We start from the raw sequence: 109668 nt of genomic DNA, 5'->3' as shown, positions 1-109668 counted from the left end.
CGACAATTGTCAATTGGCAATTACCAATTGCCGTTCATCAGTTTTCGGCTTAAATTGAAAGCCTTACAATTGGAGCTCAGGCATGTAATGAAATAATGAAACAAAGTGCAGCTCGGATGGCTCGACAAAGGATGCTATATGAGCGGAGGATGGGGAGGTGCGAACGCAGGACACTTGTGCAGCTTCAGCAAATTTTTAATTAAAATCTTTGTGCTGCCACTGTGCGTGCTTAATTAATTGTGCTTTAGCTGGCTGGTAGCGGCAGAAAGGATTGCCATTCTCAGCACAGGACACTCCTACGTATAAGCCGCCTTTATTTTGTTCTGTTCAGAAAGAATTTTTTTTCACGTTCAGGTAAGGAAGTCCTATCAAGAATACTTATCAGCAGATCTACTATATTTACTCCTTACTGATGATGATTATGGTTTACTAGATTCTTTTGGTTGAAGAAAACGTTTCTGAACAAATTCATAGTGTTTAGCTCTAAATATTTCTAGTATAGAGCTAGCAAATATTGTATTTAAATCGCCAAGACGAACAAAAACACTGAACTGAAAAGCGGAAGTTTTTGCTCCGCACTTCCACTTTCCTTTCACTCTTTTTCTTACCCTCTCACACACACGCACACACATGCACACACACAGTCCGTGGGCGAAGTGCTTTCAGCACAAAACAAGTGTAAATCAAATAAAACCTAATAAAATATATAAAGAACGAACGCAGGTTGCCACGCGCCCCTCTACACGCCCACCAACCCTTATGCCACCCACACTCACACGTACGCACACCCGCACACACACACACACACGCACACACGCACGTCAGATGGCCCAGATGGGCCATGGAAAAAAATGGAAAACGAAACCTAAATGGCAAACGAATTGAAGTCAGCAATTTTATGTTTTATTGCAATTCTTGCCTTTCAGCCCGCACCAGCGCCCCTCCTTCCCACTTCCCATTTCCCATTCCCTTTCCCATTTCCATTCTATTTTACGGTTACCTAGCTGCCCCAGACTCCACGCCCCTTCCACACACTTTCTCCAACTGCCACAGTTGGCTGTTGGGCGAAAGCGTGGATCTGCGGATTCCGATTCATATACAGCCATTTTCCATGCAACGCCAGCGACAGCGGCATCAAAAGGAAAAACTTCTTGCCCCAAGCAGGCGAAATCGCTTAAACCGAAGATTTTTTTTGCCACTGCCGCTGGGGGCAGGGAGTTGTATAGGGGGGGCAGGAGCGGGACGAAAAGGGGGTTGGAGTTGTCCTGGCGATGCGTCTGCCGGCTGCAGGCCCTTCTACTCCTCCACTGCCCTTCGACCTGCGCATATGTCATAAATGGGGTCTGGGTCCTTCGGCTCACTTGCAAGGGCAGGGTTGTAAAAGCGAAATGGAAGTGGTTAAGGGTACTGCCCTATGAAGGGGTCACACCCACCTACAATCTGCTATATTCCTTTTCCCTTGCTAAGAAACTTATTTGATCCTATATCTAATATAGAATTTTTGCATATACTGATTAAAGTTTTACACCCAAGCAAGGTTTATTTTAATCAAGCAATTTAAGAGATGCAATTCTAGTTCCTAAAGTGTACTTCTCGTGTAGATTTTATTGAAATATATATAATATAAAATATCACATCGTAAAGTTGATAAATAAAGTTGAGAATACTGCATGTCCTGACTTATAGGGTGTTTCGCAAACGTTTCTACCCCAAACTCAAACCGCGTTCCTTGTTTATTCTTTTATCGGTCTTTCCGCGGCAAGTGCGCTGCAATTGTGAGGCAGTTATAGATACGGATATCTGTCTAAGCACACGTACGTGTGTGGCTGTGTGGTTGTGTGCGTGGGCGGTCGAAAGTGCGTGTGTGGTTGTGTGCGTGTTGTGGGGAGGCATTCGTGCGTGTTTGTTTGGCCGCCTCATGCGCTTAGGTCTTTCTATTGAAATTATTTCCATCGATGCCATTTCCATGCGGCGGTTGGGGGGTTAAATTGTTTTGAAGCACGCATAAATTATGGAAAATTGTTGAATATACATAATTTATGGCGGGCAATATCAGAGTAATTCAATAAAAGGCCTGTGCTAAATAATTTATGTTCCAGCTTGATCCCGATCGTGAACCTCGAACCTCAAAAAAGCCCATCTTTGGGGTTTTCCAAACCAAAAAAAAAAAAAATTTGTAGCTATAGGCGGTGCCCGGTGGCAATAATTCAATTGGAAAGTCAATAATTTATTTTCTGACCCGAGTGTCGAAAGCGAAATTAAATCCAAATTTCAATTGCGCTAACTTTGGGAATAACTCATCGATTTGTTTGTTTTGGCTGTGCTCCATTGTGGTTTTACTATCCAGCCCATTCCCTATTGCGCCCCCCCCTTTTGGATTTTCCGCCCCGCATTTTCCTTTTTCCATATCGGATCCCGGAGGCTGCTCACGCCCGGGCCATAAAACTTTTATATCAACTTATGTACACTTACAACGGCCATTATAACGCATTAAACATAAACGCTGTTTCATGGACCTTCCCGCTCCCTCTATCCTCCTCCTCCTCCAGCTATCTAATTGCCAATGCCGGCAACTCACACACACATATACACACTTTGGGCTTTGAACTGAGGACTTTGGACCGAGGACTTTGGACCTTGGACCTTGGGCTCCGACGTCCGTGGCCTTTGGAAAAGCTAAGGGGGCGGTAATAAATCATTGGCGATGACTGCTGCAGCAACCTCATTGAACATTAAAATAATTGCAAAGCGCAACTTGGCCAATGATTGCGCCCTTCGTGTTCATTAATGATAATTAAAAAAGTTTTATCCATCAGCAGCCGGCGAGGGCAGTTCATTAGATGGATGGCAGCCATGTCAAAGCTGTGTGGAAAATCGGTTTTAGCCCGGCTTACTAACGCTTCCGCTGGAACAGCTGGTTGCAGGCCTAAAGCTTTAGGCCAAATGCAATTGCATCTCCACTTCGATTGCAGAAGTCATATTTCACAGGCCCAAAAGTAGGCAACATCCAATTGGGTTCTGATTCCTCGGTCCTTCCGCCTCATACTCCTCCCAATTGCTTTCTGCCAAATGTAAACAAACATTTTGCACACATTTCGTTGGGAAGCGGAAAAGGGGGGCGATTTTCCTGGAAGTGAAATGCACGTGCAGATTAAGTGAGCGTGGAAAAGCGTGCGCAGACTCACCAAAAATCGCAGAGAGCGCGTGTTGAGATTTCCAAGCCGAGCCAAGTTAGCATTGAAAAGCCATTGTTCAGTTTCCCAGCCAGTCAGTTCGTTCGCGTTTTCCGTCGCAAAAGCCTGTGCGAGTCCAGTGTTTTTCCGGGCTTCAACGGGACAATTCCCAAAAGTCGTAAGAAGTGGGAAATTGCAGCGACTTCCAAAAGTGTTGCAGGACATTAAACGAGTGAGAAAGTGATCTGTGAAACACGTTAATTAAAGCAAATCACTAGCATTGAATAGTGCCAAAAGATACATATCGGAGTTCTGTTTACCCCTGGCACTGCGACAGTGAATGGCTTTGACATTGGCGCCACATTTGCATCCGGGCAGGTGTAAATATTCATTTCTGTAGCTGGCAAAGTTGCTGCCTGCTTTTAGCATAATTAAACGCATCACCACGCCCCCAGTCGACGCCCCCGCCATTCGCAAAGGACTCGAGGTGGACAAAAAACTTGGCCAGAGCCTTGAAACTTTGAAGAGCAGCCGCCAGTCAAAGCAGCTTTAAGGTCCTGTTTTGTATTTGCCCCTCACATCCGCAGGATCCGCAGGGCAGGCGAACTGCATGGTAAGTGGAGAGCACCTAGTGCTGCAGTCCTTCTTTGTTTTGACCAAGTTAGCAGCTTGTTTATAGTTCGTTAATTGAAGCCCTGGGAAAGGTAGGAAAAACTTAAATTGAATACCGCACTTGCCGGACTTAATTATGCAGTGCACGGGCCTTGGCAATTTAAGTATCTCCCAAACTCCAGCCAAAAAAAATATCCGAGTTTGGTGCGGATTATTGAGGCATGCCTCAGAAGTCAATCCCCAACACTGATACTCCAGCTTTCGCCAACAAATCTCCCAACTACAGAAGTAATCTCTCTATCACAATTTCCCTGTTCCTTGCCTCGCTTCAAAATCGAAACGAAACTTGAATGGCTTAAGTGATTTAGCAACTCGATCGCATTCGTTTGCGCATTTCGATGCCAGAGCAGTGAGAAAAATTGCATTACTCATTTGTAATAATTTTGTAAAACAATAACATTCCTTATTAAAAATTGAAGAATTTATTCCACATATAATTCCACGACGCAAACTTCTTAATAATAAAACTGTGTTTTCTGCACCCAATAATAAATAAATACGTAAATAAGTAATATAGGCAGATGCCCTGTATCTCATTAAATTTAAGGATGAAACATAGTTTTCCCACAGTGCATTAACTGGCACAATTTTTTCCCATATCCGATGCTGGTCGGGATTCGTTGCCTACTTTCGGGCACTGGGAAAAACTTTTTAAGTGCCAAAGCAAAAGGCGCCGAATTAAATTAAAAGTGGGAAAGCACAAGAAAAGGAATATCGGCCCGTGTGCAAATAACAGCGAAGGGAACCCGGCTTCAAATTCAATTTGAGGAGTATACTCTCCGCTTTCCCTTTCCTCTGCCACCAACCTCCCGCCCCCCCTCGATCCCTAAAACCCCTGCCACCAACAATAGTTAAGCGGAAATGTAAGTCCCTGGGGGCAAAGGCATCACGGAGCCTGGGAAGTGTGTCAAAGTACGTAAAGCTGAGACGAAGGAATCAATCGAATCGAATTGGATGGATTCGCAGGGAAGTGGCGACGAAGGCGTAGCGAAAACCAAACAGCCACGAGCCATAAAAATGGGCCAAAATGAGCGGGTGAGACGTCAAAAGAAATTGAAATGGAACTCAAGCAAAAACTACTTTGTTTGCGATTAGCACTTGGCCGGATTATGGCCAAGAGGGGGGTGGAGGCCACAATCGAAGGACTGGCAGTGTGGCAGGCGTTTGGAAAGCCGAGAGAGGAAATGAAATGTGTGTCAATATATTGATTGAATAATGGTCTACATATTGACAAACAACTCAAAAGACACTCGACAGTGCCAGACTAGAGATGACGACGCTCAGTCAGCCGGAAGAGGGGGACGCTGGCAGCCTAGGGGGGTCCACAGGAAACGGAAGTTACGCACACACGCACACATACTACCACTCACATTCACACACGCCCACTCACACACACCCACACACTCACACACTGAGAAGCTGTCGAATCGGCAAATGCAAAGTGAGACATCAAAAGCATTTCGAGTGCCTCGTCATCAATGTAAAGCAGCTGCTGGCATCCCAGCAATATTCGGACGGAGTTATAGACCTCGATCCCCAAGACGGCAGCAAGATGCTCCCTAGACGGAAAAGGGGGCGTGTTGGGTAACACGTGTTCCTTTAATTAGATAAAGTTTGTTTGCATTACAAACATACTGGCAGCAATTTGCCACTGTGCTCAGTTGTCGATGGCAACGATGCTGCTGCTTTTGCTGTTTCTGCTGCTGCTGGCAAGTTTTCTTTTTTTCGCAGCACCAGCTTCATCTTCCTGGGCTTAAATAAAAATTCCCCAGCGGCAGAAAGTTCTGGAGCATGATTGACTGACGACGCACGTCTAGTCAAATAAAAATGGCACATAGAAATAAAGAAAAAAACAAGAGAGAACGCTATAGTCGAGTTCCCCGACTATCTGATACCCGTTACTCAGCTAGTAGAAGTGCGAAGGAGAGTCTTCAACACTGACAGTTTTTGGCGGTTTGTGGGCGTTAGAGTGGGCGTGGCAAAAAGTTTTTTGGCAAATCGATAGAAATTTAGAAGACTAATACAAAAATGAAAAAATATCTAAACATTTTTCAAAAGTGTGGGCGTGGCAGTTTTGGGCGGTTTGTGGGCGTTAGAGTGGGCGTGGTAACATGAATCGACAAACTTGCGCTGCTTCTATGTCTCTGGAGTCTGTATGCTTAATCTCAACTTTCTAGCTTTTGTAGTTCCTGAGATCTCGACGTTCATACGGACGGACAGACGGACAGACGGACAGACGGACGGACAGACGGACGGACAGACGGACATGGCCAGATCGACTCGGCTATTGATCCTGATCATGAATATATATACTTTATATGGTCGGAAACGCTTACTTCTGCCTGTTACATACTTTTCAACGAATCTAGTATACCCTTTTACTCTACGAGTAACGGGTATAATAAAATAAAATATGCCGGCAACTTGGTCGCTCTGTGAATATTTATGTAAATAATTCCATTGAATGGTGCAGTGCTCATTTGGACGACGTTTTCCGCAGACTTTGCGCAGAGTTTCCGCTGTGTAAATATTTGAATATTTCTCTGCTTATTTATTTCCTTTGTGGCGATTTTCTCTTTGAATCAAGTGAACTTACAAAATTGCTGCAAAATTCATTCAGAACTTCGATATAATTAGGCCTCATTAGTGCTCAAAGTGCTCGAAAATGGGCGAATGTCATTTAAAGCTGCTGCAAATCCCACATAATTTGCAATATAATATTCAACAAACACAAAAATTACCCGCACACAACAAGGCCTTTTTCGAATTCAAGGCTTTCTTTTTGCTTTTGTTTGTTGTGCGGGGATTGTTGTTAATTAAAAGCTCACAAAAGTAGGTAACATGCATATTACACACACTCACTCATTCAGCCCCACTCTCAATTGTTGCGCATACGTATTAATTCGGCCCCAATGCCTTTGTGGGTGTGTGCACTTGCATGTGTGCGTGTGTGTGTGTGACTTGATGTGTGTGGGAGTGGGGCTTCCTTTTCCTTTGACACAACAATGCAATGGCGAGCATTGAGAATGATAACAATGAAGGCCGCCACTGCACATAAACTTGCCAAACAGGCAAACAAACACAAGGAAAGTGCGCAAGGCAGCAACAAAAAGAATAAAATGAACAGCAACAATGAAACACACTAACACAAATCTTTATTTAAGCATAACACAAAACACGACGACGAAAATAAAGAACGCCAGAAAGAACCCAATTCAATGGTGAAAGCCCACAAACACACTGAAGCCCTGAAAGGAAGGCCGAGAATGGCTGACGGAAAAGACGGCAAGGGCCGGAAGAAAGGGCCAACTGGGTGGCGAGTGAAAAAATTAGAACACTCAAGCGCCCCGGGATATGCAACACATAGCTGGAGCAGCGACTTCAAGGGCCTTCAACTTGGCCCACTGCTGCACTGGAAAATGTCACACTGGCGTTGTCACACTTAAATTACTACTTGTGGTTAACTGGCAAATGCAATGCAAAATTTATAAGTTGCAGCATTGGTTACTGCTCAATATATGCTGTTAAATAAAATATATTGCATACTTTTACACAGCTTTATAAATGGTTTTCAAAATCTGTTCATAGTATTGGAATATGAACTTAAGACATTATTTCTTTAACGCGCTTTGCATCAATTGTGATCTTGGTAACTAAAGACGTTCTTGTAGCACCAGACCTTTTGAGTCACATTTTCTCGCTGTGCACTTGCTGTTGTGGCAATGCCATTGCAGCAGTCAACTGGATGGCCAGCCATTTCCGTTTCGATGTCTCCCGTTTAGTCGTACGGCAGTCAAGCCATTGCCTTCCACTCGATGCCAGTTTAAACTTGGCTTGGCACGGCCTAAGCACGCACACACACATACACACATACACACACTCGATTTTCCCCCCTGTGCGGCAAAGTTTTCCCAAACTCCTTTGGGGCATAAGAGGAGGAAAATCGAGAGAGGACGAGTCTGCCAAAAACTTTGCATCGCAAACTTTTCTGCATATATTTTCCACAAAACGGATGCTTGTTTTTCATGTCTGCTGGCTTATTTCGTTTTGGGGTTTTCCATTTTTAGGTTTTTTGCCCCAGCCCATCCCTTTGCCAGCAAAAAAAAAAAGCCCAGCCAGCGGGCATATTCTATTAGAAAACCTCTTTCCATCCAACTCGACCGATTTCAAATGCTTTAATCGCAATTTATCAAATTGGAAGAGGCCGAGTCGGGCTGAAAAGTTTCTGGTCTCGAAATTGGGGCATGGTAAGCATTTAATTTGTCAGCCATTTGCTTAGTTAAAAGTTTTTCAGTTTCCATTTACAATTCGAGCTGCCTGGCATGTGTTTTTTTTTTCTGGGAACACTGCTGTGTTTCTGCAGGAAAACTGAAAGTCTGCATATGAGATATTCGCAAGGATTTGAGAAAGGATATAAGTCCACATGTTTTTTGTCAGTTAGAAGGCCACTACGGTAACCAGGCAAAAAGCTTTTGACCCAATATGAACAAATTGAAAAATGATCCCATACTCAGGAAATGGGTACGATTTATTGGAATAGCTTTGAAATTGACTTGTTCTCAACCACAGCAGTGAAGGGTTTTTAATAATAATAGTGATGTGAAAATAGTTTAGTTAGTTACCCAGCTTACAGTTTTTCCTTTTGTAATATAAATCTTAATCTACATATATGATATTATTTTTAGGATACCCCACCATGTAAGCATCTGATGCGGCACAAAGCGCAGCGATGAGGCGTCGAGCTCTGGCCACCACTGCAGCATGTCCTTGTCGGAACGGAATACACCCAGCCATGGGCAGGGAGCGGGGGCAGGAGGTGGGTCGGGTGGAACGCACCGCCAGCGACCGCCGGACGTGGAGGAGGCGCTCTCCTCGATGCTCTGGACGCCCTATGAGCGCACACCCCTGCCCAGCTCATCGGAGGAGGAGGCCGAGGAGGAGGACGACGACGAGCGGCTCAATCGTCAGCTGCGCAAGTCGCACAGCAGCTACGAGGCCTCGGCCTTGAACCACACCCACCACGCCCACCTCCCGCTTTTCGCCCACCACCAGCAGGCCCTGGACAGTGGTTCCGCCCTGCTTCTGCCCCCCGTGCCTTCGTTTCCCCCATTTAGTTTAAGCGCCTTCGACGCGGCCATCGCTGGATACGACCACCTGGCCAAGGTGGGCTTCTCCGCCGGCGGTGTTGGTGTGGGTGGCCGGCGGAACCGTTACTCGTTCCCCGCCTACCAGGGAAGCCCCACCCGCACATTGACCCAATGGTGCTCCACGGCCGCTACTTCGATCAAGGAGCCACCCTCCTACGACTCCCTGTACAACTCCACCAGCTCGAAGATTGGAGCTCCCGCTGCCTCGTCTCTGATTCCCAAGAGCAGCGTGGAAGTGGGCGTGGTGGGTCCCGAACCATGTGATAGATCGCAACGATCGCCAACGAAAGCAGCAGCAGTGGATCCGGATCAGGATCAGGATCGAGATCTGGACGAGACTGGTTCCAGGGCTGCACCACTAACGGCTAATGTTCCCGCTGGCTTGGGTCTAAGGCGCTCCTTCACGGATGACTACATTTCGCAGGTGAGTGAAATCCATTTGCCCCCAAAGACAATCAATTTGTTTAGGACTCTTTGTTGGCAAAGTATGACCTGGTTTCTATTTAGTGCACCCTTAAAAGTGACACTTTTTACGGGGCATTAAGTGCAACTCCTTTTAGAGATACCCAGATTAAGCTTACCATCACCTAGCGCCCGTTGCAGGTGAAAATGGAATATACCACCAATACACCATCCCTCCGATACTTTCAGCTGCTTAATGGAGCACCATCAAATTTGATGTCAAGGGCTCAGAACGAAATACTTGGCGCCGCCAATGGGAAACTGTGGGACTCGAGCGCGAAATGGGAGCGCCAAGTCGAACTGTCGCCTTATCGAGCCCATTGACAGCCCCGCACTCCGCGCAGCTACATATGTATGTCCCCCCCGCACCGCACCCCTACCGCTCTATTGTAACCCCGATAAAGGCTAATGCTTCACTTAGGCCCTTAAGTGCCGCTAGCATCCCTCGCCGATAAGCGCCATATGTTGCCTATCAGCATCGAACGTTGGTCTCCGTTCGCAGATGGAGGCGTGGCGGACCGGGGGCGGGGCATTGTTTCCACATATTAAATTTTATATGCATATGCATATAAAGAACGGCATAAAGTACTCGAATAGGGGCTCACATGTGGCTGTGTTTTCCGTGCACACTTCATAATTTGTTTATGTGGCGTCAGCGAAACGGAAAATTGACCGCACAAAAATGACAAACAAGCAACAAAGGCGGTGGGCTGAAAATGTGGGTGGGGATGGGGTTGGTTTAGAGTGCATAACAATGGTTTCACAGCAGAGGCGGGGGTGGGGAAAATAAACAAATATATCAGTTTTCGTTTTGGGAAAACCTATACAGCTATCAAAATACGTGGAGTCGTAACCATCGCACAAAACACCACATAAAAATTACATATTATTAGACGCTTTTACAATTTGTACTTACGTATGTAAAGAAGAATCGATTGGGTTTTTAAATGGCACACGGATATACCCTACTTTCTTAGGTAGCTACAAACAAATCAGGTATATAGTAAACTCAATGGAGTAGCATGTAGCTTGTAAAAAGACATTTTTTGACTGGTATTTGTAATCCAATTAAAGGAATTTCTGTTTCCAAATGAAACATCCAAAGTTCTAAGAACTCTGGCATTTCTAATCCAATTCCAGCATCAATCTGTTCATGGCTGGCCGAGTCTAATAAGCAGTGACAAATGGCTCAGAGCGACTACTTCTTTAATTCGTGGGGGTACACGAATGTGCTCCACAATTTCCCCCTTTTCCGGCACATATCTCTGCTTATATGCGTGGCTTTGAAGACTGACTCATGACGAGAGGTTTATGGACGAGACGTAATGAAGTTGCCGGAGCTTTTCCACTGGCAGGCACCGTTAGCCGAGGATGAGTTTGGTTTTTCGGCACCCAACCCCCCCTTCCGGAAAAACCCCCTTCCCCATGAAGCACGCTCGCATGTTGCTGCTGTGATTGCAACGCACTCGAGAGCAACGCAATCGCAGTGCACAAGAGTGAGCAGCATTAGAACAATAAATTCGAGCGGGTTCGAAGGGGATGGCTGGCTGGCTGGCTAACGCTAACAGTAAATCACATTATATTTCTGTGACGTAATTAATGCAAGTAACACAGCGTAACATAATTAGAACCCACACACACACACACACACAGTGTCGAGCAGAGATGTGTGTATAAACATATATACGCATTTGGCTTTTAACCCACATCATGTCGTTGGGGATTGGGTTAGGGTATGGGTTAGGCTATGGGTTAGGGTTAGGGTTTCGGTTAGGGACCAACAGCTTTATCAGCACTTCGCAGGCGGCAGCAGCCACAACAACACCAGCAATTACTTGTGACGGTTTTATGTTTATGCGTTGGCTTAATTAATTCAATTAAGCGCACATTTATGCTCCGCCCGAAGGATCCCGAAACGGGTACCCAGTCGCAGCTACCCACCTTTTTGGCGGGAAAATGCTGGCGGAAAATGAGACCGACTGGCAGCGGGTAATCCCCCAGCAATTAGCATTAATTACGGACTGGAAACGTAAATCTTGTCATTCGCTATATGCAAAACGTACTCATGCTCATGCTCATCTCTCAATGTCTCTTTTTTTCTCTCTCTTCTTCGCCTCTCTCCCGCAGAAGTGCGCTCCATTCACGCCAGCAACTGCAAGGCAGCACAACAGCAACAACAGCAACACTGAGACAACGGCAACGGAAACACAAAGCCCAGCAACGAATGCAAGATCACAACAAAGCGAAGAAAACCCAACCAGCAGCGCAGCGAATTGCATTATCAATGAACAGAGAGATGAACCAGCAACTGCAACTGCAACATCAGCAGCACCAGCAGCTGCAGGAGCGGCAGCAGCGGCAGGGAATGAGGAAACCAGCTCGGTGGCAGTGCAGGTCAGTCAACCTGTTTCCTGTGCCGCCAGAGAGCGGAGAGAGCTGCTGAGAGCCAGCAACACGAGCACGCCAGCAAGCAGCACCAGCAACATCAGCTTCGTGAGCAACATCAGCGGCGAGCGCTCGGCGATCAGTCTCTCGGCAACTTTCGGCGGGCCAACACTGTACAGCGCGAACAGCAGCAACCGGAATTGCTACAACAGCAGCAGTAGTAGCAGCAACTATCGCCCACTGTACGATTCGAGCAGCAGCAGCGTGCTGCGGCCCAACAAATGTTTGGCAGAACTCGAGCGTCTCTATGCCGAATTTCGCGCGAGTGAAAGCAGATTCGAGCGGGGTCTGAGCCAGTGCCAGTTGGACATTGAAAACGCCAACGCCACCGACACCGTTAGCGAAATGCGTCTAAATGTGCCAGCCACTGCGGCAGCAGACACTTCTGCTAGTTGTAGTAACTCCCACAGCAGCAGCAGCAGCAGCAGTGTGTTTCTCAATGTATCCGGCAGCAGCAGCACCGACAGCGACGACAATCAAGTTGTCGATGAGGCTAGGAGCATCAGCAACATTGCTGTGCTGCCAGCAACAGCAACAACCACAACAGCAACAGCCACTTCCAAGTCCTGCCAGCGACAGCCGAGCCTAACGATCCAAGTGAACAACAACAACAGCAATAACAGCACTAACGGTACTAGTAACGGCAATCGGGTCTCGGTGGCTTCGCCCACCAGCATTGTGAACAACAACAACGGCGTGTGCGTTGTCAACTGCAGCTACACCCCCAGCAGCAGCAACAACAACAACAACAGCAGCAGCTGCATCAGCAACACCACCAACAACAACATCAGCAACAATAACAGCGTGGTCGAAATCAATAAGTGTGTGCCAGCAGCAGCCAAAGTGTTTAGTGCAAGTGTTCAAAATCAAAATAGGCTCAATAATAATAGCAGCTGCCCAAATGGGGATCAGCAACATGTTGCTGCTGTTACCACGGCCAGCAATAATAATCATGTGCAGCCCGATAACAGTGTGAATATAATCAATGTGAATGCCAGCAGCAGCAGCAGTAACAGCAACAATAACCACCCACGCACCTTCACCTCAACGGAATGCCAAACGGATGATCTTTCAGCCAGTACATCATCCAACCTGCAACAGCAGCAGCAACAACAACAACAGCAGCAGCAGCAACAGATCCGGACACGCGAGCAACGTCGCAAGGAGCGGCGGGAACGCCGGCAGCAGCAGCAGCAACAGCAACAATTTCAGCCGCATCATGCGCGACGTCACCCGCCCCCACCTCCACCGCCCCAACTACACCCACCACCGCATCTGCACCACCCACATCCCCACCCACTTCCCCACCCTCATCCGGCCGCCATGGGACTGGCACGCGCTCTTCTGCCAGACATCCTCCACGCCCACTACCCGCCGCCCTATACCGCTCTGCCCGTTCCCGTTCCCGTGCCCGTAGCCATGTCCGCTGCTCCACCCCCGGCGACTGCTGTTGCGGCATCTGCTGCAGCGGCGGGCCAGCAGCCAGCACATGCAACTCCTGCTCCCACACCAGCGCTGACGTCCGTGATATCGACGGTGCCACTGCCGGGTCCGCTGCCAGCGCCCCTCATGAACGACGGACGCTTCACGCTGCCGCTGCCCATCATGCGCAGGTGAGTTCCAAGCCCACTAGCACTGTCCCCCAATCCCCAAGAGCAACTCTCTTCCCGGACAGCATCGATCACTCATCCGAGCCGTTACGTTCGACCAGGCACTCCTTTGTCGTTTTTGGCCAGTCTCGAATTTCGTTTTCCTAGCCCGGTGAAAAGTGCACTGAGAAAAATGTGGGGCAGTTTTAAAGATAACAGGATGCGATTTCAGGACCTCTGTTAATCCTTAACATGAATCTGTTTACAGAGTTGTTATACCGAAAATCAGTTTACGTTATACATACAAACGTACACATGTTTCCATATGGTTTGCTGAAATAGTTTTTGTGTTTTTGAAGCGTCTTCAAGTACAGTACACTTGAAAACACTCAAAAGGAAACCCACTTATATTGGGATAAACATGTAATTCCTTTGTAAATAAATATAAATAAAAAGTAATATAAGATACAAATAGCGAAGAGAATAGTATCTTAATAAATGAAATAATCACTTGGCAGAAAAATGAACTAAGATGGGTTTAATATAGCATTGGTTCCCTGCTGACTAGATTTATAAAGCAAATTTCGCACTACTTTTAATTACTTGAATTCCATGCAAATCCGAAATGCCTGGCATTTTTCCCAGTGTCCATTTCGACATTTTCTATTACCACATACTGGCTGTTGTGCCGCTCTTCCTGCTTTCGAGTGTTCGTGTTCGTGTTAGACGGGGCCAGACATTATAATGATGGTAATTTTTATGTCAGTAACAAATTTCTTGCATGATTTGATTCTCCACCTCGGCGAGGGACCAGCCCCAAAGCCCGAAACGAGGAAACCAGGTTCAGGTCCATGCCGGTCCGCCGGGTCGTTTGGTCGCTGGTGGTGTAAAAATTAATTCTCAACGTTGACAGCTTCCCAGAAATTAACCAAAATGTAGAAAAATGAATGAACGATAGAGAATAGAGTAGGCGAGTGGCTTTAATTTAAAGTTCAGGCAAAAAAAGGGGCAAGAGTTCGGTACATTTGGCCATTACTCTTGGCTAGTTTTCGCCGAAAAGTTTTGGGTCTTCAGTTTGGGGCTTTAATAACTCATTTTTATTATAATGAGTTCGGACTTATCTGTAATTGCACATCTAGCGCCGTAGTTTGGCTTTGTGCTAGGCTGACTGGCCATAATTCTGCGATACTGGCAGATCGGACTGGCCTAGTCGCTTTCCCACGCATTTATTGCCTGGAACACTGAAACACTTATCTATAGTTGGGCACTGGCAGAACCAGTTTTCATTTGAGACCGCCACACAAATAATCGATGCCGCGTGTACTCGAACTTGTATCTCTGTTTCGCCATTTGTATCTGTGTCTCTTGCTGTTTCAGTTTCTGAGTTGTTTCATGCGGCTAATGTAGCTGTAGCTGTAGCTGTTGCCGTATCTGACGGATGCGCTATCTGTCTAATGGGCTCCCTAAACGTCTCGAAATGAAACAAGAACCACCACTTCAACTCCCACCGCTTGATCGTTTGACATTTTGCGACAGACGTTGCTCCAGTAGTCAAGAGCAAATCGTGTTTCACAATTTTAATTATGTTTGCCCATTGATGAATAATAATTGCAAAACTGTGTCAGGCCAAACTGAGTGCCTGAGTTAGCTATTCTTTGTCTAAATTGGAGGCGTGTTCGCCGGTTGATTAGCATATTTATGAAGAACGAGTACGAGTTCAAAGTTGGCCCATTAAATTAATTGTTTTTTCGAGGCAAGGGTGGCACTACATGAAGGTTAAGTGATTACTAGATTCTACTGCGACTTATCACATATCATGCGGTTTAAGTCCTACAAGCGAGCCTTTAAATTGGATACTTCGCTCTAAGCCGCTTACCTTTTCCCCCAAAAGATTTACAGATAATTGGGTCGCTTAATAGAGATTCCTGACAGTGAAGTGTGAACAGCATTTCTCAATGAAAGGGTTTATATACATATACATATATATAAGGAAAGCGAAGAAAGAGCCCAAACAACAAACCGCAGACATTATCTGCACTTTTAACACCTTCTGCCTTCGTCCCAAATTAACATGCTCTTACACAACGTTTTTTTGCTTTTTTGTTACTTTACCTTACCTGCCCCAAAAGGTGTAAAAAAAGCGAAAGTTTTTCAGCCTCAGCTTTTTTGGGGGATAAAGAGGAGCAGGAGCAGGAGCATTTTGTGCCGACCGGACCAGGAGTAGAAGGGTCGCCTGGAGGACCGTGTATAATCTTGAAATCATTAAATAACCGAAGGAGAAAAACACAGTCAGCCAACCAACTCAGCCAACAGTGGACCCAAAATGAAAAATGACAACAGCAAAAATAACAAATTCAGAGAGCAATAAAAAGGAAACGTGATGCCGAACTCACGTATAAATCGGTGTAATCATTTCTTTGTTGCTTTGTTTTTCTTAGCGTTTAATTTTATTTTGAAACTCCGACAGAGCCAAGTTAACACAGAGAGACAGAGACAAGAAAGGCGGTAATAAAATCACTCGAGACAAGCGACGCGGGATGGGAAGGAGAAAGAGAGAGAGAGATCGAGGACTGCTGTCTTTTTTTTTTGTTTCGACCACTTTCACTTTCGCATTCGGTTTTCTTAGGTTTTTTTTATATTTTTGTTGTATCTGTATCTACATCTGAATCTGAATCTCCGGCCTGAGGTTAACGCAGGCCGAATGGCCAACAGCTTATCATAAATTTGGCTTAAAGTTACCCAGGCACTCAATCCACTCACTCATGAACGATGTGAACTCGAACTTGAGGCATAAATCAAAAACAATTTAGTTAACATCATTTGGACGTGTGTTTCCTTTATTAATTATGGCGCTGCGGCTAATTGCAAATTGAATGGATGGACTGCTGGGGATTTCGCTGAGCTGACACTGAAATCGGTCCTGTTAACGGATGAGTACGGGAAACCAGTTTGCTGGCGAGTGCCAAATACAGAGTCCAAATACCCCGAAACTGGCATTTGTATTTGCATTTGCATTGCCGTTTGCGGAGAAGTGCAAAAGTATCTGCCAGATACGCCAGCTCGATATCAACATCGATGATTCAACATTCAACTTCAACCATGCAAATGGAAACGAAACAGAAACAGAATAAGAAACAAAACAGTGAGAGAGGCAGATGCACCGGGAGCGAGGGAGACAGCGAGACAAAACCAGAGAGACAAAAACCAGATTTCAGCCGAAAACCACCAGGTAAAACCAGCCAAGATCGAGTTGCAACTCCGTGTCGAGGAGAGTGCAAAGAAAGAGACTCGGGGCGATCTTGTCTGGGGATTCTGCAACAATTCGGGGGATGACACACTTTTCCGCCAGCTGGAAAATTGAGTGATTTTTCATAAATTTTCGTTCGTATCTCGGCAGCGAGAAAATCAGAGCCCAAGAGCCAGCACTCGACACAAAATGCTGCTGCTGCTGCTTGCTGTTGATGCTGCTGCTGCTGTTGGTGGTGGATGTTGTCAGTAGAACTGACCAAACAACTTTCCAGTTTTACGGTCTTGCAACTGCCAGCTTCTGTCCTGCTCTGCCCTGGACTCCTGCTGTCCTTCTCTCTCACCGATTTGGCGACGTTGGGTTTATTTATTTTTATAAGCGAATAAACACAGCCAGCAATCAGAGGAGTTTACTAACACTAACCGACTGCCGGCATACCCTTTATAGGATATACCTCCACCCATCGACAAAAGTTGTCGCCCGTTCAAGAAGCTCTGGCCGCAAAACGAATCGAAACGGAATGAAGTCAACCGGGAAGAGAACTTACCAAAAGTCAATAAAGCCAATAAACCAAAAAGTTGCCATTCTCCAGTCGAAATGATATGGGTAAAGAGAGGGACTTGGTACACAGGAAAAATTATGTAGTAAGAGCACATTTGGAAAAAAGCTAGTAATAAAAAACACATTCTAGATTGTTGCTTAAAATTAGATAAAAAATCTTTACTCATAATAAAATAAAATGCTCATATTAGATGGATTAGAGATCATTTTTTTTTTGAGTAGGCTTTATAAGTTACGAAGTGCTTGCCACTTTTTAAAATTTTTCTCTCTGCATTCTGGCCATACCCATGCCCAACCGAAATGCGGTTGTCTGCTTCAGCTCCGTCTGTTTGTGCCTCAGCTTCTGGGTCCGTCTGTGTTTGTATAGAAAATGCATTCGGGCCAAGTTGAAATGAGCCGGCAAAATGTAGCAGCAACATCGGATGAGGTAGCTGCAGCCAGCAGCAGCCACATCACAAAATAGACGGGCCAAGTCGCAAACAAGTTGCCAACAAAGTGGAGAGAGTTGTCGGACGATGGCCAAAGGGCCGAGAAGAGACAGCCCAATCTTCTGGCTTATTAAATTGTCACCCGAGTGCATTCGATTCGATTCCATTCAATTCGATTCGATACGATGCGATGCGATTCGCTTTGATTTGGGTTGACTGAGGCCCAGAAACCACAAAATGCCAAATCTAATGGGGTCTCGGCCGTAATTGTGCCACTGCAATTAAGTCCTGCTAACTGTGGTCAAATTGTTTTAATAACTTTTTAACAGCCACAAATGAGCCCGGCCTTGAGCAGTGGGAAACTGACAGCTTTTTCTCTTTTTTTTTGCGGTCAATTTTCAGATGGTTTTGGTTGTCTGGTTTTTTTTTTTTTTTTTTGTTGACTTGTACGTTTTGGCCATTACAGTTCAATGCCTTGGGCAACGCCGAAAACAAAGCCCGGCCAGCTCATTGTAAATTCAGATTCAGAACTTCGCACAAAAGGCCAAACAAATGGCGGCGTTTGATGCAAATTCGGTGTGCCGAGGCACACAATACAATTATTCCCATGATGGGCATCATTTTAAAGCAAGCGCATAAATAAACTATAATCATTTGACTTGAAAACCAGCGCATCCAGTGTTTAATATACTAACTGGAAAACACGTGTCTCTTAAGGTAATTCTATATGACGAGGGTTTCCGTGACAGGATGGAGAATGTCTCGAGTTGAATCCCCTCTAGTGGTTTCCCCTTTCGATTCCCCACCTGGGGTATCGCCTGTTCGAGTCGTTCGTTTTGCTTTACTATATACTTTTTTTTATTTTGTTTATTTTTGCGGCTGCTGCGGTTTTAAACAAAAGTCCATAATTTATGTTATGGCTAAGCTCCTCTCTCTCTCTCTTTTACAATTTTATTTTGTTTCTGCGGCGAGGCTTTTGTGCAACGAACTGAGTTCGATGGGATTGGCAACTGGGCGTGTGTGGCATTGATTTGGGGAGGGGCTATGCTATAAAGTTCAACTAAGTTCAGGTTTGCGAAAGCACATTGGAAGTAAATGCACTAAAACTGGCATTAAAGCTGACTCAGGAGCAGACCACTTGACCCGCATTATGGCCGGATATGTGGGCGCATTTCACCGTCGTTTGTCCAAATTTTGGTTGAATAATCGCGCCATTGGCACATGCTGCAATTAAACCTAAGGCTTACAGCTTACAGCTGCCAGCTCTCGATAATTAGCCGCACATTTTGGATTTTCAACCTTTTGGCTACGGCATGAGGTAATATTTGGCGAACCAGTTTCGTTTGGCCGACAGATTTTCGGGTGAAAGTTAACGATTTCTCAGCTTGTTTGTTGCGTAGATCTGTGGATCTGTGGATCTCTTGATCGATGGTCAGTAGGTGGGTGCATATTTACCTATCGAGCGGAGAAACTCCCACTCGCCATGGGAATCCATTTACGATTCCCTCTGACGCTCGACCTGTTTGGCTTCAATTACCCCGTTCACAACAAATGCCAGTGCTTAAATATTTAAAACCAATATATACCAAATGCGCAAGTGTAATGAGGACGTACAGGAAGTTGACTGGGGAAAGCGCATTTTAATGGCAGCATTTTAGCTTAAACAGTGTAGCGCTTACCCAAAAAACCAATTGCCAGGCAGGCGAGCTGTAGCAGGATGCTACCATCCATCCGATGTCTGAATCTCTCCTCTGCAGATACTGAAGTCCTGCCATTGCCACTCTGCCACACAGAGCACTGTGTCAACTGTCAACCGCAAAATGCGCGCGCTAAAAAAAGGACAACCGAAACCGAAAAAAAACAAAAAAGTAGCAGCTTCCAAAAGGATGCCACGAATTTCGAAAGAGTTCGGGAGTTGAGTCGGATGGGGTGACCTCTGTATCTCGCACTGATTTCAATTTAAAGTGCAATGAGTTTTGCAGTTTCGTGGCTGTTTTGGTGCTGCTGTAGTTTCGCTTGTGTTGTTGCCGTCAAAGTTGTTGCCAAAGCTTATTTGTTCGTTGTCTGCAAATCTGCTTGCCACATACAAAAAAAAAAAAAGACACGGACAGAAACATTTGCACTTGTAATGCTTGTAATGTAATGCGCATTGCTGTTGGTGTTTCTTTTTTGTTTTTTTTTGTTGTTGTTGTTGTTTTTGTTATTTGTAGCACAGCAACAAAAACAGGCAACGAAACAAGCGCGTTTCGCAAATTAATTAAAACATTTAACAAATGCGCGTGTGGCTGCCGGGTATTCTGTTCCAGTATCCTTTTTGTGTGTCCTCAGCACTTGAGCAAATAAAATGCATAATTTATGTTACTCCTTCGTGTTTTCGCCCAAAAGCCCCCAACTGCGTGTGCGTGTGTGCGTTTCTCATAATTACTTAGACATACACACAGCATTTACGGATGGAGGACAAGGGCAAACAGAGACTTACAATTTGTCTTGGCCTCCCACGCGGCGTATGCGTGATATTTGCGAGTGGAAGGGTTGCGCGCACGTTGCCAGTGACAACTATAAATGTCTTGAAGTTCGAAAGGGTGGAGGATTGGAGGTGGGCGGAATGGGATCCAGGGGTCATAATTAGAGAGCACCAAGCACGAGCACTTTCATAAGCCAAACTAATGGAGAAGATGCTGAAAAATCACCGCCTCAGCCGCATGGTAAACATGAGAAATGGGAAACGTTGGCCCGGGCAACCGCACGAGACAAAGGCGGTAATTTGACGCAGCTGGGAAACAGCAGCAGCAGCAGCAGCAGCAGCAGCAGCAGCAGCAGCGACTGTTGCAGCCACATCTATATAGACACACGCACACTCAAACAAGGCCGCTCCGAGTTGACGGCCCAACTAAAAGTCAAAACAAATAATTTGCTATAATAACTAAGAGCGTAGCCAAACAGCTGAAAACAAAAGAAGAGGGCGATGGGCAAAAAAAAAAAAACGGAGAAAAAAAAACTAAAATAATACGAAGAAATTGGTTGAGAGATAGGCAAGTGGAAGTGAAACAAAGCAAACTCTCATCTCTTAGCCACAAAAGCCAAGACGTAGAGAAAACTTTCTCCTCGGCTAAACGCTTCATCTGCATGAGTCGCTGCTGCTGCCTCTGTGTGTGTGTGTATGCCAGCTGGTGTGTGTGTATGTGTACGAGTGTGTGTGTTTGAGTGTGTACTTTACAAGTTGAGGAGCCCAAGATGGGTCTTACCCCTTTCGGGATCGGGTGTATCTTGCCTTGGAAACCCTGCTCCCCAAGCCGCAGAGCTATTAAACGCACACTTGCGACGACTTTTCACACGCAGACACGCCGCAGTTTTCCCCTTTTCCCCTCGCTTTTCCACCACCCCACCTCCCGAATCCAAATCCCTTGGCCAAGTGGATGCAATTTTTGCATTTTACAAAGCAAGTTTTGCAAATCTCGCACAGCTGCGGTTAGTCTCCATTTACATGGGGCCCCCGCGAAATCCCCTCCATTCCACGACAGTCAGGGGGTCTTTCGTTCTTTCCTGAGCGGTGGAGAGATAGAGATACTACCCGCATGGTCATAATTTCGTTTGGTTTTCGTTCCGCTTATCGGCAAACTGCAATCAGCATATAATTTTTGCCCAGCCGCACATAAAAACGAATCGAAACGAAGCGAAGGGAACAACATGTGGCCGGCCGGCTGGACATGAACACCCTCATCGTATCTCATGGCCACGGCCCCATAGTTCATTTGGCAGACCCTCGATAAGGCGGACGCCCATCACAGACCAACCAACCAACCAAGCAACCCCTAGGGGTCGCATTCTGAGTCACAGCCTGAACCTAAAACTGGGTCCAGAAAGCTGACCACTTCGCAGTTCTCTGTGTCATTTGGGTGGCGAAAAAAAAAAGAGAAAGAGTCATGGAAATGGACATGAAAATGAAAATGTTGCTGAACGCAGGCTCAGGAAATTATGCGTAATGAAGTAAGCACTTTCTGCGGAAAGGGGATTTCGGCTATCAGGAGGATGTGTGTGTGGTGTGTGTATGGTGTGTGTATGGTGTGGTGTGGAATGGTATGGTAAGGGCCTTGTGTTGATAGCTGGAAATTGCTTGTTGGACAGACAACTCGGACCTCCCCTTTGCCATCCTCCCCTTGTTACACAGTGCAAAATAGCCATAAGTTCAATCTATTGTTCAAGCACTATTTAAGTTAGGGGAATATAGCGAATGTGAAGAGGAGGGTGACACGGACATAATTTTCTAAATGAATCCATCGTAACTAGATTGCAAGTAAACACAACCCTATGTCATATGAATGTCTCTTTTTAAAAACCAAAACTGTGTGTTCTGGGTTGATATGAATGCATATTTTATAGGTGACTACTGACTATTAAGATATTCCTTATTCAGAAAAGATTTCTTAGTTAATTTAAAGTCGCATGTCATAACCTTATATATCGCTTGTTGATCCTTTGGCAACTGTCGCGTTTTTTTCTGAGTGCAGATTGCTTTTTGCGGCCAGCTCGGGTAGTTTTTATTCGCTTCGTTTCCGCGTCAATTTCCTTTAATGCGCTGTGGCGTGATGTCCCTTGGCTCGGTCGGTCCGAGATACTCAGCCCTCGTATCTGTATCTGCGTGTTCATATGTATCTGGCGGATACATGCGAGTGTGCCGTACTGTGTGCCGTGTGTCTTCATATAACTCTCAATCAGTTTTGCGCTTTATGCGCATTTTTATGGCTTTTGCCCGGCTCAACTGGATGGGGTGTTGTTTTCTTGTTGTGCGCTTGCTGTGCGCTTGTTGCTGCCCAGCACTGTATTTTATCTACGTAATTGAGTTCGTTTGCACATTAGCAGCAGAAACAACAGCCCGAGTTTTGAATGGCGGCGGGCTAGAATTATGGCCAGAGTAATTTGGCGAGTGCCATGTGTTTTTCCGGATTGCCAAACGCGCCAAACTGCCCAAATGATCCAATTTCGCTTGATTCGATTGCCTGACGACAGGCTATCGGTTTGATTCAATTCACGCAAATTAGTAAGCGCTGGCATTTTGATCGGGTGATGATGATAAATCCGTTACGTATTGCATTTTCACTCTGTTGAATGCCTCATTAAGGTACACATTATCGTTATGAAAATTCTATTAAAGTCTTACGAACTCAAGAGCCGATTAAAACCTCCAGTCTCCAGTTATGGAAAACCATTGACGGTTATGCCAGTCCTTAAACACCAAATGACCCATCATCGATGCAGACCAATTTCCAGCGCACAAATAATCAAAAACTAATTGCCAAAAAAGAGCGGTTAATGGCAAGGGTAATGGGCCAGTTGCGTGCCGAAAATACTTAAAGGTGCCTGCAGAATTCGGCAGGTTATCGCCGGCCAGCAAAAAGAGTTGAAAGAAACTTTAGCTGAATCACGACTTTGGTACACTTTTGTGGCCAAAACGAAACGAAACGAAACGAAAGCAATCCGAAAGCGAGCCGGGGCAGCATTTCAATCAGCTAACTGCCAACAGCTAACAATCCGGCAACGTGCCGGGGGCAAGGTGTCTTAGAAGCATCGCCAATCTCGTCCAGAGTCCAGAGTCAGAGTCAGAGCCAGAGCTTCGCTGCAAATTAGCCACATTTATGAGCATGACCAAGTCGGATTGCCACAGTTCACAGTCGCCACAATGCCCACAATACCATGGCAGCACTATAGTTATAGCAATAGCACCACCGATTTTCATTTCAAATTGAACGAACGAAGCGCACTGAACGTGTGAACGTGAATTGGTAATCGATGAGCATTGGGCATGGCTCTGACTTCGCTTTTGGCCTGGCTATTTCTTTTGAGCCAACTACTACTACTACTACTACTCGTACTGCCATCCAGAGCTCGGGGGAAAATGCTGCGGTACGTGCACAAGGTCAAGTTGTTTATGGCCAGCACTTGATATTTGATATCATCGCCAGTGCCTGGCCACAATTTGTATTTTGGATATTGGTCTTCGGACTTTTTTTTGTTTCTTTCGTGTGGCGTTATGAATATGCATGGCTATGGCTGTCTGAGTGCCTCAAAATTTATTTGATATTGAGCTGAACGATCGTTCTCAGGTGGAGGGAGGCGAGTTCATGTGACCCAATCTCTTCTTACTCAAAATCAGGCGATACCTGTGTATGCTCAGGTTTTCCGTTTGAATCACAAATCGTTTGGCCATGCTTGAAGAAAAAGATAAATATTTGCTTGACTTTGAGTGCAAACCATGTGCTTTTTTATGATCAGTTGCATTCGGCTGGAGCAGCTGGCAGCTAATTTATCTACACACATTTCGTTTTTTATTTCCCCGGTTTCGTTTCGTTTTCGTTTAATTTAATAGCTATCATTACCGTTTTATCAGCTATATTTGTATATGGTGTACACATTTTTTATGAGCACTGTTTTAAAGTCATGCCTAATTGGTTTGGTCTATGTGCAAACTAACGTTTAATTCAATAATAAATCATGAGTTGTTATAGAATAAGCCGTTTAATACTGAATTGCCAGCTTTCCCTGATAAATCATTTACACTTGCATTTTGTATCCATGACAGACATTTAAATCCCTTTCCCTGCGATTGACTTCGTATGCTGGCCATGTTCGGTGTCTAGTAGGACATATGTACAATAGATATATCTATGCATCGGCATATGAATGCTGATGATTCTGGAAGCGAAGAGTTATAACTTCACACCCAACCCCCTTGAAACCAGTATACCCATTCGTCGTCTCGATTGTTTGGCTGCTTTTTGTTTTCCGTTCTGCCATCACTTTCCATTTTCGACATTTGCAAATTTGCATTTTGTCTGTTATTGAATATGTATGACATATAAAAAGCAGACATGGCTGCAACAAAAGCAAAAGTAACAGAAACAGCAAAAGCAACAGCAACAATGTGGGCACATTTGTCCCACGTATTCATTTAATTTCTGCCGTGTATTTCATTTCAATCGGCTGTTGCTTTTCATTTGGCGCGACTTTCGCGCACCGAGCACCAATTTGCATATGCCGCAGAAAGAGGCCGAAATATGGTTGGCGAAAGAGACGGATAGCACAATACAACTATAGAGCGGGAAACTATGACAACGCCATTTGATCTAAGCGGCATCTGAATGAATGGGCGTCGAATTAAAGCGGCCCGAAATTGAATATAAACTGTGTTAAAATTGAAAAGTCGAGCTGTTTCAGCGAAACGTGTCCGGATTTTCCGGGAATGTCCCAGTGTCCTGATGTCCTGATGTCCTGGTGTCCCGATGTCCTGCTGTTCGGGTGTCCGACGCGTCCGCAAAACTCTGACAAAAGTCCGTGCTTATAGATGGCAGGCACGTGACCTGGCAGCAACATCACCATGCCACCATTTGCAGGCGGAGAATTTAGAGCCAGGTGGTCCACGTCCACCTCTGGGTCCACCTCCATGTTCCGCGGGGAAAAATGGGGGCCGTCCAGAACCGCCCATTCGAAATTGTTTAATAGAAAAATTATGCACTGATTTGTATTTGTCTTAATCTGCTCCTTTTCGTTTCTGCCTTCGTGACTTCTTTTTGGCTCCCCATTGCCGTGTCGTTTTCATTGCTGGAATCTGGATGGGAAATGGTAGGATGCACAGGGGAAAACCTTGTATAAATAGAACAACTTTTTGGGAAATCTTTCCCAACTGAAACAAAGACAGCTTAAGTGTATTATTTTGTTTGGAGCAGTTTATCTTAATTGATTTGGCGATTGGGTTTGCATTCAATCGAATTGGAATTAGTTTTCCATTTTAAAATGTAAATGTGAAATTTCTTCGCGTGTAAGTGGGCGGCTGCGTCTGACTGGCGCTTATGCAAATCGCAGCCAAGGAATGGAAATAAATTGCCAAAGTGTCGTCTGCAAAGGCCAAAGGATCCGATTCGAGTGGGTGGACAGCGGATTGGAGTGGAGTGGAGTGGGTTGGCTATAGCTAAGCTATCGATGGCAGCAATTTCCGGACCGACCCGAAAAACAAAATGGAACCAAAAAGAAAATGAAAACGAATATGCCGCCTTTACATGGCAGAGTGGCTGGTCGTAAAAACAAACTCCAGGAATCCGCCGCATCAAATTGGCAATGGCCGAGAAAAACAAAGGAAAATCTCAATTGGAAGCTACTGTGAGCAGCACTCAAAGCAAAAACTCCAAATAAAAACACAAAGAAATTGGAAGGGCAGAAGTGGGAAAAGCCAGTTACGGTGTTACCGTTTTCCGGCTGCTGCCCCACGCAGCGAATTTCCGTTTGAGCAGTGAAAATCCATCCCTAAACTGCACAACTTTCCGCCGTAATGCCCCGTAATGTTCGAATCCGCAAAACCGAGATCCAAGACACTGGGCGCTTCGATTTGTCAACGATTTGGAATCGCTTGCATTTTTATTGGCTCTGTCTGTGGAGCTGGAATTTCATTTCATTGGCCATTTCGGTTGACCTTCGCGAGGGAGGGAGTGAAATGGAATTCCTGGCTGGCGAATTCCTCAATAAATTCCTCAAGTATTTGTTTTTGGTTTTGCATAACTCGAAACATTCGCTATTATTGGCTTTCTGCGCGCATTTCTTGCATATCTGAAACCTAAATTCAATTTGCCCAATGCAATGCGAAAGATTTCCGGCATTCGGTAGGAAAGTTCTCCTCCTTCTCCTTATTCAGGGATAATCAAATTTTTCACACCTTACAACATCGGAATACAGCCCGAGGTCACCAGGTGTCATAATCAAATAAACTTCCACTTCAAACGGCAAAGTAATTAGACGTTTGTACGGGGTAAAGCCAAATGCGAGAGATCTGGGCTGGGAGGCCACCGGCCCAGAAATGTTTATTAAACAACAGCGGAATGAGTTGTTGACCTCATGCCGAGAATCGACATGAGCGAGTGTTGCGAAATTCTTTTGTTTGCCAGGGGTAAATACACACACATTCCCTTTCCCATTCCAAGGAAACGATTCGCGTTGTAATCAGAGTTCAAAATGGTTAAGCAGCTGGCTCTCCCATTGATTGAAAATTAACTCCATCCACCTAATTGCAGCGACAAATTGAATGCTTCTTTAATAGGTGATACAGAATCTTTGAAATTGAGTATTCCCAAAAGTCTCTTAATGTGTGTTATAAATAAGACACCTCTTTCGCTTTTAAAGCCTTTTACCCAACCAATTATGGTGTGTTAGCAATAAACATAAAGTCAGCTTTCAGCTTTTGTGCAGCGTAAATCAGATATTCCACAGAGGTTCGCTTAAGTATCTTGCAGATACTTTTGTATCGTTAAATTTGACTCACAACTGATTTAGTGTTTCAGCCGACAAGCAACAAAGAACAAAGCAAACTACTCGCCGGGACATTAATGTATTCTAATTAATGACAACTCCCCGATAACATCTCATGGGTGATGAAACTGAGCTAGTTGAAGAGCCCGCATCTGCGGTGGGTAATAAAAATATAAATATAATAGCTCCCCACTGGCGCACATAATTTTGTCCACAACTTTCCAGCAAAGACCCCTCGCATTTCGTTGAGACAAACGCGACCGCCAAAGAGAATCCATTGGGTGCTAAATTAAATCACTTGAAGATGCCACTGCGCGATATTAAAAGCGCATAGAATTCGAGGGAAATCGCTGGGCAGCGCAAAAGTGAAACAGTGAGGAGAGTGCGGAGTGGCCAAGGGGACTGGGATGGGATGTGACCTACATTGTGGCCAACATTGAGAAGTTGTTTTTGCTGTTGGCATCGTGATTATTGTTATTGCAGCCCATCATAGACCAGCGACAGCATCAGCAGCAACAACGACGTTGCAACAACATCGAGGACTGCATGAATGAATGAGCAAACCTCATGATGGGCTAACGAGCAATTTAAGAATTTAATTTATGTACGTACATACAGCGACACAGATACATGACAGACCCAATCCCAGCAGCAACATCAGCAGCAGGAGCAACAACAACAGCAACTTGCAACGTGCAACTGCAACATCAGATCTCGCAGCCTAATGACGCAGCCACTTAAGCGGTCTATATGTGTGTATGTTTTTCGAGAGAGCGCGCCACATTGGCTGCGGTTCTTGCAGCAATGTTGCTGCTACAACTGCGGCGTCGCGTCGGCAACATGTAAAAGTAATTGCCAACCCGGATGCTGCTGCTCCATGGCCATGGTTGCCTGGCTGACTGGCTGCCTGGCTGTGCCACATGAAAGCCAGAAATTAGAAACGGATCTCAAATTAGAAATGCCTGAGACGCAATGCCAGTGCGACTCCAGTTGTCGTTGTCGTTGTCGTTGTCGTCACGATGTTTGGCACTTGTTCCCTGCCAACAACCCATTTATTTCCCGCCCACCCACATGTCCGCATATGCACATACACACACGTGGGTGGCTAATGCCTTTTTTTACTGCTGAATATAGCTACGCCTGTCTCCTGCAGTTGGCCGCACACTTGGCATGCTGCCCTATATTCCAGATTTCCTCCTCCTTCCAGAGGAGAAAAGGGAGGAGGAGGATCCACTGGAAGCCATGCGTGGGCGTCAATTGCTGGCAACTCTTGCGTTTTATGCATTCAAAAATTGGCAATAAACGTTGGCCAAAACTTTGTCTGCATTGCTGCACTCGAAACAAAAGTTTCAGCAATTAACTCGCAGATGTGGCAGAAGTCGCATCCCACTTAGTTTTTACATTTTTATGTCTCTGGACGTACTTGCCATCAAATTGCTTAAGAATTTTAAATGCGAATGTCACCGAAATTCCTTAGGAAACCAAGTGATTTTCATAAAAGTCACCTATAAAAACGCCGGTGGTCATAAAAAATGCTGTCAATAAAAATGGCATTGCATTTATCTGTACCTACTGTCAGAGAAATCGTAATCGTTTTGTAAAAATGTTGCTTTACAAGATATACTTTGTTAGGCAATAAAAATGATTTCTTAGGATAAAGTTTATCCGATAAACATAACAGTAATGTATGTAATAGTATAAACATACTTATAGAAAAAGAATCATCTTTGGCAGGTCATTCTGACACCTGAAAACTGAACTTTTCTGCGAGTGCAGCTATTTTCGCAGCCAATGGGCAGCGCCAAGTTTGCCATATAATCTTTTACACCCGCATTAAGAGCTCACTTGGCCCGACAGCATGGAGTGTGGGGAGTGGAGCCTGTCAGCCGCCGGAGGAGGGCTCCACCGACAACTCAACTTGCAGATACTCCATTTTAGGTGACGGGGGGCGAGGGAGTCGCTTTCGAAGTCGTGTGCTCGAGTTACGCCCCCCAAAAGATACTAAGATACTGAGATACCCAGTACACTGCCACCCAGATGGGCTCTTTAAGGTGGCAGCTTGGGCGCTGGGTTAAAGCTGGCCGGAGTTTGCCAGTTTCGGTGCTCCGCCGGCATCAGTCAAGCGTCAAAAGCGTTTGCAGTTAACTGGAAAAACGTTGCCCAAGTTTAGAGACTCGCTCTCCGTCTTCTGCAGTTGTTAGTAGGTCAGAAGTTTCTGCGGCTGTGTGTGAAATCGTTACTCCGCCAAACGTACGTCTGTATGTACATAGGTATATATCTAGATACAAATGTATATATGTATATACACAATTATATAGCACAAGTACTATACACCCAACGTGACTTTGTCTCTTTCGCTTGGATATTTTATTGCCGTCTGCGAGTCTCGCTGTGTTTGCTTTCATTTTTATATATGTACATCGCGGCATCGCGACAAACAAACAACAACTGCGATTTTAATGCTGGGTGAATGTCATGTTCTGAGTCGCAGTCTCTATTGCTACTGGTTTTCATTTTATTTCTATTTAACCCACACACACACACTTTTCGTAAAAATAGAATCATGTTTGGGCATTTATTCAGTTGCCTTTTCTTTTCGGATTTTAGAAGTTCCAAGTGTCATGGAACTTAATAGAACACCTCGCACATCTTCTTTATGGAGGGGCAGAAGATTTATGGCAGTTTCCCATGCAGAATACTATCCATATACCGAACAAGCCAATCCATCTTGGTTCTATCAACTATATTTACGCGATTTATTAAAGCAGAATGTCAGAAATTACTCAATCGGAATATATACATGCATAAAGAACAAGCTAGCAGATTTCTCCCTGTGCAGCCCAGATCTTGTGAACTCAAATCACCCAACTTTGGCCCGAAGAACAAGCCAGAGAATCCCAAATGTCTGGCAAATTAACACAGCTCGTAGTTCAGGCCCCCTTCCCAACATAAAAAGAAACCCTTCTTGCCAAAAAAACAACAAAAGCCCGCAAAACAATGAGGGAACAGAAAAAAAGTTACTATTACAAATCAGAACTGCGGCAAAGTTGAAAAGCGCGCTGTAATTATGGCCCCATTCGCAATGGAAAATCGGGGAGAAGGGGAAACGCTGTGATTGAAAGTTGAAAATGGGTTTTGTGGCCTAATCCGTGCCGTCCTTCAGCCGGCAGCTGCAGCCAAAAAATTTGCTTTGTCAGTGGGCCAAAATGAGAAAATCTACGGCCAAGTTTGGCTGTGTATGTGAGTGTGTGTGTGTGTGTGTGTGCCAATGTGCCAATGTTAATATGCTTTTCCAGCTAATTATTTTCATTTGCTGCGCCCGCGGTGATTGCCTCATTTTCCACATTTAATTACATAAGTCGAGGTGAAAAGAAAGGAAAACTAAAGCTGAAACAATAACTGAAACTGAAATTGAAACTAAGCAAGAGCGAGAGCGTAAAGAAAAGAAAAGTACCAATGAATTAAATAAATTAACAAATATTCATGTAAATGAAATTCAACGAGCGATTTTCGCTTTCATTGTCCGTCGCCTCGCATTTAATTAGTTTTCCACTGCTTTCGTTTGATTTCTCACGAGCGAACGGAAAAGCCGCTGTTCGGGGAATTGCCTGATAAATAAAATGAAGTTTTCATTAAACTTTGATTAGGCCTCCTTCTTTTCTTCTCCTTCTAATTGGCGTGCGGGTGCGGGCGGAATTAATGTCTCAGTTTAACGAGCTTACATAAAAACATGAATCAACGCAGTTGCTGTTCTTGTTGTTCGTGTTGTTGCTAGTTGTTGGCGGATGTTCAACTGATAAATAAATAAAAACAACAAAAAAGGAGAAAAAAAAAAGCGATAAAATCCCCACTGAGTCTTATCGTAATGAAGCCGCCTTTGTCTTTGACGCACTGAAAATTGCTTAATCAATTGGAAACTGTTCACTCGCATGCAAATGTCAAACTGACAGATGCCGGAAAGCAGAGGGAAAGGAAACGGAAACGCCATTTAAATGGAAACTCCGCAGAAATGAAAGTTCAGCGATAAGTGCGCGTCGATCGGGAAAATAAATAAATACGCTCAGCCGATGGAACTGTGTCAATGTTGGCAATTACAAATTGCAATAAATAAATGAAAATGAAATGCAGCCTGCCTGATTGAATAATTGCCACACTGACTGACTGACTGCCAAACTGACTGAATGAGCGCTGAGCTGGCTTACTGTCCGTCAGTCGCTGACTACTAGCTCAATACTCACTAGCTCACTAGCTCGCTAGCTTCTAAGCCTTCGATAGACTTATAAAGCGAAAACTGACCCTGAACTACTTTGGATACACATCGCACACGTGTGTGGATTTGTGTGCACTGAGGAAAACGAATGGGATATGCTTCCCAAGCGAACTTTTCTATATCAAATGTGTAGAAAACTCTATCATTTGAGCTTTGCTCATCATGTAATCATATTTTATATACCTGAACTTTTGCGCCGTGTTGTAGAGATTCAATGTAGTCTATTCATCATATAGCAAGTGCGCAATTGCTGTGTTTACTCACATGCAATGGATTTTAACGAGTGCCCAGTTGGGAATGGGAATGCAAATGCTAATGGGAATGGGAATGGAAATGTTCTCCAAGTTCTCCGATTTGGACCGCCCCTAATTAGTGTTTAATCAATCATCTGATGCTTAGCAACACTCAATCACGATGGGGGGCTATCTGCAGCTCGGGAAGATACATTCATGTAGTTGAACTTTGTCGCCGCATGTGGTCGTGATTGAAATGCCGCAAAGTGCTGAGATCTCAGTTCTGAGAGATCGACAAATATGTGGGAACTTTGGGGTGTTTGCTGGGATAAATAACGAACTGGAAATGCGTGTCGCTAGAAGCATTTGAAAAGAGCAAAGAATACATAGTTATTGTTCGGACTGAACTCACCTTTTGGCATTTCTGCGAGCTCATTTCCGAGGGCCTGAGCGATGATGAGCTGAAAAGATCAAATTTATCATGACACGACAACTGATGAAACATTCATGCCGCCGCATCACCGGAGTCAGAGACCTCAGCCCTTTTTGTCAGGGAAATAAAGAGGGGGAAAGGGCAAACCTCTTCTTTAATGGCCCGTCATAAAAGTGTAAATCCCGAATACACGAAATACGGCAAAATCCTTTGCCAGCGAGAACGGCAGCAAATTATTAAACATAAATTTCCGGTTGCCCAACTTGTTTACGGATGTATGTTTGTGCACGTAATTTTCCAACAATTTATCATCTTTTTGTGGAGCGGCTTCGATGACACAAGCAACAAAAGCGCCAGACGCTTTTCCATCCCCTTAACAACATCAGCCAGGACTATAAATATATTTTCTCCTCTAATTGTTTGGCAAGGGTTTCGGTTTTGGTTCGTCTTGGCGTCGGGCGTAGAAAACGCTGGCCGTATCCTAATGAATTTACGCACACACGTCCTTTTCGCCTTTGTCGCCGTCTGTGTCGCATAAATTGTCCTTTCTCCGCAAAAATATTTTACGTCGTCTGCTTGTCTGCCTGCCTGGCTCTTTGGCTCTTTTGCTGCCTTGCCACCAAGGATGCCCAAGGATATGCGGAGGGATCCTTTCAGCTTGTTTCGTGTTGGCGGGCGGGCAGTGCGCAAATTTTTGGTCTTTCGCCTCATAAATCATCAAATTACAACAATTGCGCACTCGCTGCGCTTTTGTGTAGGGAAACCCAAGGATAAAAGGAAAAGGACCTCGCGCGAGACCGTAGCCGTTTGCCAATTTGCTGCGCAGCAAAGCATCTGTTGTCCTGTTGCCATCCCACCTGCGCTGCACGAATCTTCCACGCCACCATTTTGTGCCCTTTGCGATTTTCCAGCTGCCTTACTGAAAATCTGTTTTCCATTCTGCTCAATTCCAGATCCCCCTCGGAGAGATCGGGCAAAGGCTGCTGTGGCCAGTGGTTCGCCGGGCCGCCGCTGCGCGCCCTCATTGCCGTCGTCGCCCTGGGGGGCGTGGCCTGCGCCCTGGGCGGAGCGGCCTTGGGCGCCACAGGACTCGCCGGACCGCCCAACTCCCACCTCACGGCCGCCCTGCTAATGATTGGTGAGTGAGACTTTTATGAGATGCCATAACAGTGTGATAAATATTTGTTAAGGGAAAAATTGAAACTTCAAAGAATAATGGGGCTCATGCTAAAATATTTATGGCCTTTAAAGTAATTTACATTTTGTTTCAGGCCAAAAAAAAAGTTCGTAATTATTAAGCAAATAAGTAATGAGTAATGAAATCTATTTGTGTGTTTTTTCATATTTACTTTTTTTGAGTGAAATCTTAATATAATTTTTTTTTGAAATGAAATGACACTGATTTAAGTAAACACGTTTTTATTGTCACAAATTTGTTCTTTCCGCTTTAATGCAATTTAGTAAACATAAATGGGGGACTTCTCCCCATTGATTGAAAATGCAGAGCCATTTGATTTTTCTGAGCTCAAAGCGAACTAGGCGATTACGTAATCTGGCAAAAATCGAGCAGGGAAAATGGCATTAAAGGCGGCAACGAGCGCCTTTTGATGTTCACTGATGTTTACACAAGCCACGGGAGCGACTGGAAATCCCCCTGGCCAGCGAAATGGCAAAAAGGCGAAAAGGCCTGTGTTTGCTCACAATTGTTACAATTATAAATGCCATTCGTTGCTGTCCGTCGTTCGCTGCTGGGTTTTTCTTTCTTTCGCACTGAAAAGGGCGGCGGCGGCGGAGGAGGAGGTGCCCCAGTGTCTATTTGAGCACCTTTGTATCTCACTGCGTGTGAGTGTGTACCTGAGTATCTGGCTTTGTGCGATACCTCGTGCATCTGCTGACCCAGTTCGAAGAACAAACAAATTTGCAGCCAGACAAGCCAACTGTCAATATTGCCAGAGCATTTAGTTCCGGCTGCGATTTCTTTGGCCAAGCAGCCATCGCTCTATTTGGTCTGATCAACAGGTCTGCGCAGGTAGTTGAACCCCAGCCTCACTTCCACTGCCACTACCACTGTCACTCCCATATAAATGCACTTGGGCAAGCTCTTTTCCGAATTAAAACGTCATCGATTCGAGCGAGTGTGCCAACTTTTGGGGCCACTCATGAATCATTCATTACGCAACCACTGCCGCCGAAAGCGGGGCCAAGTGCAGAGCTCTACTCCACTACTTACTTTTATGTGCACAGTCTGCAAAGTCTGAGTTTTGCTCTAATCAATTGCCGGCGCGTTTAGTTTAGCGCTTGCGAAGCGTGACATTGCGCCATTTTCGGTGGCAATTACCGAAAAGTTTTCAGTCAGTACACTATGACACTATATATGTGTATGTATGTGTATGTGCGGCAGCATTTTACATAATTTAATGGCAATCAAGCCAGCCAGTCAGCAAATCTCCAACTATGTACGGGCACATAATGGAGCTGCTACTGCTGTAGTCCCACCATCATCGTCATCGTCATCGTCATCATCATTATCAACATCAACATCAACATGACGATGATGGGCGAGGTCGTAGTTGGGGTCTTCGGCTTTTGTGCGGAGATGTCACAACGCTCATGACAATTTTCGCTAATAAAATCGTATGCCTAGCTGGCAAATTTGCCATGATGACATGCTCCACTGAATGGGCTCGTTTGGCCGGCAGGAGGAAAAGTGAAAGTCTGGCCGGCATGATTAGGCCTAGGCTGGATTTGGAGCTTTAAGTGGAGCTGTAATTGCGTGCCACGCCTCCCCCTTGGAGAGTGGGCTAATTAATGCTCAAGCTAAATGGATAATCGGGTGGGGGCACTTGGAGGGGGCGTTAACCGAAGTCTAGCTCTGAAATTAAGTCCGTTTCCACCTCTCATTTTTGGATTTCTTCTTTTCGATTTCAGGAGTTGGCGTCGTTTTGGTGACTGTAAGTGGTGCCGCCTGGCGGATGACGGCGCCGGGCGGCCAGAGCTGCCTGGGAATCGGCCTGGGCACCAGCGTGGACCTTGGACGTTGTGGCCGGAGGCCCTGCAGTCGCGGCGGCGGAGCTCCGCACGGTCTGCTCTATCCGGAGTTCCAGCACCGCCCACCGCCGCCCTCGTACCAGGCCAGCATGCAGGAGTATCGACTGAGGTGAGTTGAGTGCCAGGAGTTTGGGGAGCACCAGGAGTACTAGGAGTACAAGGACTACCAGAACTGCTGGTGCATAAATTACACGCAAGGACAGCAGTTGGTGGCGAACCTGCGGCTTTCGTCCGCCACTCGCATGTCCTGGCGCAATTAATTGCATTATGCATAATTATGCAGCGACCAGAGCGATTTGTAGCTACACTGAGAGAATGCCGCCTGTTTATAATAAAAATGTTTTACTATCATAAAACTATTTCTAAAAGAAAGGACACACTAAAACTATTATGTGTGCTATATGGCTCTCAGAAGAGTGTACTTTTCTACCAATATTTGTAAAATAAGTATAAATTTCTATATAGCAAATTTAATGTTTGTTGAAACTCTCAACTATTGTTCATAAAATATATCTGGAAAGTATTTAAAATGAAATTTGCTTACTTTTGAGTATAAAACCCCTCTGGTTGTCAGTGTATCAATTGTCGGTGTCCACATCCACACCATCACCATCACCCTTAACCCATTGGCTGGCCGCCTTTTTCCTGTCGTGCCATGCCACACAACTACAACATCTACTCACCCGAATCCTTTCCGCTTTTCACCCGCAGACTTTTGCTGTTGGACCGCGATCGCCAGAATGGCGTGGTGCGTGGAAATTCGCCGCCGCCCACTTATCGATCTCATGCGGGCAGCCTGCTGAGGTAAGTACTTCCGTTTCCGGCGCAATCCACCAATCCTGCCTGTAACCTCCTCCTCCTCCTGCTCCTCCACCTCTTCAACTTCTCAACCGACTTCTCCGTTCCGCCATTCGTGAGTTATTTGCAAAGTTTGGCGCCTGCCAAACCGCAAAATGTTTTCCACACTGCCAAGGAGGTGGAGCGCGTTAAGGAAAATTGGGGATGTAGAATGTGGAAACATTGGAGATCTGGGATCTGGGGTAACTCTGCTCCGGCGGTTTGGCTTTTGTGCGGTTTCCAAGGGTGTCAACATTGACACATTGCTTTTCGGGGGCGCAAGTTTTCGGGTAATTTTCGATTTTTCCCATTCAAAAGGGACGATTCGAATCAAAAGATTGTCTGATTGTCTGATGATGGCAGCAAACACTCGCCAATTGATTCGGCAACTAATTGAAGAGATAAAGCCATCCACCCCGAATATATATGAGCAATCTGATTGCGTGTCGCCCTCCAAAAAAAAAAAACACGACTCAAGCGAAGGCTATTTAAATGACAAGGACTTTTCAGAAAAGTGGGTGGCGCTGGAATAATTATCGCCCGGAACGCATTATGTTGGGCTAATGAGAAAAGTTGATTTTTATGGCCGACAAATTACTACACGAAGCGAAGACAAAGGCAGCTTGAATTTGGTATTTAAATAATATTTGCAGCTCGTTTTAGAAAATTGCCATTCGAAGCGTAACGTATTTATGTCAAATTAACTTACTTCACTCACACACTTGAATATTTATAATGTGTGTAATGCAAATGGAAAGGCAACAGGGAAATCTGATTTCGGTGCTTCCCCGCACACTTAGGTTAGCCAAAAATGTCAGCGGAAACGGAAGGAAGAGGAAGCAGCCAGGGGAAGTATGTCAAAAAGCAAAACTTATGCAAAGTGTGTGGCAAGAAATCACAGAATTCTTCAAGGCAGGCAGGCAGGAACCCCAGTAAATGTGTGTGCGCCTGAGTTGCGTATTCAAATGACGTTAGTGTTGGTGAGGGGAAAAACTGGTAAAGAATTCTGGGAAATTTCGCAAAATATTTACACACACGCGCGCACATCTGAAGAGCCTGCCAAGCCGCATAACAAGCAGCCCATAAAGATGGAAGGTTAGGGGGCAAAACGATGAAAAGGGTTCCAAAGGGGGATAAAGGGGAAGATGTCCTGCGTTCCAAGGACGGAAAACTGTCCTTGCTGCTGGCCAAGTCAATTAAACCAACAAAGAGCCGACCAAAGTGCTGCGAAAATTGCCTGTTATGCACAGCACATCACATCACATCCCAGACAATAGAGGCCAACATATAGATAGGCCCGATTGCAGGACAAATCCTGGACGATGACTTATTTTGCTGTTTCCGTTCGTCCGACATCTTTGTCGGAACAATTAAATGCAATTCTACATACTCCAAATTGCTCCATACAATTTGTGCGAGCTTCTCGAATTTTGAGAAATCAACCAGCCACGCCCACAGAGACTGAGCAACGCCCCCATTGGAGCACTCGGCAGGCCATTATGTGCAGATGAGCGTTTGAGTGTTGACTTTTGTGCTCTGCCGACTGAAGTGTGAATTGTCTGTGATTTGGGTTTAGTTCCCCGTCGAACCCTCACCTAAAAATAGCTCCTTTCAAAATCCTCCCCTTGAAATCTTTTTACCTATGGCCATGCACATGGCAACAATTGCCACAGCGGCCTTTTGTTACTTAAATTGACAAAGATGAGAATATAGAGAATAGACACACACGCTTATGTGTTTGAAAAGGAACGGAGTCGTCATATATCCTATACATACTGGTGACTGACAACGTTTGGGTGCACTGTACAAAAATTATGAAAAGAAGCTTAAAATTAAATGTGTAGTTATTATGGTTCGTGTTTGATAATTAGTTTCTTTTAAGTAATAACTACAGTTTGTTATAAAGAGATATAACTGATAATTAAAAAACCAAATTAGTATTTAAAATAATGTAAATAAAAGATAAATCAAAATAATTGATCAGTGCACTCGAATAGACAAATCTCATAGAAATTCTCCTTTGAAGAGACCCTATCTCATGGATGCAAATTTGTGCATTTGGTTAACATATTTGCCATCTTCTTATGCCCGAGAAGGGCAAACAGAACAGGATTGACTTTGGCTCATGTGTAAATAATTCATGCTTTGATTCACTTACTTCCAGGGCTCCATTGACCACCCTAAGATCCGGAATAGGCGGCGGAGGAGGTGGCGGCGCCGGGGGAACAATCAGCAGCAGCATGGGCGGCTCGGAGTACAGTTTGCCCCCGAGCTACCGCTCCAGGAATGCCACGCCCGCTAGTCTCGTGTGCAGTGAGCGGAACATCGAGACGGCTCCGTCCGGACGACTGCTGGCCAACGAGGATCTGCAGCTGCCGGAGCCATCGGTGGTGGAGCAATTGCCTGACTACACGGCGCTGCAGTCGAACACATTGCTTACCTCGGCCATTGTGGAGATAGAGTCCTCCAATCGCATTCCGGAGAGGGAATCCACTGCCACCACGACCGGTGCATCGACTGGTGCGTCAGCGATGAGCAAGAGCAAGGATCTGGTGACCATTGTGACCATTTCCCAGTCACCCGGCCACAGCAGTCACAGCAGCCACAGCAGCCAAACGCAAACTGAAACGCAAAATGCACTCGATCAGATCGATATATTGGCGCATCTGTAGCGATCTGAGCGAACTGAACGGTTGCTTCGGATGCTTCAGATTCAGACACTCGTTAACCCAAAGGTATTTATTTGTACGGAACTCAAGCTGCTCGTAAATGAATGTAATGTAACCCCTATCTCTAACCTGTATCTGTAAGCGGCGTTAGTTGATAAGCTGTTTGTTGTACTTGAATGTGTTGAATTTATTTTTGTAAGCATTATGGAGATGCGCAGCGTAGTTATTACGAATTCTAGATACTTGCAATTCTACATATACGCCTAACCCATTGAAGTATTAAAGTATCCAAAACGAAATGAAAATGTTAAAATTATAACATGAGAAACTCTGAGCTCAGCCAAACCACTATTGAACTGTAAATACGATGAAATTTAGAACGCATTTCTAGCAAATAAACTATAAACCAGGCCAGAAACGAAGAGCAAATACTAAGTATATAGTGTATGTAGGTATGAGTATCCTCGGGATATGCATAACTCGCAACGGAACGCTACGGTGACAAATTTGGCGCGCACTTTCGGAAACCACGAATATCCAACTGAATACTGAACTTCGATGTCGATTTCGATTTCTGAATGCGTTTCGCACAAAAACAAAAATAGTTAGACCTACCCCTAATGATATATAAGTTACGACTAATTGTACGCGTGTCCTGCACGAGTACAATACACACACAAACACACAGAGACACAGACACAACAAAACACACACACTCGAAAACTAACTTAAAGTCCTTTATCGTAATGTGCAAGGCAACGTAAACTAAACAAGAGAAATAAAACCCAACAAATCGTTGAAAAATGCCACAAAACCCCAAATTGTTTTTCTTTCTCGCACGAAGGGCGTGGCACATGCCTCTACGTCCTGATCCTGCTTAATCTACCGTGAATTTTGCTGCCATCGCCAGGCCTCTGAAGTTTTGTATTCAGAGCGGGGTAAAAATCCGAGTTTTTCGTAGCGGGGTATTTGCAGTCCCAGCGATTAACACCCAGCACAGCCCATCACCCACTCACTCACTCACAGCTCAGGATGAAAGCCGAAAAAAATAAAATGCCAGGCTCAAATGAAACCAACAAAAATTGGTTAAGCATGAAATTGATGTAGAAGTGCGTGCCCATGTGTGGGTGTGCGGTGAGTATGAGTATGAGAGTGTGTGTGTGAGATGGCCGTACGGGCGGAAAACAAAAACTGTTGCATACTTTCAGGCTGTCGGGTGGAATTCGTGTGCCCAGCAAACCGGAAGTTGCGAACGATAATGACATCACACGGGTAGTAAATTATGATTGTTGTTTACGTCCAGCACAAAAAAAAAAAAGAAAACTCATTTATTAAACGCGAAAAAGATTTCGAAATTTATTCACTTGCTGATCATTTACAATTTACAATCGAATTATGGATAATTTACAACATAAATTTAGAAATTAAATAAGCAACTGCCTGCTGACAACCTCGTTTCACATCTCTGATTAGCCCGATTCTACGCCGCCAATCGATTTGGGAAATCCTCTCGCGCGATTTGTTAGCTTTTGGTTACGGGTTGATCAACAGTTTTCAGGCTCAACTAAGTAAATTAACTCTGGCCACAGTACATACATATTTATCTGGGGGATCGGTAGTTCGGTTATGATACGATGTTTGAATAAATAATAGTTGTGTGTGGGACATATAATTTGCTAGCTAATTCGATTTCGTGTCGTTTGCAGCTACTGTTTTGATTTAGAGCGAATCGATCATCAGTTAAAATTAGGATAACATTTGTGTGCACAATTCAAAAAACAAATAGAAATAATAATAGTTACGCATTATTCACTCTGACAATTGCAATAATAAGCATTAGATACGAGTTCATATCCAAGTAATCCGAAGATTGTGATAGATAGTTGGTGTTGTTGGTTAGTGTGCGTGATCCCTGAAGTCGAACAAAATCATCTGAGTTGCGGCTTAGCGCGCATGATTCTTGCAGAAGGGACGTCCGCCCTTGTTGTAGAAGCTCTGACCCTCCAGGTTCTGTTTGCAGAACTATTAAACGCCAAGAAAAGTTAATTAAAATTAGGTATAAATAAGAGCAGATGTTTGGGACTACTTACCGTGCAGTTGAAGCATTGGCTATGGTAGTTGTGGTTCAGGGCCTCTACCCATCTGTCGCCAGCTTCCACGGGGAAGCCGCAGGCGAAGCACTTGGTGGTGAACAGCTCGTTCCAATCGGCCTCGCAGTACGCGTTTCCATCCTCCAGGAAGAAGGGCCTGTTGCCAAAGATCTTGCCGCACTGGCCGCAGGTGAAGCACTCCGGATGGAAGTGCTTGCCAATGGCATTCAAACAGTCACCCTATGCAACACCATTAGTAGGTTTAATCAATGGAGGAAATAGCTTTAAGTCTCACCTTGATCTTGCCAGCGCACTTGCTGCAGGTGGGCGCCAGGTACTTCTCGAAACAGTACTCGCAGTACAGATCGCCCTTCTCCTCAACGAAGCCAATGTCCTGCAGCGGACGACGGCAGTTGCCGTTCACGCAGATGAAGTGATCCGGGCACCAGATGCGGCCCAATGCCGTGATGAAGGGTCCTCTGTGGAAACGAGTTATCAACAAATTAGTTTGAAAATTCTTAATATTATTATAAAAAAAGAAGTGAAATAACACGAACAAGCAGCAAGCTGTACTTACGAGGTGATCTCTTTGTTGCACTGACAACACACAGGTCGCTTACCCTCCTTGAGCAACTGACTCACGGCCCTCTCGTTCTCCTCCGACATGGTGGTCTGGTCTTCACTGTGAGGTCCCAAGGCTTTAACGGAAACACTGTATGTGGGTGCACTACTCTGGCTGCCATTCTGACTGGCCGCCTGCCCACCATTCTGATGGCCAATTTGAGTGGTTATGGTGGTGCTATTGTTAGCGCCCTGCTTAGGTTCTATGTAGGATCTTCGATCAGCCGCATGGGTGGCGCCAGTGCGTCTCAAATTGTTCCTAAATGCCACCGGTTCGGGTGCGTCGATGGCTTTGCCACCATCGCAGAGATCAAGTATCTTGCCCATGGGATGCTGGGCCGGCAGTTCCATCTGTAGGGTTTGTTCCACCCGCGGAACCTGCGGTTGCGCCTTCTGATTTCCCACCTCAGTGGCCAGCTCCTTCTGTGAATGTACGGCAATAACAGGTTGCAGTGCAACCGGCTGGGTGGGATCCAGGTTCTTAAAGTCATCGAGATCTAAGCGCTTGCGAACGATCATCGGACTCTTTGAGAGATTGGAGCTGCTATTGCTGCGCAAACTCAAAGAGCTACCCGCATGGGAAAGTGGACCATTCTGGCCACCATTGTTAGCCAATCGTGCCTCCAACATATTGGTGATGATCTTGCCGGCTTCCTGCATAAATGCTTGGGTTTTGTCACCCATATTTATCTTTCCAACAGATTCAGCCAGCATGGAAGTGGCATCCGCCTCCAGTTGGAGATCCTTTTGCAGCTCCTGGGCGGTTGTGTCAGTTGCCTGAGGATGGGGGCGTGGCAAGGTGGCGAAGGTTTGCGGACTAGCATGCGGATTAGTGGACTTGGCAGCGCTTTGAGCTCCTGTGGCAACTGCAACAAAATGGGGGTAAACAGAACACAGAATAGCGAATGGGTTAGATTGGTGGCAGGCAAATTAGTACGGCTGGGTGGTATCAAGCTTATCAGTAGGAAGCTGGTCCCAAAATATAATAGTATAACTTAGGAAAGATAAATATGGCAGAGAAGATCACAGATCAATCTGAAGGTGTTCGGAAGCGGATTAGAATCATTCAAGGGCACAAATAAATAACAGCAATCTTAGTTAACAATAGAATCAAACTGTGAACACAACAAAACTCGGGGATGCTCTGTTCACCTGATCTGCACATTGCAGCTGTTGCACAGTGGGATGCGCACTCCGGGTCCGGCTGCCTTATTCAGGATACCCCTGCCCCTCTTGGGCGCCGAGGTGGCTCCAAAGGCGCCAGCGCTCTTTCCTCCGGCACCTGGGGAATTATCCACATTAGAGTTCAAGTTCAGATCGCTCAGGTCTGGCGGAAAGACAGCGGGCGCAGGCGGAGCAGCGGCATTAACGGCGTTCGCTATCACCGATTTTGGAACAATCGGTGCCTTGAATGGAGCAGTAGCTTTGATTGGAGCTGCCGATGGAGCAGGAGCTGGAGCGGGAGCATTTGCTGATCCTGGAGCTGTGATGGAAGCGATGGATGGCCGCGAGGCCAGATTAGGCTTGGTAATGTTGCCATTGCTGCTCCTGTAGGCCGTGGTGGCCTGGTTATTAGTGGCAGTAGTAATAGCAGAAGCTTGGGTTAGACTTTGCGACGATCTCGCGACGGATGCTGATGCTGAAGCAGATGCTGATGCTGATGAGGATGAGAGCGATGAGGTGGTGGCTTTCGAGCTGCTCGCAAAGGAGCTCTGCTGCACCGATGAAGTGGTGGCTTGGTAGCCCGAGAAGGCAGACCTTTGCTGCTGTTGCTGCTGCTGCTGCTGCTGGTGCTGCAGGAAGCCCGGTGGTGGTGCCGTTAGCATCTTGGTGGCCGCCGGAACAATTGTATAGCCTGGAACTATAGACTCCGCGTGAGCCGGCTTAAGTGGAAACTTCGAGTCAAAGGTGGGCGATCTCAGGTTGGGGAAGCAGCCCTCTCCGAGCGCCGAGGCCCGGGCACTGATGGCCTGCGATTGGCTGGTCAAGCTGCTGATCTCCTCCTCCATGCAGGACAGACGCTTCGCCTGACTGGCCACGAATCCCGTCTTGCCGTACGACGAGCGACGTTCTGTGTCCGACTGATTCTGGGACTGGGATTGAGCCTGGCTCTGGGCCTGGCTGATGGACTGCGACTGGGCCCTTGACTGACTGACGGACTGCGAGCCAGTTCGGATCTCAATAGTCTTGGCACTCTGGGTGCGTTCGAACTCCTCGGTGACCTTGCGACGTCTCTCAATTTGGGTGTTTCCCACCTGGCTGCGTGTCTGACTCTGGGTCTGCGATTGAGCTTGCTGCTGCAGCTGGGAGGACTGCTCCCTCTGCTGAATGTTCAGGTTGCCCACCCTTTGTTCGGTAATCCTCTCCGGCTGCTGGCTGTAGCTCTGACTGGCCGACTGGGAACTCTGCTCGGAGTGGGCCAGAAGTTGTCCCTGGTAGCTCTGGCCGGTGGTTATGGAGCCCGTCTGCAAGCGAGGACCTCCAGACACGGACAGAATATTGGACTTGGTTTCCGGTTCCCTCATCCTCGGTGCTCGAATGGCATTCAGCGGATTTGGCGGTGGTCCCGGTGCCGGAGAACGTGTTCGGTCTGGAAAAGGCGAGGCGTTCAGTTCGTTGTAGTTCCTGGCATGGGTGGCCGAGCACTCCTCGAAAACGAGCTTCTCCTCCGTCTGGTAGAAGGGCACAATTGGAGCCGGCTTGTTGGTCAGCGACGGGGTGTACGGCCTGGTGGGCGTCAGGGCCTGATCCGGTCGTACCAGTTCGTCTAACGGTTGGAAAGCCATCGTTACTGGACCCGATCGATCCTCAACAATAATGGGCACCGACAGCTGGGGCCGTCGCTCCTTCTCCCTTTCCCGGGAAGGAGCAACCACAGTTGTCGGCGCAGCCACCTGGGCAATGGGTCTATGTACAGTGGAAGAGTCACTGGTAACTGGTGCTTTCGGGGCATCCACGAATGCCAGCGGTACGTTCTCGCGCAGCTCCTGCGGTTCCGGAGTGCGAATGGGACTCTGGGTGGGCAGCACCGTCCAGTTGCGCTGGTACTTGGGGATGCTGTCCGCCTTGTGGAGGCCGGACTGTACGGCTTTGCCATGTTTGGTCAGGTGGCTCAGCGGGGAGGGCGGCGGAAACAGGATTGGCGAGTGCTCGAGCTCCTCGACGGTCTCCTCGATCAGTTCGTGGGCATCGAACTGGCTGCTGCAGTAGCTACTTTGTACAGCAAAAGCTGATGGGCGGACAGGTGTGCTGGTGGGAACTGGAGCTAAAGATGGAGCTGGAGCTGGAGCTGGAGCAGGTGCGAAAGCGGTAGAGGTGGTGGCAGGTGGGACTGTGGAAGAGGAGTTAGAGCAAGCAGTCGCTTTGGAGCTGTAGGAAGCGGAACTCTGAGATTGGGCATTGGCCTGAAGGGTTTGGGTCTCAGCGAGTGTGGTTTGCGAGAGCAGAGAGTGTTCTTGTTCTTGTTGTTGCTGTTGGGTTACTTGTTGGGACACTTGTTGCTGTTGCTGTTGCTGTTGGGTTCTTTGGGTTACTTGGGAGTGTTGCTGCTGTTGGGAACCCCGTTGCTGTTGCTGTTGCAGTTGCAGTTGCAGTTGCTGCTGTTGGTTAGCTTGAGGAGGTTGCTGTTGTGCCTTCTGGGTGAGATGCTGCATCTGCTGCTGCAACTCCTGGCTCTGGACGCACTGCTGCAGTTGCAACAACTTGGATTGCTGCAATTGCTGTTGGCTCAGCAGACTCTGTTGCTGGTTGGAGAGCTCCCTCTGAAGTTGGGTTAGCTGCTGGCCCTGGGTGCCCGAGAGCTCTTCCTCCTTCTGGTGGAAGTAGTCCAATCGTTTCTGGTTGCGCTGCTGGGCCTTCAGGTACTTCTGGTACTCCAGATCGGTTTCCTCCTTCAGGGCAGACACAATCGAGGCCCTTGGGGTGTCGGCCACACTTCCAGCATTCGAAACCGTGTTTGAGGTTAAGGGTTCACGGGATGGCTGGAATGCTTGCATGGCCGCAAAGGCAGAGGATTTCCGTGGCTGATCTCTTCGCGTTTCGTAGAACTGCACGGACTGAGGAGGCTCTGGTCGAATGCCCAGCTCTTCCTCGTGATCCAGCACCTGAAATTCACGCTTCTTGAGTTCCTGTTGCTTTTGCTCCTCGTCTACGCGATGCATCGCATTCTCGGGATTCAGGGGAGTGTAACCACGTTCGGGGGCGGTGCACAGGGCATCGCACATGCTCAGGTGCTCTTTGGGGGTGGGCAGGTCAATCATGTGGATGGGCACATCCTTGTCGAAGTGACCTTCGAAGGGACGATCGGGTGCGGTGGTTAGAGCACTCACAAATGGTGACTTGGGTCGGTAATCCTCCCTCAAATAGGGCTTCGTGTCAATGGGTGGTGGCATATAGGGCTCGGTCTCCTCTGGAAGTGGGATGCCCTGGTCAGCGGGAGGGGCGAACTTGAGCTCGAACTCGGGAGCAGTAACCATGGCTTGGGTGAGTCGGGATCCTCGGGGAGGAGATTCCCGCAAGGGAGCAGGTGATGGCTCAACTGGATTGATTGCCGGTTGAGCAGAAGAAACTTGTGGAGGAGGAGGTGCAGGAACCTCACGAGCTTTGGCAGCCTCGGCGGCGGCGGCTTCTGCTTCAAAGTCATCACCACAGGGCCGGGGAAAAGGACACTCCACCAGGTGGAAGGGAACCTCCGGGGCTGTGGTCAACACTCGAATCATGGGATTAATCCACTCCTTGGGCATTGGGTTGGGAATCTTGGTCGGAGGTATTTGGCGCACCGGGGCAATCTCGATCTTGATCTCGGGTGTGGGCTGGAACTTGCGTTCACTCTCCAGGATCTGGCACCGCTGTTCGATCACGAGACCCTCGCGATCCTCTACAGCTTCGGAGGCTTCCGGTATGGTCTCCAGTTCCTCGGGTAGTTGGGGTAACTCCTTGATCTCCGGCTCATCGTTGAACACAACGCGACGAGTCGAAGGAGCAGCAGGAGCAGGAGCAGGAGTTTGAGTGGGAGTGGTCACGGGACTGGGTGTAACCTCCCTTACCATATCAACCAGTTTGTAGGTGCTCAAGGGCACAGCTAGGGAGTCCACGCACTCCTGGGCACTTCTCCTGCCGGACGGATAGTCCTGCATGGAATCCTGGGTGCTGCCATAATCCACCTGGTAATCGAACTCCGAGCCAGATTGCTCCTGCATTTGATAGGCCTGAACCTGGGCTGCGTACATTCGCTGATACTCCTCCGAAGTGGTGGTCGTGGTGGTCGACGTGGATGTATAGCTATCCGAGCTAGACTCCTGCTCAGCCAACTGGCGGGCACTAGCGGTTGTTAGTTGTGGAGCGGAGTAGCTCTGCCACTGAGGAGCTCCGTTGGCCGAGGCTCCTGCTTGAGGCTGCGGATCTAGTCGAGCAGTTGCTCCTCCAGGTGGCAGTGGAGGCACTTCTTGCACTGGATTCGAAACCACCACATGTTGCGTCTCCGGCGGTGGGATATAGAGTGGTGCGGCGGTGGGCGCCAAGTGGCTGTCATCCTGCGGCGGTGGCCAGGTGAAACTAGAGCCACGCTGCGATTGGCGACTGGCGGCCAGGGCCACCTCGATGTCCATCTCAAAGCAATCCTCCTCCTCGAATTCCGGCTGCAGTTCCTCCACAGCCTCTCCACCTTCCCGATGGATCCGGGTCAAACAGCAGGGGTCAAGTGTTTTTCGGGTGCAGGGTTCATTTGTATGTTTCAGGGTGCACATGTGCATTGTTAGTTTGGTTTGTTTGTGTTTATTTGGCGGACAGGGCAAATATAAGAGCAGAAAGAAACAAAAGACAAGCGCTTGTTAGTCCTTGGCACTGAGAAAGCGGCAGAGCGTTGGTGTTGGATCAGTTGGTTCATTTGGATCAGTTGGATCAGTGGTCAGTGGTTCGGTGGATCAGTGGATCAGTGGATCAGTGGTTCAGTAGTGGTGGTGCAACGTTGACAGCGGCAGCGGATTCGAAGGCGCTTAGAAACTATGGACACAACTTGTTCTAAAAACTACAAGGCAATTGGCGGCAAAAAACTAAAGCAACTCCCTCGTGATATCGTTCAGTTTGTGGTGCTTAGTGTGGGTAATGGGCGCTGGAGTGGTTCGAGTGTCTCAAGTGGTGTATGGATGGTCAAGTTGAGGGCACACAGAAACGAGCAGGAAGTCGGTTAAGTCAGGCAACTCAATCGAAGCGAAGCAATGAGTGGATCGGAAAAGTTTTACGCCCCAAAACCCCAACATTCCCCCCCCCCCCCCCCCCCCCACATGCAATTTGTTGACAGACAAACAAACAACGGTGTATCGCTGGCCGTATAAAGAGGGAAAATATTAAATGCGATTCAACAATAGTCGCTTTATGCCCCATGCCGAGGCAAATAAATTTTTCATTTCTTATTTTCAGAGCCATTTTCATGGCGAGCAACAATAAACACACGCGTACACACACACACACACACACACACACAGGGAGCTGGGAAATTCTCCTCGCTAGGCACGCATATTTACTTCCATTTTTTATGGGACCACGTCTGACTCCCTCCCTCAAAAAAAAAAAATAAAGAGAAATACAACAACAAATGGAGGAGCCCCCGTTCAACATTGGGAAAATGGCGTCGACAGGTAGTCATTGGATTTTATTATGCATAATTCGGTATTGGCTGTAATTTCGCAGAAATTGAAAATGGCAGAAACACACGACCAACACGAGGACAAAGGACACAGGAGCGTTTCTGTGGCAGAAACAAACGGAAAACAAACAGGCCAACGAAACGAAATTATTGCCGCAAATATTTTGTCATATCAAAAATGTTGGCAGCAGCAACAGAAAGTTTTTCGGCCATAATAAGAGGCAAAAGTTCTTCTTTATGTTTATTATTTTTGGCCCTGTTTTCATCCCCATTCTATTGTTTTTTTTTTTTTTGGTTTTTTTTAGACAAAAGGCATGCAAAGTTGTGCAAAGAAAGAAATTTCTTAGAATAGCAGGGGACACAGTTCGATTAGTATTTATGTATCTAGACAGAGATATGTATCTGAGAATTCTATATCTTAGAGCGCTTTAAGCAGTATGCGGTTAGGCACGAAGCATTTATACTATGGTTCTTATAAAGATCTTCAGAAGGTATTTGTTTGAAGTATATATTCGCAGTTTATTGCTTAAAACTCATAGTATTCCATTCAATTTAAGAAGGTTTTAATATTTAGGTATTTCGTAGAATTTCCAGAATTTCGCCAACTTTGCACGCCTTTTGATTTGTGTGTGAGGCAATGGGGATTTTCTAATACGTGTAGGGGTAACCGTAACCTAAAAGAAGCAGAAACCAAAACAAAAGTTATTCGTGGAATATTGGCTAAGGACTAAATGGCTAATGGGCTCGGGACAATAGTTCCGGCCGATCACTGGAATTAGATGGTGAAAGTGCCCTCGATAAATCCTCCGCTCTGACGAATGCCAACCATTTGATGTATGGCCCCTTGGCACGCTTCAATATTCGCCCGCTCTCGCCAAGAAAAGTGCGGAAAATTCCTGGGTGAAACTGAGGCGGATGCTTGTTCGTATAATAATGGCTGGTAATTTATCTGCTTTCGTTTACATTTCCCGCTCCGTGTGGGAAAAGCTGCCTGTGCGTGCTGGCATTTGTGCAGAGCAAACATTTGTTTGCCAGCACAAATTTCTTGTTTTTTGTTTTTCCCCCCTTTCCACCCGCACAGAAAATTGGGAACTGGATTTGCTCATATGACGCCACTCGATTTTTGGTTAGGCAAACGAAACTCTGAAACCCCGAAACCGAAAACCACAAATGATTTCTGCGGTTGTGCGTGATTTTCGCCTTGATTAGGAGATTGATTCCTGGCCAAATGAAGATTTATTGGAGCAAGGGGATGCTCAGCAGTTTGCGTCCCTGGCTAATTGCATTTTTAATTGCTTAACGAAGGCGGCACTGGCAAAAATTGCCCCATAAATTGGTAGTGCGATTGCTGGCGCGGCCGTGTTTGTTGTTAATTCATTTCCGTTATGACAGCCAGCATGGCAGCGCGGTAATTGATAAACAAACAAACAAACAAGACGGACAGACGGACAGACAAACAGGGAGATGCAAGGATATATGTGCAGTTGGCGAAGAAAAAATACCAGAAATTGCCGCGAGAGGCCCCAAAGTGTTCTTGTTAAGGCCGCAAAATCACAGTGAGCAAGAAAATCCGACGCACATATGAAAGTTGGAAAGGACAACATAAAATATACTCCCTCATATTTTTAGTCTTCACAATACTGCAATCCAATATATTGGATATGCATGATCTTTCCTGGCTTTCCTGGCTTAGTGTGACTTTTGAGGAATTTTCTTTTACTACCCACTGTGTGTGGCCTTCTTCATTTGCCGCGCTGCAATGTTTGCGCTGCATTTAAAGCCCTATCCTGGTGAAAAGGAGCGCAGAGGAGGCGACCACAATGGCAACAGCCACGCAGGCTGAGGCAGGAATTGCAGCGGCAACCAAATACATTTTATATCATTTATTTCTGTGAACATGAATGGGTCCCGTTTCGTTGCAATGGCAACGCGTTACGTATACGCAGCGTATCGCTTTGGTTTGCTTTCATTCGGTTTGGTTTTTCGGATCGGTTTGGTTTGGTTTGGTTTGCTTTGGTTGGGTTGGGTTGGGTTAAATTGGGTTGGGTTTCCACCCTTCCCACATTATACCCCTTTTCCCTTCGATTTTGCATCTGCATTCACAGTTCGCCTTTCAGCACTTTCGACTGGCACACGGAAGTGGAAGATGGCAATCGCATTGGCATTGAAACCGCCGATAGCTCCGCCCCCGCCATTTTCCGACCCGCGGTTACATCGGCCATTGTCAGTTTTAATTTCCCGTCTGGGCACCATAATAATGATAAACACATTTTAAAATGCCTTCCCCCCCTCCCCCAACCACCTATTGATTGAGTTTGTCAACAAAATGTTTCCATTATTAATGCATTCGGGGGAGTTGGATGGAGAAGGGCGTATAATCGGACCTGCTAATGAAATTCATTTGTGTGCTTCAACCTGAATGGGCTTACATACAAGTACGAGTGTATATATGGGCTTTATGCGGGCAAGTGATATGGCAGAGGTATTTAAAGCAGCAACATTCGGATGATGTCCGTACTCAACAAGTGAGTTAATCTACGGCTGTGAATTTCTAACTAAAACTTTGGCTGCGTGAGGCAATGCGAGTTTCTTGTTGCATTTCGGCAGCATTTTACCTCGGTACACATTATTATTATTGTTGTTGTTGTAGGTGCTATAGTTGTTGTTGTTGTTGGTGTTGCTGTTGCTATAGTTGTTGGTGTTGGAGGTGATGTAGGGGGACTGACTCGGGGTGCTATAATTAGATCCCATGGGGTAAGAGTTCCTATACTGCTGCTTCTGCTGATTGTTGTACTGCTGCTGTTGTTGGTACCTTACATTACGACCTACATATGTACACAGCACAGAGAAATCGGTATATATATACACGGGCAGCAGACAAAATATATATGTATGTATGTTCTATTCTATAGTACGATATATGTAGAGTAACCTAAGCTATGCTAAATGTTTTATGCAGCCACATTTGCCAAATAGTTTTCATTTAGTTGCTCACGTGGGTCGGGGTATAAAACGAGCAGAAAATGGTTTTAGTAAATTTTGCCAGAAGCATCTCGATAATTTCGATCATTTGAGGTCTGTTGTTGGTTAGTTCTTTTTTTCGGTTTGGTCCACGGCTTTACGGTTCACGGTTAAGTCATGTGCAATTTATTTCGATAAATAAACGTATATATAAAACTCATTTTGGTTACAAAACAGAAATCCGGTTAATACTATACAACAACAATCGATCGACTGCCTCCTCGTCTATCACTCATATATTTTCAGGCTAACAACAAGGGTACTAAATTGCGGGCTATTTTTAAGGTGGTTTTGGTATATGGTACAAAAATATGTTACAAAATCCCAATTGGCTTAAGCGACTAGACCCATTCACCTTCTGACAGACAGCCGTCGTCATCATCATCATCATCATCATCCTTACCTTGTTGGCCCACATTGCTGCGGGGCAGGGTGGCGTACGGGTTCTGGCCACCGGGAGCGGGACGCGGCGACTGCTGCTGCTGCTGCGGCGGATACGACACCGGCGACTTGGGAGCGGCGGCACCGAACGGACGAGCATAGCCCTGGTTCACCTTTGGAAGGGGGAGAAGTGGAATTTAGCTATTAGCTATGGTACTCCTTAAACTGCATTCACTTCGGTTTCATTCGTGGCTAACACATTACAACACTTAACACTGGGCAATTAGTTTCATTAGCGCCTGATCTGAGCGAGCTGCGGCGCGAGCTGAGCGGAGCAGAGTGCATGGTACTTACTTTTTGGACTAGGCGATGGTCATTGGAGTGGGGCAAGGACAGTGAGCAGCAGGGATTCGTGTCAAACATATGTATATCCTTTAGCTTCCCTTAGGGTATTTACACCGGGAATAAAGATTTAACTACTTTATTGTTAAAAGTGTTTCGAGTTCTGAAGGCTGCCTTCTATTAGGCAATAAATGTTAGCCACTGGCATAATTTTGATTGAAAAATCTAACAAATTTTGTCTTAAATTTGTATTTAAAAATTCCTACATAAAGTACGACTTTTATTTATTACATTTTAATGGCTGCATTGCTAGCTTTCATCTCAACTCTGATATTAACTTTCGAGTCCCACTTTGATTTGGATTAGCAAAGTTATTTCGCTCCAACTGTCCTTTAATTGGAATTCTTCCCTGTTGCTCACTGACCTCGACCTTGGGGCCCATTTGGGGGTGCGGAGTGGGATGGTTTACCTTGTAGCTGGGGCCCGCCCCCTTTCCGGGAGCCTGCACGCTGCGGATGACGTTGCCGGTGAGCGTGACATACTCAAAGGGCTGATCGCCCCCGCCGGCGGTGGGTGGTTGTGGTGCTGGTGGTGGTGCTGCCATTGCCACCGAGTCGGCGCTAATTTGGCCATAAATCGAAGAGGGCTCATCTGCCACGTAGGCGGACATATTGTCTGATGATGATGCTGTTGCAACTGGGCTATCTGTTGCAGTTGCTGCTTGGGGTGTGGCTACTGCTGCTGTTGCAGCGCTTGTTGCTACTGTTGCTTGTGAGCTTGCAACCTGATGTGGGTTAAATTTCAATTGATTAGCAAGTGTCGCCGTTAGCGCTGCCACAAGCGGCTGTTGCTGGTGTTGTTGGTGTGGCAGGTGTTGTTGGGGTGTTGGGGCTGTTGCTGCCACTGCCACTGCAAATGGCTTGGCCGTGTTGTTGTGTTTGAGTGAGGGTGCTGTTGTCGCTGTTGCTGTCGTGTGCTGTGTGGTGTTGTGGTGGTGTTGCTGCTGCAGCTTGTTGGAGTACTCTTTCAGCAGCTGGTTGTACGCATTGGGGCTCTTGTTCTGCGTATTCATGTCGTTCTCGTTCTGCGCACCCTGCAGCCTGTAATTCGTCACGGACTGAGCGTTGGTGGCCTGCGGAGGAGGCGGTGGCGGCGGGGAGGGCGGCGTCATGGTGTAATTATCGCCCTGGCCAGCGCCAGGAGCAGCCAAAGCAACCTCCAGTGACGTGGAGGAGCCGGATGTCTGGCGCGAGTGCAGGGGCGAACCAAAGCGATCCAGGGACAGAGTGGAGGAGTAGCTCTGCTGGCTCTGGCCCACGCCGCTGCCGCTGCCACTCCCACTGCCGCTGCCGCCCACTCCGGAGGACGAGGAGCCACTGGAAATGGATGACAGGCTGCTGTGGGTGCGAGTGTGCTCCTGCTTATGCTGCTGCTGCTGCTGCTGTATGGGGGACATGTGTTGCTCCGGAAGGACTTGCTGCTGCTGCTGCTGCTGCTGCTCCACCTCGTACTGCAGCAGCTGGGTGGGCGAGGGGGGCGGTGGCAGGGGCAACTCCTGGCTGCTCTCAGACTCAGGCTAAATGGGTTAATGCGGGCAGGCGGGAGTTAACAAAGGCGGTTAATTAAAATGCACGAGCACTGCAAAGTGGAGCACAACCTACGGCTGATGAACTAAAACCCCATTGCGTATACTTAATTCTGTGTGTGTGCTTAATTGTGGTGGTGTTCTAAAAATGGCTAATAGGTCAAGGTCAATGGGTGGGCTAAATAAAAGCCACACTCCCACTGGGGAATGCTGAAAAGAAGCTATATTCCTTGGGTAATCCACTTAGGTGATTGGTGATTATGCAACCTTTGCAAATCCGATTCGCTAGAAGAGTTCTCTTCAGCTGAAGTCACTGAAATAGAGTCGTTTCACTTGATTCGCTAATCGTTGATCGTTGGAGGGCTGTACGTAAACCGCTTTCTGGACACTACGTGGTCACCGCGGTCGCTTCTCCGTTGTCCGCTCGCTGCGTACACAGTTACGGACACTTCGCGGACACGGACACGGACACGCACACGAACTCCGTTGTTGGGAACACGAGATGCGCACTGAGCACAGGGCGCAAAGAAACTGCGGCCACGGCGGCCAAAAAGTTGCCAACACGCTGCAGCTGTGTGTTTTTTATAGATGGCCAAAAGGCAAAAAATAAAATACAAAAAAATCGCCGTGAACGAATGAGTAAAAAGCAGCGCTTGGCATATATATTTAGCCACTAGCAGCCATTGCACATTTTCGCGAAATGCGCTGGCCGCGGCAAAAACAGAAAACTAGTAAAATAGACTCGCCAGCCGTTCACTATTTATACCGCCGCGCAATCAATCTGGTGATGTCGATCGGATTGATTCGCTTATCCGTGCCAAGGGGGAAGTCTTCAATATCTCAATGAAAGCACACCCATCCCAAACCCTTGATCTGCTCACCCAATCAGCCGTAGGTCGATGCAACAAACATAAACAATAAATCCATGCAAAGCGAGCAGAGGACCCACGCAAAAACACAGAGCAAAATTCATGGAAGCACTGGCAAACAACACACACAAAAAAACAAAGAAAATGGCAACGTGTTAAATCAGTTTAAATGAATTAACCATTTGATCAATACATGAAAACACTTGATAAGGTCTGTGAAAATTATGCTCTTTATGTCTTGCAATAATTTGCACAAATAACTACACAAAGTTTTGCTATCTGCTTGCAAATGCATACAGCTCTTGCGTTTTCATTTGATCGCTTTGTGGCAGGGAAAAGTGGAAAAGTGCGGAACGGCAGCCAAAGAAAACAGTAAACAAGAAGCGTTTTCTTGATAAAATTGCACGAGATGCTTGAACTTCTTTGCTGGCAAAAACTTTTTGCATTATATTGCATTTTTCTCTGCCGCCCTCCTTGTTCTGCAGATGATTTTTAACATTTTAGCATATGTCGGATGCTGGCGCTTCCGGCGAAATGTGCTGAATTTAAGCAAACATTTTCCCAAGCAATATGATAGAATTGAATGTTGAATTGTTGCGAAAGCAGATTCAGGTGAACAAGGTTGGAAACCCTCAGCATATTTTCCCCAAGAACCCAGTGCCTTTGCCTTTTGATTGTGTGAGTTTGGCTGTGTTTCTATCTCGATACATCTGTGTTTTTCGGTGAGTGTCTGACATTGTTTTTAGCCACGGCAGGGAACACTTAACACTTGACAGGTGGGACTTCTATGGCCACCTGGCGGAATCTGTACTTACCGGTGCCGGAGCAGGGGTGGAGTTTCCATTGGAGTAGCCGTTCGAGTTGCCACCGTAACCGTGCGAGTTCAAGGCCGACGAGATGGTGGAGGCACTCAGCTTGGTGTTGCTATAGTCAGTAGTCAGTAGGAGGCAGCGGCAGTAATGGAAAATGGCGAAAATAGAAAAGATAGGAAATATCTTAGACAAGTGCCACATAAATCAGATTCGCCAGCGGTAATTGGCTGTCAGCAGCCGTTCGCCTAATTGGCCCCCAGTGCCAGACATTTAATTTGGTCCGGCCAACGACATTGTTTTAAATTAAGCAAACAGCCACCAGAAAACGCAAAACCCAAAACAAATTCCAAATGCCAAATGCAAATTGCAACTGTCACTGGTCGTTTGAACATTTTTGACACACCAGCAATATCGCACACCCTTAGCCTCAGGCGTTTTTCCCACATACTCCTATACTAGGTGTGTACATATATGTGTTCATATTACAATCGCAATCGATTGGTGGGAAAGTGGGGAAAGTACTGGCCCATCGTTTTAGTTGGCATGCAAAGTATGCGGCACACACATATGTTGGCAATTCATTTATTAAAAATTTGCGGCACAGCCGATGACACGTCAGCAGAGCAATCAGTGTCGCCTCTTTCATTTCCAAAAGCGCCGATTGGCCAACCAAAAATAAAACAAGGCAATGACAAACGCTGGGATTGTTGAATTCGAAGAGCTAATACCCTTTGTACCCGTAGATCTATTTTAGCGTATTTAGCTTTGCAAATCTAGCCTAAGTTCTTAAGAAGAACTACCTATAATTATGCCACATAATAATCTGTGCAACTTATGCAATCTTGATTTATGTTTACGTATTTTACGCTCTTGTGATCTTAAGTGATCTTAATTGTTAGAAAAGTAAATGTTAAATCTTTTTTCAATGCCAACTTTAATTAACTATCTTTTTTCAGCCACAATGCCTCTTTGAAGAGTATTTCCCACTGTAAATACTCGGTTGAGCATGGGCGATTTTTCGTAGCCGGCATGTCAGTCGTATTTTGGCATATGCGAATACGCTGAATTTATTTATATTTCATTTTCATGTGAGCCCAGGACCTTCTCTACCCTCCCCTCTCCCGCCGCCAACCAATTGGCCATGTAAAGGCGCATGACGTGCAAAAAATCTGATAAAATATTGGCCATAACTCCGATCACTTACGGCTTGATGGGAACGGGGACGTAGCCCTCGGTGCCGGTGGGGGGATTGTTGATGGCGGCCTGCTTGGCGTGGATGTCGCAGTAGAGCTTGTTGTTGAAGTTGTAGTAGCCCTGGTTCTTCAGCGAGGTGCCACACGTGGCACACTTGAAGCACTCCACGTGCAGGTTCTTATCCTTGATGCGCACGAAAACGCCACTGAAAAATTGGTGTGGAAAGAGTGGGATTATTAGCGGGAGTCAATGAGAATTCGAGAAGCTCTTCAGGGGTCATTGACGGTCATATGTGATTCAATATGCTACCAATTTCAATGGTTCAAGGTTTTCTTTTAAGTCAAGTCAAATTATTATCTTCAAAGGTGGTTACTGCAATTGCTGATAGGTTAACTATTTATTTTTCCCCATCAAACCCATAGAAGAGCCTCTCAAATACAGACACTGAACGCGATGATTGATCGAAAAGCACTTGATTACTGCATTACTACTGATATAGAGTTCTCGGTGCATTTGTGTGTGTACATTGCAACGTGCAACAGTCCCCAAAAGGCAATCAGTTAGCCGTGTTGCAGGTAATGCGAGAAATATGTAAAAAGCTATAATGCATTATTGAGTTAAGCTCCGAGCGGCGAGCCAATTAAATTGGCATACAAATTAATACAAATGATGGTTCCCATGGATCTGCTCTGGATCACGAGCTTTATTCCTGGCTGCTGCGGGAGTTGGAGTTGCAGCTGGAGTTGGAGCTGAAACTGAGGCTGGTGGCTCAGGTGCTTGGGTATATTGCGTGAATGGCAAACAATTGACTTCGCGGCCGTGAGTTCGTGGAATAAATGCGAATTAAAATGCAGACACACGGGGTGGGGGTGGGGGGTGGTGTTGGTGGTGCATTGAACGGCAGACGCATGAATTATCATTGAACGGCGAACAACGCATCCTTACACAATGCCCACGCCGCACAGCTGGCAGGCCGGATGTCCGCTGGCGGCCAATGGACGTGGTCGTCCATCCTGGTCGGTGGCCAGTGCCGCCGCAGCCGCCTCCATTTCGGCCTTGTACTCGGGACCCTGGAGGCCGGGGCAGATGGGCAGCACAATGATGCGCGGATCGGGCTGCTCCTGCTGATCCTGTCTGGGCTGGTCCACGCTATCCTTCGGGGCCACCGGCAAACTGGGCCTGTGTGGCGCCTCCGGCGCCAGGGTATTTGACTGCAATGCTACTCCAATCCGCTCATCCTGCTGTTGCTGAGTGCGTCGCTCATTGCCGCCGATTGCGTGGCTCTGTGTCCAGTAGAAGTTGGCGGGACTGTGTGGTTCTTTGTCATTGAAGCGGAAGAGCTCAGTGAGTTATTTGGATAAATCATGTACTACACAACCTGCCTAAAGTCTGCTCCAGGAAACTGAACCCACTAAGCACCCCACTAGTTGCCGGGAATTAGTTAATAATGCGAAAGCAACGCGGTTGTTCTGGCTGTTAGTCAATGTGCATACACAAATGCTAGTTTACACATAACACAGAGGGTATTTCATGGGTCCAATAAGGTGAGATCTCTAGATCTCTATACCTGATATCACCCTATCAGTGCAAGTCAATACCCTGTATGCTTTTCACAAGGAAGCTATGTCCAATTGGAGGCACTTACGTAATGAGGCGCTCGCATTCGGTGCAAATGTTCTGGCCAGTTGGGAGTCCGCCGGTGCTCGGGGGCTTGGGGGAGTTCACGGGGGCGCTGACATGGCGAGTGGCGCTTGATTGCAGTTGTTGTTGTTGCTGTTGTTGTTGCTGTTGTTGTTGCTGTTGCTGGTGATAGTGTTGCTGGTGTTGGTTGTATTGCTGTTGTGGTGGTTGTTGATATTGCTGTTGCTGTTGCTGTTGCTGGGGTGCATCATGCTCGTAGTGGCTGTTGCCGAATGCTGTTTGTGTGTGTGTTGTCGATAGTTGTTTGTTTTGGTGCGTATGAAAAACAGTTTAAATACAAACATGAGTTAGACAGATAGATAGACAGAAGGTGGATTGGCAAGTGGTTGTGTCTTTAGGTTTTCCAAAGCAGTCAATGGGAGACAGAAATGAGCTGGCAAGACACAAAAGTATAACTTTAATCGAAACTAATCAGATAACTAAACTACATGACCCCTTCTATCGATCAACTGCAAAGTGATTGCCCCTAAAAAACCTATTGCTCCTCACTAAATATAATACTTTATTATCTACGACTTATTCCGTGCAGGTGACTTTGAAATTGTTGGTTAATATATATATATATAAATTTAACGACATGACTGTGTGTGGGCACTAGAAATGTGTCTTCACATAGAGAAAACGAAAGTCCATCTCCTTCTGCTTGTCTGATGGGTTAAACGACAAATAGAAAACAAAAAACAATTTGGTTACATTGGAATCGTGTCGCGTACGTTAGATCACCCATTTCAAGGTCCCTGCTGGGCGTTTTAAAAAAACCATTGGCTAGCATCTGGCAGACTGCCCGCCCACCTCGCCCTCCCCCTGCTAATCGCCCAGCACATCGCTCACGAACGGATTGGCACCGTCGTTCAGGATGAGCAGCAGGCGGGCCAGCTCATAGTTGGCGTCATTACCTGGAGTGGACTGGCCGGTCTCCTCCTCGCGCAGGAACTTCAGCACCTCGGACCGATCGCCCTGGTATTCCTTCTCGTTCTTCTTGAAGTTCACGCTGAAAGCAGAAGATATTTATTAAACTTCAACTAAAAATGCTCAGCAACTGCGGATGCTGTACGAAAACACTGCGAACAGGAAACAAACTGGAATGGAAAAGGACCAGAATCTCAGAGCAAGCAAAGTGAGCTTTAACGATTGGGATAAAAACCCGAAACGCAGGAATAAATGAAACCAAGAGCTCTTGAGCTCAGCCCGTAGCATACTTTCAGGCGTGCACAGAGCACAGCCCGAAAGTATGCTACACTAAGTGAGTGAGTGGTTACGCATCCGCCGCGTTGGCCAGCAATCCCCCAAAGAAATTAAGCGCTAAAGGCGCGGGCCACGGTCCCACGCGTGCGTTTTGGCCCGCAAAAGTCGACAACTGGCACAAGCCGAAGCACTTGGCCCGACTTCTGCAGCAACGGCTATCATTTGCCAAATTGCACTCTCCGTTTCGACCGGCCTGCGGTTCTTTCTGCTTTCTGAGTGTGCTAAATTTGTTGTATTTTTTCTTGTGGTTCAGCGCAAAGCAGAGCTGGGAAAGAACACTTTTAAGTAAAACTTTTCCTGATATTTTGCACTGTCACGGCTGCGGCCCAGACAATTGTTTGTTGCCCAGTTGTTTTGCCCAGCTTTTCGCCCATTCCTTTCCCGGAAAAACTTACCCGAGCACACCGCCAGCCAAAACCTCCGCCTGGGCCGAGAGTGTTTCCGCAATAGATTCATCGCTGTAAATGCCAACCGGGGTGTTGTATTGTTTATTGACAATGCTCTTCACGCCGCCATCGCCGCCGTTGGCCTGAAAAATAAGTGCGAGATGTAGTAGGAAATACATGAGGCTCAGAAAGTGTGAAATGAGCAAAGTTTCTGGTGAAATGAATACAGGACAAGCGGAGTCCGCACACGCACTTATTGTAATTGGAAGTTATTGTTCTTGATGTTTAAGCTCTTCTTTGCACTTCTCACAATGCTAACCGAACTGAAATGGATCCTGAACATTTTTCTGTTTGTTATTTGTAACTCACTTTCAAAATATCAATTTACTATTTAAAATAAGAGAATCAATCTCGGTATGAATACATTTCTATTTCAGATTGAGTTGTATGTACTAAACACTATAATATGAGTGTGTTTGGCCTGTTTGCAGTATTTCAGTACTATTTCAACTATGATAAATCAAATTAAGTTGCTGCGCTCCCCAAAATGTTGTTCCTGAAACTTGGCACATAAAATGATCCCAAATCAATTTCATGTCCGTTGTCATTGGCTGGAGCTATTATTATACAAATTCATAACAATAAAATCTACGTAAATGTATGCATATCATACACACAGACGCACCAAGAGAGACATTACTATGCATGGCATGGCATAGATACAGATGCGTGGGTGTGTGAGTGTGTGTGTGTGAGTGAGAGACCTTTTGCACATTAATTCTTGCCAGGCAAATAATCCTAGCACTCATATTCATTACTCATTCTGACACTTTTCAAAACTACGCACAAACAAACTGAGCGTCAGACAGACAGACATCGTATAAATGCAAATGTTGTCAACTCATACAGAGCGTTTGGGTCGGGGTCTACGGGATTTCTGGTTTGGGTCAGGGGTTATGGGTTCGGGGTTAGGTTACCCAGCCCCACAACCGAAAATGAAATGAATGAATATGAAAAGCCACAGACAGACAACCAAATAAACGCAAAGTGTGAGGCGTGTGGAATAGGGGGATGGGAGGTGAGGAGTGAGGAGTGTGGAGTGTGGGCAGTCAAGGACTAACTATCAACATCATTGGTCATCATCAGGACGTCAGCATCAGCTGGGCCACTAAAACTTTCCGCATTCCCAACTTTGGGCTGCCAGTTTATGAATTTTATAAATGATGTGGTAGTGCGAGGATGGGTATGGGGTTTAGGGGGTATGGGGCTATACTCTGCGTGATTGCAAATTAGTACACTCACGAAGGGACGGGCCGCGTTGTTGTAGCCACAGCCGATGTGCTGGCTGTCCTGTTGTTTGTGAGCCAGAGAGGTCTTCGTCACCGTCTGCAGATACGGCGAGTTGGGCTGCGGCACATTGCCAGTCGGTGTCACATGCGGCCGCCAGGTGGAGCCACCGCTAAAGGATCGCAAAAGAAAATTACGATTATATTCAGCACTTAACTGTTGGAAAGTGTGGAATACTTACCGCTGCACTGTGATGACAAAGTTGTTGCCGGAGCGCACCACAATGTCCTGGGCATCCTTGTGCCGCAGATTGAAGACATCCACGTCGTTGATCTTGACCACCGCATCGCCGGGCTGGAGGCCAGCCTGCTCGGACAAGCTGCCGGCGTTCACCTGGAAAAAATCGTAGAAAAACCAGAGACCGGTTAGTAAACATTACTCAACTCAACATCGATTTGCCATGGCCATAACTCACTACCCTGAAAATGCCTAGTTGGCCGACCGGGGCTTAAAATTTATTATGCTGCAACTGCAAAAATTATGAGCGGCACTCCGAGTTCCAAACTCGCGCTGACTTTGGCCGAATGTATCCCCCATGTCCATCGAAACATGCAGATAAAGATATACATATACATATACGAGTATATGTTCATATATATGTATGAATGTATCTGTGTTTTTTGTGGCCCACAACTGTTGGCCAAAGTTTAGTTTTATAGGCGCTGCTTTGTGTGCGTTTTTGGTGTTTGTTTTCATCATTTATTTATTTCCGAATATATGCATGTTTTCGGGCGCTCCGACGTCCACGGGGAAATCGTGCGGGAAAATGCCATAAATTTGCACGATTAAAATCGTAAAAGTTACGCCGGAGATTCTTCTATATGGCCAGCGGCTGTGTGGGAGGCACTGACGCATACAGCCGTCAGAGAATTTTCAAATTTCAAACTTAAAATTGAAATTGAAATGGCAGGCAGTGACTCAAGCACGAAGGGTTTCGAATGACTAGTCATTTCCAAGTTTGGTTTGCGGAAACAGCACTCGCAAATGTAGAATACGATAGTAACTGACTATAAACTGCAGAAAGTGGATTCTATTATGTATGTTTCTTGACAAATTGTAATTATAGTCCCTTCTGAACATTTAATATTGCAAAAACAAAGTATCTACCCTGCAGGCTAGCTTTTCAGCTCCATTTAAACTCGGCCTTCTACGGGCAAATTTAAAGCCGCTTAGTATGAAAGTCACTTGGCCTGTCAATGTCGCTTCATCAGCCAAACTAACCAACTAAGCACACACTCAATCCCTGGCACACATAGATACACTCATCAGGCTAAAGTCCACAACCACAAAATACAGCCACAGAGGAGCGCGGAGGGCGGGGCTCCACTGCTCCTGTTGCTCCACTCGGGGTCTAGGCCAAAAGCTTTTGGGAGGGGGGAAGGGGGCAGAGGGGTACTCCGATGTGCGAAAGGAGGTCCGAACGGGGGCTCAGGTGTGCCCCAAAATTATACGCGCCATGCACGTATCCACTTTGGCAAATTGTCTGTTTATCAGACAACTGGCAGGCCCAGTCAGTCAGTGCTCGCCAGCCCCCAGAAAGCCCCCCTCTGAAAGTCCCCTCCCCCCTGAGAACCCCCTTTCGACTGTGGTCGGTTTATATTTGCACAAAACGGGCGACGCTCGTGCAAAAACAAACACAAACAGAGACACTCGCACACAGATACGCCGCTCGGTGTGTGTGAGCATAAATATTTCATTGGCGCACTCACCAAGCGAGACACCTAAATTTTGTAATATTTACAAAGTTGCCAAAAAACGCCGAACCTTCCCTCCCCATCCCTTCGAAACCGAATCGAATTGAATCGAAGCGCAGCGAATCGGAGCAGCCGAGCAGAGCCGACAGGTTAACCGAGCCTCAAAAATGTACACTGAGGAAAAACCTGAGAGGATTGGATCTCAATAAATTGCAAAAAAAGTGACATTCCAAAAGTTTAATCTAAGGAATTAAGTGTCGTAACAGGAAATATAAAGATTAACTTTTGAGTTCTAAGCTTTTATGATAATTTAAAAACATTTATAGTAAATTAAGAAAAAATACTTCGATTTAATTACACAAGTGCAATAGAAAAGTATTATTTTTTTGAGTGCGATTTAAGAGCAATTTTTGACAGTGCACGCAGCATCCCAGTGGCAAAACCAAAACCAAAACTAAAGCCAAATCCAAGTCCATATCCGACGTGTGCCGTTGACATGTTCATTTTCTTGTTGTCGGCTGTGGGGAAAATTGAAATTGCTTGGCCAAGGTGTTTTCCAGACAGCAACAAATAAGTCCTGGCTCCTCGTCCTGCTCCTGCTCATCCCCCTGCCCATTCTCCATTCCCCCTGCCCATGCCCTCATCATTCAGCCAACCGAAATCAAAGTGAACGCGGCTCGAAGAGTATTTTTTTTTTTTTTTGTTTTTTTGGATACGGCATCGTGGGTCTGGTATATTGACATTTGGACAGTTTTATGAGTACCTGCGATCCGTGTTTGTATCCCCCGTCCATGCGAATATCTATCTGTGCGCTGGTTCGACATTTGTCAGCTTTATAGCATTTGCGGCAGGCCGACAATTGGCAGAGCAGTTGTTTTTGCTCTTTCGAATGACTTATGAGCGGACCATACATATGTACATATGTACGAGGAGATGGACAAGGCCCAAATAGCATTACCAGGAGCTTTGGCCCCGCCCTGGGTCGCATTATTAGTTTTGCTGCCAGTTGCCAGATCCCACAGGTCGAGCTCATTGCCCATTTGACATTGTTTGTTATGACGAACCCACGACGCCATTTGCCGTGTGGGGTATATCAGTTGACAGAGAGCATTTGTCACGCTGAGGGCTTATCTAAGTTCCCTTATCTAAGCAAAGTGCCTCCTATAGAATAGAAAGTTAATTTTAATGCAGCAAAAACTAATGCGCACAGCTCTTGCAACTTAAAGCCTTCTCTGCGCTTCTCATAAAGTCCAAAAGCTAGGACTTCACGCCCACTAAGCAATGCCATGTTTTTATGTAACCCTGTGGAGGCTCTTTCCGCAGGACATTAATGTGGTGTCCTGCCGCATTACATGTGTGTGTGTGTGTGTGTGTGTTGGTGTGTGGGTGCGCACAGGGACCAGGACAACTAAATGAGGAGGAAAGCTGCAGCAGGCAAATGATGATTTATATAGCAAGTGGACAGAGCCTGGGTGAAACATGCCCGCTTGAGAGTAAATGTTGTAAAAATAATTTCATTTGCATTATCATCAGCATTTTCCAGGCTTGTGTATATTTAGCATTTTACTCCCCATTCGCATCTGCATATGTATATGTATGCTCTCTGCTTCTTTCGACGGTCCCACTTGAGAGGAGCTCTTGAAATTATATGCGTTATGACAAATACTTCCAGATACGGCGAAGTGGCTTTCGTTGCGATGTTGGTTTGTCGCTGGCAGCTTGACAAACAATTCCACAAAAGTATGAAGAATTTCTTCTCGTCTCGTCTCGTCTCGTTTCGTTTCGTTGCTGAGTTGAGTTGAGTTGTTGAAGTGTTTGATTTGCCGGATTCAAGGGAAAAATGGTTTCGGTCATCCAACATCCAGCATCCAAAATCCATAAAGCAAATGAAATTCTGTGGACCGAACCGAACCGAAGCCAAAGCCAAAGCCAAAGGCCCGTAATCAAGTCAACTAAGCGCTGCTCAAATCCATTCAAGTGCATTAAAATTGAATTTCGTTCAGCACACACACATACACACACACACTCACACATCGATGGATGGATTGGAGACAAAACAACAACAATGGAACAAAAACCCAACCGAAATGCATTCTCATATTGGGAGGGAGAGCGGGTGTAAAATCGAGAAAGATAGGGCCATGCTCACACATTGTATGCAAAATATTTATGTTGATAAATCAAGTTTGCTTTTGTGGATTAGGTGTATCTGAAATAAATTGAATTTGTGGCGTAAATTAAGCCAGAACCAAGAGCCAGGATACACACTTGCAGGACTCTAAAGTGGATGCCTAACAGCCAAGTTCTGCCAAGTTGTCGGCCAAGTTATGAGCTTGTTTAATTGAAAATAAATCTGCTTAAAGCCCCAGCTGAGGCGAGCAATATGACAGCGACACACTCCCATTTGCCACCCTCCCCCCATCCTCGGCCTCTTGAGGGCCGTAAAGGGGCGTAAAGAGAAATTGCGGAAAAGTCGTAAGTAGAGCGAACATGAACAAAGCAGATAAAATACAAAATACTGCGGAAATGCAGGGCAAATACAATGAATCTCAATGTGTATGAATATGCATGCTGCATCACTCATACGCCACGTTCGCCCATTCCCCCTTCCAGATGCCCTCGCCCGCTAGTAAATCACTGTGGAGTCCCCGAGAACTCCGGCACTGCGCTGATGCGGCTTTCTGGCACAAACAAATGGCAACCACAACACTTGACCAGCGCGAATGCGAACGGGAACGGGAATGGAATATGGTATGGGTTATGGTACTGGGTACTGGGTACTGGAAACTGGGAACTGGATCCCGATGGGCAAACAGTTTGCAACTAGTCTGAGCTGGCAGCGATTAAAACGAGCCAAAGAGTGAATGAAAAACAGCAAACTACCGGCTACAGAAACAATTCACTCTGCCTGGCAGTTTAAAGTGCTCCTTGCCATTTTCTCCCTCTGCTCACTTTCCTTCCCTTCCCTTCCCTTTGCCATCCATTTGGGCCACACTTCAGCTTTAAGCCCTCGACATGCTTTCGTCCCCTGCCGCTGCACATTCAATTAGATTGGAAAAAGTCACCAAATCACTTGCTAATGGCTTCGGCTTTGAACGGCGCTCCTCTAACCATCATCATCGGTCCGTTTTACAGGGCTGACCAGTCGGCCATCCAGTCAGCCAGCCAGCCAGACAGACAGACAGACAGACGGGCAGAGGGACAGACAAATAATATTTATTTATTGATGGCGAAATATGGGCGGCGGCAACTGCAACATCGTGGCACCCGCCAAACTGTCGGCAACATTTATAAATTATGATTGCAATCAACGTTCAACAAAAGCGCGTTCCACCATCAGAAGGCTGGCTTCGTTCGGTCCAGGGTTGTAAATTGTAAGTTGCAAGTTGGTTGTTATACTCTACAACTTTTGGGTATTAGCAACCCCAATGGGAATACTTTCATTCCCCTTCCGGACATGAACAACAAATAAGACGCTTAGTACCAATCTAATTTATAATATTTAGTAAGACTGCAAAAACTGTAATGTTAATTGATTGATATTGAGGCGTATCAAGAGATGGTTTTCATCTACCTTTGATACTTCCTCTTCTAAGTATCTTATAACTGAACTCAAGTGTCAAGTCTTGTAAAACAATTCCAACCGCGATTTTTTAATAATCTACTTCAGTCAGGGTATTACAACATAAGTAAGTGTTTTGTAACTAGATCTCGCTTTTTGATTTGGTAGAACGACAGATGCACTCACACACACACACACACACAGCCGGAAAATTGATGGGGGAAAGGCGGAAAAAGCGTGAGAGTGAAACACGAAACACAGTCTGACTGCAATAAGCGTGACAATTTATATAAATGTTGCATATTCATAACGAGGAGCAATGGGAAAAAACGTTGCCACAATGCCGCGCATTCTGCGGCAGTCAGCTCCCGGCTAATGAATGTTGGCCAAGCGGAGTAGGAATTCCCATGTGGAGCAGTCACTGCCGGCGGGCGGATTCCAATTCCGTTTCCCCATTTCACATCCCAGGGATTTTTCTAGTCCGCTGCGTGGGCGCAGCCAGTATGCCGATCATTAATCTGCCGCTAATGCCGGACCTCGCTCGCAGGTCTCAAGGAAAGATTCGGATACACACATATGTTTTGTATGGCAGGATGGATGTATCTTTGTATCTGCGTAGCTGCTATCTGCGGATCTGTGGGCTGATGTGTGTGTGTGAATTTCCTCGACAGCTGAGGCAACACCTCCCGAGAAACGACAATCGCCTTGAGGGGCTTGGCTTTGGCTTTGGCTTTGGCTTTGACTTCAGCTTCAGCTTCAGCTTTTGCACACTGGACAGTTGTGAGTTGTGACAGCAGCAAAATGGGGAAAAACGAGTGAGAAATTGCCAATTGCATTTGCGGAGCTAAGCCAAGTCACGAATGGACCAAGTCCAAGTCGAAGTCCAGGTGCAGGTCCAGGTCCAGATCCAGGTGAAAGTGCCGCTCACGCACGAGCTTGTGATAGATTCGCTGATTACTTCGGGGACAGGTTTTCCTTCAGTCCGAGATACAATTTAAACGATGCCCACTCACGCATGGCATTTCTGTAATTTCCGCTGTTTTTTATGGCCCGTCGAGGAAAGTGTTCAACTGCATTTATGCACACGACAGACTTTCAGGATCTACACCAATAAATTGATGTAATAGGTTTGCGATTCCACTTACTTTTTATTTCAATAATTAACTCTCAGTAAGTGTGTGCTATTTCTCAGATATGTTTCCAAAGATAGTTTCCTTAAGCAGGTCCCCATCTGGGATCCAATTTAATCAACCCCACTCGCTGCTCACACAAGCTCATCTGGCGGCTCATCTTCGCTGAGCAATTTACGGCACCAGCTTCTACTTTCCGTCTCAGACTGGAAATTGAGTTTAAATTGCTCTCAGCTGATGCCGCGGCTTCCTCTTACAAGGATAAACTAGAATTTCAATAAATGTCACATGTCCCGCGCTCGCTGCCTGCGTACGCAAATTGTTGATTAAAGCGAGTGGAGCGGAGCGACCTGAACCTGATCCCGATCCTGAACACCGGGGCCAAGAAGGGGTTCATTAGGCAACGGGATACCCAGTTCCCCTGCACAAATATACATATATATGGGTTAATAAGGCGGCAGGATATACATATATATGTATATATATGCGTAGTAGGTACAGGATGTGTGCTGGTTCCACCTCGGCTGACATCTTGTGCCCTGAATGTCATTAGCGTGGCTTGGTGTTAGTTGCCCCCAGAGGCGAATCCACCGGCGGATGAAACCCCAAAAACCCAGCAGTGGCGGAGGTGGAAAGGGGTTTTCATTGCTGGCAGACAACTGCCAACTGCCGCAGCGCAAACAAGATTAATTAAGGAATGTAAATTTCGCAAAATTACGCGCCATTGTTTGTCTCCATCTCGCTCTGGCTGCGTCCCCCGCAGTAGATTTCCATCTCTATCCTGCTGTGTGTGTGTGTGTGTCTGTATTTGTGTGTGTGAGAAAGGGTGTTGAGATTTTTTCCATTAACAACATCATCAATGGGCCGCCGGTCGCAAGGTCGAAAGGTGTCCTGCCCCACCCACATTTCCGCGCGCTGTTTGTTTTTGTGCGACGGGTTGTTGTTTGGGAATTTAGCGGATTTCTACTGACTGCTGCCAGGAGCTTAGCCAGCTTTTCAATTTCAGCCCCCCAGCCGCAGCTCCAGATCCTGCCCACCTCCCCATCTCCTTACCGTCCTGCTGCTCCTCTGGTTTTGACCAGAGTTCTGCGCTTGTCAGTACGCCGCATGAGCCATTTGAAGGGTTGGCCAACATTTTTAATTAGTGTCGTCAGCGTCGACGTTGTCGCTGTCGTTTGTTGCTGATTTCACCCAGTAATTTGCGATTAAAAGGGTATGCTGTGTGTTATGGCAGAAGATTAGCGCGAGTTAACTGCGCTTTCTGCTCGTAAATATAATTCCCATTCTTTGTTATTTCGTTAGGAATAAAGCAGGATACTATTTACTATTTATTTACTATTTATTTACTATTTATATGCATCTACATATGCATTTATGTACATGTCTAATATTCCCAGGGAATGTCCGTAATTTTTTGCTGCCCTATCACAAGTAATGGGTATTTTTAATTCGGGATTCCCGCGACACACCAGCCAATCCGTTTGTTATTTCTTCAGCTGGTTGTGGCTGCGGTTGCCTTGAACCCTTTGTGTATTGTGTCAGAAGCATGCATAAATTATATTTTCTGCGGGTCCGGGGAAATTTCTAATGAAGCCCGAAATTGGCTGCGGGAAATAACCAAGACGTGTGTGCCACACTCTTGCAGAGCTCACCAGTGGATTGGGAAATTTTCGGGAACGGGATGCTTTCCCAACCTGCTGCTTGCGCTACCTGCTGGGCGGCAATGTGTTTTCGCATTTTCCGCCACGCATCTCGCCCAATTTTCCCCGCGTTGGCCAATGGTTTGGGCCATTGTTTACGCACTGCCGATGGACGTGTCGAAATGCGAAGCGTGTGAGTCAGCTGCCAAAGTATCTGCATTCGTGTGTACATGGTACATAGTATCTGGTATCTATGACTGCAACTGGACTGCAGTCTGGCATATCTGGGTCAGCCTTTAAATAAACTCTATGGCAGCGCAGGAAATGCCTGCTTGTTTGATGTTTCAGTTACACATGATGGCTTAATAGTGATCCAGGAGAAGGCCGAAGGGGATGGTATTTGGAATGCTGGTTCCTGGAAATGCCAGAGATGTTCTCCGGCATCCATCAATCCTGGGCGCAGTTCTGACAGCCGTGAAATCGTGTTAAACGTAATCTCAGACTAACCAAAAATCACCCTCCACCTTCCGTTTGCCAGAGCTATTCGAGGCATGAATGATGGCACTCAAATTACATTAAATGGAATTTCGATTGCACCCCACCCGCGCCCGCGTCCACCAATCGAACAGTTCACCAATCCTCCGATCTGGGAATGACAATGACGATGACAAGACAATGGCGGGGCAACAGAAACCGAATTCGAAATGGAAATGGAAACAGTAAATGGCATTTACATGTTCCTGTCATAAGGCCGAAAGGGGAGCCGGCAACCAATTTAATGAATCAGCATCATCACCATCATCATCATCAGCCAGCTTCAGCTTCAGTTCCAGCCTCAGCTCCATCTCCAGCTATTCCACTTTGGATAGGCCTCTGGAAATGCAGCATTGCAGATATCGGAGAAGTTGCAGCTGCAACGGGTGCAATCAGACAAATGCAATTAGGATTTGGCGACGCTTTCGTGTCGGGCATTCTAAGCATGCCACATCGTCATTCTTTTTCGGCTCTCCTCATTTCCCGGGGGAAAATGCAACAAGCCCAAGCTGAGGCACAGACATGAAGCTGGGATCCAAGGTCCGACGTTTGTCCCCGGGGATTTGACATGAAAGGCGCCGAAATGTCGATCCACGAGGATGGAGTGAACAGCTCAAAACTGTCCCAAATGGCAGGGGAAAATACCATGGAGTGGGCAGTTGAAAAACATTCAACTTAGCCGAAATACTTTCTTTCTTTATCATGAAATAAATAACTAAAAAATAGCCTGACATGTGGCCAAGGTACTTAGCTTTAGTATGCATTTACGGCACACTCAAGTGAAATCTATTAATTAGGTCATCCAGTAAACACACTGTCTAAATGGGAAATACTTGTTTAAAACACTATCCCTGCAATATAACAATTTAAGCTTCTTCTTTATATACTTAGTACAGAGCACATTACAAAGGTTTTTATATTGAATATGGGAATTGGGTCACGGGATTCCATTAGTTTCTATTACGCTTTCGGGTGAAACAAGCGTACTCAATAAAACTTTTAAAGGCTTTTCATATTAAATGCACAAGTTTCCGGATGGAAGGCTTTCTGAAATGCTTGAAAACCCACTCTGCCCAAACTTTTCCCCAATTTCCCACACTCTTGTGTGCACTTGAGCAACTTTTGAGCCTTCGCCGGACTGCTGATGATGTCCGCTCGGCTTGGCGGCTCTCAATTAAATATTTAACTTTAAGAAATGTAATTTCAATTAGCGCCACAGCATTTGGCCATTAGCGTGGCTAGCGCCGAGATTTGTGCCAATTGCGAATACAAAACAAGAGCCGCGATGAATGAGCAAACAGCAAGGAGCAGGAGGAAAATCGCAGGAAAATCGTGGGTGGGGTTTGGGTGGAATTTGGACACCCGCGCCTCTCGCTCACTCGCTCAAAATCATTACGTGATTAAGGTTGCCATTACGGCCGGGAAAGCAAAAATAGAAAACTAGAGCATGGCACGCAGACAGCTGCAGAGGGGCTTTCCGCGGGGCGGAAAATGGGGAAATGGGAAAAATCGGGACACGGGGGGCAGACGCTCTGCGACCGCAATTGCGCTCGCTTGGTTTGGCGGAAAATAAAATGAAGTGAAAGAAAATAAAACGAAATAAAATAAAATAAAACGAAATAAAATAAAATGATATAAAGAACAAAAAACAACAAGAACCAGCTAAATAACAGCAAATAGAAATAAATAAATCAGCGACACGGCAGCGCAACTCTGGGGAGGATGGGGATGGGGCCAAATGGTCGTCTCCGCCGCACAAAAACAATTAAAATGAAAACCCGTAAGCACTCTAACTCCGGGCGGAAAACGGGCGGTACTTTCCCGACTTCGAATTCGTATTTTCCGCATTTGTCCTCCGCACGAGCGAGCAAAATGGTTCGAAAACAAATTTGCCGATCTAATTAAAAGCTAAATTGTGACCATTAAACGGGGTTCACAACGCCACTGCCTTCTTTACATATAAAAAAAAAGCTGAATTGAACCAAAATCATAAACAAATTAAGGGGAAATAAATGTTATACTCAAAAAATGAGTTGTATCTAGCAAAGCAGCTTTAACATCGATTTACAGTGTGTAAAAACAAAAGGGTGTGAAATGTCTTCCCAAGTATTGTCATTCGAAATAATAGTTTTTTTTCCAGTGAACTATCTGTGACCTTAAGTGGGTAAAACGGCATGGAAAAACATTGAAAAGCATTTAAGTTCGCTCCGCCTTTCAACAAGTTGGCAAGCAATGCAATTTACGGATGCAGAGCTCGGCGAAATGGGTGAAGTGGAACGGGTGCGCCAGGATGCAAGGACATGGCCATTAGTGGGCCACGGGCCACGAGTGGCATAGAAAAAGTATGCCAAGCTGACCACATAGCGCAGGATAACACAGACCAGGATGAGAACGAGCAACTGGAGCTAGAGCAAAAGCAGGGGCAGAAACTGGAACTGCATCTGGAGCTGGACACAGACGTCTGGCAAATTGTAAATTAATTGATGAAGCCAGCGTTTAGAAGAGGCAGGCACAAACTCTCGGACTTCGGAATGCCAGGGTGGTCGCTGGAAATATTCAACAGGGATGGCGACTGGGGTGAATAACTCCATAAAATGGCATACAAATCTTCTCAAGTTCTTCCTATAGACTGTTTTCAACTTAAAACAAGTTATCTTTGCAAACGAAAAAATCCAATGTGGATCCCTTAACCTTCATAACTATGTTCTTTCACATGCTGAGCAATTGCACCCACTGTGAGATTCTTAAGCCCCATTAGCTCCCCCAAACGACAGCCCCTGGAATCGAGAAACTCGAACTGCAGCTGACATCTCGAACGGTAAGAGATGGCAATACGGAATGGAGCGGGATGGAGCAACGCTGACAAATTGCTGGTAGCAAGATTAATGCCTGCATTATCTTTCCTCATTTGTCGATTGTCAATGCAACTGGGCCGCGTCCGCAGCAGAATAGCAACAACAACAACAACAGCCGAAACAACAACAACAACAACAACACCAATAAATGGATGCAGCAACAGGGACAACAAGAGAACGCCCCCGGGGCGTGGCAGTTTACCTTTGCCTTTGCGTTTTACCTGTCCAGTGCCGCATTGTTCTCTGATTTCCCATTTTCCTTCTCTCTATCGCTGACATTTTTCAATTTGATGATGCACAGCGACAACAACAAGAACAACAACAACAACAACCGAGTGGGCGGCAACTTCGTCCTCATTTTCCGAGCGCTTTTCCTTCTGCCGTTCCTTTTTTTTAATGGCATCTGCTGCTGCTGGACAAGGTAATTTCATTTTTATATTAATGACAGTATGTTTGATGCATGTCCCTTTACAAGTCCCCCGTTTCGCTCGCTTAATCACTTAAGACTCTTAACTGTGAAAAAAAGAAACACATTGTGCCATATGGGTACACTTAATGGCCAATTGGTCGTTGGAATATGTCACGGTTTTGTTCAATTTAATGCCTGTGGAAATACAACTCTGAATATTTGCCAACATGAAACGTGAAAATTGCACTAATTAGTCAAGTCATCGATTATTTATCGCAGGCATCGCGTGGCAATCGATGTTGGTGGAAAAGTTAATTTTGCATTGCGTGTCGCAATTGCAGTAGGCAAATTTGAAAATGCAATTACCAAAAATTAGTTCAATAATAGATAACGCGTGTTGTTGGTTTCCATTTTTAATAACTAGCATGCATTTCAATCAGATCAGTGTTCAATCGATAGTGGATCAGTAATCCGTGTCATCGCTAGAATTTAAAAAGCTCATCCCTGATCTTTTTTGTTCGCAAATATTTAATGTTCAAGTGCAAATTTAATATTTTACCATAAAATAGTGACTGTGAAATGCAACTTATTTAAAACACAACCTGAAAGTGATTGATGCGTTTGAAACCAAATTGATTGGATAAGCAGAAAAGCGTAGACAGGTAAGTCGCCATGCCTAATGGTTTCAAGTCAGTTTCAAATATTAAACTTTCAACGCAGGTAGGCAAAAAATTCAGCAGAATACAAACACACACATCAAAATCAAAGGCGGTAAGTCTTGAATTTCCATATTTTCCATATGCCCTTGTACTTCGCACCTGCACAAACGACCATTGGGAGCGGAGCCCCCCCCCCTTCAGGCGCATTGTTAATGCCACCAATTAGTAAAGTCCTGCTCCCAAAAAAAAAAAAAAGAAAAAATGGAAAATGGCGAGACAATATGTTCAGCTGAGCCCAAACAACTGCAGGCTAGAATCTAAATCCTTGCCGTCCAATAAAAACAGTAGCATGGTTGTGGATGGAGGAGGGGGAGATGGGTACCGAGGGCGGGGGTCTAACATTCCGGATGTGCCTGTTGGTCGTCGAAAATCTAGCGAACTTTGCAGACTGAACAATGCCCTTCGGATTCCGAGTTGAGTGGAATTTTAGGTCTAAATCCGGCAGGGTCATAAAAAGTGCTTATTACATTATCACCTCAAGCGTGGCTGAGCTGGCTGTGGGCAGTGCCACGCCCACACGCACACACTGGCCCGTCCACAAAACGCAATTCACTCTCTCTCTCTCTTTATCAAAGGAACTGTGTGTGTGTGTCCAGAAATGCCCTTTCCTTCAAAGGGTATTACGATTCTTGCATCCCCTTGCCAATTGCTATGTAAAGCAGGCCTACAGAATTGGCCTCAAAATATAAAAAGAGTAATTCAGATCTTGGCCCTAATCTTAAATCTTTCAGCAATTTTTAAGCCTCTCAATAGAAACATAAAATAGCTGTATGTATGATTCTGAGCCATATTATTTTATTTTTAAGGTTTATAAGGCGGCATTGCTTTAAAGATTTCCTTTTTCAAGATTTGATCTTTAGGTATCCTCTGATTAAACAAAATAGGATTATTTCATCTTAAGTACCGAATTCCAATCTATCTAAAGATCTAGAGCCAACTGTTGATATGTCATTATATTTTTGCCACAGGCTGTGTGGCTCTTAGGATAATTAAATGAAATATACATGTATTTCCGTAAATCGATTTAGTAAATAAAAATAATTTCACAGCCTGCTAGAGTATTCTGAAGTTCAGTGGCCGCAGCTGGCTCCCCTTTTCTCGGTTTTTGCTGCGTGTTTTGGGGGCTTTATTATGGCCCTGGCAGCTGCGTTTTTCAATTTTCGCTTTTTTAGGCCTGCAAACTCTCACCTGAGCTCGTTGAGCCCAGAGCCTTGAGCCGATTTGTTTCGGTTCGGTTCGGTTTGGTATGGTTTCGTTTGGTTTGGTTCAGTTCGGTCGCTTCAGTCACTTATTGGCAAATGTTTCGTTGCTGAAAAACGGAGGAAAACTCGAAGGAAAAACGGGGCGGAATCTGGTGCAGAAATGCGAAAAATGTGTAAATTTGCGCCCGCTTTTATTTTTCGCATTTGGCCCGGATGATGTGTAGCGGCTGATCCGCTTTGGCAGCGCTCCCAGGTTCGAGTTCATTCAATTTGGATTAAGTCGTTCGTGTTGATTAACAAAATTGACTTTTTTGCAGACCTCCCGCCAATCGATTTCGATTTGGGATCGATGGAGAGTTGGCGCAGCTGTAAACCATTTAGCCGACGATGCCGTAGACGTTTAGTAAATATTCAATCAATTTGGATGGACAATAAATCACCAGGAAATCAAGAGCGTCTCAATTTCTCCAAACAGATATGCGTCATAACAATAAAAAAAAAAATAGCATCCCATTTCCCACACTTTCCCCCCAAAGTGCGGCAAATAAACAAGACAAGGCGACAGGCCATAATATATCATGGCCCCAAGGCGCCTAACGACACGACACGAGGATGGAGATGGAGAGTCAGCTTCGAAGGACACTGATGCGTAATGGCTGCCAGGGGGATGACATCGATCCAGAGCTTCGTTTCCTTAACTGCAAATCAATGACATATATTTACGGCAAATGCGTTTGCCCGCCGGGGCCACATCGACGGGAATAATAGGTCGGAATAAAGTAATAACCCGAATAATAGCATATGTCGGCGGAGCCATTACCTGCCGCTAATTGCCGTACAAACTTCTCCTGTCGCCGCCTAAGCCGGTCGCCAATTAAAGCCAAACAAACGCTGTCGGAGCGCTAAAAGCCCTCAATCCGGATCTCACGGCTCCCGAGAGCCAGCCGCAATGTAAGTGCGGCTCATAATTTATTTCGATTACGCCGCAGCACGCAATTTGCGCCGGGCACATCCTTTTCGAGCACACGGACACGCACAGGAAGTGAGATATCCAGGAGCACCGGCTGTGGAGCGAGTGGAGAGCACCAGGGCCAGAGATAAGTGTGCGCTGCGCGCAATTTCCGTTTCCGCTTGGTTTGCCCTTATCCAGCTCTGATGCTGCGAAAATCCACTAAGCAACAATTAAATCACAGACTCCCGAGAGCAACTCGTGAAGATAAAAGCGTAGAATGCAGCAGAAACAATGTAAGGAATCGGCCACGTACAGTAGAACAACTCGAGGCAGCTATGGGAAGATGATGTTTAAAAATAGTAAAGATTTTCATGAATCGATTTGGAATGTCTTACAATACCCATACTTATGTGACAGATCAAAGTCCGCGCTACAAGAGTCTCACTGTACGCCTCTAGTGACTCAGAGGCATTAATTTGAGGATTGGAGGACAGAAACAAAGACAAAGGCTACCTGAAGTGAATCATTCCCAATCGTTTTCATGCAGGTAACAAGAGCCCGCCGAGCATTACCATTACCATTAGCTGACTAATCGGGGCCTTCAAGAGTGGCAGCTCCAGTCCGTGGCACTCCAGAAACACACCAAAATCGATTCGCTTTAAGCGTTCGCTCTTTATGCTTAGAAGTTATAAATATTTATGGCGCACATAATGCAGCGCGTTGAGCTCGGCCAATAATTTCTCCGCTTACAGCTCTGCGATATCTGGGATCCCAGGCTAAATGTCGGGATGTGTGTGTGTGCTCCAGATGCAGCGATGCGAGCATTTTCCACTGAAGGATTTATGCTCGCTGACATGCAACTTAAAAGCAAGGACAACAGCGGGAGATAGCACAAGCGGAGGGGGTGTGGAGAGGGGGATACAGATGCAAGCAGCGGCAAACTTTCCTTATGCGGGATACTTTTCTTGTGCAGTCGGAACAACAATCGGCGAAGCGATGCTGAGCACAAGGATTAGGCCACAAGGAGAATGGGAGTCAGCAGCAGAAAGGAGCCGAAATTTATGTGACTTTTGCATGTGGGCTGCAGGATGCAGGATGTGGCTCGCACTGGCTAGACATTAGTACAATTTCCGGTCCAGGCCACAAAATATTCAATAATATATTAAAGATATAGCCAGCAACCCGAAAGAGATATCACACAAAAGGCAAGGAGCAGAACAGGAACCGGCAGATACTGGCGCACACCAGCAGGCACGAATTCGACAACTCAACTGAAGCGTAGCAGGCAGGATAAATCTAAATAAGACGTGCTTCGACTCCGGCCTGGCCTACTCCTATCCTCTCCCCCGCCTCCATCTCCTCTATTCTGCGGCAAGGTAGCTGGAGCATGCACCATCAGCCGGAGAATTTGTGCAATGAAGTGCAAGTGAACTTAAAGCGTCTAAAGATACTCCCAACTACCTGACCACACGAGAGATGAGCGCGTGAGGAGGATGAAAATGCGGAGTCCGAGCACGAATTCCAGGAATTCAAGATGCCAAACAATTTTGAGACACTGAATAAGTGAACTTTTATAGTACACACTTTGGCTAAACCATAAAGATTCAGCGTTTGATACCGAACATTGTTATGAAATGAATTTATAGCTAGTCAGAAGTGAAGTGCCTATCACATAGTGAGATATGCCGAAAGGTAGAATGTGATCTATAAAAATACAGCATACAATTAAAAAGCTAAAACGATACAAAAACCATTAAGATAATGGTTAATATATTGGCTACTAATCACAAACGAAATTACTGGACCTACAATATTGTGAATAACATTTGATATGAACAAAATGATTTGGCTTAGCTCACGAACTCACATCCCCTCGAGCTCGCTTAAAGCAAAACGGAAGTGCCACTCGATTCCCTGGAGCGGAAGTGGATATGGGGGCTACCGAAGGAAGCAGTCGGGTTTATGGGTATATGGGCTCGTTCAATAAATTTCAGCACTCTTAAATTGGCAATGCGTTGCACTTTCAGTGGCAGTGGCAGTGGCAATGGCAGTGGCAGTGGCATGCACCGATGTCCATGGCGTCCAGTGCGGAGTCAGTAGTCATGGGTCCGTTAAAGCGGGCACGGTAAAATTGATAATCAATCAAATGCGGCGCTGACGCAGCAAGGCACTTAATCACTGTCTGGTTATCCTTTTTGTTTCGCTGGCTTAACTTTTATCAATTACGCCTTTTTGCGACTGACAGAGATGAATCACAGGAAATCAGCAATGCAATGCATCGAGTGAAGTTGCTTACCCCACCGGCTGACTATCTCTTTATTAATTCAATTAACGTTGCTCTGGCAATTGGTGTGGAATTAGCCGGCGACTCGAGTCAAAAGCCTGCGGATCAGGTGGTACTCACCACCTGATGGCCCCATAATCAGCACACTTCTGTGGTTCCTGAGCCTGAGCTTGGCCAAAACCAAGGTACATTTCTGAAACATTGTTTCGTGCCTGCCAAGTGCACAAATGCAATTTTCATGTCTCGTGTTCATATGAGCTAGCACAACAGTTGCTCTTGAGGCATTGTTCAATTAATAAAATGTCCGAGTGCATTGAAAGCAACCGCAAACCGAGATGCACTTTCCCCATTTTCGCCCCTCGTCCGTTGACGATGTGGTCGAGAAAAGTGCAAGTTCAATCAGCAGATGCAAACTGCAAATGACAAACTGCAAACTGCAATCGAGAGTCAAGAATCGAGAGTGGAGACCACAGCAGGGTGTCGCCTCCGCCTGATTCAATTACACAACAGCCCGTAATCAAAGCAAAGGAAATTTGTCTCTATTATTTCGCTTGCATAAATCAGTAGGAATCGAAGATCTTGCGCATTGAGTAGAAGACAGTTGATACCCTGTTACGAGCGGGCCGCCAAAAATTGGCTAGAACATGGCAAACGGCACAGATATACCTCAAAGTGGTAGAGCAATTGCGAGTTATGAAAAGTCCACAGTTTGAGTCAAAGACAAAGGCAAACACGGCTACCAACACAAAGGCTGCCCCCAGACAGGAGTCAAATAATTAATGGCCAGCCGGGGAAGGCAAACAAACAAGCTTAAAACGAGCAAAAACACAACAGAAACTGAACTGAACCGAAACGAAGCGTACCGAACTGAAACCAGAAAAAATCTCGAGAGGAAGGTCAACTGTTTCGTATACACTTTCGCGGAAAAGTAAGTTATATTCTTGTGCGATTAAATGTGGAGGCAATCTTATATTTTCTACTACGTACTTTAAAGTTCTTTGTGTTAATACAATCTAATTAGCATCTGATGGTTGTTAGCAAGTCTAGGATTTCAACTTTACGTAGTGACGAAGTGCACCCAAGACAGTAAAATACATTTTACTGTGATATTGCGAGTGTTCCACGAATTAACTTGAAGGAATAGCTTTATAAAACAGTCATACCTACAGCGAGGGTAGCGAATAAAAGCAAGCCATGAGCGGATTTGCATGAGCGAAGCGCGGAGTTCGGCGGGAAAAGGATACTCTGCTGGAGGATCATGTGTGTGGGACTGGCGGCCACGTCGGTTGCCTTGGATGCCGTCAGTAGCTTGTTATGCACTGTCCTCTCCAGTGTTCCCGTGGTTGTCTAGACTTTAAGTTGGCTAATAGCCGACACTGGCGCTTTTATTTTTTTTTTTATCTCTTTGGCTGTTATGATATGGTATGTGGACCGAGGGCTTTGGTCAGAAAGCCAGAAAGCCAGAAATTTGTAGTAAACCGAATTTGCGCTCTTGTATTACTTATTTGGTCCATTATTTGTGCGCTGCTTGGCTTTCGCTTTTATTTGACTTTGGCCTTTTGTGCGACGCTTTTTGTGGCCCAAAACGAACCCTGCACTTGATAATGAAATATATAAACGTGGCTTCCGCTGCGAGAGTGGGTAAAAATCCGTGGGCATAAGGCTTATAACACACACAGGACACAGGACATAGGGCACAGGACTTCAGGAGAACAAGAGCAGCAACAGGGGATAGGACTTTATACGGCTCGGGGTGCGAGAACTGAAGAAGAGAAACTCGTTGCGAGAAATCATAAATTAATCCGATTTAAGCAGCTCAGTAGCTTATTTTTATGCCAACCAACTCGAAACCAGCAGTTTTTGTTGTTCTGTTGCTCGATGAAAGCGGTGGGAGATTTACTCCTGGCCATGTCATGTGTTGCATCTTGATGAGTTGCGGCACGGCAGCATTTAAAGGAGACCAATTTGTTTGGCACTGGCTGAAGAGCCAGGAAGCTGACATGATTGGATGCTGACGATGACTAAGATGATGATTCGTTGTCAAGGTAGAAGGGCCCTCGACTGCCAGTGCTCAGTTGGGCAGAGTGGCGGAGTAGCGGAGTGACGGAGTTCATTCGAGTTCGTTGGGGCTTAGTTCCGCTGCACAGCTTGTGTCCTGGCAGCCAAGGAGCTCAGCTCAGCTCGGCACAGCGAAAAATAGCCTAGAAACGTTTCATCAGCATTCATTCATTCATTCAGGGCATCTAAGTAACGTATACTTGGGATATTATAAGCTTCCTTAAATTATCATGAATGTGGAGAGCAAGGCTTTCCACTGGACATTAGTTAGGCTTTCGCTTCTCTCTATATAATTGGTAGTTTACTATATAAATATAACTATGTTTGTGTCCAATGAAAGATATTTCTTTCGGTGTGGCTCATTACGAGCACAGTTTTTACGCAAAATCCTGCGGAGGAGGCTGCGGCTTAAGTGCGCCATTCCAAATTCAATTGGGCTTGAAGTGTTCGAAAGGCAAAAGGCATCCAGCCAGGAGATGTCGCTCCGCCGCGAGGCGGCTCAACTCATCTTGGCTTGGACTGGTTGGATTTATGGATGGGTAAGGTCCGGAGAGTGGCCAACAAATGATTGAGATTTAGTTGGCTTTGTTTTTCGTAGTGTAATCCATCAAGATTTCCATTTCAAATTGCGTTATGCATGCTGACTGATTTTCGCATAAATTCCAAACAAATTTGCTTAGTCCATTTTTACAGCCATCCTGTTGCACTTTTGGCCAACATTGTTTTAAGTGGCTGTGTTGATAATTGACAGAAGTGTTCGAGTTTAGCCCATTAAAATTAATCGAAACAGCTCAATTCCGTGATAATCCGCACTGGCTGTATGGTGTTTTATTTATTTTCTGTTTTAAATAGCTCAGTGCAGCTCGGCGAAGAGAGAAGCCGCATAGCATTGACACAAATCCACAGCTGTTTAAATAGAAATTGCGCATTTAGCGCTGGCCACGCCCACACCCACACCCACGCCCACGTACCGCCCACTCGAAGCCAAAAACAAACAGATAAAAGAGCGCACAGAATTCGTGTTGATTTCGAACGAACAACAATATTTACAAATTCTTTTGGGGCGACTTTGCTTCAACTATCAAGCTGCAAATCAATAATTCCAAATTCCGAATTATTAGGGCATCGTATTGGCCCCAATAAAGAAAGCAATTCTTTTTATGGTGAGAGCATTCTCTAGGAATTCAACTGATGTTTAGCTTCCGATTAGACTCGCACACAAACAAAGGCTCTTATCAGAGTGAGTTTGAGTCACAAACAAAGTCGTCAGCTTGGTCTGGCTGTATGATTCACAACTTGTTTCATGTTGAAGTCTCAGTAATATCTTTTCTACTTGATTAACTAAAATATTAGCTCGTGTTTTACTTTATCAAGAGTAGGGCTGTTATTGTCCGCGATATTATCGTTAAACGAAGCGAGCAACAATTAGATTAGATAGAACTACAGTTCTTGCAAAGTATATGGTGTGTGTTTTACTTATTAGCTTTTGTCCAAAAAGGGAACTGCATCCATTAAAATCCCATTAATTAATAACAGCCTTACAGTTTCGTATCGCACTGCACATCAATATGAAACTAGGCATATTCATTTATTCCTTCGACATTTTCGCGCCGCAAGCGCTCATAAAGTTGTCAAAATGATTTAGCAAATTTTGTTGTTGCGTGTCGCCACAAATGTAAAATGTTTCGAGATCTGTTATGAATGTTTAACAAATTTTTAGTTTGGTCCCTGTCCGTGTGAGCACAGTTTGTCTGTGTGGGTTTATATGCCGTAGTGTCTGTGTATAGTTGTATATATGCTGGCATTAATATGGCGAGGGGAAAATTGTTGAAAATTGGGAAAAATACGAGTTTTATTTGTTTTGGGTAACGTGCGCAAAAATCGCACGGAAACGCCACCACAAAAAGTGAAACTTATATCAACGGATTTATTTTTAACATGAAAAAAAAGTCCGCAAGCACTTAAACACATAAATAAATTAACTGCCCAACTAATATTCGCTTCTCGCGTTTGTTGCCAGCGTAAATTTAATTTCATTTTTCGGAGAGTGTTTCCGAACACGCAAATTCCATTTGTCAATCGCCCGATAAGCGAATTGTTTCTGATTTTCCCACATGTTTGCTCGCCGGCCAGTTGGGAAATGTATGTTTATATATATATATATACCTCGTAGTGGGTAGTGGGTGGGGTAAGAGTACCCTGACTTACCTTTTGCACCAGCAGGGGCTGGGCGAAGTCCGTGCCCCCCTGGAGGCGGAATCCCCAGGGCTGGGCATCGAAACGTGACAATTTCACTTGCAGCAGCTGTGGTTGGGCCATCTTCTTTTAGCGCTGACTGTAACGAAACGAGAAGTAATAATCATGAGAACATGGCGTATACTTGATATCACGTAGCCGACTAATTAATGAAATCAAAACCCCGACCGACGCACACGAAACCAACGAAAAACAACGCAGACAGACGAGTGCGGATTGCTCCTTTTAGGCCACTAATAAAGACATTATTCAGGCATGTCCAGGCTAATCCTGCCAACAGTCAGACGTCCCTTCACATACCTTCCCAGCATCCTCCCAGTTTGCTGGCCCGAATCATGGAACCGTAGAGCAGCCCTGCCCCACTTTTGGGCCACCCACAACCAACCGGTTGCCAGATGCAGCTGCATGCGGAAAAGCTGCTGCGTCGTTTTGTGTGCCAAACTGACTGAATGCAGCAGGCAGTCAGGAAAATGGTTGAGGGGCAGGATCGAACTGGGCGATATCCTGGGGATTTAGGGGCACAAAACAGGAGCATAGAAGCGAAATGTAAGGGCAATTTTAAGCCATTTTCAAAAGCTACATCTCCAATGCTTTAGATACTTTTACAATATAGTTCTCAAATTTAAGTCTGATAAAATAGTTTTTATCACAACAAATATTCTACCCAATTATCGAACCATTCTATCACATCCCATTTGCCCGCCATTTCTGCAGGGTGCTGGTACATAAAACGAGTTAAACTTTGTTAGATATCGCCTTTTTTGCACACACAGAAACTCACACCCCGGAAAGAGGACTCAGTGTAGCACCAGGACTTCGAAGGACCCGCTGCATCCCTCGTCCTGGCCACAGTGAGTGCTGTAAGTAAGCGCACCCCAAACGGCAGATGGAGCCGTGTTGTAAGTGTGGCTTACACGGCTTCCCATCTTTCTGTGCGTCCGTACTCAACTACCCCAGTGCCCCACTCCACTCTCCCCCTATGCTGCATGTCCTGCCGCACTTTTTTCCCGTCATAGCTATGTAATTTGTACGTGCGTCACAGGAGTGGGTGAGGCGGTGAGGGGGTGGGAAAAGGGGTCAGGCGAAAATGGAAAAGTGGGCGGGACATGGGAGTCTGTTGATTTAGTTTGCTGCATAACAATTTTGCTGAGTGTTGTGTTTTTTATTAGCAAAGACACATTTGCCCCGTGTTCGTTTGGTCTCTTTCACTCCGCAACTGCCCTCTCTTTCTCTCTCTATCTCTGCCTCTCTCTTGCTGCCTTTCCCTTCGCACCGAAGACACTCAAAGTGGAAGTAACTACATTAAGCTATTAAAACGACAGCAGCTGCCGGTGGGTATGGGAATTCCAAGGGAGGGGGGATGGGATATCCACACACATATGGAAAAGAGACATTTTAGCACACACAGCAGTTTAATTAACGTTAAGTGCGGGTGGTAATGGCTCCATCTCGAGTCCAGGTTGCAGGATTCAGGCTTCAGGCTTCCGGCTCGAATTCCCGCCAAGAAGCGTAAGGGAAGGCCAAGAGCACAGGCCGTAACACGTTGACGGCATTTGCATGTAAATACTTTGTACGCCATGAAGTTGGGCCATTAGACGCCCCGGCAAACCAACTGCACATGCACGGGAATAATTTAATTAAAATATTAAACAAATGCGGTGTGGAGTGGGGTGGAGTACAGTGCGCAGGCGGCCAACTCTTTCACGGATTCAAAGTGCCAGACTGAAAGAGGCCAAAAGCGCAACAACACGAGAACACAAACACCAACGCCTTCCGCCAGTTCAAATATGATGGCAGTGATGGGAAAACGGGGGAAACCTGGTAGTTCCGGTGCGAAAGGCGCCATTTGGAGTCCTGGCTAATTACTGGCTCAAATGCTCTTGCCACAAGGATGCTCTGCGGCTGACAAAACGTCATCGACAATTTGGCACACTGCAAGATTAAATTACCGAATATTGTGCAGTTGTCCTACCATTTTAGTATTTGAATTTTCAAATGGTGTGGAAAACATTAAAACTTCTTTGATACAAGAATCCCTAAACGCCCTTTCACATTCCTATTTAAACGACTTACTTGTTTGGTAGCAGTTGGTAATATATTTAAAACGCAAAAAATATTTACTTGCCCTGCTTGCTTATAGTAATATCAATTTTATTTTCCCTAGCATACATTATCTCCTTGACAAACTTCCATTTCGGACCTATCAAGCCCGTTTCTGCGACGTGAAGAGAAGCTTCTAACAAATGGCGAAATTTGTTTGGCCCAGGATTAGGGTGGTCCTTTTTCTTGAAACCCTTTCCGTCTTCATCCTGCCAGGGGACCGGGGACCTGACCCACTTTTCAGTCTTTAGGTCGGCCTTGGGCAAACTGCGGCACAAACTTTCCATATGCAAGCAATTTGTAAACAAATTATTTAATCCTCAAACAGGCAAGTTGCTCCAGCAACTTATCAACTTGACGCCACACAAACAACAACGAGCGCCAACAAATCCAAACTTGGTCAACCATGTATCATTAACAAAGTTGTCCAGTTGGCAATCCCATTGCAGCTTTATGACTAATAACCAAATGCCACTGGATGGGTGCGTTTTCAAAAGGGGAGTTCGACGTGGCGGGATGGAAGGAAAAGCCATTGGGACACGTAGCGTTGTAGTCCGCTTCCGGGTACAGTAAAACATCGGTATTGAGAGCAAGTACTAAGCCATGGCTGGGGCAGTGTCAAAAAACGAGTTATCGCACACACACAATTGGCAAATTACAATTTATTTACGGCCCGCTGATGCTGCCCCTTGTGATCCCCTCGATTTTGGACGTTCCTCCTCGAAATGCAGTTTGCATTTGATTCGGGGTGAGAGCAACAAATCAATTTGCATGCGGTAATTCCAAAGATTTATTGCCAACATTTTGTGCGGAACGAGCAGAGGGCGTGGTGTTTTGCTTGCTGGTCATGCAAAAACTGTAAAATATCCCGAATTCAAAAAAAGTTCCTGTGCGTGGAACTGTAAGCCGATTTCCTGTCGCAGAAAGAGCCGCATAATGGGAATCACGGCCAGCTCATGAGTTGCCATTACCCCATTGGCAGACAGAAAGTGAGCAGGAATCAAATTGATTTCAGAGCACACACAGCATCATTAGCAGTTGGCCCCCGCCATAAAAGCCAGAATAATAACAGAGAGTTGAGTAGAAAGCAGACGACGGCGAAAAAACGGCGAAACCGAAGCCAAACTGGAACCATCAGCAGTCAAAGTCGATGGTGATGGCGATGGTGATGCTGATGATGATGGTGATGATGATGATGGCCATGGTGGTGATCATGACGATGCTGCTGCTGCCTGCCACAGATGATGTCATGGTGGCTATGGTGGGCATAGTACGGAATAAAAAAAAAACGATGCGGAATGGGGAAGAAGGGGTTTTTGGGGTCGACAATTCGATTTGGCCGTTTCGCACGCTGCTTTAAAGTACACTGCGCGAAAGTATCCGCAGTGAGGAGCAAAGGAAATCATCTGCTCATCCAGATAGATTCACTATATGCTATTCGAATTTCAATAAAGCTTTTCATAGGCACAGAAATTCGTTTATACTTTACTACACAAATAATCCAATTGAATTATTTTTTTTAAATGTTCGTATATTTATACAACTCTCTCTTTAATTTCCAAATGCCATTCCTAACGTGCAGCACCAATTGAAATTGGAATCGCTTTTGTAACATAGATTCCAGTCGTCTGTTTATTCTGGAATATCTGTTTATCAAACGAAACAGCTTCAATCTGTAATGAGCCAACTAATTACGTGCGGCAGACTCTAAACAAATCGGGAATCAGACAAACATTGTGCATTTGGTTAGCTGGCCATTTCAACACATTAATAAACTGCATAAGGGAACAGCTCATTAAAAGCCACTCGAGTGAGGCAGCAACAGCTTTTCCATTTCCCATATCCCACATCCCATTTTCCATTTTCCACATCCCATTTCACATTTGACTGCCGGCTGTCAAGTGGTCGAGGCCCAAGAAAACTACTTCAAAGATCTTGCTGCTGCTGCTGTTGATGTGCTGGCTCTTTGGGCCAAACAAAAGTGAAGCCGGAGCGACATATTCACCCACTAACTGGCAGAAGTTGGTTGAAATTAGGAGTGGAAAAACGCAGTCAGCAGACCCATCTGTCGGGGAATAACAAGCCATGCAAATGCCATGCCTCCACATCCCTCTCTTCTTCTCTAGCCCTGTATCCCTGTATCTCCATGTCCCCATATCCAAATATCTACATATCTACATATCCACATCCACATATCCATATGTGTGGCAAAGTGCTTGGTAGCTCCTCCGGGGAATCGAAACGGAGGGCAGCGCCAAGTAGTGAACGCGTTGATTTCGCATTTATGCAAATTTCACGTACACTTCAAACTGCTCAACGTTTTTTCATCTTTATTTTTTTCTTTTCGTGGCTCCCCCGCTCTCTAACTCTTCAAGTTCTTCGTTTTTGGCTTTTTTTTTTTGTTGCCGTAGTTGTTGTTTGGCTTTTTCCACAGACGCGCTTTTGTTGGCCGGGCCGAAACTAAACTTTGCTGAGTGAAACTGAAGTTGCCGTTGGGGAAATGCAGGGGGGGTCTGTGAATGGGTGCGGGGAAGCTGGCGAGTCGTAGAAATTCTGCCTGGGGCCGAGTGATTTCTGAATACCTTTCAGACAGCCCTCAGCTCGGGTGTATCGGATTAGCCGAGGGATGACCGAGCTGGGGATCAATCATTAATTGGATAGTTTCTGAGCTCTTGGTCCAAATTGTGGGAACACATATATGTGTTTAATTGAAAAGCTTTTATGTATGATATACAACATTTGTATGTATTCAATATACTTAATGTATCTTCGCTGTGGTTTCTATTTAAACTAAAGCTTTTAGGAAACATTTTTCTAAAAATAAAAATCCATTTCGATGTTATACATATAAATCTAAAACCTATTGATTTGCGGAACATGTCTATACATACAGCATTTAATCCTAGCTAAACTATATATTATATTTTATATAAATAGAAGAGTAGTGTCAAATGAATGCAGTACAAGGGATATTTCAAAGTGTTCATCAGCTATATTTGTATTAGCTTGAAGTGGAAGTTGTTTATTAAAAGTGGCGTATATATGTTGCGCTACAGGGTATCCCCGCTGTCGCTTAAGCATTCACTTAAGGGGTGCCTGCTCTGATGCAATGTGACGTGACGTGACGTCATGTGTGCGCTCGTGCTTGCGGCTAACAGGACATGTTTTCCTCCCGCCTGGAAACAGCGCACCACCCCCCGGGAAAAGCCCGCCCCGCGATCCCCCGCTGATGATGACGACGCTGTTGCTCTTCAGTCTGTCTAATGCAATGCGCGTGCTAAATGGGCGTAACTCAACGGCTCGACGACTCGACTTTTTTCTCTTTTCAAGTTTTCCCTTCGTATTTTGTATTTTTTGTTATATTTTTTCGCGGCGCTTATCAAGCGCTGAAAGCTAAAAAAGTTTTTCACTTGCAATCACACTCACACCAGCACACGTCTGCAACTGTCAGTGCATCAAAACACTTGAGTATTTTGAAAAAAAATGAAAATGTGTGGTAGGAAAAAAAGAAAATGAGGAAAAACAACAGCAGGAGGGGAAAAGTTTTTCTCTTTGTGCTGCGTGTGTGCTTGTATGATATTTTTAATATTTTTGCACTAGGCGCAATGGCAAAACAAGAACCGAGGGAAAAGCTGACAAAAGTGACACTTTGCATGCATTCTTGCCGCTTCTTTTGTGATTATTTTCCTTGCTTTTCAAGTGCGAGAGAAAAAGAGAGTGATGTGCAAGTGACATTGAATGTGGCAATTTTCCGCCGGCCATGGAAACTCAACTCTCCCGCTCAGATACAGATACAGATGCAGATATAAATAAAGATACAGGTACACAGATGCGATTGCAGTTGCATTTTTTAGGTGCCAAAAAGTTCAATACCACAATGGAATCCCCAACGTTAATAAACCAAAAACTCTTATTTCATTATATAAATCGAATATTTATGGTTACATATGTGCGTATTAATTCAGAGCAATTTTTATCGACATTTTTTCTCAATTGGCAATTTCCAATATTTGTCCGTAGTTGCATAAATTTTCACAAATAAAATATGTAAATTCTGCAGATACAAACACATTGCATACCCTGGCAAATGGGGGAGCTTATGCGGCAATTTGATTGCTTGGATACGGGATTTATAATTGTGCGATGCACAAAACGCTGTGCACAAAATTGATTAATATTTCCCGAATGCTTTCTATGAGAAACGTGAGATGCCATGCGAATGCAAATTTTAATCAGAGATATTATAGTTCGATGGCCGTTGCAGTCAGTCAAAAATGCAATTTCCATGCGTTCACCTATTTTCGGAGGATTTTCGAGTAAATCAACATAGACAAATGAAATATTTGACAGGTAAATATTTATTAAACTGTGTGTCAAAAACCGGCGTTTAAAGCTGAAGCCGAATAGCCACATGCAGATATTCAGGAACATATCTAAAAGATGCATATACTCCCGCTTTTATCTAAACGCTTTTATCCGTCTCGATATTGATAAGTAAACGGATTTAAAGTGGGGATTGTAAAGGGCAATGGCAATAAATGCCATCATTAATAATGCAAAATATCACATTATTCGCCAGCACAAAATGTAATTAAATATAATAGAAACAATCAAAAAACCAAATCCCATAAATTAAACTCCCAGCTTTGGCGATTGAACAAACAGCAACAAAAAAATGCATCTGCTGGGAAAAAAGTAGTGAAAATAATGCAATTTTAAATCTGTCACTGAAATAGTTAATGCCATATTAGTTGTTTTGAGCTAATAAAGCGTAATTATCAACGCATTTATTTAATTAGCCGCACAAAGTGCGCAGAACAAAGCCCTCAATCAGTCGCCCATCTCCCTCTTCAATTTGTCTACAAATTGTGTGTGGCATATATAATGACAATTTAATGGGCTTGTCAGTCGGCTGCTGTTTGTGCGGTAATTTAATTTAATCCCTGCCCAAAAGTCGAACCATTGATTTTAGAATTAAAAAGCTAGAAGGAGTGAAATAGCTCAAGTAGCTCAATTTTAAAAGACATTCTCTTCGTAGGCATCTACATGTGTATATATGTCAATTTATATATTCTATCCAATCGACCGAACGCATTATGCAGTCAATAAGATTATCGGACTGAAAACTGCAAAAACAGACGGACTGCGAATGGATTTGCCATTTGATTTAACATTAATGAACAAAATGAAATTAATTGAAAACTATTTTCATTTTGTCTCTTTGTTTTTTCCTTTTTTTTTGTTTGTTTTTTTGTTGTTTGTAATTACCTCTTGTGCATAATTGGTAGGCTTTAATGGGTTAACAAAATGCGATTAAGCGCAATGCAATTGCGAAATGCAAATTTTTCCTCATTCCGATGATTGGAAAGTATATCTCGCCTGCATATATCCCCCTATTCACTTGGGCTAATGACAGGCGGCAGATTGAAACTGGCAGATAAAGTCGACACAAAGGACGGGCGGCCATAATTCTCCATCAAAAAATGGGGACTCCAGGAGGAGACACACTTGTTGCTGCCCCGCCCCCTTTGAACGGCCTGCCCTGTGACAGTTTACAAAGTGCTGCAATTAGGGCTGACAAAGTGCCCGGCTCCTGGGCTCCTCCACTTCTCCACTTCTCTACTCCTCAGCTCTCAATTCCTCCTCGACTCCTGGATGCTGGGAGAACATTGTGCGAACACCCAAATGAATTTGTTAAAACCTCTGCCGCCTCGGCTGGCAAACGAACAAGTATCTGTTGGATATGAATTAATCAAAGACTAAATAAAATGCTTAGCATTTGCATTTCACCCCGTTTCAACAAACAATTTGTCAGCCTTCGTAATGGACAGAGGCAAGTGTCACAGGCGGATTCTTCTTTTAAAAATACCATCAGAAATGTACGAGTATATAAATTTTTGTTTGGCCGAGGAAACTATTTCGGTGACGGACGCACACGGTCGCTTTTTTCTCATTTTTGGGGTAATTGGAGCTGCATTTTGGTCAGGAAGGGGTTAAGGCAAAGTAATTTTCATTGAGATGCCGCCCTACCTTTCGCTTTCGCTTTCGCCTTTGCCAATCACATATATTTGATATTTTTGATATTTGTGACTTTGGCATTGACGTCTGTCTGCAAGGGGCTGTCGATCGAAATAGACTTGGCGCAGAAATGCCCCTCGAATGAATTTCGTTGGTGGGCGGAAGGCCAGCGTTTTGAACTATTTTTCCAAGGAAAACTCGAAAGGAATGCCTTATTTTACGTATTTAAAATCACCAATCGCCCGTTTAAACGCTACCAAATGTCGGGCAATTAATTCTCGATCTCGATCCCGAACCCGAAAAAGAGATGCACGTAAATGCTGTTGTGATTTATGAGCGCGCGCCGCACGAGATTTTATAATTTGTTCAGCGCAACGTGCATGGCCAAAATAAATATTTTCCCTTCGTTAAATTCATAAACAAAACTCGGGAATGGATTGGGATGCTATGCGGGTTTCCCCAACTGAACCCTATCCCAAAGTGCCGACTCAATCGCAATCTCTCGATGGGTTTCTGTGGCTTTTGCCGCGGCGATGAAACCAAAAATTGTTTGCCAGTCACGTTTGTGGTGCAGAAAGAGCAGTGGCCACAGTGGTACCCATTACCCATTTAGCGCAAAAACAAAAAAAATAAAAGGGGTAAAGGGGGGCGTTCAGACAATTCGAGTTGAGTTGAGTCTGCACTTCTTCGTCGAAGATTTCGCGTCTGTGGGCGTTTATTTTCAACGCACTGCGGTTATGTAATTGCGAGGCGTCGGATACGTGATTACTTTTAGTCAAATTGCCGCTCGAATATTGTGTAATTTCGCTCGACTCCACTTGCGATTTCATATCTGTGCGAAAGTGTGCCATCGGAGTTGTTGGCCAGGCGAAAGTGATCAACTCGTTGGCAGAAGTTAAGGTCAGGGTTGCACCTCACAGGTGCTTCTCAAGTGTGAGCAATTGTATCAATAAACATTGTATCAACAAGTAGAGGTGCTAAAATTCAGATTGTAGCAATCAATGTTTCTTAGTCGAATAATAATACTCTACTTCAGCATGAGAATGTAGTTGTTGATATAGAAATAATTCCATTTTCGCAGTCAAATATCAGAAATATTATGGGTAATCGTAGCTATTCAAATAGTTATGGAACTGTTTAAAAGTACGTTATTAAGCCAAATAGCATATGAGATTCAAGATCAGAAGTTCAGAAGCGGTCATATCACATTCTACTTCCCCCAACCTTTCCCAGGGATAAACCTCCCATTAAGGTCGGTTAAAATATTCTTTAATCATTATCATCGGTCTGGTTTCGCGTTGTTTCGCCAGCTTTTTCGCTGTGAATGACATACGAACCCCGAAGAATCAACAAAGATACGAGAGAAGTGCTTGTCTCAGCAAAAGGAAAGAGAATGCAATCTACCATGACAGTTCACGAAGGTTAAATTCTTGAGAAATGATTTGGTGGCACAGAGTACAGACCGCAGAGAACTGCAACCAGCCAACGAGAGCGAACTAATTAAAATATACGCAAAGCTGTTTGAATTTTGTAGAGCATGTCTCCCCTTGTCCCCTTGTCCCCATCGCACAGTCCCCCCGATTGTTGCAATATGTGCACGAATCCGATTCCGAGTCAAGTGAAGCCAAGCCATGAAATATTGTCACGCACCCAGGAACGGAATAGGAATAGGATGTGAACGAGAAGTGCCATTCTAATGAGCTCAGCTACATTTCCGCGACGGCCTTAATTTACGATCCCCAGTCGAAGAAGTATTTGCTGGTACTTTTCAGTAGTGAGAGAAATTTGAGATAAAATGTTTGCTAATTCTGTTTGCTAAAAGAACCACACTTATAAATTTTAATAATATTATTATCTAGATTTTTCATTCCTGGCTAGAACAGTCAGTTCCATGCTTTCAGTGTATTTCCATGTGCACCCATCCTTTGGGCAATTAATTCCGCCTTGGACTGATAAACCGCAGTGTAAACAAAGACATTTTATTCATTTCATTCAAGTGGTCAGTGGCAATGGCCATTAGCTCATTCAAGTTTATAGAAGCACTATCTTATCGCGCATTGATTCATGGATGTTGTGAGGCGTTATAAGATGGATTCGGCAGAAGTGGCGATTGCTTTACGGCTATTATGGGTGAGGTGACCAAACATTAGTTTAATCGCAAGATAACAAGGTGGGTGATTAATCGATTTCATCGTTTTGTGGGGGTTCAATGAACCGCGGCCAAAAGAAACCCGCCAGATAATCGGGCACAAGAACAGGGCGAGCAACAAGAAGTTTTGGTCATGGCTAAATTACATCACAGGCAGACTGCTGGTGGCCTGGCGGGAATGGGAAATGGCGAATGGAAATGGAAATGGAGAGCAACCACTGCGTATACGTGATGTCAGAGGTAGCGAGAGTGAGCAAGAGATGTGAAGGCAGGCAGAGAGAAAAGGAGAGAGAGAGTGACTGCTGAAAATGGCTGAAAATAGATCATCCGAAGAGGAAATCCGAAGAGCAGAAACCACGAAAATCGCAACAGAAAATTGCCAAGATAACGAAAGACACTTTTCGAGGAGGCGACCTAGAGAGCTGGTCTGGCTTCATTAATATGCGATGTCCAATGCTGCCGCCGATATGTAGACTATATATCGCTCAAAACGTTTTGAAAATGTCTCAGAAACCGTGGCGCCAAAAAACGCAGCAATTCGAGCATGGGAAGGAGGCGCAGGAGGTGGTGGCCGCCACATCCGCAGCACTTTCTCAATTTGTGTATCTCTGTATCTGTATCTGGCAGATATTGTATCTGGCGGATGGTTGCTGGCGAACTGCCGCTGGCGCTGGCGCTGACTGACTGACTGAGCGAGAGTATTCGGAAACAAATCCAATCCGCGCAGCCATTTCGAGGATCTAAAAATAAACTCACCTTGAAAAGTTTCTAAAAATTTTCTCGCTTTTTGACTATATAATTTTATTCAATTTCAACGAGCCGAAGATCTACGACGTATCTGTATCTTTGTATCTCTGTATCTGTACCTCTGGCCAACAAAATGTGATATATGCGTCAAACGAAATTCCCTGGATCGGCGTGCCAAGAAAATTATTTACCAATCGAATATATTCGCGCTGAGTCTTCGGTTTCGTAAGGGATTTTACTTGTTGTTAACCTTCACAAAATGCACACAAGTCACTGTTTAGCGAATGGATGGATGGTGGGTTTGTGGGGGAGGAGGAGGGGGGCTGTCTCTGTTATTGATTCTGATTCATCAGCGATCCTGGCGAATCGATTGCGGCAGGCTATTGTATAACCAGCTGATTTCCACCCAACAAATGGCTGATTTCACATGCGACCTGGTACTGACCGATTTATTCCGATCGGGTGGCTTTCTGCTGGGACTCGATTCGGTATCGGTTTCGGTTTCGATTTGATTTGATTTTTTCTGATTTGGACTTGAATCGGTTTCGTATATTCGTGGCGTTTGTGGTGCACTGCCAGTTCAGTTCTTGGGCGACGTTAACTAAGCGACGATTTTCTCTCAACTAAAGCAAAAACCGAAACCGAAAATTTTTATGTGCATTTTGTGCCGTTTTCGAATACAAAAATCTTTTCAACCACATCGCTGGCGTCGCAGTCGCCGTCGCTGCCAGCGTCGCTGCTTTTGGGCCGTGCGAGAGGCAGTGGCAGTGGCAGTCTGGCTATATAGCATCTATATAGACATTGTCGGTTCTCAATTCCCAACCGAACCGATTCGACGGCAGAAGCTACACGGCAAAGCAAAGCTACAAACGCCAGACGACGGCAACGACGACGGCTGCTAATGTCTGTCTGGCTTTTGTGGCCCACTGTTTTTGTTGTTCCTGGTGCGGTTTATACTTTTTGTTATTTGGCTAATTGTTTGTATTTTGTTTTCATTCCCAAGCTTTTAACGGCACTGCCAGCGAAATGCCCCCATGTGCAATCAGTCCGTTTCGGGGCTGTAGCTCATGGTAATCCTATAATTGCATCTAGTTAAATGGGATAAACCATTTATAGAAGGGCTCATATACTGTTTTTTATGTTCCTTAAAAAAATATAATTTATATTAGAGATTTACTAATGACTTAATGACTATTTTCTTTTAAAACGAATGCTATGGTTAAAAACCTTAAACTTCTCCCATTATATTTGAATGAAGTATGCTTATGAAACGCACATTTGGCACGTCTCTTTGAAGTTGAAAGCAAGTGCAGGTGCTTTTGGCTGACGCTATTCAGTTTCTGCTGCTGAACCATTTCCCGTGATCTGTTTTCCTCAAAACCACAACAAAGTGTGCATCCGAATGGGAACAACAAACCCGAATAGTCTGGGGAATGTGGGTCACAAAAGATCCTGAGTGCGTGAATCAGCGGTGGTGACTCCATTAGAGCTATGATCCATCCGATCCATTATCCATTTCCCAATAAACGATTAATCATGCCGTCGAGGTCACACATCCCCCATACCCCTTGCCCTTTGTTTTAAAGATCGCAGGTCTAAAAACATACTCGCGCTAAATCGAAATTTTCATAAATTGAATTTCCAGTGCATGAAAAGTGAGCGATAAAACATTAATATGTTAAAATGTAGCCATAGCGCAACGCTTACAAAAATAAACGCAAATAGGTTTTTGCCAGCGCTGATGTGCTCAATCAAGCAGCGAAATGAAACGAAACGAATTGAATCGAATCGAGGCAAACAATCCACCAATCCACCAAAAAAAAGGCGCAGGAAAACATGGCTGACTATGTAGATAAATATGTATAATATAATATAATATTTGAATGTTTTATACCGCGTGTATTTGTGACTACATCGCATCACATCGCGGGCGGCATAAAAAGCTCAGGCGGGTTAAACAAGAGCAGCAAACAAGTAAACAAATAATAATAAACCAGCCCACCGCCACCTAACTATGCCGAAAAAACAATTTTGGCTTTTTAATTAAATCATGTTGAGTGGCAAAAATAATAATAAAGAATCTAGAGCTCTGCGCAATTCAATCAAAATCACTAAAAAACAAAAAAAGAAAACACTGTTCTTGCGGTTTTTTATTACGCATTTCGGTCAGCCGATTAAGATACGGAATACCGAGATACGGGCGCAATTAAGTTTAAAGACCGCATCTCGACGATTTTTCGTGTTTTTAATGACGGTGACAACGGTTAGTTACACAATAACTTGCGGTTAACACTTTTGCTTTTTATATCAATGCGGTTAATTGCTTAAATCTGTCTTTGATATTCGGGGATGCTGAGTCAACGGTCAGTTTTTGGAGTTTTTAGAGACATGAATCACACAATTGAGCCCTGTGGCTCGAAACCGGCTCTTCTCGGCAGTTTCATTTCATTTCATTTTTTTTTTTTTTTTTTTGAAAACTTTTTGGCAGGAGGCCAGCACAAACAACAAACCACAAACAACAAATCGGCAAGAAACTGGCCAAGACACTTACACTTCACTCGCACTTGTTGGATTCGCAAGCGGATTCGCAACGTTCTCTCTGCGAAAATGAAAACCGATTGAGGGGACCGTGACCGGGAGAGTTGTTTTCTGGATGTTTTGAGCACTCGAGTGGGTACGTTTGAGTTCCTCGACACTTCTTGGTTTTATATCTTTCGTTCCGGGTTTATATCTTTCTGCTGTTCTGCGAGACAACCGCGCGCGATCGTTGCGTTCGAGCGAATGAGGGCTGGGATCGGGATCTCGACGACGACGGGTTGTTTGGAGTCGCACTGTAAGACGAGCGACTCACACAGATACTCCCGCTCACCCACACACCCGCACGCTGCGCTCTCACTCGCTCTCTCCTCCGCTCAATCAACAGGTAAGTGTTTAGCCAAAAGGTGCGCAAATGTATCGGTTTCTGTATCGGCCAGTGTATCTGTATTTGTATCTGTATCTGTATCTGTACATGTGTGATACTCGTGTGCGGCACTTGCTGATAAGATAAGGCCCGAAAAAGCCGAATAGAGCAAACGCAAATATAAACAAACACCGGGCGCAATCATAAGCCACGAATTTCGCAGCCAGTGATAGTGGCATTCGAGCCATAAATTCACTTTACTGGCCTGGATCAATAATTTGAGCAAGCTAATTTGCAGCAAATAGCGCGGCTTTTGGCGAACTGCAATTCTATATTTAGGTTGCATGCCACATCGCACCGAAACTGGTTCCTCCAGTTTCCTGATAATCTGGGTGACGGCTACACAACCCAAAACAACAGCGGCCCCAACACAACACCCTGATTCTGGACACGGGCACAAAGTCTGATTTTCCTTTTTAGCGCCAAACAAATATGTATCAAAACAGTCGACAAAACGCTGCACTTTCTGCACACCCTCTTTTGTTGCTACTGGCGTTGCACTGAATGAGTCAACTTAATCCACTTGACAGGGCTTATTCATTGAAAATGTCCATATATGTCTATATTGATATACTCGTATATATTTTACAATTTTCAAAATCAAAAAAATTGAAACTTTCTTTCCAAATTGCAAAAACCCTTTGTGAGGGCAACAATTCAGCAAATGCAGTTCCTCCCAAAAAAAAAAAAAAAAAACAACAAAATAAAGAAAGACATGAAAAAAGCGATCAAACTGCGCAGTTGGCCGAAACCGGTTGCCGCCTTGCAGATCGCCTGCCTCATGCCCTTTACAGTGATATTGTTGACCAAGAGCGAGAAGCGGGCCAACAAAACCCCCTCGTCTCCCTGCAACTGGAGGTGAAAAGAACAGAAACCAAAAGTGCTAGCCCCATGACTTTGGCTAATGCACGCGAGAGCGTCAGTAAATCATTTGCCAGCTATTTTGTTTGATCAGTCCACGGACCGGACTTCTGGCCCAAAGACAGACTGACCAACAGAACCCGGCCAGAGGAAGCGACATCGCGCAGTCACACTGAAAATGTCACGCATGCGCTGTCGGCATGCGCGTAATTGCATTGAGGATGTGCGGCGACCAGGAGGAAGTGCCAACTATATAATCTAGGGGGGGGGCGCACTTGGGTTTACAATTTAATGAGCGCTTAAATAAAGAAATTGCCTGGGAATAGCCCGCAAAAGACATTAAATTGTGTGTTCTTTTGTTAGGGATAGTAGTACGTGGGCTTTGCCAAATTATATTATATATATATATACCATGTCAACAGATCTTCGTTATTAGCTATCGATCTTTTGTAATCTAAAAGCAAATATTTCAATTTATTGTTAACTATGCTTCTTTTGTTTAAGTTTAAGTTTGCTTGTAGTTTAAACTTTGTGTTGGACACCTGGCGTTGACTTGCGGAACCGCCTTAGCTTACATAAATTTTACACAAAAACAGCGCCACCTATGCGGCCACCGCTATAAGCTACCACATTTTGTTTTCTTACTTTTTGCCGATACTTACACTGCAGCTCTTATCAGCTTCCTCTTTTTTAAATTAATTAACATCTTTATTTAATATTATTCAGGAACAGGTCAATTAAAGCCTTTAACCTAAATGTTGTCTTAAGTAAATAATCTCTTAATTATAAAATATAATTTGTTTTCATCTTAATATATAGGAATAGGTCAAATTTCGAGTAGTGAGGTTTCAGGTAAATAATATATTCATACTATCATCTTAGAAGCAGCCCAAAATGTCTTCTTTTGAGCCTGCGAATTGGGATAGCCCCCTGTAATCTCCGGGCGAGACGATTACGGTGGGCAGTTAGTCGATCGTTGTATCTGCTTGAGAAGAACGAGATTTGGTCTTCAACAAGGCTCAGGTTTAAATCATTGTGAAGCGTTTGGCCGCTAACGAACCAGTCACAGCCAGTGATTTGTCTTAATGTTTTGTTCTGGACGGTTTGGAATCGTTTTCGGTGGGACGCAGCCGCCACTCCCCAAATTTGGATGCCGTATCTCCAAGTAGGTGCGATAATTTGCTGATAAATCTGACGCTTGCATCTTAAAGGTAGTTTGCTTTTCTTATTTAGCATCCAGAATAGTTGGTTACGCTTTAGGTTGCACATTTTGACGACTCTGGCAATATGATCTCGGAAGGTTAGGCGTTTGTCCAGTGTGAGGCCTAGGTATTTCGCCTTAGTTGCTTGCTCTATGTCCACATTATTAATGTGTACCGCAGGAGTTGTTTTACGGCGTAACGTAAAGCAAACGTTTACGCATTTGCTTTCGTTAATTTTGATGTTGTTCGCCATGGCCCATTTCTCGAATTCGTTGAGATAAGTTTGCAGCATTTGTGACGACTCGGTCTCACTGTTCGAGGAGCTGAGAAAGCAGACGTCGTCAGCGAAGCTGGCCAGCAGCATTTTGCTGTTGTCATTGGTCATTTCATAATAGCTTGGCTTGGGGATGTCTGCTGTATAGATGGAGTAAAGTATCGGTCCTAAGACGCTTCCTTGAGGTACGCCAGCTGCAATGGCAACATTTACAGAGGTTGCGTCTCTGGACTGGACGCAAAACTCTCTGTTTGTGAGAAACGATCTGATGAGCTCAAACAGGTTGGCTGGCAGCGCTGTTTTGACTTTGGCTAGTAGTCCCGGGATCCAAACTCTATCAAATGCCTGTTGAATGTCGAGGAAGATTCCGTTGCAGTATTCTTTATGGTCATAGGCCTTCAGGATATGATTGACTACACGGTGCAGTTGCTCAATCGTACTGTGGCCAGCTCTGAATCCGAATTGGTGCATTGGGATAGTATCATTGTCTTCTAGATGTATTATAAGTCGGGAAGCTATCAGCCTTTCCATTACCTTCGATAAGGAGGGCAGGAGACTGATAGGCCGGTAGGAGCTTGGATCCTGTTCCGGCTTCCCTGGCTTTAGGATCATACTGATTCTAGCACTCTTCCATTTTTTGGGAAAGTATTGCACTCTAAGTATCGCATTGAATATCAATGTGATAAGTAATAGTGCTCTCTTGGGAAGGATTTTAAGTACTGCGTTGCTTATTAGGTCGTGACCTGGCGCCTTTCGTCTTTTGAGGGTACGTATCATGTTTGAGACTTCTTCCAGACGGATAGGTCTTATTGGAGGTGACATCTGGAATGGGCGCTGTAGTACTTCGTTTATACTGTTGATATCCCCCTCGGATGCGAAATTAAACGCAGTGAATCTGTCGCCAAGGTGTTCCTCTTAAATTAAAAAATACATTTATCAATTCATTGGCAATTCTTAAGCTTAAAATTGGATTTGCGTGGAAGTTGGCAACCCAATGTTATCGACTCAAATAATTCTTTTAAATTTTGTTGCCATTAAATTATTTATTAATTTCACAAGAAATGTTAGAAATGTTTATGAAATGGAGTTTTATTTGTATTCACTGATTTTTAATGCTTGTAAATACTTAATTACTATAAACTGTATCCATTATCCAATCCGAATAGCTTAGTATATTTGTATACACCACCATGCTGTTCATAACAAAGCTCGTTATGCCAATAAGGCAGTACCTGTTACCATCGCCGATATTTTTAAGTGTACCGATCATTGAGCCTGGGGCTGAAAGGTAAAGATAACTAGACTTTTCGACACAAAATTGGTTACTTTTCAGTGGCATTCCAATTCTTCTGGAGCATTCGATGTGTTTGATGGGGTGCAAATCAACATTCCTGACTCCTTTAAATTCATTCGTGGTCTCATCCACAAGGGCAGTTAGCATCCTTGGAAATTTGGTACTTGAGAAAATGCAGATCGGCTTTACAATATCTAAATAAAATAATTTGTGAGATCGACGAAGCGTTCAAAACTGAATCTGTGTTACCTGAGTTTGGCACATCATGAGCCAATTTAAGCAAGGCAATATTGTTATCCATTGATGAATACGTGAAATGGGGGTGAGAATGGATCGATTCCACGTCGAAGCTTTTGAGATATTTGGTTTCCACTTTTCTGTATGCAAAAAAAATTAATAAATATTTAAAGTGCTTGAACAGGAAATTTATAATAAAAAGATTAATACTTACATTACTTGAGGATTGTTAGGCAGATCTTTGGCCACCGTCAAGACAAATCCTTTGATAATAAACACAATTTCAAAATGATATAACGTAGTTTAGGCGCAGTTTCACAAAAATGAACTTACTGTTCGTGATCAGCACGCCAGAGATATTATTCTGAGACAGAGATACCTCCCATAGGCGAACAAGCACATCTTCAGCCCAGTCGCTCTTGCACTCTTCGTACAAAAGCCGATCCCCTCTAGTTTCTAAATCCCTCACAGTATTATATATCCAGTCCTTGTAGGCCACTACATCTGTATAGACACTATTTGGGCTGCACAACTCGCTGCCGTAGCTCACCATTCCAACCTGAACGGTTATGTTTTTTCCGCCGTACATGAAATCGGCCATCAATGGACTACCTAAGTTAACCCCACAGGAACTTCTATCATTATTGCCGGCGCAGAATTGCCCTTCGTTGACGGGCAACTTCTGGCCATTTCGATGGCACTCAAAAGATTTCTTCTGGGATAGATGATGTATGGTCTGCATCAGTTGACTTGATGGTTCTGCTGCTTGATGTTGCCATCCAAAGGCTGTGAGCCTTGCAAAAGGTGCTGACCTTACCACATTATCAAATATTATACAAATCGGTCGGATGTGCGCTGCAGGCATAATAGATATATAGAGCAATGTATGCTAAGTTGAATAGTTAACAACACAAAGAATAGTGTTCTTCTAATGCTTTAATTATAGTATTTATATCCCAAAGATCAAAATTGTTTTTTCTTACCATTATACGTCACTTCTTCATGAAGTCTCATCAGACCTATATCATTTGCGCCATTGTTGGGGTGGAAATTGGGATGTTGAATAGCGAATGCCACGCCATGCTGTTCAATTGCATGGAAGTGTTGGCTGTATGTCCCCAAGAGCACATACCTTTGGAAAGATAAAGATTAATCGGTGTGGCTAGCAATTGAGTTCTACTTACAGTTGGCTATCTCTCAATATGCAACTTGCAGCCGTAAGGATGAACACTTAAATTAGAATATGTTAACTCAACTTTTTTATGGGTAATACGTACATATTTTCAATCGGCGTTTTCGCCATAACTTGGCCAAAAATAGCTGCATAGCTAAGATAAAGACTGTTTTGTGCTGCTAATAAACATAGCTAACTATGTCCATCCCTACTTTTTCGGTTTTCGAAAAAAAAAATTTGACAAATTTTTGCATTTTCGATAAGGGGTACCATCATCAAAATTTGCGAAAAATGGCAAAAAATTAGCATTTCAAAGTATGTACATGGATCGATAGGGAATTTTATTGCGAATTCAACGAGGTATGACATTCCACTATTGGACAAATACTTCTATTGCTATCGAAAAAAAATTGATTATTTTTTATCAAAAAATCGAAAAAAAAATGTTTGTAAAAAAATCGGATATTTTCAATCGGCGTTTTCGCCATAACTTGGCCAAAAATGGACGCACATATAAAATAAAGACTGTTTTGTGCTGCTAATAAACATAGCTAACTATGTCCATCCCTACTTTTTCGGTTTTCGAAAAAAAAAATTTGACAAATTTTTGCATTTTCGATAAGGGGTACCATCATCAAAATTTGCGAAAAATGGCAAAAAATTAGCATTTCAAAGTATGTACATGGATCGATAGGGAATTTTATTGCGAATTCAACGAGGTATGACATTCCACTATTGGACAAATACTTCTATTGCTATCGAAAAAAAATTGATTATTTTTTATAAAAAATCGAAAAAAAAATGTTTGTAAAAAAATCGGATATTTTCAATCGGCGTTTTCGCCATAACTTGGCCAAAAATGGACGCACATATAAAATAAAGACTGTTTTGTGCTGCTAATAAACATAGCTAACTATGTCCATCCCTACTTTTTCGGTTTTCGAAAAAAAAATTTGACAAATTTTTGCATTTTCGATAAGGGGTACCATCATCAAAATTTGCGAAAAATGGCAAAAAATTAGCATTTCAAAGTATGTACATGGATCGATAGGGAATTTTATTGCGAATTCAACGAGGTATGACATTCCACTATTGGACAAATACTTCTATTGCTATCGAAAAAAAATTGATTATTTTTTATCAAAAAATCGAAAAAAAAATGTTTGTAAAAAAATCGGATATTTTCAATCGGCGTTTTCGCCATAACTTGGCCAAAAATGGACGCACATATAAAATAAAGACTGTTTTGTGCTGCTAATAAACATAGCTAACTATGTCCATCCCTACTTTTTCGGTTTTCGAAAAAAAAAATTTGACAAATTTTTGCATTTTCGATAAGGGGTACCATCATCAAAATTTGCGAAAAATGGCAAAAAATTAGCATTTCAAAGTATGTACATGGATCGATAGGGAATTTTATTGCGAATTCAACGAGGTATGACATTCCACTATTGGACAAATACTTCTATTGCTATCGAAAAAAAATTGATTATTTTTTATCAAAAAATCGAAAAAAAAATGTTTGTAAAAAAATCGGATATTTTCAATCGGCGTTTTCGCCATAACTTGGCCAAAAATGGACGCACATATAAAATAAAGACTGTTTTGTGCTGCTAATAAACATAGCTAACTATGTCCATCCCTACTTTTTCGGTTTTCGAAAAAAAAAATTTGACAAATTTTTGCATTTTCGATAAGGGGTACCATCATCAAAATTTGCGAAAAATGGCAAAAAATTAGCATTTCAAAGTATGTACATGGATCGATAGGGAATTTTATTGCGAATTCAACGAGGTATGACATTCCACTATTGGACAAATACTTCTATTGCTATCGAAAAAAAATTGATTATTTTTATCAAAAATCGAAAAAAAAATGTTTGTAAAAAAATCGGATATTTTCAATCGGCGTTTTCGCCATAACTTGGCCAAAAATGGACGCACATATAAAATAAAGACTGTTTTGTGCTGCTAATAAACATAGCTAACTATGTCTATCCCTACTTTTTCGGTTTTCGAAAAAAAAAATTTGACAAATTTTTGCATTTTCGATAAGGGGTACCATCATCAAAATTTGCGAAAAATGGCAAAAAATTAGCATTTCAAAGTATGTACATGGATCGATAGGGAATTTTATTGCGAATTCAACGAGGTATGACTTTCCACTATTGGACAAATACTTCTATTGCTATCGAAAAAAAATGGATTATTTTTTATCAAAAAATCGAAAAAAAAATGTTTGTAAAAAAATCGGATATTTTCAATCGGCGTTTTCGCCATAACTTGGCCAAAAATGGACGCACATATAAAATAAAGACTGTTTTGTGCTGCTAATAAACATAGCTAACTATGTCCATCCCTACTTTTTCGGTTTTCGAAAAAAAAAATTTGACAAATTTTTGCATTTTCGATAAGGGGTACCATCATCAAAATTTGCGAAAAATGGCAAAAAATTAGCATTTCAAAGTATGTACATGGATCGATAGGGAATTTTATTGCGAATTCAACGAGGTATGACATTCCACTATTGGACAAATACTTCTTTTGCTATCGAAAAAAATTGATTATTTTTTATCAAAAAATCGAAAAAAAAATGTTTGTAAAAAAATCGGATATTTTCAATCGGCGTTTTCGCCATAACTTGGCCAAAAATGGACGCACATATAAAATAAAGACTGTTTTGTGCTGCTAATAAACATAGCTAACTATGTCTATCCCTACTTTTTCGGTTTTCGAAAAAAAAAATTTGACAAATTTTTGCATTTTCGATAAGGGGTACCATCATCAAAATTTGCGAAAAATGGCAAAAAATTAGCATTTCAAAGTATGTACATGGATCGATAGGGAATTTTATTGCGAATTCAACGAGGTATGACTTTCCACTATTGGACAAATACTTCTTTTGCTATCGAAAAAAAATTGATTATTTTTTATCAAAAAATCGAAAAAAAAATGTTTGTAAAAAAATCGGATATTTTCAATCGGCGTTTTCGCCATAACTTGGCCAAAAATGGACGCACATATAAAATAAAGACTGTTTTGTGCTGCTAATAAACATAGCTAACTATGTCCATCCCTACTTTTTCGGTTTTCGAAAAAAAAATTTGACAAATTTTTGCATTTTCGATAAGGGGTACCATCATCAAAATTTGCGAAAAATGGCAAAAAATTAGCATTTCAAAGTATGTACATGGATCGATAGGGAATTTTATTGCGAATTCAACGAGGTATGACATTCCACTATTGGACAAATACTTCTATTGCTATCGAAAAAAAATTGATTATTTTTTATCAAAAAATCGAAAAAAAAATGTTTGTAAAAAAATCGGATATTTTCAATCGGCGTTTTCGCCATAACTTGGCCAAAAATGGACGCACATATAAAATAAAGACTGTTTTGTGCTGCTAATAAACATAGCTAACTATGTCCATCCCTACTTCTTCGGTTTTCGAAAAAAAAAATTTGACAAATTTTTGCATTTTCGATAAGGGGTACCATCATCAAAATTTGCGAAAAATGGCAAAAAATTAGCATTTCAAAGTATGTACATGGATCGATAGGGAATTTTATTGCGAATTCAACGAGGTATGACATTCCACTATTGGACAAATACTTCTATTGCTATCGAAAAAAAATTGATTATTTTTTATCAAAAAATCGAAAAAAAAATGTTTGTAAAAAAATCGGATATTTTCAATCGGCGTTTTCGCCATAACTTGGCCAAAAATGGACGCACATATAAAATAAAGACTGTTTTGTGCTGCTAATAAACATAGCTAACTATGTCTATCCCTACTTTTTCGGTTTTCGAAAAAAAAAAATTGACAAATTTTTGCATTTTCGATAAGGGGTACCATCATCAAAATTTGCGAAAAATGGCAAAAAATTAGCATTTCAAAGTATGTACATGGATCGATAGGGAATTTTATTGCGAATTCAACGAGGTATGACATTCCACTATTGGACAAATACTTCTTTGCTATCGAAAAAAAATTGATTATTTTTTATCAAAAAATCGAAAAAAAAATTTGTAAAAAATCGGATATTTTCAATCGGCGTTTTCGCCATAACTTGGCTAAAAATGGCTGCACAGCTAAAATAAAGACTGTTTTGTGCTGCTAATAAACATAGCTAACTATGTCCATCCCTACTTTTTCGGTTTTCGAAAAAAAAAATTTGACAAATTTTTGCATTTTCGATAAGGGGTACCATCATCAAAATTTGCGAAAAATGGCAAAAAATTAGCATTTCAAAGTATGTACATGGATCGATAGGGAATTTTATTGCGAATTCAACGAGGTATGACATTCCACTATTGGACAAATACTTCTATTGCTATCGAAAAAAAATTGATTATTTTTTATCAAAAAATCGAAAAAAAAATGTTTGTAAAAAAATCGGATATTTTCAATCGGCGTTTTCGCCATAACTTGGCCAAAAATGGACGCACATATAAAATAAAGACTGTTTTGTGCTGCTAATAAACATAGCTAACTATGTCTATCCCTACTTTTTCGGTTTTCGAAAAAAAAAATTTGACAAATTTTTGCATTTTCGATAAGGGGTACCATCATCAAAATTTGCGAAAAATGGCAAAAAATTACATTTTCCTTTTTTTGTGCTGCTAATAAACATAGCTAACGTAGCTATCCCTATTGTCTATTTTCGATAAGGGGTACTATCGTAAAATCGTCGGTCCCTTGAAAGTCGCTATAACCGGGTTATACTGTATTTGCTAACTTACGTTTGTGAACTAACGTTCCATCGCAAATAAATTGGTTATTATTGTATATGCTTGCCATCCAGCGCATAGCGTTAGGTGCACCATGATTGATATTGATGTTTTTTGAAACTTTGCTATCGTGGCACTTTTTATCCAGTAGTTGGGCTAAGCCCTGACACAGCAATAACGCGATCAGAGCTAAAGAAAGCACTTGAGACTGAGACATGGTTCTCCAAGAAATACTCGTATATGACTGACTCAAGAAGGCTTTAAATTTTTTAATAAATGAGAAACCGGCAAACTTATCAGCGCAGTAAAGCTACTTATTCTTAAAAACTTTATGAATTATGTATGCTATTTATAACTTTTAATCGGAAACCCCAGAGATAAAACAAGGGAAACAAATAGTGTCTCGACTATCATATACCCGTTACTCCGCTAGTGAAAGTGTATGGAGAAATTTCAAGATCCACTCGGGCAGTGATCTTAATCAAGAGAAAATATAAAAATATCGAAAACCCCAATTACTTTCCGTTACATGCTTTCCAACGAACCTTGTATACCCATTTACCCATTACGAGTACTGAGTGTAATAAATGAAAAGCATTACAAGTGGCGCTCCTGTCGGTGATTACATGAACTATGGATGGCCTTTCGCTTGGGACACGCTTTGGGACATTCCGATAAAAATGTAGAGTTAATTGTAAAGTACATGTATTTATGATTTATACACAGTATTTTTACATATGTAGTTTATATTTCGGAACCAGTGAAATCCGATAGCATGGACATGTCCATGGGCAAAAACCAACCAAAAACTATACTAACATAATATGAACGTTATTATATAACCTAATCTATGTATTTTTATACCCGTTACTCGTAGAGTAAAAGGGTAAACTAGATTCGTTGAAAAGTATGTAACATGCAGAAGGAAGCGTTTCCGATCATATCAAGTATATATATTCTGGATCAGAGGCCCTGCAGACTTCAGAGTCCCCGGACCCCAAACCCCATCATTTTAATATGTCTGAACTCTCACAAAATAATCGATTCAAACAAATTTGTTAAGCTGTGTAACCATCGTAACGCAAAACTTTGAAATTCATACAAAAATGCAGAATAAATATGATTTTGATCGGAACAAGAAATTATACGACATTTTTTAATTTTGTACATATATTTCACTACTTAACATTAAATATTTTATATGGCTTTATTAGAATATAAATTTCCTAAATCTGCATGGTTTTAAAAATTCTGTTTCGCATTTGCTAAAAGCGAACTAAAACATATTCACAAAAATAAAATACCACCATAAATTTGTACAGATAATGAATATATTAAAGAAAGAGCCTCTTGCTTACATCGTAGTATTACTGAAATTCTGATCGAATTATACGGTTTTATGGACTGAAACATAGGGAGGAATTTGCAACACTGTAACAAAGTTATTTCGCGTTATAACGAATTATTGTGGAATATTACTTAGATAATGCGCTATTCGGTATTCGCTCCTATATCATCCGCTTGATGGATCGATCGGCTATTTACTGTTGCACTTGTCAACACGAATTACACGAATTACCGTTATGAGCGGCAAAGGACGAAAGGATGATGTGCCCAGAGAGCCGGGCACGTGCCCATGAGGACATCGCGATAAGGGGGGCAAACAATTTGACAGTTTAATGTGGCGACAGTCATCAGGCTGCAGTTCCGAAACTGAAAACTCTTTCTCGGTGCTGAAAATGAAACTGAAACTTAGGATCGGGCAGAAACTCGTGCTCGCTGGCGACATTAGCAGCGGAGGAAGCAGGGCTATAATTATAATTCCATTACCGCGGAGCAACAGGACCGGGAAAGGAAAAAAGAACAGGAACAAGAAGCCATTGGCCGGGTAAGGTGCTGCTGATCCTGCGCCGAGATCCTGTGCCAAGTCAAAGACAATTGAGTGGCGTAATTGCACAGCCGCCAACTAATGATGGCCAAGGATAATGCGGGCCGTGTTAATGTGGCCAGAACGCGCCAAGCTGGCTGACGAGCAGGTGAATCGCTAAGCGGCCACCAAAATGCGGAAGTATGCGCATTTCGCCCGATTCGCAGCGCCTTCGATCCGATCCGCATTTGATGGAATGTCCGAAACGAGCACTTGCCTGCCCATTCCCCTCCGTTTTCCCCCTCGAGTGCTGCCAATTAGGATGCCTCTCCGCAGCTGCTCAGCTCAACTGCTTAGCCGCTGGAATCGCACCTGAATCGCGTGGAGGAGGCTTGTTCCTAAACAAACTAAGCCCAAACGCTCCCATCGCTTTTATGGGCCGCCAGGTGGGGTCGACGCTCATTCGGCGATAAGAATGTCATAACACATAACACAAGCTCCCAATTAACTGCATCGCCCAGCGGAGGTGGAGCTGTGATTCGAAATTCGGACACCATCCGACCGGCGGCTCATTTGCATCGGCGGGGCAAGGAGCAGGTCCAGCTGCTATTGATCCATCCATCCATCCATCCAACGGAGGATGCCACTGTGGCGGCCCAGCGGGTGATGGTGCGATGTCCCAGCTTCACAAGAAGAACGATCAGCGATGCAGGACAGTGCTGACACAATTCTAGCACCCTTACAAAAAAATATATATACATATTTATCGTAACAAAATATTTGTATAAAATAAGTAATTGCTGTTATGAGTGTTATAAGTAGTGTTGTGCAAGGCAGGACAATGATATATTTTTACTGGGCGAAGAAAATGTTTTCGAGAAACTTTCAAGTTGTTCAATATCAATAAACGTATTGGAACGAGCATTTTGGAATAGTTAAAAGTAGCTAGTTAAACCGGCCACGCTGTTCAAGGAGAGCCGCGCAGGGAGTCGCAAAGATATCCATCAACGTGTGGCGTGTTTGGCTCCTGTAAGTTGTTAACTCGACTTTTATTGCCGCACAGTCGGCGGCTGGACCACCGAAGGGTCATTGGCTTCGACTTGCCAACGATCCATGGAACCATCGATCCATCGATTGCCTCGTTTGCGAAAGATCTCTCGAATTCGGCCGGTTCACACCCAGGGCCAGTTCATTTCCGCCCCTGCGGCCCCAATCAATGGCCACAATAAAGGTTAATTATGTAAATGTCACACAGTTGCTACTGTCTGTCCACTTGTCGGTTCCATTTTCATTTCCATTTCCCATCCCATCACATCCCGATTCCCATACCGCTGTATTCCTACATCGATTCCGATTTCGAAACGCGCTCAAAACTCACAATTTAATGGTCTCGAAACGTTTCAATTTTTATTAGTTCACATTGGGTCCTAACCTGTTGTCGGGAGCGTTCTAAATGAGAACATAACTGCTTCTGTTGCCACCGCCAATTAACCCCTTCCTTCGCAACCATCAGCCATCAGCCACCAGCCATATGATGGCCCTTCGCCGTGTTGCCGCTTTTTACGGTTTAATTGTGCCCACGACCAGAGACAAAACAGAGAAATCAATCTCGAAATGCGTTGACAAGTGAGGCCGGGCCAAGAGCATTTCGAGATTTCAGGTCCCGGCCGAAGAGCAGACAGAGATTGCGAGGAGTCAAAGTAACCCCGAACCCCGAGGTGCATTTAAGTGCACCTTTAGGAAATTAACCATAAAAAATTGCTTCATTTAACAAGGCAGTGCGGCACTAAAAACCAACCCAGACAATGTCCCAACGCGCGGCAGAAGAAGCCAAATGCCAAGGGCAGCCAGAGAAAACCAGAGTGACGTTGGGTCACATCTCTGGGCTCGGGGGCCAGAGGTTCTGCCCTAGAAAGCGGAAGCTCTGGACCCACGATTTCGGGCTAATTGGTAAAGAGGAAGTTAGGTGACAACGGAAGATGGGGCTTCGTAAAACTCAGGAACAGTTTAAGTT

General features: G+C 44.5%; 3 protein-coding genes and 2 long non-coding RNA genes across 29 annotated transcripts; 2 read left to right on the top strand and 3 right to left on the bottom strand.

Moving 5' to 3' along the window:
• Positions 1-2485: 2485 nt before the first annotated feature.
• LOC120445296 lies at positions 2486-32908 on the bottom strand. Of its 2 annotated transcripts, XR_005615741.1 has the most exons (4): positions 31931-32908; positions 3494-3868; positions 3186-3418; positions 2486-3127 (listed from the first exon to the last, which is right to left on the bottom strand). It is a non-coding gene; the product is annotated as an uncharacterized LOC120445296 (long non-coding RNA). The 2 variants fall into 2 exon arrangements; XR_005615740.1 differs by having other exon boundaries at positions 3186-3868.
• Positions 3701-39311, top strand: LOC120445295 (actin cytoskeleton-regulatory complex protein PAN1). The gene is made up of 7 exons (XM_039625598.1): positions 3701-3786; positions 8531-9416; positions 11582-13512; positions 32905-33089; positions 34880-35108; positions 35711-35803; positions 38001-39311. The coding sequence occupies exons 2-7, from the start codon at positions 8607-8609 to the stop codon at positions 38506-38508; spliced, it is 3756 nt and encodes a 1251-aa protein (XP_039481532.1). The 5' UTR covers positions 3701-3786; positions 8531-8606; the 3' UTR covers positions 38509-39311.
• Positions 39312-39832: 521 nt separating this feature from the next.
• On the bottom strand, positions 39833-95789 carry LOC120447179 (PDZ and LIM domain protein Zasp). 24 transcript variants are annotated; one of them, XM_039628660.2, is made up of 16 exons: positions 93497-93687; positions 81990-82116; positions 60924-61075; positions 60698-60854; positions 59405-59538; positions 58661-58755; positions 57709-57979; positions 56074-56268; positions 54873-54981; positions 52073-53179; positions 51284-51434; positions 50475-50684; positions 42369-42498; positions 40891-41074; positions 40596-40835; positions 39833-40527 (listed from the first exon to the last, which is right to left on the bottom strand). In XM_039628660.2, exons 2-16 carry the CDS (start codon positions 82098-82100, stop codon positions 40450-40452), a joined length of 3324 nt encoding a protein of 1107 aa, XP_039484594.1. In that variant the 5' UTR covers positions 82101-82116; positions 93497-93687; the 3' UTR covers positions 39833-40449. The 24 variants fall into 24 exon arrangements, with proteins under 24 accessions (XP_039484594.1, XP_039484596.1, XP_039484587.1 ...); XM_039628662.2 differs by having other exon boundaries at positions 42369-42699; positions 52073-52387; positions 93497-93685; XM_039628653.2 differs by lacking the exon at positions 57709-57979 and adding an exon at positions 57009-57381 and having other exon boundaries at positions 42369-43983; positions 52073-52387; positions 93497-93685.
• Positions 73096-76990, top strand: LOC120447188. The gene is made up of 3 exons (XR_005615922.1): positions 73096-73337; positions 74458-74740; positions 74805-76990. It is a non-coding gene; the product is annotated as an uncharacterized LOC120447188 (long non-coding RNA).
• A 3630-nt stretch (positions 95790-99419) lies between the features above and the next one.
• LOC120447184 (prostasin) lies at positions 99420-106009 on the bottom strand. Its single transcript, XM_039628672.1, has 7 exons — positions 105800-106009; positions 101066-101111; positions 100865-101013; positions 100215-100736; positions 100096-100144; positions 99894-100021; positions 99420-99838 (listed from the first exon to the last, which is right to left on the bottom strand). Exons 1-7 carry the CDS (start codon positions 106002-106004, stop codon positions 99477-99479), a joined length of 1461 nt encoding a protein of 486 aa, XP_039484606.1. The 5' UTR covers positions 106005-106009; the 3' UTR covers positions 99420-99476.
• Between the last annotated feature and the right edge of the window lie 3659 nt (positions 106010-109668).

This window comes from Drosophila santomea, chromosome 2R, assembly GCF_016746245.2.
Source record: "Drosophila santomea strain STO CAGO 1482 chromosome 2R, Prin_Dsan_1.1, whole genome shotgun sequence".
NCBI lineage: Eukaryota > Metazoa > Arthropoda > Insecta > Diptera > Drosophilidae > Drosophila > Drosophila santomea.
Note: the sequence above shows the minus strand (reverse complement) of the source record. Positions and strands in the feature narration are given on the sequence as shown.

Excerpts from the sequence above, each read along its gene's own strand:
- LOC120445295 (XM_039625598.1), top strand. The coding sequence starts at position 8,607 with ATGTCCTTGTCGGAACGGAATACACCCAGCCATGGGCAGGGAGCGGGG. Across the intron at positions 9,417-11,581 it reads CGGATGACTACATTTCGCAG|AAGTGCGCTCCATTCACGCC; the intron begins GTGAGTGAAATC and ends TCTCTCCCGCAG. Across the intron at positions 33,090-34,879 it reads GGCCGCCCTGCTAATGATTG|GAGTTGGCGTCGTTTTGGTG; the intron begins GTGAGTGAGACT and ends TTTCGATTTCAG.
- LOC120447179 (XM_039628646.2), bottom strand. The coding sequence starts at position 82,100 with ATGGCCCAACCACAGCTGCTGCAAGTGAAATTGTCACGTTTCGATGCC. Across the intron at positions 52,388-54,872 it reads CCACCCCTGCTCCGGCACCG|GTTGCAAGCTCACAAGCAAC; the intron begins GTAAGTACAGAT and ends AACCCACATCAG. Across the intron at positions 40,836-40,890 it reads AGTGCGCTGGCAAGATCAAG|GGTGACTGTTTGAATGCCAT; the intron begins GTGAGACTTAAA and ends GGTGTTGCATAG.
- LOC120447184 (XM_039628672.1), bottom strand. The coding sequence starts at position 106,004 with ATGTCTCAGTCTCAAGTGCTTTCTTTAGCTCTGATCGCGTTATTGCTG. Across the intron at positions 100,737-100,864 it reads TGAAGAAGTGACGTATAATG|CGCACATCCGACCGATTTGT; the intron begins GTAAGAAAAAAC and ends TTATGCCTGCAG. Across the intron at positions 99,839-99,893 it reads TCATGATGTGCCAAACTCAG|ATATTGTAAAGCCGATCTGC; the intron begins GTAACACAGATT and ends TATTTTATTTAG.